Source organism: Haemaphysalis longicornis, unplaced genomic scaffold, assembly GCF_048455015.1.
Source record: "Haemaphysalis longicornis isolate Haplotype H1 unplaced genomic scaffold, Haemaphysalis longicornis Haplotype H1 scaffold_10, whole genome shotgun sequence".
Lineage (NCBI taxonomy): Eukaryota > Metazoa > Arthropoda > Arachnida > Ixodida > Ixodidae > Haemaphysalis > Haemaphysalis longicornis.
Window position 1 is genome coordinate 57,587,157 of NW_027526204.1, and position 121,625 is coordinate 57,708,781.

General features: G+C 46.9%; 1 protein-coding gene and 2 long non-coding RNA genes across 18 annotated transcripts; 2 read left to right on the forward strand and 1 right to left on the reverse strand.

Annotated features, from left to right (window-relative positions):
- The first annotated feature begins 11,410 nt into the window (after window positions 1-11,410).
- LOC144158601 (uncharacterized) lies at window positions 11,411-12,508 on the forward strand. Of its 2 annotated transcripts, XR_013320147.1 has the most exons (3): window positions 11,432-12,094; window positions 12,196-12,274; window positions 12,383-12,508. It is a non-coding gene; the product is annotated as an uncharacterized LOC144158601 (long non-coding RNA). The 2 variants fall into 2 exon arrangements; XR_013320146.1 differs by having other exon boundaries at window positions 11,411-12,094; window positions 12,196-12,508.
- Window positions 12,509-20,139: 7,631 nt separating this feature from the next.
- Window positions 20,140-28,343, reverse strand: LOC144158596 (uncharacterized). 4 transcript variants are annotated; one of them, XR_013320137.1, is made up of 4 exons: window positions 27,957-28,343; window positions 26,639-26,846; window positions 23,375-23,460; window positions 20,140-20,558 (listed from the first exon to the last, which is right to left on the reverse strand). It is a non-coding gene; the product is annotated as an uncharacterized LOC144158596 (long non-coding RNA). The 4 variants fall into 4 exon arrangements; XR_013320134.1 differs by having other exon boundaries at window positions 26,453-26,846; window positions 27,957-28,339; XR_013320136.1 differs by having other exon boundaries at window positions 26,406-26,846; window positions 27,957-28,333.
- Window positions 28,344-28,866: 523 nt separating this feature from the next.
- Window positions 28,867-103,686, forward strand: LOC144158587 (uncharacterized). Of its 12 annotated transcripts, none has more exons than XM_077689574.1 (7): window positions 28,892-29,228; window positions 31,196-31,341; window positions 37,986-38,048; window positions 87,584-87,728; window positions 88,951-89,096; window positions 94,201-94,345; window positions 102,100-103,686. In XM_077689574.1, exons 1-7 carry the CDS (start codon window positions 29,215-29,217, stop codon window positions 102,971-102,973), a joined length of 1,533 nt encoding a protein of 510 aa, XP_077545700.1. In that variant the 5' UTR covers window positions 28,892-29,214; the 3' UTR covers window positions 102,974-103,686. The 12 variants fall into 12 exon arrangements, with proteins under 12 accessions (XP_077545708.1, XP_077545709.1, XP_077545700.1 ...); XM_077689575.1 differs by having other exon boundaries at window positions 28,893-29,228; window positions 88,972-89,096; XM_077689572.1 differs by lacking the exons at window positions 87,584-87,728; window positions 88,951-89,096; window positions 94,201-94,345; window positions 102,100-103,686 and adding exons at window positions 56,445-56,589; window positions 59,568-59,713; window positions 62,396-62,540; window positions 70,122-71,726 and having other exon boundaries at window positions 28,909-29,228.
- Window positions 103,687-121,625: the final 17,939 nt, after the last annotated feature.

Sequence of the window (121,625 nt, forward strand, 5' to 3'; positions counted from 1 at the left end):
TGCGTGTACAGGTTTGTCACTACAATTTGCCCGCCATCATTCAAGACGTCTGTTGTTATCTGATCCTCACCAGGTGCTTTCCCCATTTTCTTCTGTCGTTACTGGTGGGACGTCTATCTCCTCTGAACTGCTTTCTCGTTCGGCATTGTCCTGGATGTCCCGGCAGCTATAAGGGGTATTCATTGACGCGCAGCGCGCGGTGCATTGTGGGAGAGTTCGCCATTTTGAAGTCCTCGGTCAGTCGGCGCAGCACGGGAAAAACGTTTACGAGAGCACTCTGGCGAACCCATCGTGATCGCGTATTCTACTACTACGTGCGACAATGGTTTACTGTGCGATAGTCGGTTTGCACCAGCCGTACGCAAACCAAAAAGAGGAAAATGGAAAGCAACAGCAAAGATCCAGGCTTCTTCAAAGTCCCGAAAGTGCGCAAAACGGAGTGCGAGAAAGCGAAGCTCCTGTCGGAAAAGCGTCGTCGCGAGTGGCTCGCGCGAATCAGCCGGCCGGGAACCATGGACCCCGACAGGTACCGAGTGTGTTCAAGACATTTTCTATCGGGTACGTAAGCGTCATTTCATTAATGTAACACCGTGTGCGAAAAAAAAAATGACCGAGTGGCAACACCACTGTGCTCGCGACATGGCGAAATCGCGAAGCTTTTCAAGGAGGCGCCTTTAAGCTGTATCGAGGGCGTAGCGGGGAAGAAAAATATATATCGAGGAGCTAATTTGTGGGAGCTTATGTTCGCGACAGCTAATTGGCAGTGAAATGATAAAAATCGTCAGGGTAGCCGCTTTGGAAACAGCGACGCATTAATCGTAGCATGGCATGCGAAAAAAAAAGGAGAGTGGCTCGCGGGCAAGCTGTCGTTCAGGCTGCACGTCAAAACCACGAAACTTCCGAGGACATATCGAACCCAGACTGCTAAAAGGCTGTTGGAGTTGGAGTAAGTCACACCCAAGTGAAAAACTGAGAAGAAACAGCTGTGCATGTGTATGCATTTCAACGCCCCCTTTTCTCGGACGCTGGTTCACTTGCAAAGCTCTGCGACGAGTGTAGCCATACAAGTGTGTGTATCTAAACGCCCATTTTTCTGACACGCAGGTTCACCAGCCAAGCTTTTTGATGAGTGTAGCCCTGACTGGGCTCCTTCGCTTCACCTGGGCTGCCAACGAGGGCAGGTACAATCGCCTGAAAACACGACGCACCCAGAGTCAGCAACAAGTTTCTGCAGGTGAAAATTGTCTGATGTTTTACATCCAATTGCATTTCACTGTAGAAACAAGGTACTAGGATGCCTTTCTTTCAAATGCAGTTGCAAGTGTGGACATCCCAGCTGGGACATTTGTGGAGGAGGAGCCAGCTGTAGACGAGGAGCCAGCCCTGGAACTCTGCCACAGTAAAAATTTTCTTCAGAGGCCTCTCGCAGCCCATAACCTGATTCTATCAAGTTCCATTTACGAAGTGTAGTCTGAATAACATACTGTATTATCAGCTGATGCGCTCTTTTCTGGCATGTGAAAGTAGCCGCTCATTTTAAATTCTACCTAATGAGCTTCTCAAACTGATTGTCTGTTATTCATTTCTTTTCTTGCTAGGCATCAGCTGCCAAACGGATCTGACAGGCAACGACATCCAGCAGCTTCAAGACGTGGCGGCCAACCTGCAGAACGAGCTTACAGATGTCAAGATGGAATTGTTAGCATCCAAGTTTACGGAAGACAGTCTTAAAGATGATGATCAAAAAGTGGCATTCTACACCTGTTTGCCTTCCTTTCTAATGTTGTTTTCGTTGTTCAACCTTTTGAAAGATCACGCCTCGCACTGCTCTAGGAATGCCCTCACACAGTTCGAGGAGATGATGTTATTTCTTATGAGGCTGAGGTTGGGACTTCACACCCAGGATCTTGCATATCGTTTTAATGTGTCACAGCCCACTGCATGCAGAATCCTTGAGAAGTGGCTAGATGTTAGCTATGACCGGCTTGGTCCACTTGTGTATTGGCCAGAGAAAGAAGACATTATGAAAACTATGCCAGTTGCTTTTTTTGAGAATTTTGGCTTAAAAGTACGGGTAATCTTGGATTGCTTTGAAATTTTCATTCAGAGACCAGGTTCACTAATTACAAGGGCAGAGACGTGGTCCCAATATAAGCACCACAACACCGTGAAATTTCTTATAGGCATCTGTCCACAAGGCATGATTACATTCATTTCGAAATCCTTTGGCGGACGTGCCAGTGACAAAATGATCACAGAGGATAGTGGGGTACTGCAGCTTCTGGACAGAAGCGATGTTGTCTTAGCAGATAGGGGTTTCCTGATAGCTGAGAGTGTTGGGATGTGTTGTGCTACACTGGCCATTCCCGCTTTTACGAAAGGAAAAAAGCAGTTGTCCAGCACAGAGGTCGAACGGACAAGAGAAATTGCCAATGTCCGAATTCACGTGGAGCGAGTCATTGGCATGGTACGAAATAAGTATACCTTACTGAAGCACACATTGCCTGTCGAAATTCTGAGGAATTTCGGCACGAATGAATGCCAAATCTACAGTATTGTTAAGGTATGCTGTGCCCTAACGAACTTGTGCAACTCCGTCGTGCCGTTTAATTAAACGTCTCAGTAGATGGCTGTGGTATTCAAGAGTGCAGTGATCAGGGGACCTTACTTGCAAATGCCCAACATATGCTCTGTAAAGGTCGTGTGAACATTTATGTTACGTGGAACCTTCTGTTAAGTGTACGTGTAACGATTTTGGTTTTGTAAAGTTACGTTGTGTTATCTCTTCTGTTGTGCGTGAACATTTATTTATATTTGAGTACTGCGACTAAATATGCGATTGCTTGTTTGTTAATGCTTATTTGCCTAACGTTTCACGCTTAACAGCTTTCATACAATTATGTAAAAAAGAAGTAGCTGGCACGACATATAAACAAAAACCACTTGTAAAATACGTTCACTAAGAAAAGACACCATGACACATGGCAAGACATGTAAATGTGTTTATTACGACAGCATGTTTGCTGCAAAAGTCACTTTTTCTTAGCAGCATCGCGGCATGAGCTGCAAAACCAGAGCTTGGATTTTGGTGCTCTTTTTAAACCTACACAGCTGTAGTGAAACCATTTCAGACGGCAGTTTTCGTTGTCGCAAGCAATCATTCGCCCTTCGTAGGGTCCTCCACAAACACAGAAAGTGTCAGCTTCAGTGTTGCATGCATCACTTCCTTGTGGATCCTGGTTGTCGAGCACGACAGCGTTTGATGTAAGCGGTACCAATGGTGCAGTACTCTCTCCAGGTAACCTGTCGTTGCTTGAGGCGCCATGGACCGTGTCCTGAATGTTATTGCCTTCAGAGAACCACCGCGCTACAAGCTCTGGCAACAAAACTGCTTTGAAAAATCTTCTTGCTGTTGACACAAGCGGTGAAATAAAGCTGTCATCTCTCTGTATTCTCTGCACATTAATTTCCTGTGCGTTCCACAGTACAAAATCTGCATAGTTCTTCTTGCACACGTACATCTGCGCTTGAATTTGGTGGTAGTAGCGGTGGGTTTGCTTCAACTGCAGCTCACCATCAACTTCTCTTACACAGCTGTTCGTGTCTTTAAGCAAGTCGGTGAGGAGTCCATCTCTTCCCTTCCATGGGCACTTTACTTCAACAACACCAGCCCCGCAGCAGCTGCACTCGACGAGCATGTCGGGGGTTGCGGCTAAATATAAGTGCTCCTTAGAAATAAAAAGTCCTGCTTCCTTGAATTGCACGTCAGTGTGACCAGCTGCCATCAACGTTTTGTACTGTCCAAGAGCCACTGCCTCCTTTTCTCTGCCATATTTAACTGAAGGGACTGACAGTTCTTTGGAGTTCGGGATGCAAATGCGGTTAATCAGGCTCTTGGAGGGTGCATTAAACTGCGTGTGACATACGTCGTACAGTGTCGAGGCAGTAATGCGGCCTGTTCTGTAGGCAAACCAATTTGTGCTCTTTGCTTGGTTTCGCGTGCGTTGCTCTATGTTGTTGATTGCTGCCTCATTGATTTCTAGACTACTGAAGGTCGTCTCGCACTGCTCGATAAGTTCATCGTAACTTTTCTTCGCTGCTCCTTGGTCATACAGCAGGCGTAGGTCAGCACCATTGCACGTCCTCACAGCTGGAATGTACAAACTGCTGTACTCTGGTTTGGTGCTGAGCACCGCTGGTCGAAGCCCTGAGGCAGTCACAGCACCAAAAAACTCACTCCACTCGTCCGCTGTAGGGGGTGGCGCCGATTTTCTCGCAGGGAGCTGTGGAGGAGCGTACAGATTCTCATCGAGTCGTCGCTTTTTAATTGTTGCGGAAGAAAAATCCATTTCAGCAACTGGTCGAGCTTCGATCTTGCGAACATGTGCTGGAAGCCAGGCGTTGTCGCTGTCGGTGCAAGAACGCTCCTCACGTGCCCGTGTCCCACACTCGATGTAAAAGAGTAGTGCAGCAACGTGTGAGCACGCCTCTCCGTTCCCTGCTATGCACGAACAGTGAGCAGCGAGCACCTCGCCGTCGCATCTGGCATGAATCCACACTTTCACAGGCGGGACCGAGAGGCTCTGTGAGTGATTGACCTGCATGCACAAGGAAACAAATGAGCGCTACACGCAATATCCAAAAAAAAAATGTAGGACGTCCTACCTGGGTTACGACGACGACAGTTTCCGGGCCTGTTTCCTTCGTCGATGGTTGTCGTACCCATCCGCTGGTCACATAATTATGCCCATCTAGGGCCTTGTACGATTTCAGCTGATTTCTAGAGACAAAGCTTGTCCTCAGCACGAGGAAATCGAATATGTCGCACATGGTAACACGGGGCAAAAGGGCACAGCTTTTCTCGCAGTCCCGGGCGTCAAGCTCGAAAGGGTCGAAGCCGCAGAGATCGACCTTTAGCGCATAGCGCTCTTTGTCTATGTCACACAAGCCACTCATATAGCTGGTATTAATCGCAGCCGACGTCCCTGCCATCGTGTTATCGGCGGCACAATCGCGTTCACGTCACTTGAACGGCACCATAAAAACAAATACAACTTGGGGGCAACCTGCCGCGCACGCGAATGCTTCGAAACGCTGGCTTCGGTGGCGTTGGCGATGCCGCTTTGATTTCCGTAGGACTTCAAAATGGCGGCCGCTTCACGGAGCAGGTGCTCTGACGTCATCTGAATACCCCCTATTGCATAGAGTTTCATACAAATAACTCTATGCTCTATTGCACAGATCTCTATAGAACTCCTCGGCTACTATGACTATTTTATTCCTATTAAGTGCGAATGCACTTCTTAAGCGAGCCTGAATCGTCCGCCGCCGTAGTCCGCATAGCAACAGCTGCGGGTGCGCGCGCTCCTCGTCTTCCTCCTCGTCTTCCCTAGCAACGGGGGGAGATGGGCGCGCGCTACTCTCCTCCTCCTCTCTCCGCTCAGTGACTGCGGGTGTTGGGCGCCTCCTCTCCACTTCGGGCGGGAGAGCTCTCGCTCGCGTAGCGGGCGCTCCGCATTCCGACGCGTGAGGGCGCTCGTGTAGCCCTCGCCGTAACGGTGGGCGCTACTCTCCTCCTCCTCTCTCCGCTCAGTGACTGCGGGTGTTGGGCACCTCCTTCCACTCCAAGATCACGATATCCACCGTAATCGCGCAATCAACAACCGTGCATTCGCACTTACACACTCTCCCCCTCGGGGAAGTGCGAGGGAATTTTTTTGTGGTGACATTGCCGTGCTTGTCTTTAAGTGCATACATCTTATTTTTCCCCACGTCTAGACGCCTCTTTACTGCTTTCAGGTTGCCTCCGTTCTTTATTTACAGCATATTCGATCCTAGCTCCATATTATACTTCCGTATGCATCTTACCAATATTTTTATTTGTGCAAATGGCACACTTAAAGGGGCCCTGAAAGGCGTTTTGAGCACACTAAATTGACTAGCGCAATCGTTAGATTGGGTCGTCAACATCATCTGTGCCAAGTATTACTCTTTTACGCGCAGCGGAAAGCTCACACTTTTGTTGCAAAGTTTGTCGCTTTTTTCTCACCCTTTCCTTCGTGTTTTTGGACGCCGCCATCTTCACATGTCTACATCATCGATTCCCAGATGTTCGTCATGAGCTAGACATCCTGCTATTGGGCGGCTTTTTCGCGCACTTCCGGCAAAGAGATGAGTCGTCTGCTCAGCGTCGGCTCGCCGGCTGATCTGCCAGCGGAGTGCCGGAGTGCTTGGACATTTTACGACAAACGAAACAAGTGTAAACAAACGCTTAACCGTTTGTATTGAATACAACAGGGCCATAACACGACATGAATATTCTCTTACTTGAGTACGTTCCATAAAGAAAGCGTTGAAGCCCCGTGGCACTTCTTTCTTGCAATCGCAGAGAACGCCCTGAGCCGAATGCCCGGGTTTGACGCATACATTTTATTCAACTTCCAAACAATCCAGAGATGCGTTTCGAACGAACACAACGTCACAACATGCGTTGCAATTGCAAGTCCGAACCGCGATTGACAGACGATGGGTTGCCTCCTCCTGCCCCTCGTAAATTCGGCACTCACCTCGCGCGCGGTTTGCGGGGACGAACAGCAAGTCACTTAACTCTGGCGCACAAGCCGAGATGGCTTTTAGCCACGCACACTGCACATACCCCATGCGAGGTTGAGGTCGTACGCCGCTTGAGAAAGATAATCCAGACCATGGGAAGCACTATCCACCCGCAGAAGCACAACGTCGCATTTAATCGCGAAACAAAGGCGTCCACTACACACACACCATCGCCTCCTGTAATGCCAAACGCATCTCGCACTTCCAAATAGGAGTGAGTAGTATGCCTGCAGTGCCCATATGCCGCGAGGTGGGGCCCCAAGCTGAACCGGGATCACGCAACCGTAACTGACTTCTAGAGCGGTTTGTGCCTTGTTGCCAGGGCAACCGATGTTTGATGTTGTCAAAGAAATGGTGCTCGCTCCAGCGCTAGAAAGCTCAGAGCCGCGGTGGAGCATGTTTTGCCAACGTTGCCGCTCTCCACCACGCGTCGCCCCAAGCTGTATCGGTCTGTATCGGTTTACAATGTCTTTTTCACATGCCGCCGGCAGGAATTACCACCGCCAAAAAATAAGACCTGGCACCAGCGGGGCCACATCTGATACGGCGCTTTTTGGATAAACAGTGCGCTGTGCATCCAAGGGAGCGAGCGCAGGATCCTCCCCGTGCGGCTGCGAGTTCACCGCCGATAATAAGCCGCGTGCCGCCGATAGCAAAGTTCTGCAGCAACGTACACCGCAAAACGGCAAGGCCAGGCCGCCGCACACATGGGGCCAGATTTTTCGTTCGCTTTTCCAGCCTTGAGCGGAGTGCGAGATTCATGGTGTCAACAAAGCTTGCCCGTAGCAGACGGCTGTGTGAGCAGCGCAATGGCGGAAGTACGTCACCGCCGGGGAGCGCAGCATCATGGGAGGGAAGGCTCGCTCGCCGTCAACAGCGGAGAGTAAGTTGAAAGGAGGAGGAAACGCGGCGCGACGATAATGCGCGGTTTTTGATTTCCGATTTCTCAGCTAATACTCATCGCTTCAACAAAATTCTTGCGGGAGGAGATTGCTAATACATTGCTTTATTTGGTTACATGTACATCCACGCATCGGCGGAAGGCATTTCAGGACCCCTTTAATTGGGATCGATTTTAATGATTTTTTGCCGTGTTTGTGAATTGGTCTTGCTTTTTAAGTGTGCGTTTTTGTCTTCGATCGTGAGAGGACGGTGTACAAAGTAGACAGGGCAGAGACACGCAGACTTCAAGGCTGTAGCAAAACTTAAAGATTGGAATTGTGGTTGTACTCGCGAGTGCGAAAAAAATTATAGTTCAACACGCCTGACACATGTACCGGTAAATTTAATTTCAGCCTGCCGCAGCTCAGTATAGATTGATTGATAAATAATTTATTAAGTGGTTGATCGATCGACCCATCAATCGCTTGATTGGTCGATTGTTTCGGGTCCCTCACGTGTGTCATCTCGCCATGCTTGGAATTCATTAATGTTTAATTATAGCACGTGCTAAAATTAACTTTGGTCGTTACAGGGTTTAGGTGTCCTACGCTATATTTCTATCGCGGTTAGCCTTCCACCGGCATTATTAGCTGAAAGGGAGAGAGAGAGAACAAACTTGATTTTTTTTATTGATGCTTGTGGAATTAGAAAGGATTAGGAGGGGAAGGGGCGGATGTCCATAGGGCCGCCGCGACGTACGCGTGCTAACGAATTTCTCTTTACTGAAGAAGGTATAATTGAGCGGACTTAGCGCGAAAACTGCAGCACGCACACAACGAAGAAAGCATGCTTCAAAATGCTGTAGACCTCGCGAACCTTCGCGGGAGCGAGCTGTCCGTTCACTGCGGCAGCGCCGCCGCCGCAGCGGCGTAGTTGTGTCATTGACCTTGCCCAAGTCAGTCAGGAGTCGCCTCGGTAGATGGCGAGAGCGGACGGAGTAGCGTAGACATAGCGTAGATTTCGAACTCTAGAGTCGCGCGTAGAGCCATTTCCAGTGGTCCAGACCATAGAGTTTCATACTAATATACACTAGAGGGGACACTGGCGCTAGTGTCTATGCGAGCCGTTGATCGTCTGCTTCAACCCCCATGAGGGCGGCCATGCCAGATAGACGTGTGATTTTCGAACTTGGCTTGACTATGCCGACATCTTGACTTGACTCGAAATACCTTTTTTTAAACTGAAAATCTACAACTAATGTTTATTACTGTATAAATTATTAGTCGCATAAACAACTTGTACTATACGTTAAATTTTAATTAAGGTTTAGAAGTACTCTTTTATAAGAGGGGAAGTGATTTGTGAACGGCATACGCGGCTGAGTTTGGCGGAGCCGGCGATTCGGCGGCGAAGCGTATTTTCTTTCGGGTTTTTTTTTTTTTTTTTTTTTTTTTAGCGTGCGAGGCGGCGGTGGCATGTGTCTGCTGAAGGGCCGCTGTACAGCGTTAAATTTCGTTCTGGAAGACTACGAGTAGCGGAGCGACGCGTCATATAACCCCAAGTAAGTATACACGGTTGTTGTTCATTTCCACTCATAAGCGTAACTGTTGTCGCCTTACCCGACGTGCGGTCGGCATGCTGACAAAATCGTGAAAGGACGCTGAGTAACAGCTGATCGTTTGCTTTGGTGCCTTAAACAAGCCATAATGGCCAACTCGACCACGGAACTCGACCATATCACCTCTGTTTGTCGCTAACACTTAGACGATGTTTTATTGACCGAATGGTTAATCGGGTTCTTTCTTTGTTGTACTAGTCGTATATTCTTGATGTCTTGACGCACTGTAGAGCTGTTTCTGTGAGCAAATGTTAATTTTATATGTTGAGAGCGACAAACGTAGGATACAGGGTATCTTATCAGGCCACACAGCGAAAAAATTCTCGTACTTCATTCGTGTTAACCTTCCAGAAGACGGCCTAGCGGCAGGCATGCAGGGCGTTCTGGAGCAGTGGGCTGCATTTTACGGGAGTTCCTAATTTTGTGAAAATTCCCGTGTATAATATTTCTATTAGATGACCAATAACGCGCACTGATATATCTAAGCACCGTGTGTGTAAATTACACGCCCACAAGTACCAATAATCACCTGTCTAACCGAGGTCTCACGCCCAGATATAACCAGGTACGCGTGTGAAATTGAAGGCACCCTATTTTTTCCAGTGCCTCCATACAAGCGTGCCGAAGCGCAGGAACAGTTTGAAATTACGTGCGAAGGTGTCAAACAGCGTAAATGTTGCTGATCAGACGGTGCTTGCCTAAATAGCAACTAAATAGTGCCTCAGGGGTACCATTTCCATAATACACAAGCTGCCTTCATGCATTCGTTGTTCCGTAGCTGTTCCACAATAAGTTCAAAACATTTACTCATTTTGTGTGGTTGTTCTCTTGAATAATCCAACTGCTAAAGTCATGTCTTGTTAAAGCACGACCTTTGAAAACATTGTTGGCTTCCTGTGAGTTCATTGTATGTGCCTTCTCTTTGGTTTAAGTAATGACTTCAGTGTCAACACTTCAGCGCGCAGAGTCATTGAATATGTTATGTTGCTGGAACCCTTTTTGTAAATAAGCATGCTAGTGTGCTGGATTTTAAGAGTAGATACTTGTGCTCTAAATATCTGTACAAAAGTCTTTCTTGCAAAACCTTCAATGATGCCATCCATTTCGATACAGGTCCCAGCTGTGTCAGCAGTGCAAGGAGCAGACCAGCAGGCAACACAAGAAGCTGCACCAGGCATGCAACCAGTTTCCAAGTTAGGATCATTGGATGGATCATAAGCAGCGCAAGACAAGGCAGGCATGCCGCCAAGCTGCTAAAAATATAAAAATTCTAGCAAGGGCCACCATTCAAAAAGCAAAAGGGCTTGGGGAGAGGTTGATTGCAGCCAACGATATGTAAATAGTAAAAACAATCCGGTACATTCAGCTGCACAATAAAGAGAAAAACAAGTGGTGAGGAAAGTGCCTTGTAGTGCATGGAAGATGTTCTTTGAATCTTGCTTGTTAGGCACTCAAGATTCAAACTAATTTTCTCGGGTGCAAGAAAATTAGTTGTTCGAAACCTTACATTGTATGCATAAATGTGACTTACAGCAGTGGCTTCATTTGCGATAGCCTTGGCACAGCATGAAATCAACTTCATTTAACTACTATGAGCAGCCATTTGAAAACTTGTGTACGTGCTTATTGAACTGAAAGAATGAAGTGGAAGTATTCTGCGTGGTATTTTAGCCCACTGTGTTCCAAAGTGGTATTCACTTGAGGGACCCTGCTGAGGAGGAATGTGCGTGGTGCCAATTACTGTGAGGGAGCTGGCACGTCCCCTCTGCCCATGTAAATCTCCATTGAAGCCAGGTTCTATTGTGCACCTTTCACAAACTTTTTGTGGCGCCGCCACCTCCTCCAGCAACATATTCATGAAGGTGTGACGTAGGGGATCAGCTTTCACCACGTGAATGTCAGTTAAAACTTACATTATACGTTGTGGCTGCAGTGTTTTGTTTATGCACCTGTGATGTCTGCCTAAACAATGGATTGAAAAATGTTAAGCTGCCCTTTCCCATCTTGCACTGTCAGTACGGCTCAAAAGGTTCTGATCAGTGGGGTAGAAGGCTGCCTCACCTACTTCTGGCTGTTATCCAGTTGCAGATTGTATCCACCCACTGCTGTTCACTGTGGCTGTATATTGTCATGCCGAGTGTACGCTGTTTTGTTCGTTGATCAGATATTGTTGCCCTGCTTCTACTGTGCTGGCAGATGCTGATCGAAACACTTCTGCTCTACAGCTATACCCAGCCGAAAAAAACCATTGGCCGACCAATTGGTCCAATTTGCCACTCAATGGGTCCAAATGGAATCCCAATGGGTCCAAATGGAAACCCAATGGGACCAATTGGACCTATTGGAGCGATCCGAATTGGGCCCATTGGCCCGATTAGGATGGCCAGTTGGGCCAATTGGACCCATTGGCTCCAACTATAAAGTTAATACTGACTGCTCCAACATGATGACCCAATCAGGGAGCCGTTTTGGATAGTATTTGGATAGTATTCAATTACGACAACAAATGGCTGAAATTAAATTCTCTCTCTCACCCTTAATTTGAAACCTTCAGAAATGTTCAAAACTTGCAACCTTTACAAATGTATATTTATGAGGCAATTAATTTTGATATTACAATCAGCAATTCAAGATAAATTTCTTATAAAAACATAACAAACACACTAATGAAAACTTTCCGACACGAGTAGCAAAATTGTTTGGAAATAAAACCCCGATCCAATCCAATCGAATCCAATCCATAGACGGACAGTGGATAAGTGATATTCAACGTGGTGTTGGCATTGGCGGTGTAGGTAGTGTAGGCGTGTTGATCGGTTGCACACGCAGGCTTCTCTGACTGCATTGGAAATGTAAGGTGGTCTGCAAGAGTGTGAGAAGTGGCGACGATGATATCGCACACCCATAGCAGTGTGTTTCAAGATGCATCTTTACGCTGGACGTCGCTAAGCCTCGCACCGAAGGAAGAGTGTCTCTGTTTATGTGAGTATACTGTTTATATGTAAGTTTTCCTTGCCATTTTCACCAATCATAGCGTGAGCGGTGTTATTAAGAAATAATTTGTCTGCCTAAATATATTTCAGGGCTCTTCATGTTACGATTGACGGGTTCACGACATCGCCACGCAACGCAGTTCGCCATGCATGGGACGTTGTTGAAGAGGTGAGCTCACGTCTTTCAACATTTCAGTGCCTTGTTGTTTTAATGCGCGAAACTGCGGTTTATTATAAACTTAACCCATTGTTCGCTTTTGCCACTCACTTTGTGAAGGTCCAGCCAGCCTGCGGCGAGCGGAGCACGGCATGGACAATGGCCTGTGCAAAATTGCTTAAACGACGAACTGTCTGCATGCTGTGTATACAAACAGAGCAATAAAGATATTCATTCATTCCGAGAGTTCTTGTATTTGTGATACAGGTAACCAACGCACTGCAGCGGCAGCTCAGATGGAGTGACTGCGGCAGTGGGATGAACCAACTAAAAGTGCAACAAGGTGGCGGCCAATGGGAAGACCTATTGGCGTTCCAATGGGTCGGCCAATAGGTCGCCCAATTGGACGGCCAATGGGTCGCCCAATTGGCCGGCCAATGGGTACGCCAATGGGTGCCTAAAACATTATTGGACGACCAATTGGTCGGCCAATTGGACCGCCAATAGGTCGGCCAATGGTTTTTTTCGGCTGGGTAAGCTTTTCTAGGGTTCCTTTCATGCAATCTTCTTACCGTAACCTAACGTCGCATTTGTTTGCCACTTACAGTAACCATTTTGTTGATTCCTGCATAAAGCAGCCTGCGTACATCGGTATGCTGGTTGCGAAAATGGCAATGCTGGTTGGTAGCTACAAACTAAATCCTGGTACCAATATGTTCACAGTGGCTCTTGGATGGGACAATAAATACATTGATGCGACATGCTTATGCCTTCACTCCTTTTCACTGTATAGTTTGCATGTTTGCTGTTCACCAGCCTTCAAAATTTTAAAACAACTTCCTCATGATAAGCTTGCACTCTTGCTTTTGTTGTATTAAGCAATGCTCGCTCTTGGATGGGACAATAAATACATTGATGCGACATGCTTATGCCTTCACTCCTTTTCACTGTATAGTTTGCATGTTTGCTGTTTACCAGCCTTCAAAAGTTCAAAACAACTTCCTCAAGGTAAGCTTGCACTCTTGCTTTTGATGTATTAAGCAATGCTGTGCCTTTTTTATTAGTGTTACAGAGTATGACTGTGGTGAGGGCTTTTTTATAAATGAGTGAAACTGAATTCTGCACTTGGCTGTTGGCACAATAAATTCACACAGCAATCGCCAGTCGCTAACTTTTTCTGTGTGCTCAATATGCCTGTCTCCAGGCGCTGAGCCAGGGTTCCACTAACGCAAACAGTTGCTACAGCAACACCTGCCACTGGATGGGGAACACTGTGACCAATGTAGACTCACAGCGACTTCATTGAATAGAAAGCATGCATGCCGGTGATCGCCTCATCTTACAGGCGTATGGCTTCACCAGTACATAGCTATGTAAGCCATAGTTTATGGCCCAAAAGTACTGGTAGGCCCCAGACGATCATTTGGCCACGTTCTGTTGCAATATGTAAAGCCATTCTACCGTTGCAGAGGTACATTTTCTTCCCCTGTCTGATACTGCACTGCCTATAGGGTGTATTCACGGGGCTTTGGGCCGCGCGGCGGCGCTCCTGCGCGGCAGCGACAACGCCATATTTGAGGTTGCACTCCGCCGCGCGGGCAGTGCGTTTCTCGACGCGAAACGTGGTTTGCAGAGTGCTGCTGGCAAGAACGATCGCGTAGACGGCGTTTTTTCTGCGTGATTCGTGGGTTTGCGAATGCCTCGTCGTAACAAGTAGCTGGCATTGTTCTCGCTTCGAAAATCCGGACTGCGCTGGTCTCCTACAACCGCAGACCCGCAGCAGGCCGCACGACAAAATCAAGCGCGCCATTTATTTTATTTTTACTTCGCTGTTTCGAAGCGGCGGCTAGGGCAGTGCTTGAAGGCTGTCTGTCTTCATTCGACGAATTCCCAAAGAAGTTATCGATAATATGGCTAATGAGTACCGAATCTGTTGGAGCCCGTTTCAGGTGGGCCCCGGGACGATGGGCGTTGGAGCTTTCACCTCGCACCTCGTCACATGTTTGAAACATTGGCATGCTTAAAATCTTCACAAATTAAGGTAGCCGGCGTACTTTATGGGTGAGACGAACAATACTGGGCTCCCAGCCTCAACATGGGCTACTTCGAGTGTTGAGGTGAACGCACGCATACATGCAATATCGCTTCCAACGTAATTGCGAGTACCCAAATTGATTCAATTCTTCGTCGCCTTCGACTGTTCTCTATAATGAACAAGCGTGTTACGTGATCAGACACTAAAGCTTGACGCTGGGTACACAGTTTGACTTCAAAAACAGCGCAGAGACTAAAACTTTAACGTATGCATGGGAAAAACTAGAGCAGCCCTTGTAACTTGTCTCTGCGCTGCTTTCGAAGTAGCCAAAGTGTGTTCCATAATCTTGTCCTGCTTATAATTTCCGCTTCGTCTTTACCGAAAGGAAAACATCTGAAAATCATCGGTGGGATCTTTGACGTCGCCACCATACTTAATTTTATCTCGTACTTACCTCGCGATGGTTTGCACTCAGACCCTGTGCGTAATTGTTCCGCTTCATTAGGAGCTCAAATGGATGACCTTCGTGCGTTTAACGCACAGAACCCTGTCGCCAGAGCACTTCACCGTCTCTCATACTCCTCAAGAAGCGCGCAACATGCCTAGGTGGCACGGTAAAACCAGCTCCTCATCTCACACGCCACCACCACATCAAGTATCCTCACAGCCTTGGGTGAAGAAATTTTCTCAACTCGCGCCACGGTCGCTTCAAGCAACGGAGGAAATAAGGAAATCGGCGCACCGGTATGACACCGAGATAGCGCGAAATCGCCAAAACAGACCGGGTTATGCACGCCGCTGGCCGCGCCTGTCAAACCATCGGACAGCTGCATTCGTCGCGCGAAATCATATTGTCTTCAAGCACTGCCCTGGCCTTCGCTTCGAAACAACAAAAAAAAAAAAAAAAAAAAAACGGTGCGCTTGCTTTCGTCGTTCGGTCTGCTTCGGATCTGCGGTTGTAGGAGACGTGAATAGCGCATCCGGAATTTCGCAGCGAAAACAATGCTGGCTGCTCGTCACGACCAGGGATTCTCAAACACACGAATCACGCAGAGAAAAACACCGTCCACATGAACGTTCTTTCCAGCACCACGCCGCAAACAACGTTTCGCGTCGGGAAACGCGCTGCCCGCGCGGCGGAGTGCAACCTCAAATATGGCGTCGCCGCCGCCGCGCAGGTAGCGCCGCCGTGCGGTCCAAGGCCCTGTGAATACACCCTATACAGAGTATTCATTACATTGTTTTTACCTTCAGCTTCAAACACCCCATATGCGTCCATGGTTACGGGCGGTCACAGCGATTGCGCGTGAGCCTTGGTTACGCCGGTGAATACACGCAGCTGATTAGCAACGGAAATGGACTGTGTCGGCTGTGTTGTGCTTGCGGGAACAGCCTAGCAGACAACGGTTGCACTGGCGGAATCGCCCTATGCAAGCGGCCTACCCTCACTTGTTTCCCCGCTTTCTCCCACGATAAGGTGCCGACCCACCCGCTGGTGGACGCTCCCACAACATTAAAAAAAAATCACCGGCTGTGCACACATACTTACTGCTGATAAAAGATTTTTATTTGTCTTCGGCGCTACCGTGCTCGTGTTATAATCGCAAGCGTAGTCATGAACGTGGCTAGGATGGAACGCACTACCCGGCGCGGAGTGCTTCCCGTATCCATTAATTCCAGCCGTGCAGTATTTGCGCACTGCAGCCGCTGGAATCGAACGCCAACAGCAATTCTGCCCCGGAATGACCCACCGACGCTTTCGACGCCGAAACCGAAACTGACGGAGCGGAAAAGTACGAAGCCTAGTACATATAACAAACGTCAAGCCTCAAGTTAAGCCAAGTTCGAAAATCACGAGTCTACGTCACACAATCAGCTCCATGGGGGTTGAACGATTGCAGCGCCAGTGTCCCCTCTAGTTTCATTAGTATGAAACTCTATGGTCCAGACCATGGAGGAAAAAAAAGTTAGGAGACGGCATTACGTCACGCAGCTAGCCTTCGCAAGCCCAGGTCCGTTGAAGCCGTTCCCTCCGCCGTTTCCCTTTCTCAAGCCGCCGCAGTCGGCCCTCCAAGGTCGGGTGGGCCGGCGGCGGCGGCGGTCTCCGACTCCGGGGCATCTCTCGTGTTTCGTTGGCGGTAGCTGTTCCCCGTCCTTCCTGCATTTGTCTGCTCGGCGATCTCATGCCCGTGTGCGGGCAGGAGTGCCGCGTACGTGCGGAAGACAAAAGCCGTGGGGAAAAAAAAAACAACATATAGCAGGCTTCGCGACAACGGGCCGCAGAGCAGTTTCGAGCAGACGAAATTGAAGAGCGCGGCGGCCCATACGCGTGAATGACAATCCTGGCCGCCTAGACGCACACCACGTGACCTTCTCAACGTCATGTCCGGTGTGTTTATTATACTAGTGCTTAAATAAACAACGTGTGTTTAAATCAAGCTCATATTGAAATTTATTTGGCTTAAAATTTTGTTGGAGCCTATCAAGGTCTTTGTAAAGTTGTCGCCTCCGTTGTTATGGTAGCTGTATAAGCAAATGGCGGCGCCCTGCGTCTACGCTACGAGCACGAGCCGGTCGTGGCTACGAGTGATCGTCAGGCGCGCTTGGACAGTATCAACAGATGTGTATCTGCAAACGCATGACACTATCTTAAAGCTCTGACATTAATGCTTTAATAAAATGAAGAAGGCGTATCAGACCGACGCGCGAAACAGCGCGCTTTTTGGTAACGCCCGTCGGTTCTCTTGAAACGTCGTGATCGAGCTGTTCAGACTCCTGCCGCGTCCGTCCTGTCGCTGGAACAAATAGGCGATTTTTCTTGGCTCGTCAGCCTGCAAAATGACACCGAGGAGTCCAGTTCAGGCATGCGTAATCTGCTGCGTAAGCTTGTCGGAAGCGGCTGCTACGGAGTGGTGCGTCTAGTGGTTTGGCCGACACAAACACGTCTCGGGATCGCCAGTCCGGACGAAGCGCACGAGGTACCACTTGTAACTTGTTCAAATGACTTCATTAGTAACCAGTGCCTACATTTCGGCTACACAGTTAGGAGCGCGGGTAAATAATTCGGACGTTTTGCATGTGGCGTGCTGAAAGGTCAGTACATTTGGTGGCTTTACGTCTTGCACCAATTTCCTATATGCCTTCGTCATGCTCATGATCATTTTCGCATCTTTTTCTATTATTGCAAGTAGCGTGAAGCTCAGTAAAAGCGCGAGTGAAAATCTCAATTCATGCTAAAAATCTGTTTGCACTATTCCTCTTGAATCCACTACCGCACTTCATCGATAGGCAGTGAGCCCCTAATCATGTACACCATGCGGTTGATGAACTCGTTGATCTCGAAGACTGACGAATGTTGTCTCACTTGTACACTAAATACGGCGTCCCCATTTAACTTACAGTGGTCAAAAACTTGTGCAGTATCTTGACTATCAGTATTACGCCTTTGGCATCCTTGTGCTTGGAGGACAAACCGTCGCATGGGCTGCCTATGCTGCCTTGCTGGATGGTGTCAAGGCAAGTGTCTTCAGCACTGTTTCCGGATAAGGTTGAAACCATTAGGACAGCTGACAAAACAAGTGCAAAATAAAATCACGGTGTCCAGGCAACAAGCTTGGTGAGGCGTCGACCAGGCCTTTGGAGGATCAACCAGAGTTACAATCAGGAAAGGAGCAACCAAGCGTAGCCATTCACTCAGCCTGAGCATTCACAGGAACACAGCTGGTGTCAAAACCGATCAGGGTAGAATGACTTGCTTGGTTGCAATGATGGCACTGTTGTAAATAAATGAGATGGGCGCAGGCAGAGGGCGATAGCTGGGGTAAAGAAGAAGACGAAGCTGCGCCCACTGCCTCGCTCACAGTATGTTCCATCGCCTTACGAGAACGGGTGCTGGGTCGTGCTTCTCTCTTGGATCCTCCACACGCTGGTGCCGAAACCCGGGAGAAGGGACCTCCAGAGGTGAGCTACAGCGAGCGTATTTCGCTTCTGTTCGACCGCCTTCTTACCTCTGGAGATTGGGAATGAAGCCGTACAGGAAGCCTCCAACTTGGAGAACAGCGGGGCAGCCTTAGAAGAAGAAGGTTGAACGAACCCAGCCACAAGATATCTGCCCGACACAGCACGAGATGTCCGTGAGAGCAGACAAGACCGACGAGGAAACGACGCCGACTTCTGCCTTCTGAGCCCGGTCGCCAGCTCTAACAATAGACGCGACGCTGGACCGGACCATGGAGGCCCATCTCGAAAGGCGGCGCATCGTCCGACTAGAAATCACGACAATCATCGGCCAAGTTGAAGACCTCCTCCCAGTGACAAGACCATCAATTAGTGAGTTGAGTGAGCTTGCTACTAAGTTAACAGTACATCACGATGAACTGCGCCAAATTAACCGAGAAGTAGAATATTGTGTAGACATTGATAATCTGGAGGCCGAGTATGAAGACGCATTCAACTTTGACTACCTAGTTTTTATGGCAAAATCTAAGATTGAACTTAAAATAGTTGAAACAAAGAAAGCTCGTGAAAACGTAATTGCTTTTCTCGAAGAACGAGTTCGCGCTAAACGCAGGGAACGCCGGTATAATCAGACCAGATATTTGGAAAGTAGCAAAACGTCATATGCAAATCAAACTCGTGGAGCAGAAAATGACGACGGACGACAAGAACTGAACAGGAATTTCCAATATATTACCCAATGGAAGCCAACGGTCTTGTGAATTCTCCCGAAGAAACTGGAAGCGAGGGAGAGACAACCACCGCTACGTTCATGAAGCGAAAGGCAATGATTTCTGCCAGGACCGGACTTTCGCATACTATGGAAACCACCAGCGACTTTGACATCGATTACCGGACACCGAAGATGCCCCAGGAGAAGCCTTGTGAAGGAGAAACGGTGCTCCAAGAAACCAATGATACAGAGTGCAAAAGTATGAATCCCACGATGTTTGACAGTGATTTTCCTGGCGAAAAGAAAATGATATCTTCGTTACAACCTCGTGTACTTGGCCCTCCATTGCTCAAACGTAAGGCACTGAGAAAGCAGCACGTGACAAAGAAAGGCGACACTGCTAGAATTAATTGTTCAAGGACAAAGGACCTCAACGGCGGTGCTCTCAATTTGCCACTGCTGGATAATAATCACCAGTGCCAGCTACTGTTGAGGGTACGAAGGAAGAATCTTCTCCTTCTTGCAAGACAACGCACAGTGAAACACAACTCAAAGCGCAGAACTGCAACAGCAGCTAACACTAGAAACCGAACCGTGCGCTCTGAAAAGAGCCGCAACGAGAGTACGACTCACGTGCACCCGGCTGCTACAAGGAAAAATAACTTGTGCAAACAGAAAGAAATACCTGCAATCCTGACAAGCAAAAGACTGCATCAAGGGGCTGCAGTAGCTTGGCTCACAGGTCCAAGAAAGCCACGGCATTGTTTCCATCGATGGAGGTGGAAGCCGACATGTGTCGAACTTTTTTGGCCCACTCGGACATGAACTTAGCTCTCCATGGACTGAACAATTTCTCGGACACGAACCATACTCATTGTCGCGCGGGGGAGGATGTTGTGAAATAAGTGGATATCCTTCTCTCGTGCCCCACTATCATCATCAGAAGTATGTTGGATTAAAGGCACCATCGGGAGGGGTCTGCGCGGCTCGTCCCTTTCTCCACAGGCACCATTGTGATGTGGGTAAAAGTTTCAAGATTTTAGAGGTTTAAATTTGGGTTTTACACCCCTAGGTTGCCTAGTACGGGTGTGCCGCGGTGAAGGCTCACAAATTATGTGAACGAGTTCCCCGGATGCTAAATTTGGACAGGGAGGGGAAGAAATGCGTGCACAGTTGTAGTTGAATGCATTTATTTCACATTTTTCTGCCATTAGGCTGCTATGAAGATAACAAAATCCTGGAAAAAGAAACTAGATACAAGTTCTCATATTTCATCACTGTCTTTGACCGTGACACACTCTACTTTTGGCTCTGTGTCCGTGCCGTCCGAGCATTGAATTGCTGGCAGGAGCTTGTGGACCCCCAATAAACTTGTGCAACAATTGCCAAAACCCATTGGCAACAGCTGTGGTAGCATGCAAATCTGGTGCCACCCAGTTCAGGAGGGAAGTTGCCCCCCCCCACCCCCGAGGCGAAGCCACCGCCAGAGCTCTGGAAGCTGAATGCAGCAGGTAGATCCACAGCCAGTGCTCAAGGCCGACCTGGGTGCCGCTGGGTGCCAGGGAACGGCGGCTTTCTTTGCTGCAAAAACACTGAAAACAGAAGAGGAGGGAGGTGAGTAGGGTTCAGTTTGTAGCCACCAGAATGTCACTTGCAGCCACCGGGCAAGCAGTCTTGCAGGGAAGTAGAGGAATACTATGAAAATTGGAGGCGCTGCGGAGATAGTCCTTGTCGGAAGCTACGATTACTGTAGGATCGAGCCACTGATTGCGTGCCTGTTTGAAGTTAGCAGATTGGAGAATTGCTAGGGTGGTTTTGAGTACCTGCATAGAAGTACTTTGCATGCTAGTCGATGGGCCCAATTGTTTCCTCATATGCAGAAGCACGGCCACTCTACCCCCCTCCCCCCCCCCTCCTCACCCTTTTGGAGTGACAGGTAGATTGGTCTTGCAAACAAAATAACATTGTGAAAGCAGAAGTTGACTCACTGATCTGCGAAGAAAGTGCTTTGCACATGCTTGCACCGCCGCGTGTGAAGGGGACAACCTTTCTACTCTTGACTCTTTTACCCTGCCATCGTCTGTGCAGCATGAGAGCTAATTGGGTGGCACAACTAACCAGCTCCGACCTCTCCTCCCAGCGTAGCCTGGTAGAGAGGGCCCGGGTGGCCAGTGCAGGCCAGGGTATCCCGGACTAGAGGAAACTCCCCACCAGGCGGGTGCCCAGACAGCAGCACCTAAGGCTCGCACAAATAAAGTTTATTCCTCCTCCTCCTCTCTTTTTTTTTTCGGAAATGGTGTTACGTTTACCAGTCTGTGGATGCCTAAAAATTGTTGCACGCCACTTTTCAAGTGGGATGCCTCACAAAATGCGGAACTGTGCTACCATGAACTGCTATCAAAAGAAAACTATCAATATGACCGGCTGCAAAACATTTTCTTGACAAGGAAGTGGGGTGATTGGGGACATGGAAACGTAAAAAAGACAAGAGGTTGAGATTAGGAGAAAGCATTTTAAGCCGAGTAATACTATTATTTAAAACGTTACATTTCGCACTAAAATTCACGCAGGCAGAGGCAACGAAGCACCCCAAATGGGACATTCAAATGAATTAGGGGAATTCATTTGAATGTCCCGTTTGGGGTGCTTCGTTGCTTCGCTGGCGGTTTAATTTGTTCCTAGCTCCAGGACCATTCCGCAACGTCTTTGTTTTACTTCACCGCAGACAATTACAAGGTAGAAAGCATATGCAAGTTTCTGCTTCCAGCTGCTGTGCCGACTCAGTTTCCGCCCTACCCAGCCTACACGTTGCCGCCTCGTGCCAAGGAGAGCAAAACTCTGTTTAGTGCTCTCTCACTTCATCATTTCACGTAAGCCAGAATATCAGGGGAACCAGTGTTAGTAGCATAAGAGAAAAAGAGAAATGCCTTTGTATAGAACAACGCAACACTGAACGTGCAGCCAGTGGATACCACTAAGAAAACATAGCTTCGGGCAAGCCTTCAGACTGTCAGAAACACTTGGAAAGTGGATTGAAAGCTGAACAATGCCAGACAACATTTGACCTGGTTAGATGAACTGCACAGACTAACCAAGCGCTTGGAATAACAGTTCAGCAATATGGGGACAACTGAGCTGTGCAAGCTCTAAAGACCCTTCAGAATCTGCACAAGCAGGAAATAGGAATGCGAAATTTGTCGAACAGATTATCAATATCGATAATCATTTATTGGGGTGGAAGAACTGCGTGAGTGCAGCCTGCTTCTTGGAGCGCAACGCGCTGCTGGTGACTGCTTGCTCCACGGTATCTAAACAGTCGACAAGCACAAGACTGCTGCCCTCAATGGCACTGCAGCATCGCCGTAGCAGGGCCACGGCAGCGATGGCTTCGCTCGCGCTCAGAAGCGGTACGGAGTCCTCAGTGTCTTCGACAGAGCGGAGACAAGCATGGATACAAGCAAACAATGGCGAACCCAGCGAACTGAGCAAGAAGTGCGCGCAGCGAGTTGCGCGGTCTTGAAGTTCGGTGACACCGCAGCCCGCAGCGCCCAATGTATCGCTTTCGGCTCCAACGGCATGCATGCGTGGACCTGGTCCACTCTGCCACGGCCTGGCCACGGCCGGTTTGGATGCGCCCGAGCTCGTGCGGGACTCGCAAGCGACACTTGCGCCACCGCTGCGCACCGATATATTGCGAGACAGCCTGCCACATGCCTAAGGAGAGCGAGAAATCCCACGCGGAAGAGTTCGATATATCCATTGTGAGCAAAATCGCGTATGATATAAAAAGATTTAAATGCATGTAATTTTTACCGGAATTATACAAGGGTTTGATGTAGGCAATAATTCAATATATCCATGTTCGATATAAGCTGGCTTTACTGTAATAACCATTGCTTTTTCTCTGTTCTCTCTCAGTGCTTGTTCCTTTGTACTGTGCCTGTTCCTGCTTCACGAACTTGCACTTATGTATTGGGATTTTGGTGAGCCACACCCTAAGTAATCAGGGAGTGAGAATGACAAGCTGGCTTAGTTTTCAGTTACAGATCACAGGACTGCAAATTATAGATGCAACAAGCAGTAAGCCAGCATATTATAGGGCTTTCTTGGACCGTGGTTAGGGCACAAAACCCTGCGGTATTGTTTTGCTTTCACCAATGGCGTTTCGTCGCACTGTTCCATTACCACAACTTGTATCCAAGGCATTTTGCATTATACAATTAGGTGCAATGAAACTGCAGCGAAAGAACATGCAAGAAAACACACCGGACACCTACTGTAAAAGTAAGACTGTCGAGTGAAAGTGAAAGAGGGACATCTGGAAGCTTCAACTATAGATAAACTTTCCTAACTTCTCGGGATACTTTACGTTAACATGTTTATATCTATTAAAAACACAAAAACTTACTTTTCTCAAAGCAGCGTTTGGTTTTCAACATGGGACCGTTCTCGCACCACAGCTGGAACCCTTGAGTGTTGAGGTGCTGATTCCCCCTGTAATACGCCAAGACAGATTTGAGGCACAAAAAGACTTTTGCATCAGCGTCCATGTAAAGAAGCTGTTGCACACCCAAATTTAGTGTGGTAGAATAATTTACTGCTTTTCTAAGCAAAAAGGTAATCAAATTTAAAGCTACTCAAAGGCTGTGCCAAACTCTAAAGCTCCCTTAACAAGTGATAGCCACTTCTATGCATTTCTTTAATCATGGATTTGTTTTTTTAAGGTGACAAAACATTGCCAACATTTAATAATGGCATCTGCATTGGCTGTATAGTCGATGTGCTTATTGCTTTACTATACTAGACACCACGGAGCAAGATAAACAGGAGCGCCGACTTCGCTCTCTCCTGCGGGCTCTTACTGTCCACCACTCGCGGAGCGCAATGTAGATGGCGCAGCGAATGGTCCGGCGGCTAAGCGGCGGGCGTTCCCCGTGCGCTGGCGGGCGCGTTGGCGGTACGCATTCCGTCGGCTTTTGTCGTCTGCTTCGGCGGCGGTAGTTTTGGGCACGGAGTGCTTTGGGCCTGCGTTGGCGCCGCTTCGCGTTCATTGCGCTCCTCCTTCCCACGGCTTGATTAACTTGTTCGACAGCACCTTCTGGGTAACCCGAACCCGAAGAAATTGAGTGGTCGTACAGCACGGCAAAGATGCGGTAAGGATTGGTTTGCATGGCGGGAAAACAAACACTACCTTTTGAGTCGTGCTTGCAGAAAATGTGACTCCGTTTGTAAATTTGTGAACACCGATTCGGCTGTGTTTTAACAGGTTTTACAAAAGGCGAAAGGAGCAACTGGTTCTGATCACTAGCGACTATAAAAGTTGCCTCAGCTTTCTCGCCGTTCTCCAACTTACGTCCAAAACAGAGTGTGCCTAGAACACGGACCGGCACTCACACGCTCATCAAAAAATAACAGAAACGCGATAACATCACCCGCGACTGCCCGCGACGTAGCAATCTGCTCGAGATCGAGGCCCTGACAGTGCGGTCTTTTCACAAGCCTTCATTTCGCGATATTTGAATTCGTCCGGACCCTATATCTCTGTGGTGATGACTCGCCAAAAGAAAAGGTTTGACGAGCCGGTTGTTTTGCTGGTCAGCCGCTTAAAGAAAAAAAAAAAAACGCCGGGAACTCTCGTAGGCCAAAAATTGCAGCCATACAAATCGTAGCATTTTATTTGGAGTCCACGGCGTTATCGACGACACAACACGACCGTAGAGCGACAGTGAACATCGGGCGGTAAGTTACGGTATGGGTTACAATGAAGGTTGCGTTTGATATTTTTGGGTGCCTTATCAAGATTGCAATGTTTTTCTACACTTATTACAACAGGGCAGCCGTCCAATTCAGTCATTGGCACAGAAATGTGTGTCTCATTGCCGTTTGCTGATGGAGACTCCGGGCGACCCTTGTAAGCATTGTTCGTGCGCAGAAGCGGCATAAATAATTAAGCAGGCGGCCGGAGAGCGGGCCAACAACAGAGGGTAATTTTTGCGCTGCATCGGTTTGTCGTAAGCAGAATCACGCTAGACTGCATGTTGTGGCGTTTCATATTACTCTTGCTCATTCTTCGGTGATTCTAAGTCGTCGTCATTCAGTTGCGTCTTACATCTGCTGGGTTAGTACAATATTTTTAGCGGGTCTTCATAATGTCAGAATAAACGCCCCCCGATAGGGAATAAGCGATCGCCATGTATGCGGTGGCGTGCGATTATATGCGCCGTCTATTCCGGCTGCGCACGGGTGTTTAAATTCCGCGCGTGCAGGCATTCCTCCTGCATAGTAGGACTGGCATACGACAGGCGTCGTTGCGAAAGAAACGACGCCTCTGGGGAGAGCGAAGAAGGGAAGAGCCATGTACAGAGGCACAGCGAGGAGAGGGCAAACGAAGGAGGAAGAGAGCAAAGGGAAAGCTGGGCGGCCGGCGGCGCGTGGACACTATCGGCCCGAGCAAAAGAATTTTTCTGGGCCACAGTCGGCGCTCCTCTTTATATCTTGCTCCGTGCTAGACACTATACTTTAGTCGCCACAGCTTCCCTGCACAGTTGATTTTAATTAAACAAAAATTTGTTTTTCAAGACGGGTATGTTAGCCTTGCAAAGGTTGAGTACCCCAGCTGTTTCTTTTCTGTGCACAACGTGAGAAGGCGCCATCCTAACTACTCAGGCTTCGGACTGGTATCGCTTAAAGCTCAACAACCAAATGTTTCATCAAAACTGCAGCCCACAGGCAAGGCTTCCCAAAGTAGCGACAAAATATTGCACTGGCTTTCAACTGTCACATTTCCCAACGTCAGACACACAGCTGGTAGCGATCCTGTTCACCCTGTCATCTAAGCACTGCCTCCAGGTTTTCTGCGGCTTGTATGTTCAAGAGACCAACTTAGGCCCAAGAAGAAAGAGTGTCCCCACGTAGCTGTAGAACCCTGTTGTGGTGCTATCAGAACCAACTGCGCGGTTGCACGGGTGGCTGTGGTTGGCGGGGGAGGAAAAGGAAAGGAAATGCACTGGGGACATTTTGAGCTCGGCAGGGAGCTTACCCGTAAGGGATATGCTGTGGTACATGTATAGCCATCATGGAGGTATCGGCAATACTTAGTGTTAAGCGTCTGCGTATGGGATGCACATACAATGAATTTGAAAAAAAAAAAACACTATGTGTTTAGTATATAAGTGCAATTGTAAAGAAATGCAGGTGTTAAACTCATTGTAATGCTACGGCCGAAGGGAAAGATCACAGCCGTATGCTGGACGTGCACACAAATGCATTTGAAGTGTATCTTTTTTTTTCTATGAGGTGCATTTGACAGCACAAAAAATAAAAGGACGCCGCCAATGACACGACAAAGAAAATAATGGTGAATGGGAGAACATTCGCAAAACAGGGCCCACTACTGTGGTTTATGGTGCTGGCTAGTGCTGGACACATGAACCACTCACGGTGTACCACAGCTCATGTGTGTGGTGCAATCAGTCACATCATTCACCGCAGGTGAAGGTTCCCAGGCTTGGCAGCGTCTTGCATGGCAGGATCAGCCACTAGCTGACACGAGACACTCAGGAACACCTCGAGCGCCAGAAAGGACGAGCCAGAATGTCAAGGACAAGTGTTAGCAGCGAAGCAGTTTGAGCCTGAGCAAAAACAAGCAAGGCACCACGAACTTAGGTCCCACCGCAACAGGAAGCCAGAGTGGGATGAAACAGCAGGGCCCTGAAGTCACTTGACCCATTCAGGAGGCCAGGCCTAGGCGGCCAATGGCAAGGGTCTTGGAATCCCGTGGCTCATCGATCAAACGTATGACACAGAGATCCGCCATTACAACCATGCCCTGTCCTGGTTGTGCTTGTTCTCCCCAGGCTGCAAGATCTTTTGTGTAGAACCTGCGAGACATTCAATGATGAAAGTAGCCTGAAAAATGCTGCATCACCAATATCCTGCTACACTGCGTATGTAACACTGCTAGATTTCGACAGTTGCTTATGGCAGAGAACTCAGTCTTGAAATCTGTGCGTAACTTTTTGCACACCCCCGTTAGCACTTATGAATGCTCATGTTGCGTGACTGCACTGTGCAAGTGGTGGCATACTGCATTCATGTCTGTGCCCTTTCAGTACTGTGAACGTGAACACACTGAAAACAGCTCAAGGACGGAGTGGAAGGAAAAGACAAACACGGAGCACTGCCCGTACCTCATGTGCGCTGTTTTCGGTGTGTTCAGTTCATACTAACTAGCTCAACGTAGCACTCTAGTAAGAAGAATTGAACATGTTTGAATTTTGAGGTTGAGCTTTTCTGACCATTCAGGATTGAGAAAGTATTCACATGTATTTAACGTGCAATTTTTCCAACTAGTGACATGTTCTGCAAAGTCTGCAAAGTGCACATAAAAGCTTCTTTTCCAACCACTGGCCTGGTTTATTCACAACAAACAAAATCGTTCCTTTTCCCAAACTCTATGTTTGGAGAAAAACAGGGCAAGGGTGGCACATACATTGAAAGAAAAAGTGCAAAATACTGCTTCGACAAAGAAAAACAAAAGACAGAGAAGCTTGTTGTGGTGAAAAAACCGCTGAAATAGCAGGGACGAAGAAAGCAGCAGTCAACGCTCGAGCGCTTTCCCCACCAAGATGAATTCCAACTAGCCCAACTTTCCGTGCTGCAGCAGAGAAGTTCAGGAACCACATGACACACTGCTACGTCGCATCAGCCTGGCAAGAAACTTCAAGGCGCTTTTCTGAATTCTGCCTGTGTGCACATTACTAAAGCCTCACTCACATCGTTCGGTCACATCAATGTGACTTCTGACAGTGAAAAATTTGTTCGTACGCGCGTTTGTACGTCACCTAGTCCCTCCACTGCAATTTCATCCCGCTCAATATGCCTAACGCACAGCAGCTAAGGCCAAAAAGCACCAAACGTTATCGAGAAGTATAGTTTTCTCTTTCGCTCGCCCAATATATCATATGGCATCCAAGTCGTTTGATACCAACCTGTTCGTATGTCTGGGCTTCGGCATTCGCACAGATGAACACGGTAGACTGCGTAGCGTATTGAGTGCTGTCTCGGCTGGCGTGCACGCCTTGGAGCTGCAACAAAAGCTACTTGCGTAGCGTGGGTCTTAACACCGAAAACACGGCAAGGAAGACTCCGAAGCCTTTAGAGGGGGATGGTGGACGCTTCGGTGTAGCGATTTGCGTGGGGTATTTAGCACCAAAAGCACAAAGTACCACCATAACAACACGACGAAGATGTAAGGACACTTGAGAGAGCAGTGGTGCGGCGCAAAGTGCTTCTTTTTCACGCTATATTCTTCTAAATCTAGCCGCGTAGCAACGAGCATGGAGCGCGCCGAGTTAGTGGGCGCCGCCATTTGCATTAACCAAGGCTGACTGTAGCCATGACAACAAATAAACAATCAAAAACTTCCCGGACGTGACGTTAGAGGGTCACGTGGTGTGCGTCTAGGCGGCCAGGATTGTCATTCACGCGGCCCATACAGAGGCGGTGCGGTGGGGTCACGTGGTGCAGTGACGCCTGGGCCGACTTCGATTTTACTTTTTATGTATAGGCTTCACGTTTCTCCGGCGGCGCCGTCTCCTAACTTTTTCTTCCTCCATGGTCCAGACGACGTCGACTATACGCAAAAGCAGTTCCGAACAGTTCCAGAGCAGTTACGAGCAGTTCTTTTGGAGTGCAACACTGCTCTGGAGCAGTTCTGGCCCGTTTAAACCGACAAATCGAACACACCTTCTGTTTGGATTTGATTGAGCCCAATTTGGCTTGCTAACGGCTCCAAAACCCAGCTTTGAACAAATACAGAAAGCGATGTACAAATTTCTCAGTGGAATTAACAAAGAAATTAGACAAGTATTGTTTTGACTTGAGTAAAACGTTGTTGGGGTTTACAGTTTGTATGCAGAGTTCTTCGATGTTGCGGCCGGACTGCGCGAGGCTAAATCCGCCGTCGCTTTTTGTTGCACGCTCGTTTGATTTGTAAACAACGCATTGTGTTGTGTCACATTTTCTCGCTGTAAACCTGCGCGAGCGTGTTGTTGAGTTTCTGCATTTGAAATCAGTGTTCGCAAGAGTGGCCCATGGCGATGCCTCTTCACTTTCGTGGTGAACTCGACCTGCACGAACAACTGAGCGGGCTGCACTGCCGCGTCTGAAAGGTTGTGTCTGCTTGTCGCCTGTTTGCCTGCGAGCACTGTCGGCGTCGCCCATTTGTGAGCCGCCGTGTTGACTTCCATGCGCTTCTGGCGGTGAGGTTATCACCAGTGACGAGCAGGCTTCGACTGCGAAAGTGTCTGGTGGGGTTTATTTTGCTTCAGTGACGGTTACGGCAAATCCGGGGATTGCAACCAATGTTTGAGATTTACGACGTCTACTTTGATGTGCATTTCAGAGTGAGGCGGTTTCAAGTCTCTGTGTCCTGTCAAAAGGGCGAGTTGGAAAGCAGTCCGAATTTTCGTTGCACGCACGATTGAGTCGTTCAGACTGCGCAAAAAACGCGGTGGTGAAAAGGGGCAATTCGTCCAAGCTTGTTGTGTATTCGCAGTCACGAAACTGCAAGACATGTCCCGCTACTAACCGTTGGCATTTTGGAATCAATGCAGCTTTAAGCAGCAGCTTTGGCGCACCGTTTAAAACGAACAAGTGGTGCAAGTTGAAAGAAAAAAAAATCGCACGCACCTTTTCCAGGAAAGTAGAGCTATGGCTCCTAGGTTTAACTGCTCTTATCAACCTACACCCGTGCGGAGTGTCAATTTGGAAATGATTATTTCTTGTATCGTACCCCGTTTGGTCATCACTGGACTTTGAATTTAGGCTTCCTGGTCATTTTGTCGTGTGCCAAAGTCGGCTCAAAGAACAAGAACCGATACCAAAGCGTACTTGTTATGCCACTTTAGTATATAGGCAGTCTGATTCAACATATTCCGATTTAGTCTCTGATTAGTGACATTTAAGGGCCCGCTGTAGTTGTGAAATGGAAATCTAGTTTTACTTTACACCTGTAACGTGGCAAAATCAACCTAAAGAAAAGTGTTGCAGGTGCTACAGCAGAATGTATTTCACCTCCGCATCCTCCTTGAAAGCTAAAGGGAAGCGTTTTTTTGTGTACAACTTCTTAACCATACTGCTGGTTGGCTAGGCCATTAGTGCTTCCTCAAAGCTGTGAGCGACAGCAGATGCATAGGGCAAGCAAGGCGACATCGTGTGATACATTCCGTAACCCTGTCTGGTGACTACAGGAGTCAGTTATGCTTGAGGAAAAGAGCACTAAAAAATAAAAAAAGTACACAGGAGAAACAAAGGAAGAACGACACCAAAGCACATTGCTGTCATATTCCTTCCTCTTTTTGTCCTGTTTTCGGTGCTCTTTTGGTGAAGTTGTAATGCACTAACTATCCCGACAGCACGTTCTATTGAGGGATGGGCATGCGGAATACAGATTGTGTTGCCTAATAAGTGACTCGATCTGGTGAACAAGAAGAGGTAGATATGTGTACAGATTGGGGCATGGTGCTGTGAGTGCCATGTCAGTCAACATACTCTGTGTTATTGGGACCTGACTATTTGAGCCAGTAGACGATGTGGGATTCCTGAACCACAGGGGACGAGAGGCTGTAAGACAAAGGAGAGAGCGACCGAGTGGTCGGAAGATTTAATCGTAAGTGATAAAAAGACGTAGCGCAAGTACATGCCAGCTGCAATCTGATGATGGGTGTCGACGATGGTGATGTCCTCGGTGCGGTGCTGATGATTATAGGTTCTACATAGACTACCTCCGTCAATTCACGTTTGGAGTGAGTGCTGCGTTGCCGCTGGATGCAGTGTTCATCATGTGGGTGTCATCTGTGACTGCGTCAGTGGCCGACACATGCACGGTGCATTTGGTGCATTTGTACGTGTAAAAACACTGCAGTTCTTGATGTGCCATTTTGTTCCTCAAAGAAGTGTTTCTCTATTTTCGGCTACCTACTTGTAGTGCCTCCTAATGACATAGGGGGCCGACTTTGGACTGGAAAGAGTTAATTGAGTAGCGTTTTTAAGACACTTCAAATGGGATAATATGGGTAAGAATTGTTGAATTGGTTGGCTTTGTTAACATTATTACGAGTGAGCCGCACTGTATTCAATTTTCCGGAATGAGCAGAACAAGCAAACACTTTTGTCCTGTCTTGTACATTTCTTAATTTCTCTCTGTGTTTGGGCTGCTCCCTTCCAGAAAACACTTTTCCACCGAGAGACGGGAAGCCTGCCAGATGCGGCGACGTTACGGCAACACCATGACCATGCCGCTGGAGGTGGGCCGGAGCCAAGGAGTATCCTGCTGCCAACAGACACAGGCCACACTTTGGACTGCTACCACAGGTGCGGCCGCTTTCCTTTCAGAGCTTTTTCTCTGTCCATTGCTGACACTTGCCTTGTCGAGTGAAGCTCTGTTGCTCCATAAAATGACTGGCTCTTCATAGTGAAGGTAAAGCACGTGCTTCGTGCAGTTGCACGGTGGCAGTGTCTAACCGTACATTCGTTCCAAGGGAAGGGCTGTGGAGAGGTGAATACGGAGAATGAGTAAGGGAGGTTGCAATCAAAAATTGATTGAAGCAAGGTCGGCCTACATCTTTCGGCGCCCTGTGCAAACTGCTGTTAAGGTGCCTCCCTTCCCCCCCACCTGTCAGACTCACTTTTACAGCAAAACTGTCAGTGGTAGGGGTCTAACAGATCGTCTCCGACTACAGAGCGATGTATACAAGAATTGCACATGAGTGTAGCACCACCTTACAGTACCCGCACAAGTCCCCGGGATCGGAAAACTGTGCGCCACAACTTCAGTGTATGAGAAAAAAAAATCATAAAAACTAAGAGCAGGTTCTAGGGCCTTCATGTTTTGATATACGCCAGCTTATATTCCCCCAGAAAAATGTCTTCCCAGCAGTGTATGTGTGTGTTTAGATGTGAAGCCGACTTTTAGGAGATATCAGTCTTTGTAGATGGCTTTCCCACTTGACTGTTGCACAGTGAAACATGGCCATCTACGGAGTAAGTATGATGGCAGAAAACATCTGTAACGGTCGTTTTGCCCGAACTACCCTTGTGGGCCTGCTCTCTACGGCATGCCAAGGAATGAGGCACACTGCGGTTGCGGGAAAGAACTCTTTACTTACATCTTCCAACGCGCTGTCGCCCGTCCGGGCATACACACACACACCATCACCAGAAACACTCTGTCCCTCCCGAGTCCCCGCGTGCGGTTCTTCAGCACCCCGCCCCCTCCTTCGCCTCGCTGCCCGCTGCCCGTCGTGTCCGCCAGCGCCATCTCTCGGGCCCCAACGTCCCCAGGTCCCGCGGCAGCAAAGCGTGCGCGGGGGAATCTCGGAGGCCATGCGTGGTCGGTGGGTGGCCGGCGGCGGAGAGGGCCCGAGGAGAGAGCTTGCGGCGAGGGGCGCCGAAGCGCTCCCCACATCTCTCGCCCCCTCAAGCCTCGCCCGCCGTCCCCAGAAGCAGCTGGTCGGCGGTCTCCTCCGATAGGTCCATCTCGTCGGCGTCCTCCGGCGTCAGGCTGGGCGACTCGAGCGCGTGCCCCGGGCCGGCATCAGTGGCCGCCCCCGGAGGGGCCGCAAACGGCTGCCAGGCCGCCCCGCTGTGTACCAGTAGGCTCCTGGGGGCCGGGTCCGGTGCCCCGATGGGTGGGGCGACGAGCGCGGGCCTGCCACCCGCCAGCCCCTGGTTCGCCGCACATTCCAAGGGCTCCCCGGACACCAGGCCGCGTGCGACGGCCGTGAGCAGGTCGGGGCGGGTGGCCATCAACGCCCGCACAGCCGCCTCCTCGAGCCCGGCGGTTAGCCCGTACGGCGCCGACCAACGAAGGCCGGCCGCGCCGGCAGCTCCGGCCCGCGCCGCCCTCTGGTTCCTCGCCGTCCGCTCCAGGTGCAGGGCGCCGATCCTGTGGGCGTCCCAGCTGACGACGAGGGTGCCGCAGGTGCCGCACAGCGCCCTCCGCTCCTCCTCGGAGAACGCCGGCGGCGGCTCGTCGTCCCGCTCCGCCAGCGTCAAGCCGCGGAACGGTGGCGGCACCCCCTCCGGGTCGTCCCCGCGCTCGGGCCGGGCCTGGTCCCTCCAACGCGACCGCGCGCAGTAAGACACTGCCGCGCCGTCCGCGACCACCGTCCAGGTGGCCGCGCTCTGCAGCTTCTTCGTTCCGGGGGGGTCGACGACGCTGGGCCCGCCGTTGTGGCCCGGGCACCCCTGACCACCCCCCCGGCCATTAGGTCTGACGCTGCCGGGCGGAGTCCGCGGCCGCTCCCCCCCTTGGTGGGCCTGGTTGCCGTTGCCGGCGGGGGGCCCCCGCCGACGCTTGCTGGGGTTTGAACCCGGAGGGGGGTTGGGACCCCGCCGAGTGTTATTCTTTCTGCCACCGCGGTTCCTGCAACGAACGGAGGTGTTACGCGCAGGCGCGAGCTCTTACCTTGGCCTGAAATCGTAGCGATGGATGTGAGCCCTATCGCCGATCCTTCTGACAGTCAGAGGGGGACTCCCCCTTTCATCATCGCCAGTGCGAGCATGATAGGCCTTGAGATCGCTAACGTGCACAGGACCCACCAGCTCGTCGCTTTCAAGCGACCGCATCTCATACGTGAGCAGAGTCGTCTGCGCCGTAATTCTGTATGGCCCTTGCCATTTGTGTGCGAGCGCTGCAGTGAAACCGCGTGCAGCGTTGCTGAGTGGGTGCGTTCTCCTTAGCACTAGGTCACCGATGTTGTACACAAGGTGACGACGACCTTTGTTATACTGCTCGGCTTGCTCCATGGGCGCCACGTCGAGATTCTCCCGAGCCGTGCGTTGCGCTGCCAAAAGGCGTTCCCGGAGCCTAGCTGCGTACTGCGACAGAGAAGGGGCGTTACCCGCCGCCGCCTACTGCAGTGCATTTTCCATTGGAAAAGCGATCTCTCTACCGAAGTTTAGGTAACCTGGTGTCAAACCCGTTGACCTATTTACGGTAGTCCTAGTCGCGAAAGCCAGCTCAGGCAAATGCGCGTCCCAGTCCTTATGCTCCTTGGTTGTCGCAACCAGCATGCACTTCAGGTTCCTGTTCACCCTCTCAGTGATGTTGCTCTGAGCATGATAAGGACTCGTTTTCCTGTGCCGAATGTGCAGCGCTCGACAACAGTCTGAAAAGACTTTGCTTGTGAAATACGAAGCATTGTCGGTGATCAGGTCGGAGGGGAAGCCGAAATGAGTGAATGTCTCCAACAGCTTCTCTACGATCCGCTCCGACGCTAGCTTTCTAAGGGGAAACAACTCCACCCACTTAGAAAAGTGGTCCGTTACAACCAGGATGAACTGGTTTCCTCGCGCGGATCTTGGGAGGGGTCCCATTACGTCACACGCTACAATCTGCCATGGGTAGCTGCTTTCCACCGGCTTCATGAAACCCACAGGTTTCCCAGCGCGCGGTTTCGCTACCTGGCAAAGAGGGCAAGCGCGGGAATAGCTCAGCACGTCTCTCCTCATGCCTGGCCAGGTCGCGACACGGCATAACTTGTCGTAAGTCTTACTGCCGCTGCCATGTCCTGCCAGCGCTGAGTCATGAAAGTACCGCATGAACCGTTTCCGCAACTTCCTCGGGACCACGACTCGAAAGGGGGATGAAACCGCCTCTTCGTCGTCCAGTTGGGGAATGTAGCGAAGTAATAAGCCACCGTCGCCCAGGAGATACGCGTCAAACCCCTCAGCGTTACCGGTGCAAGCTACGCCGCTCGCTAGCCTTTTCAGCACCCGCTGGCACAGACCGTCTGCTTTCTGGGCCTCAATGAGCTCTTCCTTACTCACTACCTCCCCCCAAGACAGATTCCTTTCTGCCTTTGTTCTCGGGGGGCGAGAAATCGCCGCTGCGAGATGCCGATTTTCTTTCTCTTTGCGGCCGGCCTCGACTCTTCCGTCCGGCCCTTTCCTCCCCCTCTCGGTGCGGCGCGCGCCGCCGATGAAACCGCTCAACTCGGCGCGCGCGCTTCCGCCACCTCCATCTACGGCATGCCCAGGAATGAGGCACACTGCGGTTGCGTGAAAGAACTCTTTACTTACATCTTCCAACGCGCTGTCGCCCGTCCGGGCATACACACACACACCATCACCAGAAACACTCTGTCCCTCCCGAGTCCCGAGTCCCCGCGCGCGGTTCTTCAGCACCCCGCCCCCTCCTTCGCCTCGCTGCCCGCTGCCCGTCGTGTCCGCCAGCGCCATCTCTCGTGCCCCAACGTCCCCAGGTCCCGCGGCAGCAAAGCGTGCGCAGGGGAATCTCGGAGGCCTAGCGTGGCCGGTGGGTGGCCGGCGGCGGAGAGGGCCCGAGGAGAGAGCTCGCTGCGAGGGGCGCCGAAGCGCTCCCCACACCCTGAAACCAATTATATGACAATTAGCGGCTAAGACGACTCAAACATTACACCTGGTTTCATTTACAGTTAAGAATTACATAGTTCACGCGGTGAAGTTATAAATACTGCAAATTCCAGTCTGCTGTCAATACGTGTGCTTTCAAAGGAGGCAAACAGACAACCCCATGCTGGTTTTCTAGAATAAAAGTTTAGTCTTCAAGTTTCATTGAGGTAATTAGCTAGCGGTATGCTCAACCTCAAGTTACAAACAAACGTGTTTTGTTTTGGGCACTCTTTGGACTACTCCCTGGTCAAAAAATTTTACTGATCTCATTGAGGGTCGGCACCGTAGCTTTGCTGCCCATCCTTCTTCACAAAATCGAAGGACACTGACCTTTTTCTTTATAATTACCTGTTCGCGGTTGACTCGTGATGTTTTTTCATGGGGATGTCTTAATGTAATAAAAAATTGTGTTTGTCAGTTAATTCACGCGAGTTGTGTCTTCCGGTGGCTGAAGCCTGCAACGCAGACCGTAAATCAATAATACCAGTCAAAAATAAGTGGTCACTACGAGGCCTCTTAAGGTTCCAGTAGGTCACAAACCATGTACATCACTAGCAGATAATACGGCTTAAAATGCACAAACAAAAATAGGCTTCCAGAAAAAATTAAGTTTAGTTGCATTAACCGCAATGCCAGACAACTGCAGTTATGCATCAAGGAGGTAGTGCAGACTAGAAAAGCGTCAATATTGGCTGTCTAATTTTAAACCTTCATAATCAACCGACCAGTGCTAGAGGTACAAATAAAGCTGGTATTAAAGGCCAACGGCACTGAAATTTCACTTCGGGCAAATATACCTTGAACATACAGTACATACCACCACACCAACTGACCTGACTCGTAGCTTTGTGAAATACCTCGTCAATCAATTAGGAATGTTTAAAATAGCCCCATTGCAGATGATGCTGCACCGGCTGGCGGGTGACGCGAACAGCCATTAGGTGGAAGTGACATTGTGGGTGGCCAGGGTGCCTTGCCCTCTGGCCAGCCAGAACCGGTTGAACTCCACTGGGTGTGCTTCTCCCAGTGTATTTCAGTTGCCATATTTGGAATCTTGTATTCTTTTTAGGCACAGTATGCTGAAATAAGGCTTTCAGAAGGTCAAAATTTTGAGTGCAGTTGGCCTTTAATGTGAAACAAATAGTGCTACAGCAACTCTCAAATAGCAGGAACAAGATCGCTTTGCTATGGGACTGATAGTGTTTTTTTTTTTGTGTAGAATATGCCTGCAAAATTACAGAATATTTTTTAGTACCACGTACTCACATCTCATTGGTTAAGCGTGCTGAGTAGAGTACCAGACAGACGAGGAAACATCGTCGAAATGCAGAAGTAAGGGTCTTGGCACTAGCGAGCTAAAACAGTGAGCGGGTATGCCATTTCCTGGTAGATGCCCCAAATAACATTCAGCTGTGGTCGGGGGTGAAAAAAGTTTTCCGCCCCACTTTACACATGTGGGCTAAAATTGAGGTGGGCGAAATGACTGTTGTCCGTATGAGCTTAACCTCCTCAAATAAAGTTGTAGGCCGTGCGAAGTTTGCCAGGATAGATCAGGTTAGTTTACCCTAATACAAGAAATTAGGCTTTGTCTTGTACTCTAAAGGGCATTCTCCAGCCTTTTTTGTTACTCTTTCAAAACTTTCACCACATCAGTAAAAGCTTTCGCTAGTAATGGTAGCATTTCTGTCTTTCTTTCCTCTGTCTTTCTTTCCTTTCTTTCCCTGTTTAGAAGTGTCCTAAGACAAGACAGCTGTAGTCAGGGTTGCCATAAGAAAGTTTTTCTTCAGTCTGTTTGCAACAAGGGAGGGAAAAGATTTCAATCAAAGCAAAAGAACCCTAGACTATGGACGCCTTCAACTGGGTCAGGCGCAGAACATCAGCCTCTGCTCGGTAAAGATTTATTTTCTCTCTTTCAAGATAAGACCAACTCAAGCTTTGAAATAATGCCACACCAAGGAAATTCAACCTTTGTCTAAGTAGCCTGAACAGTGCACAAAATTTTGCCATATCCATGCCTGCAGTAGCAATACTGCAATAAAGGTGTTCTTTACTCAAAAATAGGAGCAATTCAATTATGTGCCCGAGTTTTTTCTGCCTTAAGTATGGCATAGTTTTTAGGCTGATAACTTTGCGACAAGGCACCCTTTGGCATAAGTTTTACACTAAAATGTGTTAATTAAGGCACTGGAAAGTGCAGGAAAAGAAGTTGAGTTATGTGTGTGAATACGGAAGCCACATCCCGAATCCTTCTTAGGCGGTTTCTGTGAAGGTCAATTCTCTCTTCGCACCATTGTTTCAGGATGGTTTGGGCATGCGTGTTTGGGGGGAGAGGACAGGGAGGGAAGCATCCAACACAGGTCGCAGTGCCCCCTTCTCGCTGGCACTCCGTGCGACTGCCCCTGTTGCCCACCCCTAAGTCCGGCACTGGATTAAGGAAGCGCTGGCTTCATCCAAGGTCATCGTGCGTTCATGCCTACCGTACCGAGTACCATCTGTGTTTGTCTTCAATGCAGTTGTGTGCATGTCTGCTCTTCAGACTTAGTTCAACTGCGCTGAATGACAGCAAATTCTTTTTTTTTTAGGCACGCAGTGCTCTCTCAAGCTCTTCAGCAGTACAGGAGCCCAAACAGGAGAGGAATTTTCAGGTAAAGGTGGGTGATTTTTTTTTTACATACACACCTTAGCTGCTTTCATGTAGTTTATACATGCCTGGAGTTGTCCTGAAGTTTTATTGCAATCTCTTTCTTCCTAAAAAAACACCAGTGCTCGCCCTGTGTGTTCCTCTGCAGGGTGGGAAATTCTGAAACAATGATTCTGCTGCGTGTGGTATAAGTGGGGTTCACCTGTCTGTGAAGAAGAATGGGAAACTTGCATTGGGGAAGCTTTGTATGTAACAGTGCAAACACAACAAATTCAAAGGGAAGACAGCAGTACTTGACTGGTTGCTTTCTTTCCCTTTCGTGCCCTCTTTTAGAGCACTGCACAGGCCTGATTTTAAGGTCTGAGTACGGGCGAGCCCACTTTGTGAAGCCCGAGCCCCCACACTCACGCTGTAACCGACCGTGGTAATGGGTTTTAAGGTGAAGGGTAGAAACCTCAAACGGTGGCCTTTGGAGCCCAGGTCAAGCTCCGGCGGATGGGCTCCCTGTCTGTCTACCAGGCAGGGAGCTCCAGGACCTCTTTTGCTATCAGGGTAAGGCAGACAAAGAAAGTACCCCCGTCTCCCTGCTTTCCAATGTATCATATAGCATTTTCCAAACCGCCCCCCCCAAACGTGATCGGCCTCCGAAAAGGGGCCGCACCGAAGCTTCATTCCCATCACTTCCTAACTTGAGTCCTCCAAAACCGAACAACTATCCTTGCTTCATCGTGATGGAATCAGTAGACCAATCACAACCTCTTGCTTCGCAGTCGGTATTCCTTATTTCAAAGTTTCTTGAGGGTATCGTTGGAGAGTCGTATAAGGCCAAAAAACAAAGAACCGGTGAAATCCTTGTTGAGGTCAGTAGCCAGGATCAGGCTTATAAACTACCTGCACAAACCCGCATCGCCGATCTGGCAGTCCGAGTCACACCCCACCGGAGTGGAGCCTAAACCGCTCCCAGGGCGTGATTTCCGAATATGACCTAATCAATGAATCTGAAGCTGACCTGCTGGAGGACCTTCGTAGTCAGGGCGTAAAAGCGGTCAGGCGCATAACCATCCGCAGAGACGATAAACAAATACCGACAAAGCACATCCTAACCTTCGACATGTCGACCCTTCCAAAATTCATCAACGCAGGTTACATCCGTTGTTCAGTCCGGCCTTACATCCCGAACCCACGGCGCTGTTTCAAGTGCCAACGGTTCGGGCACGGCACAAACACCTGTTGCGGCCGACTTACCTGTGCAAAATGTGCCCAGCACGATCACCTGGCTGAAAACTGCAACGTGCAACAATTTCTTTGTGTAAACTGCCAGAGTCCACATGCGGCCTACTCCAGAAAATGCGAAAAGTTTCAATTAGAAAAGAAAATCATTAACATCAAGGTCACTGAAAACACTTTCCCAGAGGCGCAGAAGAGGTTCGCCTCTTTCCCTCTGGGGAGGTACGCCGACGCAGCTCGCTGGGGGGCGGAGCGGCGTCTGGTTTCGGCGGAGACCCAGTACCACGAGTTGGACTTGGTCCCGTCCCCGCCCCCCTCTGGGTTGCCTCTGGCAGCCCAACCCGCCTCCGCACCGCTCGCTGAGCCAGCAGCAATTGTGGTGGCAACCACGTCTGGTGGGAGTGATGCTGCATCCTCCACGTCCGCTCCAGCTTCCCAAACCACAGGCGAGGGCACAGAGGAGATGGAGACAAGGAACCAGCGGCAGCTCCTATCCCCACCACACCGCCTGTGCTATCCGAGGCATTCCTGAAACCCTCGGTGGTTGTGGGTCAGTCAAAGCGCGCCCAAAAGGGTGCGCGGTCCAAGGAGACTGACAATTCAGGCACTCGGAGGACATCAGAGGACGAAACGGATGCCGGACAGTTCTTGTCTGCGGTGCACCGCAAGGAACGTGTCCCAACGCCAAAGCCTCCTGACAAGTCCAAAAAGATGAGAGTCACAGCCCCGAAAGACGACATATAAACATACACACTCCAGTAGCTCTAACACATCATAATGGGAAGACAAAATATCGTTCAATGGAACTGCAGAGGTTTTCTGAATAATCTTGACGAGGTGTATGAGATTCTGCATGCCAATCAGCCAAGTGTAATGTGTGTCCAGGAAACACATCTGAATTCCAAACACGCAAATTTCTTGATTAGTTACTTAGTATACAGAAAGGACAGGGATGGTGGCTGCACACACTCTTCTGGCGGTGTGGCCATAATCGCCCGCAAATGCTTTGCATGCCACCCTGTCACCTTGAACACCATCCTTGAGGCTGCAGCCATTTGCACAATAATTTTTAATAGGTTGATAGCGGTATGCTCCATTTACATTCGTCCTGATTATGCACTTTCGAGCTCCGACTTCGAGGCACTGGTCGACCAGCTGCCCGAACCGTACATTCTAACAGGCGACCTTAATGCACACAACTCTCTTTGGGGCTCCTCCAGAACGGATGCCCGAGGTCGCCTGATAGAGAAATTCTTTACATCTTCAGGAGGATGCCTTTTCAACAATAAACAGCCTACATACCATAACATAGGTCACAACACATACATCTTGACCTGGCTATTGGTTCTGCAATTCTCTTTCCATGTCTTGAGTGGGGTGTGGGCACGGACCCATATGGTAGTGACCATTTCCCCACTTTATTAACGTATATAGGTACAGGCCCGAGCAGTCCATCTTCCCATAAAAGGTTTAATGAAGCAAGAGCTAACTGGAATACATTTACAGAGACATCCTAACTACACCACACATCCATAGGACACCTACACGTTGAAGCTACCCAACTGCTCGCAGTGCACATCCTCAAAGCCGCCGAAAAGTCCATTTCCCACGCCTCTGGTGCCCCGCGCAACCAGCGGAGGCCGTGGTGGAATGAGGACTGTAGGCGGGCGCGAGAGGCCCAGAACAAGGCGTGGGGTATCCTTTGTCGGTACCCCACGTCGGGTAACCTCATTTTGTTCAAACGGGCCAAGGCGTTAGGAAAACGTGTGCGCCGTGAGGCAAAACGAGAGTTGGCGTTCCTTCATAACATCAATAAACTCCTACACAGACACGGAAAGTATGGACAAGAATACGCAAACTCAAAGGACAACAAACACACAGCCTGCCTCTGGTCAGCACAACAGGGGACACACTCGCACAACACTTCCAACACGTGTCCAGTTAGCACACTACACAAACACTTTCATGAAACACAAAAAAACGGCCGAAAAGAAGCCTATACTAGATAACAGTAGGTCAGCATCTTCTTATAACTCTGAGTTATCACTGCATGAGCTGAGGGCTGCTTTGAGCACGTGTAAACCCTCGGCTCCAGGCCCAGACAACATCACATATACAATGATACAACACCTACACGCAGACACACTTGAAGCACTTCTAAACATATATAATAAATTGTGGCTGTAGGGGCACATCCCACACTCTTGGAGGGAGGCCGTAGTAGTGGCTTTCTTGAAGGAGGGAGAGGACCAGTCATCCCCCTCAAGCTACCGTCCTATACGCCTCGAGCGCAGCCTGTAGGGGCGCCACTGAAGTCCCCCTAGCGGCCCGTTTCGAAAGCAGGCGCGGGAGTCCCCGGCCCGCTCCCCCCTGTCGCCGTTGCTTTTGGGGCTCGTTCAAGACAGCGATTTACCATTTGTCCACGTTCGAAATACCGAATAACGTGGAGCAGGCACTCTGTTTGCAAGCCTGGTGTGTTCACGAGAGTATAAACGTTTACGATGCGATCTTAGAAAGATTTATATGAGTGCCGGGCGTGTGTCACAGGCCGGCGTCCCGAAGCCAGTTTTTGCATGCAGCTGATTGCAATTCCGCTGCCCTTAAATTTAGTGACAGTGTCTCCATAAGCAGTGTTTCCTCCGACGGTCATGTTGCGACCATAAACACTCTGATGTAAATCGACTTTGTGCACTTACAAAATCCTGCAGAGCACTCACACCTGACAGCACGCAAGTTACGCCTGCCAATATCACATATCAGATATTGATCAGTACCATGAACAAGCCAATGCGGCATAAATTTCACAAATATTGTACCAAAGAAGTACGATGGATAATGCAAAATTACACTCCGGAGTCAGCACACCACGACAAATTTAATGCTGGGTCGTCTTGTCCTGAGGTGAGCGCTCGCAAAGATTCATCTGTTACATTTATCCTCCACGAGAAGCGCGAAGATGGGCTTATAGAGTAATCTGCGTCCGTGACCAAACTCTTCGAAACATATGACACAGAAAGACTGCACAATCTAGCATAAACCGAAATCAGAGACCCTTATCAGATACGGCACTCTTCCAACGAGGCCGTGTGCACGAGATTTCGGCGCACGTTAAGGATCTCCAGGTGGTCAAAATTAATCTGGAGCCCTCCACTACGGCGTGCCTCAGCTCTCCGTTGCGTCGGCGCGTTAAACCCCGCAATCAATCAATCAACTCTTCCAACGACACCTCGTATCGCTTGTGAACTGCCTACCCTGTATTCTTCAAAAAATGCGTCCGCCAAGTGATCAGCCGTTCGTTGAAGGCGAAAAACAAACGAAAAGTGAACACGCAGCTTGTATGTGCGATTACAAAACGTTCATTCGTTGATTTCGCTCCGCATTTGTAAACGACAGTTGAGCGTCCTCCTCCCGCCCCCCCCCCCCCCCCATGTCTAGAGAAATATCAGTGCATTTCGCATCTAGTTGGTCTGGTGAATACTACCTTGCTCAAACAAACGTCTTTAGCATTTCAGAAGCTGCACTCGGTTTTTTTATTCCCGTACGACTGTACTATTTGTTCCTGACTTGCAGACCATTCATTTTCCCGTGGTTTCATTACATATACCTTGGTTCTTACTATAAGGCATGAGTGGGCACATATCTGACAATGCACAGCCTTTGAGTGTACTTAATATTTTCGCGTGGCTTATATTCCCATAAAAGGCACAAGTTTTTGTCAGCTATTGGGTTATCACATCCCCGAAACATATTTTTCTACGACGTACATATTCGAAACAAAGCCGCATTTGTTGTCTGCGCTGCAAAACGAACCAACCTCTTACAGTGCCAATATCAGGTCTAAACGAGGCGACAATAAATAGAATTCACTTGTGCTGACGTGTTCGAATGTGACAGCGGTGATATGCTGCTGCCGTCGCCGACGCCCCCAAGAGAGGCCAAGAAGCGCGCAGAACCGCCTCCCCGGGTAGCGTTTGTTGGCGTAAGAGCGCTCTACCAAGACGCAGCTGTTTTTTTTTAAAGTGCCCTAAACGTGCAGTTAGCTTACAGACGTCACCATAACAAGTTGTTTAGTGCGCGGAAAGGCAAAGAGAAGCGAAAGAGAATCAAAACACTGCATGACCACCTGTCAGCCACGCAGTGCTAATCCCGCAAACGCCGCGGAGAAGCGGCGGCAGGCGGTGCAGCGATCGCGAATCTCGAGGCGTATAGCCTTGACGAGCTGCCTGTGCAAGCTCTTCGAGAAGATGATCAATAGCAGGCTCGTGTACTTCCTTGAGTACAACGGTCTTCTTGAGAGCTGCCAGGCAGGCTTCAGGGTGGGGCGATCGACGAACGATCAACTGGTAGCACTTGACTCGTACATCAAGGATGCCTTCATGCATAAGCAGTACTGTTTAACGGTCTTTTTAACTGTTTAAAAAGTTACTGTTACTGTTTAACGGCCTATGACACTGCTTGGCGTTATGGGATCCTTAGTGACCTCAAGTCATTCGGTTTTTCGGGTAACATGTTGAACACCCTTGATAGTTACTTGTCAGAGAGAACGTTTCGAGTAAGAGTTGGCTGTGCACTCGCAAAGGTTCACGTCCAAGAAAAAGGTGTGCCGCAAGGTGGCATGTTGAGTTGCACTCTCTTCATAGTAAAGATGAACTCTCTTGGAAAAGCACTGCCACCAACAATCTCTTATTCCATATATGTAGATGACGTGCAGATATCTTTTAAATCATGTAATATGTCACTATGCGAACGTCAAGACCAGCTCGGCGTCACGAAACTTGCCGGCTGGGCAGACAAGAATGGTTTTAAATTGAATCCTGTAAAAAGCTCCTGCGTTGTGTTCTCCAGGAAGCGCGGGGTCCATATGAACCCAGACATTACTCTTAATGGCATGTCGCTTCCTGTGAACAAGGAGCACAAGTTTTTAGGTGTGGTGTTTGACCACAAACTCACATACATTCCACATATCAAGAAACTTAAGCATAAATGTTTGAAAACAGTGAATATCCTTAAGGTTCTCTCCCACCAATCCTATGGGGCTGACAAAGAACTCCTACTACGGCTCTATACTGCATTGGTTGGTTCTCGTTTAGCCATAACTTTACTTGCTACTTGATTTAACCTTGATGTTATGTACCGACTGCAGCTTTATGAATTCAAAGTGAGCAAAGCAAATTTCGGGGCCGCCTTGATACTGAGGTTACCGTCGAACATCACTTGTAGGTTAAACGGCGAGGTACTCGGGCCCCTTTGTTCGCCTCAAAAAAAAAAAAAAAAGCCGATAACGCTCTCATTGCAAAAAAAAAAAAAAAAACGAGGTTCTGAAAAAATTGGAACCATGGACTTTGAAAACAAAACGCCAGCACCCGAGCGCCCGACCGCTCGACCACACCAGAAGACGAGGCGGGCCCTAAGACTTTGGTGCCCTAACAGAGGCTGCCAATGAACGTTGTCGAGTGATTTGCTTTGGTCATGTTTGAGAAATTTGAGCCGTGGTAACGCTTGTTTTTTACGCACCCATCTTAGATCCGAGGACAGTTATGCTATTACTACAACCGATGTAACCAGAGCCCCCTTATTTGAGTCAAGAAAAGCTATTGCAAAACCTCGGTCTCCCCTACGCAAGCCACAGTAGCAACGAATGGAATGGCATGCGCCACTAGCATTCTGGCGTTGATAAGGCTTGGTCGTCACGCGCCGATCTTGCAGCCAAGCCCCATCATGCTAATACTACAAGCGACATAGCCAGAGCTCCCTTATTTAACTAAAAAAAAAAGCTATTGCAAATACCCGATCTCCCCGATGAAAGCCAAACAAGCCACAAATGAATGATCACTTTCGAACAGAAATAGCTTGGAATTTGTCTCAAGGCAGCCAATAACCGCAAGTTAAAAAGAAATTGTTTCTCTTCTGCAGAAAGGAATGACCCCAAAGCACGACAAGGATGTGAAACCCGACTGCTATGCTGCCCGCTTTCTGCTGCTTTCTTGCGCCGCGTCGACGCCGATATCTGACGAGCGTAGACGTCAGCGTTGCTTGCGCGTCAGCTCGCGTTGCCACGCGAGAAATAGTTGAGGTGCCTCAAAGGGCATAGTGCATGTGACAAGGTAACAGTAGTATGTTCTTGGGTCTCGGTGGGCTGCATCAGTGGTCAGGGTGTCTAGTGACCAGGAAAACAGGGAGAAGTCAGGGAATCTTGAGCCACTGGGAAAAGTCAGGGAATTGTCAGGGAATTTTTTGATCAAGTAGTACCAGTCAGGAAAAACCACTTCGGAGCCTGCCAACACAGTTTTAAAATAGGGGAAACCAGTGTTGAAGGCCCCCCAGAAGTTACCAAATGCAACACGTTCGCACGCAGCGAAAGTGTGAACCACATGAAACGTTTTCTGGTTTTTCTGCTAGTGAAAACGTGCCGCGCACGCCAGAGGCGCGCTAACACCACCGCGGAAACCACCCGCACAGTGCGTGCTGAGCAGCAGGCGCTGGCAACGTGGCGGTGCCACTGACTGGCCGTGGAGTAGTGTGGTAGTTCTAGCTACCGCTTCTAACTGCCCTTTAAAATGCTACTCAAGGCACAAACACACTTGTTAGTGCAGGAAAGGAGCCACCGCAGTGCTTTTTGGGAGCTAAGCTTGAAAGTACTCCTTTCCTATGACATCAGCAGCCGGAATTACGTAATCAAAAAGGAACATGGCATGGTTTAGGCGTCACCATGTCTTAGGCATGCCTTTGGATCACGTTGCATGTCGAGCCAAGACAATCGAGACAAAAAAGCAAGAAAAAAAGCAAGAGGTGCTTGCTGGAGCGCAACTTGAAGCTTGTACTTGAAAAGGTAAAAAGCGCGACTTGGACAACGACAGTAGAGAAGGACGACGGGACTGTCGTTGTCCAAGTCGCGCTTTTTACCTTTTCAAGCATAATGCACCAACTTGCCCAACAGATTTGTTTATTGAAGCTTGTATTATGCAAGATGAAATAAACTCTCTCAAGCTATAACTGAAGGCAAGCAAATCTCAAACTGAACAAACTAAAGTTAATCGAAGTGCATTTTGAGAATGAGGGCAGTTGCAACAAATGTGTTTTTTCCAACGATAGAATGTATTTTTCTCCGCTTTCTATATGCTTCACGGACCATTTCCACAAAATGGCGCCTGTTGTATAGGTCAGGGAATTTCATCTAAATTGGTCATGGAAAACATGGAAAAGTCAGGAAAATTGAATTAGGCAATTTGCTAGACACCCTGGTTGTGTGCCTTGTCTGTTTTTGCAAACACAAGTCGGCAGTTCAAGTTTTCTTTAGCACTTGAAGTGCTCAATAGCTGCAAACCAGATAATGTCTTTTCTAATGGACTGCACTGAGAACAGAGCCATACTGCTACCTGATGATGGCTTTCTTTGTGGGACTTGGACGATAAAATCTTGCTTGGGCAGTCATCATGGTACATTAAAAACCTGCAAACATATGGATTTAAATACATGAAAAATATTCCGGCTCAAATTAACAAAAATAATTAGAGTACGACTGCACTTGCATTGTGGAGAACTGACATCCGATGGGCCACAACTTCAGTGGAGTGGCTGCTGAGAGACAGATCTAGAAATAGGAGAACACCAATAACTCCATAAAGAGGTGATACGAGAGCTTGGTAGCAAAGAATGGATTTAGGCAGCACAGAATGGCAGCCGTTGGAAGTCTGATGAATGTGCTTTCATTCTGCAGTGGACAAAAACCGATGATGGATATTTGGAAGCCTGCCTAATTTTAGTTCAGTGCACATGTTTAAATATTTCTGGTGTGGCATTCTTCGCTGCTACATTTCCAAGTTCTGGGCTTTGTAACTGGTTTGCGCACTCAGCAAAGGAAATGCAAGTGTGGTTTTTTGCTGCCGCACCTGGTGCTGCGTATTTGGAGACATGAAAGCCCACCTTGCACTTTCAATATTTCACCCAGACAAATTAATCCAATGCTGGCAGTATTGCTCCTTTGGACAGTTAAATGCATGATAATAGTTCAGTGTAGAGCAAATGTGGCTAAACAGCTTATTGCACAGGAACAGATATCAAGGGGCTTTTTTAGGGGAAAGCTTTAGGTCTCTTTTTCAAGCACGTGTGTTGGGAGGCACAGAAAATCGTCAGTATGCGCAAAAAAGTTGCAGTTGGGGTCACCTTGAGGTGGAGATTGTGCGCCGATAAAGGGTGACAGCAGTGCAGGGGAGGGCCGTAGGAGGGCCCTGAAAAAGGCCGATGGAGCGTGCGCCAGGAATGGGAAACAGCAGTGGCACAGGAGGGCAAGCCGCCTGTACACACACACACCTACACACAGACGCACGCACACCCAAACACAGGAACTACCCCAGTCTAGTTCGCTACCGGGAGGGAAAGAAGAGTGCTGGGAGGAATCCCGAGGCATTCAGGTGGGAACCCAGGGCCAGTGGCTTTTTTCCTTGTGGCACGTCCGGAGATAGCGAGCCACCATGCCACAAGTTGTTGCTACCAAAACCTGCTGATAAGAAAACTTTTGCATATTGCCCGCGAATGAGGCAGCGGGCAAAAGAAACAGCAACAAAGTCCTGTGTTCTGATTTGGCTGCATCAGCGATGTTGGCTGAGCTTCTGCTGCTGGGGAATTCGTTCTGCCAAATGCTGAGAAGTGAGAAACACACTCCCTTAACGCAATACAATTAAGGTTAAAGTCACGCCCATGATTTCTTAAAATCGTGCAGCAGCAGCTCAAGTTACTGTATTTACTCGCATAATGAACCCACTTTTTTACCAGAAAATTCAGCATTAATTTGGGGGGAGGGTTCATTATGCAGGAAAAAAATTGCAACAAATTTTTAAAAGTTGAAATTTTATACAATAAAGTTGCTAAGAGAAGCGCTGTCAGTTGCTAAGAGAAGCGCTGTCACAGCCTTACCATTTTCGTAAAAATACGTAGGTAATTACGTAATGAAATTTATATTGTATTCGCAACTCGTCATTGTCCCCCTTCGCCATGGAGCTTCCCTCCTCACTGAAGGCCCTTGCGGCCGCACTTTGTTGTCGGCACCGTCTTCCGTGCTGTCAAGGCACTCCAAAATTTCTTTTCCGACACCGGCAAACTTCCCTTCTTTGGGCGGTGAACACGGCGACCCGTGTTCACCGCCCGAAAACCTCTCGTTTTCGCCCGTAGCCTACACGCACTCGGTCAACACTGAAGCGCCACACAGCTGCACTATTTCCATGTGCAATGCATGCTCTACCACCATAGTTTAAAACATCGTGCACCAGGAGCACAAAAAAAGATTGGAACACAGCTTAACAACAAAACCACGGAGCGTAATAGCGAAGACACATAACAGCAAGAGCAGAGGAGTGCGGAGTGCGTTTAGTGCTTTGTTCGCACGCCGGCGGAACCAACCCAAACAGCAAAGAGCAGGGATGGAGTACGGAGTATGTTCTGGGCTTTGTTTGCACGCCGCAGTGTTTTTATGGCGCAAGAAGGTTTGTTTTGCATTCAACAGGTGACGCACCACAAGCGCGCAATTTTTAAATTGTAAGCCATGGCATTCGCGCTCACATCTCCGGCTACGCTTGATTCCTTTTTCTTGGAATGCATTTTTAGCATTTCTGGCATTTCTGCGCGTACTGTAGCACGATATCAAGTTACTGTGATGGCCTACAGCATCAGCAGCCATGTTGAAATAAAAACATATTTCCGCTACTTTTTGTATTCAGTGACAAAAAAGTAAATTCTCAACAAGAAAAGTAGGGGGAGGGTTCATTACATGAGTAAATACAGTATATCATACATTGTGTCTTAGTTTCTTAGTTTTTTAGTAGCATTCGTTTGACTGATGCTGATTGAGGAAAGCTTGACGGGTACATGGTACATGCGTAGTTTGCACGCTTCCATTATAGTGGAGCACCTCTTGCAGTGTGGATTTTCGTTGTTCCTGCAAGCTACAATACAGTCTACACTCGTTATAGCAGATCCGGCAACAGCAGACTTCCGGTTACAACAGACCATTTCTGTTGTTTGTTTGGCCCCCATGCATTTTAACTGGAATCCACTATGCTCATAACCAACTCGGCTGCAGCAGACTAGCGGCTACAACAGACTAAATTTTGGGTGAAAATTGTTTTGACTAAATCTTATTAGCAGGCTTCTTCTGTGCCGGCACGCAGTATGCTATTTCTCTGACTATTTTCGTGAGGAAACCAGTATGTGTTGCAACATTGGCGCCGCAGAATGGGTTATTCGCGCTACCAAACCAGGTCCGGTAGCCTTTGTTCTTTTTCTTTTGTTTTGGCACTGGCTGGCAGGTAAGCTGATTTCACTGCCGGATAAACTAAGCATAATTAACGCGGTGGAACATGGCGATAAATAGGCCGCCACCGCCAGCAGTACTGGCCTGTCTAAGCAGAGGGTCCGGTCAACTGTCAAAAACATTGTCACTGCCAAAACACACAACTCTGGTTGGACTGAAGAACAGCGCTCTTGAATACCCGGAGGCATACCCGGAGGTTGAGGCTACCTTCGTCACAGTTTTCTTATGTAATGAAGAACTCATGTTCAGTGAAGTTCGGCATTTGTCATTCCCATGCATGCATTGTTCCGTTCTGTAGGTGAAAAAGGGAAGAAATACCTCGAGCAGGGCGATGGTTCCCATCCATTGTGTGCAATCTGGGGCTGGCTGTGGGCAGTCCAACTGGTTTAACGTGCAATTTCATAGCTGTCCTTTAGCAGATTATTTTGGATCAGCTGTTTTACTAAGCAGACTAAATTACTGACGACAGACTAATCTACTGAGGAGATTAAAAATGCGGAATCTGCCGTTGGGGAACGTCAGGCAGCGATCTGAATTGTTTGATGAACAGTTTCGGGTAAACCTGCCTCGTCACGAACTCTTTGAAAGGAGCCTGGCTGTCAGGAACCAGGGTACGAAGACGGGTGAGATGACGAAGAAGAAGAGACTAAGAAGCGAGAAATTTCTGGAAGCTGGTGGAGAAAAGAAGAGAAAGAAGGAGAAGGAAGATGAAGAGCAGGTGGGAGGAGAGATCGTGGTTCGAGGCAACTGAAGGAGGCGAAACCCGAGGTCTGGGAACCCGCAAGGCACCAGCAGCACCGCTCCATTGGCCTCCTCAAGCAGTCGACGCGGGTGCTCCTGGACAACAGCGGCTCAGTTCCGCTGGCCTCAGCACCTGCTTGCACGGGCACACGCACAAGCAGCTTCATACCACTGGCCCCATCACCATCTTGACGGCGGTGCGCTCCGGGAGCCACCCCAGCGACAACTGACACCCGACTGCTGCAACGATCCGGTGCAATCCAACAACAGAAAGTGCGGTATGAAAAGGGCCTATAAGAACCCATAGGGACCAATAGATATAGCAAGAGGACACTATTGTAGTTTAAGAACTGAAAGCCATTAAGGGTTTTTTCTGTATATAGTGTATTTCCAACACTTTTATTGTCTATTTTTCTTACCTTCTCAATACCTTTACCTACCTTAAAATCTCATCTTAACTTGATCCCTTTGTGCCTGGAATTCATTCTTTTACCAAGGTGATGCGTGATCAAAACATTGGCGAGCCTGCCAGTATCCCTTTTTCCATTGTCACCTATTTACCATGGTAGAAGAGATGAATCTTGAAAAGGGTATGACATTGGCGAGTAGCTTGGGGTTGACTAAGCAAGACATGTTGGACCTGTATGAGAGGGAAAATCAGAGATGTAGAGAGGAAAGAGCAGCAGTGAGAGAGGCAAATCAAGAAGAGGAAGAAAGAGCCAAGCACATGGCGGATGTAGAAAAAGAAAAGCTAGCCCAAGAGAAAGAGTTGGTTGAGTTAAAGCTATGTGTAGCAAATTCTAGTGCATCAAACCAAAGTGGTGAACAATCCCCTGTATCTCCAGTACCACAGACATGCAAGAGTCCGGAAGTTTGCCCAAGAAAGCTCTTGGCCCCTTTTGTTGACAGAAGAGATGACCTCGATGCTTATCTTAATCGCTTCGAACGAGTAGCACTAGGGCAAGTTTCGGAGAAGAGTCAGTGGGCGACAGCATTGAGTCTCAGTCTGGTCGGCGAAGCACTTACCGTATTTATTCGAATCTAGGCCAGCCCGATTCTAAGCCGACCCCCGAAAGTCTGAAGCCACAAAAAAAAAAGCTTACCGTATTTTCCGGTCTATAAGTCGCACCTTTGGATAAGTCGCACCCCCCTCAAAATTACAGTTTTTCCGAAAAAATGTATATGAGTCGCACCGGTATATAAGACTCACTTGTTCATTAGGTAAACTCATAGTGAATCAGATCATTAGAAAGTGCGGCGAAAGTACATGGTTGCGGTGGCCGCTGCCCATAGACACGGGCAATAACATCCAAAGTCTAGACAGAACTAACTTCTCAAAAATGGTTTATTGATACACATAGATGGCATATAGAGACGGCGTTTAGGCAAAACCATCGCAGTCTTTTTCCTCAGACTCGCTAACAAACAATTCAATATCTTCAGTGGGAGTTCCACCGGGGCATCACTGTCATCCTCCGACTCTCTGATGTCTTCTTCACCAACATCGTTACCACTCGTGGACCGGATTACTCCGGCCTTTATCAACCCGGCTACAACTGTTTTTGTAGAAATGGAGTCCCAAGAGTCGGAGACCCATTTGGCCACCTCTCCAAACGTCGCGCGTCTCTTGCGTGCTGTCGTAAATCAGCGCAATAAAGGCGGACGGAAGTTTTTATTTTGTTTTCGCAACCCAGTTTGATCTTACTTTAATTTATTCTGAACTGTAGTTACTGCGCATGGCCTAAAGTGGCGCGTGGTTGTCGCAGGCCATTATCATTGTTTTTGACTAGGAAAAGCTGCAAATGTTTTGGTGCAACGTCCCGAAGCGACATATGGGCTAGAAATGCCGTACCGGTGGGCTTGAGATTGATTTACACCATAGAGCTGTGTCTCAATGTGCACTGGCCACGCGCGGCCGCCGCGAACCAGATTTATTCCATACATAAGTCGCCCCGGTAGATAAGATGCACCAACGAAAATTTCAGAAAGATACCGCGACTTATACACCGGAAAATACGGTACCTGGAATATAGGCCGAACAAAAAGGCGAGGTCAGCGTTCACAAAAAGAAAACATTTATTGAACATGAAGATGCGGTGCTGGAAGTCAACCAGGTTCTCTTCAAAATCCCCGGGCAACTTCTGGGCGATTGAGGTTCGACGACGGAGGCTAAAGCCGAAGCGCTTCATAAATTTCTGTAGCCAGCCCCGACTGGCTTTGAATCGTGCCCGCGGTAAGCCTTGTTCCCTTGAAAGCTCCCTTGCTTTTGCCTGGAGCACTTCCGTCGTTACTGGAAGGGCAGCTGCTCGCTGCGTCCGAACGAAGTCAGCCAAGGCCATCTCCATTTCGTGGTGACAGCCTTCTCGTGGTCCCTTGAATGCCATCCTCGTTGCGGCATCGCAAATATCCTCTCCCGTTGCGTCCTCCAATGACGGACATTTTTTTCATCCACGCCGAAGTACCGCCCGGCTCGAAGTACCGCCCGGCTTGAACATTCGACGACAACTCCACGGCTAAAACAACTTTTTCTTTTAAGAGCGGCACTATAATGGCACCACTTGTTTGGTGCCATTGCGCTGTCAAAACCAAACGCCACACTGCACGCAGGCCACTATCCGCACAGTTCAAAATGGCAGCATTGCCCCCATCTGTGGCCCCTTAAGTGGCTACTGGCTCGTCTAGTAATGGCTACAATACTTTTCTGGGTGGCGCTAGCTGCGCGCCACTTCCGTCAATTTCACTTGGAAATTGGCGCGTTTCAAAATCCTCGAATCCAAGCCTACCCTGGAGTTTGATATATCAGTATTTCAAAAAAACTATCAGGTTAGATTCGAATAAATACGGTAGTGTCTTCAGAAGAATGCCGGCATCAGAGTCTGGACTACGACACAGTAAAGACAGAATTGCTGCAAAGATTTAGTCTTACAGCTGACGGTTTCCGCGAGAAAATTCACATCGCAAAGCCAGACGTGTGGAGACAGGAAAACTGTTTGCTTCACGTCTCATGAGTTACTTTGACCAGCGTTTGCAGATGTCAACACAGAAAAGACATATGAAAAACTTCGAGATCGAATGGGGACGGAACAATTTCTCGCGTGTTGCTATTCCAGGTTGGCCGTATTTCTGAATGAGCGCAGCCTAAAGGCCCTTGGAGAGATGACTACTGCCGCAGATCATAACTGCGAAGTTCAGTGGCTTAAAAACTTGGGAAAAGTGAAGGAAGAGGGCATGGCGATGAGCTTAGAAGCACAGAAAAATAAAACACAAAGGTTCGCTCCGAGAACTCCATCGCGCTGTTTTCTTTGCAATCGCTAGGGCATCATGCCGTTGATTGCCAAGCTGTTGCTAACTCGAAGCAAAGCACCTTCAACCTGCCAGGTGTGTAAGAGAAGGGGACATACAACAGAAGAATGCCGTTTTCAAAACCAGGAGAAGTCTGCTTGTGCGATAAATGTGAACGAGTTCGGGCCAGCCCCGAAGAAAAAGAGAACGCAGAGAAGGAGAGGATCGGGCGACACAAGAATGGCAAATGCCTGTTGTAGGTGGCGAGTTGCAGGGAGAGCGAATCTCAGTTCTCCGGGATACCAGAATGAACATGGTATTGGTGAGGAGGAGTCTGGTCAGGGAAAAGGAGTTTACTGGGTAGGAGGCACAAGTGGTTCTTGTAGATGGAACGGTAAGGTGCTGGCCGGAAGCTATCATTCAAGTTTCAACCCCTTACTACACGTGAGAGTTAATAGCCAAATGTGTGGATGAACCACCGTATGACTTGATTCTGGGTAATGTGACAGGCATTAGAGAAGTGAAGGACCAATTCTTATAGCCATGACTGATTTTTACTGCTGGTTAGTAATAATTGCTCCTAGTTAGACGGTTGCTTTATTTGCTCAGCTTAGCATTCGTCTCTATGCACTTGGCCGCATGTGCTGGGCCTTTTTTAATGCAGGTGCTAAGCTTCGAAAACAGCATTAGGTGATTTTTTTGCCCTCATGGTAACGCTGTGCAGAGATGCTGCAGGCATGTGGAAAGAACAAATTTTCATTATCACGTGTATGCAGTACTGGTAAAAGTTCCCACTTTGCGCTCTTATATTCCGGCCCCCCTCCCCACCTGTTCAGATACTGCACACTTGGGATACAGTGAACATTTTTTCCGGATTAAGAGGGTTTGTTGTAATGGGTTTAGACTTACACTCGTTACCGTGGATCCAGCAATAACGGACTTCCGGTTACAACAGACCATTTATGTTGGTTTGTTTGGTCCCCATTCATTTTAAATGGAGTCCAGTCTACGGGCTTGGCTAGAGCAGACTATCAGCTACAGCAGTCTAAATTTTAGGCGAAAATTATTTCGATTGAATGTTTACAGTGGACTTCTGTGGAGCTGGCACTCGATATGATTTATCTTTGTTTAGTTTGGCAAGAAAACTATTATGTCTGGCAACATTGTTAGCAGCCGGGTCGTTAGCACAGCCAAGTCTGTGCCAGTGGCCTTGTTTTTTTTTGTTTTGTTTTTTGTGCGACTAGCTACATGAGCGGCAGGGTAGCTGATTTCACTGTCGGATAAACTGAGCATAATTAATGCTGTGGAACGTGGCGTAAAACAGACCGACATCACCACAAGTACAGGCCTATCTAAGCAGACGATCTGCTCGGCCGTCAAGAACAAGGCCACTGCTCATAAATGTAACAACTCCGGTGAGATTAACAACAGCATAATTAAATGCGCGAAATGGTGCACCCGGAGTCAAGTCTGCCCTCGTCACAGTGTTTTTATGTAATAAGGAACTCAGGTTCAGTAAAGTTCGGTCCTTTTCTCGTTCCGTTTGGTGAAAAACGTAAGAAATGCCTCAAATAGTGGGGGTGGTTCTCATCTATTGTGTGCAATCTGCCGCTGGCCGTGCACAGTCTGGTCCAACTTTCGACATGACAGCTGTCCATCAGATGAATTCGTATCAGCTGCTCCAATCACCAGACTAAAATCATAAAAAATGTGGAAGCTGCCTTGGGGGAACTTCGGGGAGGGATCCAATTTGTTTGATGAATGCTTTCGGGTAAGCCTACCTCATCACGAAGGGATTTAAAAAAGCCTAGGTCATTCTGATAGCCACGACTGATTTTTAAAGATGGTAATAATTGCTCCTAGCTATATTCTTGTTTTATTTTCTAAGCTTACGATGCGTCTTTGCACACTTGACCGCATGCGGTAGGCCTTTTCCAGGTGCCCGTCAAACTACCCACTTTTGCGCTCATATACGCCCCACCCCCCACCCCCCTGCATACTGCATACTTCGACTACAGCGGATGATATTTTCCGGATTAAGAGGGTTTGTTGTAACGGGCATAGACTGTATAAGTGGTGTACACTGTAAGTAAAATGACAAGTTGTAATAGTGTCTCTCACGTCAACAAGTCCGCTGTACAGGTTACCATTGGAGGTGGGCCTTCAGGGAACTTGAGAAAATTGTACCCCTTCCTGCAGCTCCGTGGATATAATGTTGTGCTTCTGAGCACGAGCTTGTATTTCCAGTTTGAATTTGATTTACAAAGTATGAACATGAAACGTGAATGGGTACAGAGGCACTGGGAGGCCCCAAGGTACGAACCGCGGGTGGTACCTCCCATGATTCTTGTGTGGAGTTGCTGTTTTGTAGATGACAATCATAACCCAAATGGTTTACGTAAAGTCTTGGGTGAGTTCATGGCTTAAAGAAAAAGAAACGCACAATACCGATGATACACAAGCTGCGTTAGAACGGTGGTTTGGGCTAGTTGGTGCATACTAACTGGAATTGAAAACAGATTCCAGTTGGTACACAAGACAAAGAAAAAAGTTCAGCCACAAATGCTCAGTTGCAACTAACTGAGGGCTCGTGGTTGTCCGTTTTGCTTTCTCTTTTATCGTCCCTTTTGCACTGTATTCCTCTTTTTCAGCCAAAACGGCCTGTTTGTGCCTGGTTGAGCCATACCCTAATGGTCCTGTGCTGGTATAAATAGATTGGTAGCCGTCTTCCGCATTATGCCTGCAGTGTTAGTTAACTTCTGCATGCAGATTACAGTTAATTTCACTAACCAGGTTGTGTTAACAGTCGCGTGTTGCTGCTCCATATTTTTCTTTTTCTTTCAGTGTGTGAGGCCTCCAATTCCAAGCCCAGTGTCGCCTGTGAAACATTGCGCACTCTGCTACTTGGTGAGGACAACACAGCAGAGGCTTCAACAGAACTGCAAGAGAACAATGCTGGCTCCACCTCCTCACACTCTAGCTACACAGGGTCAGTGGCCAGTGTTGTAACTCCTCTGTTTGTCCGCGTTGCATTGCATCGAGAAAACAAAGAATAGTGGGAGCTGAAATATACATGACACTTTGGGACGTGGGAAATACTCGTGCACTTCATAGCAAACCATAGCATGAACATTGCTTCAGGTTCAATGTGGCTCTTGAGGTTCTTACTTGTGGGTTTATCAGCAAGCGCGAGGCTTGCCAGAGGGAGCCTTGTGTGGCACAGGTGTACGGAGGAGAAAGACTCAGTCAGGCTTTTTGCTGTGGCCACGTCCGCTCCGGGTGGCCTTGTAGCAGTGACGATGATTTCACTAGCTTGAAACACTGCAGACATTCGGCTAGCGAAGCACCCATCAGTGGAAGCTGAAAAAAAAGAACAATCGTTTGCACCCTTGTCCACGAAAGTAGACCTATGACTCCCAGCTTTAACTGATCTTATCAACCTACACCTGCGCGGAGTGTCAATTTCGAAATTTGTATTTCTTGTATCGTACCCCATTTGGTCATCATTGGACTTTGAATTTTGACTTCCTGGTCATTTTGTCATGTGCCAAAGTCAGCTGAAAGAACAAGAACGATACCAAAGCGTACCTGTTATACCACTTTGTATATAGGGAGTCTGATTCAAAATATTCCGATTTAGTCCCTGATTAGGGACATTTGAGGGCCTGCCGCAGTTGGGAAATGAAAAGCTAGTATCCCTTTACACCTGTGGTGTGGCAAAATACACATGAAGAAAAGTGTTGCATGTGCTGCAGCATAATCCATTTTATCTGTGCATCCTCCTTCAAAGCAAAAGGGAAGCCATTTTTGTGTACAGCTTCTTAACCATATGCCTCGTTTACTAGGCCATTTGTGTTTGCTCGAAGCTCAGAACAACAGAACTACTCCAAGGGCAACCAGGACGACATTGTGTGGTACATTCTGTAACACTGTCTGGTGACAGCAGCATTCAGTTATGCTTGAAAAAAAGAACACTAAAAAGAAAAAAACACAGGAGAAACAATGGAAGAACGACTCCAAAGCACATCGCTGCCGTAATTCTTTCTCTTTCTGTCCTGTTTTTGGCACTCTTTTGGTGAATTTGTAATTCACTATCGAGCCCAACAGCACGTTTTCTTGGGGTATGTGTATGCGTACTACAGATTGTGTTGCCTAATAAGTGACTGAATCTGTTGAACAAAAAGGTGTAGAAATGTGTGGATATTGGAGCATGGTGCTGTTAAGTGCCTTGTCAGTCAACAGACTCTGTGTGATTGGGACCTGACTATTTGAGCCAATAAACGGTGTGGGATTCTTTAACCACTGTGGGATTCTTTAACAAGAGGCCGTCAGATAAGGAAGAGATCGACTGAGCATCGGAAGGTTTAAACGAGCCATGAAGAGAAAACACAAGTTTGGTTCATTCAAAAGGTTGCCTCGTTAGAATCACACTGACACCACTTTTATTGTAAACTGCGCTCAAAAAAGCTATATAATTAGGAATAAAGCGAATGGCCATGCGGCCCACCCGCTTATTTCGCGCAACAGAACCTATGATGTCATACCACCAGCCTGCTCTGCGATTTGAGGAGGCCAGCAAAAGCAAACGCAAATTAGGCAGAGCTTATAAGCTTGCCGAATGAGCCGTTTGCGCCTAAATGTAATGCATATCCATTTTACAGCAGTAAGAATTGTGCTGGAAACAGCAAAATTTACGAAAATACACGTAAACATGTAAGTACTGATGAGCACTGCTGTTGGTACTGGGCGCACTATGCTTGTTTTAGCTGCACAGCAGTCCGGCGCTTCGGAGTTGTCTTGCACGACGCTGGCCGATTGGCGTAAGCGACGTTGCCTTACGTGACCTTGTTTGTCAAGCACACCCCAGATTTCACGAGGCAATTACTTTGTACCGTAACAAAAACAAGCCAGGTGTATGTACGGTCAACGGCGGAGGGCTGCGTATGCTAGCGCCATCTGGGAGGTTTGACGCCAGCAAGGCTGCAGAGCCGAATGGCGCAGTGGAAGTTTGTTTGTATACGTGCCGTTATGACTATATTGCAGACGTCACCAAAACACACGATTTGGCGGGAGAATCAGTATTTTAACATAAATTGATTAATTTCTCAGTGAATACGGCATTATTTGCTGCCGCGCATGCGATGGGGACGCTGTAAAACATGAAATCTTTCGAATAAAACAAACTTGTATTTTGTCTTCATGGCTTCTTCAATGGCGACTGAAAAAAAGACGTAGTGTGAGCACATGCTGACCGCAATATGATGATGGGTGCCGATGATGGTGATGTTCTCGGTGCAGGGCTGATGATGATACATTCTACAGAGAGGTTTTAGGCAGCTTAAAAGTTCCTAGAGTTTTTGGGTCACGTAGAGAGACGTAGGCTTGCAACAGCGGCTTTGTCTACCAGTGCAGGTGATCAATAGTAGCTCAAGTTTCACCTCCCCGCCCCCCCCCCCCCCCCCCAGCTTCTTTCTGGCATGTGTAACTAGGTATACCAACAATTCCGTTCTCGACAGCGAGAGCCAGCCGTAGCTCCAACTGCCTCCATCAATTCACGTTTAGAGTGTGCTGTGTTGCTGCTGGCTGAAGGACATCATGTGGGTGTCATCTGTGGTTGCGACAGTGGCCGACACATGCAGGGTGCACTTGTACGTGCAAAATACATTCCATGCTGTTTTGAAGTGCCATTTAGTTCCTCAAAGAAGTGTTTCTCCATTTACAGCTACCTACTTGCAATGCATCTTTAAGCCATAGGGGGCAAATTTGGACTGGAGACAATTTGTTTTTGGGTAGCCTTTGTAAGACACTTGAGATGTGTTAATATGGGTAAGAATGGTTGAATTTTTTGCCTTTGTGAATATTATTGTGAGTCAGCCGCACTTCCAAAATGAAGAGAACAAGCAAACAGTCATGTCCTGTCTTATAAATGTCTCAATTTCTCTCCGTGTTTGGGCTGCCATTTTCCAGAAAACACTTTCCCACCGAGAGACGAGAAGCCTGCCAGATGCAACAAAATTGGGGCCACATCATGACCATGCCGATGGAGGTGGGCCAGAGCCACGGAGTATCCTGCTGCCAACTGACTCGGGCCACAGTTTGGACTACTACCACAGGTACGGCCTTTTTCCTTTCACAGCTTGCCTCTGTGTGCTGCTGACACTTGCCTTGTAGAGCCAAGCTCTATTGCTTCAGAAAACGACTGGCTCCTCTTAGTGAAGGTCAAGCCCGTGCATCGTGCAGCTGCACGATGACAGTGTCTAACTGTACATTCATTCAAAGGGAAGGGGTGCAGAGAGGAGGATAGGGGGAAGGAGCCAGGGTGCGTGCCATGAGAAATTGATTGAAGCGGAGTCAGCATTACATCTTTCGGCGCCCTGCGTAAACTGCTGTTAAGGTGCCCCCTTCCTTGTCAGACTCACTTTTACAGCCAAGCTGTCAGTGGTTAGGGTCTGGCAGATCATCTCCGACTACGGAGCGATGTATACAAGAATTGCACGTGAGTGTAGCACCACCTTACGGTGCCCACTCAAGTCCCCGGGATCGGAAAACTGTGTGCCACAACTTCAGTGTATGAGAAAAGTAGAAACTTGATTAGAATGAGGGTTGTTTCCCTTATCTCTTTGCTTTTTGGCACTCCACCTACTGAAGGATCTAGGGCTCTCCGCAGGCAAGCTTCGCTCTTCCCACTTTGTGTAAAGTGCGATGTGTGAAGTGCATGGTGCCTGAGTTTCTTAGTGTTTAAGTTGCATTCCTTTGACTAATGCTGATTAAGGAAAGCTTGACGGGTACATGGTACATGCATGGTTTGCACGTTTCCATTATAGCGTAGCACCTCTTGTAGTGTGGATTTTCGTTGCTCCTGCAAGCTACAATACAGTCTACACTCGTTATAGCAGATCCGGCAACAGCAGACTTTCGGTTACAACAGACCATTTCTGTTGTTTGTTTGGCCCCCATGCATTTTAACTGGAATCCACTATGCTCATAACAAGCAGCAGACTAGCGGCTACAACAGGCTAAATTTTGGGTGAAAATTGCTTCGACTGAACATTATAAACAGACTTCCGCTGTGCTGGCATGCAATATGCTATTTCTTAGAATATTTTAATGAGGAAACTACTGTGTCGCAACATTGTCAGCGCAGAATGGGCTGTTTGCGCAGCCAAGCCAGGACCGGTAGCGGTTGTGCTTTTTCCTTTTTTTTTGGCACTCGCTGGCAGGGTAGTTGATTTCACTGTCGGGTAAATTATGCATAATTAATGCGGTTGAACATGGTGAAAAATAGGCCGCCATCACCAGCAGTACTGTCCTGTCAAAGCATATGGTCCGGTCAGCCGTCAAAAACAATGTCGCTGCTCAAACACGCGACTCTGGTGCCATTGAACAGCAGCGCTTTTGAATACCTGGAGGCATACCGAGAGGTTGAGGCTACCCCCGTCACGGTTTTCTTTTGTAATGAAGAACTCGGGTTCTGTGAAGTTCTGCATTTACCGTTCCCATGCATGCATCATTCCGTTCTGTAGGTGAAGGGAAGAAATGTCTCAAGCGGGGGGATGGTTCTCATCCATTGTGTGCAATCTGGTGCTGGCTGTGTGCAGTCCAACTGGTTTAACGAGCAATTTGACAGCTGCCCTTCATCAGACTATGTTGGATCAGCTGTTTTAGTGAGCAGACTAAATTGGTCACAGCAGGCTAATCTGCTGAGCTGATTAAAAATGCGGAAGCTGCCTTAGGGGAGTGTCAGCAGCGATCTGAATTGTTTGATCAATAGTTTTGGGGTAAATCTGCCCTGCCTCGTCAGGAACTGTTTGAAAAGAGCCTGGCTAATTCTTCTGGCCATGAGTGGTTTTTACAGCTGGTTAGTAATTTCGCCTAGTTCGATGGTTGCTTTATTTGCTCACCTTAGCATGTGCTAGGCCTTTTTTAAGTGCGGGTGCTAAGCTTCGAAAACATCATTAGGCGATCCTTTTCCCTTGTGTGAACGCTGTGCACAGATGCGGCAGGCATGTGGAAAGAACAAATTTTCAGTATCACGTCAATGCAGTAGTGGTCAAAGTTCCCACTTTGCGCTCTTATATTCCCCCCCCCCCCCCCCCCCCCCCGCTTCGCTCACCTGTTCAGATACTGCATTCTTGGGATACAGCGAAGTTTTTTTATGGATTAAGAGGGTTTGTTGTAAGGGGTGTAGGCTTATACAAGTGGTGTACACTGTAAGTAAAGTGACAAGTTGTACTAGTGCCTTTCACGTTACCAAGTCTGCTGTACAGGTTACCATTGGAGGTTGGCCTTGAGGGACTTCAGAAAACTGTACCCCTTCCTGTAGCTCCGTGGCTATAATATTGTGCTTCTCAGCACCAGCTTGTATTTGATTCTTGTGTGGAGTTGCTGTTTTGTAGACAACAATCATAACCCAAATGGTCAACGTTAATTCTTGGGTGAGTTCATGGCTTGAGGAAAAAGAAACGCACAATAGCGATGATACACAAGACAAAGAAAAGTTCAGCCACAAGTGCTCAGTTACAACGGAGTAAGAGATTGCTTGTGGTAGTCCTTTTTTCTTTCTCTTTTATCGTCCCTTTGGCGCTGTATCCCTCTTTTTCAGCCGAAGCGGCCTGTTTGTGCCTGGTTGAGGCATACCCTAATCGTCCTGTGCTGGTGTAAATAAATTGGTAGCCTTCTTCCGCATTATGCATCCAGTGTTAGTTAACTTCTGCATGTAAATTACAGTTAATTTCACTGAAGAGGTTGTGTTAACAGTTGCGTGTTCCTGCTCCATATTTTTCTTTTTCTTTCAGGGTGTGAGGCCTGCAATTCCCAGCCCAGTGTCGCCTGTGAAACATTGCGCACTCTGCTACTTGGTGAGGACAACACCGCAGAGGCTTCAACAGAACTGCAAGAGAACAATGCTGGCTCCACCTCCTCACACTCTAGCTACACAGGGTCAGTGGCCAGTGTTGTAACTCCTTTGTTTGTCCGCTTTGCATTGCATCTACAAAAAACAAAGTATAGTTGGAGCTCAAATGTACATACCACTTTGGGACGTGGGAAATACTCATGCGCTTCATGGCAAACCATAGCATGTACATTGCTTCAGGTTCAGTGTGGCACATGAGGTTTGTGGGTTTATCTGCAAGTGCGAGGCTTGCCAGAGGGAGCCTTGTGTGGCACAGGTGTACAGAGGAGAAAGACTCAGTTGACTCAAAGAAAGACTCAAAGACCAACTAGCAAAATCCAGAACACGATGAAGGGGGGGGGGGGGTGTAGAAACACTGACTCGGCAGAATGGGAAATAGCAACAATGATTTATAACTTCTGGAGACATTTGTTTTCAAAATGGAGGGTTGGTAACACTGTACACATTTGCGAAAGTAAATACCTCTACTCTGGCAATGCCACCAATGGTAAGGGTGGGCCCGTGGCGCCTGCTTAGTTTTCTGGATGAGGTGGCTTAAGACATCCTTTGCTGTTCCTCTCTGCAGCATGCCCCCCCCCCCCTATTTTCTTATGTAACTTGTGTCACAACGTGGGCGACAATAGTGGGGCCATTCACTCATTGAGCTTCTTGCTGAACTTGTGGGTGTCTCTGTATGACATGACTATTCAAACGCGTCGCTCCCCAGTTATGGCAACATGCACTCCCCAAGACAAAGTTTGCATCTCCCCGTTCACTTGAAAGACCCAAATTATACCTAGTGTACCTATAGGGGACTCCGGTATTACGTTGGACGTTTCTAAAGATTTGGATATCTGTTACAAGATGGGTGGTCACCCTAATTTCTCCGTCATTCATGACATTTAAGAACATGTCGCAGCGTACCCACATCGGCCAGGAATCCAGTTTTCGACTCGGCATGGACGTTGGCTTTATGGCTGTGCAAATACCAATTTTTAGTTCGAAGTAAATAACGATTTTGTTTCAGTAGTGGAGAAGCCAAGTAACTATTTTCGAATTGAAGCAAATCTTTACCATAAAGTTCTGAGCAAGCGTCTCACAGGAGTTAGCAGCAACAACTTCAAGTTGGATGCAGGGGCCGCTTGTTCAGACTTGCTTCAAAATTCAAGATTCCATACGGAAGTTTTTTTTCTAACAAAATCAATGGGGCGCATCATAGTGGCACACACAGTGATTAGAACCCTTTTTGAGGAAAAATTGAATCAATTTTGAATACATCAAAGGTCTCGGAGTCGTCAAAGAATAGGCTGCGGCATTCGGCCTGCAGCCCATTGTGATGTTCTGGAGGAACGGCACCACTTTCGGAGAGCTGGCCATGCAGATCCATCAAGAACAACAGATATCCAGCAGGCCTTGAAACTCTGGACAGCAGTTTGTTCTGGCAGTTTCCCATTCTGCGACTCCAAATATCAGGACATCTTGACGTGATAGCTTCCAGCAGATTTTTTTTTACCAATTTTTTCTGCCCTGCGCTTGAACTCCTTCCAGCTCTTGTGAAGGCTAGCTTTGAGCAGCCAATTCCAGTATATATTCAGGCTGGGTGCAGTAGGCTTGTACAACCAGCTGGCACGCATGCTATGCTCGTCTGTTGCTCGGCCAAAGCATCCTTTGCGGCCTGCATTTTGGGATAAGGCGCTTGGTCTAGCTCCAGCAACTGCTTTACGTTGTCAGTGTTAGTGTGGGCCACAATCCCTTCAGAGTTATCTTTGAAATTTGTCTCATGACCTCCGTCTGTCCTTAAGTGCAGTCACATGGACATTCGATACAAGAAACAAAAAAAGTGGCGATTAGTGCGATTTCGCTATGTTACGGGAAAGGAATAATGAAACCCATATGGTACATAGATATTCATAACGGCTTGACCATAATTTTGCATCTCGGCTCCTTCGAAATAGTGAAGGCGGGAAATAGTTACCACAAGCACGGGCGCTTAGTGCGACTATGAATTCTCTCTGGGCATGTGCAGTACTGTATTGGTAATGCATCCAGAAATTTCACTGGTTATGTTGTTCTAAAATGACAAACAGTTCATGAGGACCATTGTCTGCACCATGGTGGCCATATTAAAAGGAGTATAGCTGTTACCCAATCGCAGCACGTTCAAAGATGACCGAAAGGCGTGCACTGGCTTGCTTAGCCATCTGGCTTTTTCTGTCTTTCATTTGTTGCCTGTCACTGGAGATGCGGAAACACTGCTTTCACCTGGCGGTACAAGGGGTTGAAGCGAGAAAGTTTCCCATCTGCAGGCTCCTGGCTTATGCACGGCTTCTTCTTGTGGCAGCGTATTACTGACAGCATGTCTGGCGCTGCTGTCACGCTAAGAAAAGCTTGAACAGGACAGTGTTTACCCTTGCTGAAAACTGCACACTGCTGCTTAACTTGCGTCGCAACCTTGCCATGCCGCAGTTTTGCTGCAGCAAGGTTTCACTTTTGCGATCAAGTCGCAGATCCACTTGCAATTGATGCTAGAGTGCCGTGAAGCCTTGTGCTCATTTTGTCCAGCTTTGCAATGCCAATGCAAAACCTCAACTTTCTTAGCAACCTTGTGAGAACAAGAAAGATTTGGCGCAAGTTTGTGATAACAAAGGAGGTGCTGCAGTGTGAGTACCGTCTCGTCTAGAAAGTTTTATGTGAGGTTTTAGGAGCTTGGAGAGAGACAAGTTCGTTTTGTTAAGGCCTAAGATTTTGAAAAGTATTATGCACCCCTCCGTTTAACAATGCGAATGGGTGAACACGAAGCTTTCTCATGAAGGATTCATTGGTTGTCGTCTGAGTTTAGCCTTTGACTTCCAAATGGTTTGGACTTTGGCTCACTTAGCTCTGACTTTGACTCGCAGTGGCTTTGGTATTGACCCTCCGCCATTCGATTTCACACGAAAAAAGCTTTGCATTAAACCATTGTAGTCGTTAAAGGGGTGCATGATTTTTCTTTCTAATTTTGCACGTCCGTGCACCCCTCTCCAAATACAAATTGCTTCGTCCATGTTAGAATGGCGCAGTTGGATAGATGTCGGCTTCATAATGCAAGGGGCCTTGATTCAATTTCAACCATGGAAAGCATTTTTTTACTTCATTCATGATCACCATCCTGCAGTGCGTTTTGTGGTACGTGCGGGCACCATCAGTGAGACACAGAAAGCTTCGCTTTAAGAAAGCATAACATACTTAAAAAAGATCAACTTTGTATCATCAAAACAAGAAACAGGGTACTCAGGGACTATGTCAGTAAATACGAACAGTAAAAACGAGCTGCTTGCAGGAGAGTTTCTTCCGTTTCGACGATGCAGAGCCAAGAGCCAAACTCTGTCGTTACTGTGGGAAATACAGAGTTGTAATGGTCTAGAAAACATTTTTGTGTGCTGAACATATTGGCTGGGCTTGTAATGCAGTGACATAAAATGCGTGTGATTCAACGCCCTTTACAACAGCACCAGTTTGGATGAATTTTTAAATAATGGTTGCAAAAACAATCTTCGAATTCAAAATGTTTGTCCAGATATCGAAGAAAATGAAAAAAAAATTGTGCATAACAAGCCATATGTAGTAGAGAAAATTTAGCATACACATTTTGTAGGCAAACATTTGATAAACCTATCTGAGAGAGAGAGAAATGGGTTGTGTGGAACAATTTGTCAGACAAAAAGAAAACGTTAGCATGCAAGCTGCTCACACCTTGTGTTGAAGCCCAACCTTTATTTCAAAATTGCAGTTTTTAACGGTTCTGTGGAAGAAATCTGGTGGTTTGACTATATTTAAGGGACCAATATATCCCCCATGTGATGCAAAAACACCTGGTCAATGAATTTGGCCAGCTCAAGATTCCAGACAATCAAGTGATCCACTTGGAGTTGACAATCTACTACCCCTGTCATACGGCAGAACTAATGACATTTAGAGCAAATGTCATTCGCTCTAAATGTCATTAGTTCGGCGCTACATGATAATACCGAATGACATTTGAGGCGGATGACATTTAGCGGCTAACTGAGGTCCTGGACCTCAGTTAGTGACCAAATGAGTAGCCTCAACAGCAGTAGCGCGTCCATAGACAGGGAAATTCAGTAATAAACCAAAGAACACTGTTTATAAAAACTGTCAGTAAACATAATTTCTTCTTTGTGCTGTTGTTCAAACAAAGAAAGACAAACAAGTACTAACACGAAAGAAAATCTCGTACTCAGTGCATGCGCTACCCTAATCCAGATTTTTTGCAGACTTGTCTCAGCTTGTGATGTCTGGTGATGTTAAATCGGTGGTTTTCTTGTTTTTATTTTAAAAAATAATCCTTTGCTACGTTTCTTTAAAAAATATTAAGTGTGAAAACATTCTAGATGTGCTTGCAATGTAATTTTGCAGTTTTGCGAGCTCGCTAATCATCACCGCTATCACAATCAAATGACATTTGTTTCACCGTGTCGACCGACACGGCCGAGCCAAATGTCATAACAGCTAATGTCATTCAGTTTGAGTGACATTAGATTTGCTGTGCGACAGGGGTATACCTCAGTGGTGGATGCTTGTTAACATTCGGATCATCACGTATCTGTCAGAATTTTCACTTTCAGTTAATTGGCATCTTCTGATTTACTATGGCAGCCCTGCCTGCAAGAATAAGGTACGATGCACTAGAATTGTGCCCAGCAAGCCTTCATCAAGCTGCTGTTGTGCAACACTTCAGCACTACGAGCTTTCTACATTGCAGTGCCACGTAACATTTCCGAAAAGAAACAATATCGAACCTCTTGGAGACTGTCAGAATATATAGTTCTGCACCTTCAGAAATACCTTTGTACAGAAACGAAACTTGCTGATAAACAGCTCGCAGTGTTCAAGGCTGATTGTAAGTGCTTTCCTTGTCTGAACTAACGTCCGGCAATTTGGTGTTATTTTTCGACTTTCACCTGGAGCTGTTATCACAGAAGTAAGGTGTGGGCGCTGTAAAATCATGAACGGCGGGGTTTTTCAAGGAGCAGTAGCGGGTGACAAAGGTGCCATGGCAAATGGGTTTGAGTTTAGTGACTGCGTAGTAGCACCAAATATGAATTTAGCAATAAAAAAATAAAACCAAGATGGTGGGAAACTGGCTGAAAATGCCAGGTACACTTGTTAGACATGTGGGAGACCTACAGAAATAAGCCTTGGCAGAATAAAACTACTGTTTCCAGAAACCAAAGCTCACTAGTAAATGGCTGGTGTCATTTTCAGGTAATTATTAGCTCTAAATGCTGTCCGATTAGAAAACTGACAGCATAATTTGGTGTTTAACTGGCTTAACGCCTTTTGATCAAGAAAATTTGATGGTAATAGCACATAACCACGAGCAGCATGCTTTTCTGTGAAGCGCAGTAGCCATGCCCACTTTCGCAACAACACACGCACCTCAGCTTGCAAAAATGCTGCGAAAAATCTCAATGTGATCGGAGAAAATTTAAAATGATTCAAAAAGTTCTGTGTCTGGGCTGTATGCCACTCATGATTAGGTGCACAAGAAATGACTGCATGTCAAAATTAGCACTCTAATGCATCAACCACCAGTAACCGATTTGAATAGGCATTGTAACGGAAGAGTTAAGTGGCAAGGCCAGAAAAGAGCAGCAATGATACAGGAAGCAACGCACTGATGTGCTTAAAGCTCGAACGGATGAGCAACTTTCTCAGCGGTGGCCCACGATGCACTGACTGACTTGCGGAGAGGCTAGCTTTTATAACCAGAAATAGCAACAGTCAACACGCATCCATTGTATTGTGGATGACACCAAAAAGTACAAACACACGTACACCCTCCAAGTGTCTCATGGTGCAAGCCGGTGCATGCTGTGGTGTAAAGAGGGTGGGAAAGGAGGAGTCCAATAGGCGCTAAATGCACACAAGCAAAAGAACTTTTTCAATGCTGGAGAAACCATAAGTCAGATGCTGCTGCCGTTACTGGCCACTCCAGCAGGCTCTTGCTTGTTTGCAAGGGTTCTGGCCGCGCCGTATTTGTGAAGTCGCATGTATGAAGCAATTAGTCTTCCTCTCCCAGCATCATTGCAATGCAAAAAAGTATCAGGGTGTACCACTGCGCAGTGTGCTGTGGGAGGCCATGCACATGCAGTCGATTTGTAACAGCTTCTCTGGGGGGGCTGGAGGTCCAGATGGGTAACAGTCATCAACCATTGTCCAGAGGAATGGTTTAGATGTGTAGTCCTTTATAGGTGCTCATTCCCAGACCTTGGTTTATTGATGTTGTGCTGGTCTCCTAGGTGATTCCATTGGGTCAGGCACAGGACGAAGCATCCCACTTTGACGACTGTGGCTTAGTCAGGCAAGCAACAGAACAACTCCAAAAAACACAACCGCCTTGCTGGCAAGCACAAAGACTGATGAACACTAAATTTTTACCAGGCATCTAGTTGTGTCAAAAATATGCAAATAACTAACTACAATAGTTCACATTTTATACCAGCTGAGCTTTAGCCAGGCACACAAACTTGAAAGGCTGACATTTCACATCAATGGAAATGTCCAACACAAAAAGAAACGCAATCAAAACCTGAGTCAGGAAGAACACAGCAGTTCAGAAAGTGAGGTGTCTGGAGGTTACTACTCCTTTTGAGAGCTGCGACTGAAGCTCTTGGAACCACTGCGGGGGCGCAGTGGCTAAGGCATGGTGCTGCTGAGCCCAAGGACGTGAGTTGGATCCTGGGTGTGGTGGCCGCTTTTCTGATGGAGGCAAAAAGCGAAAACACCCAAGTGTTTGAGATTTCAGCACACATTAAAGATCCCCACAGGGTCAAAATTAATCTGGAGCCCTCCACTACGGACCGCCTCATAGTGCAGGTGTAGCCTCAGTGCATTACACAGCACAAAAAAAAGAGCTCTCAGCATTGCTCTGAGCTTTCCCCTTTTTGCCCGTTCCCTTAAGGCTTCTGCAAACACGTGAGAGGACAATGGTCAATCTTTTTGACAAATGTCAAGCACATGGAAAAAAACGGTGGAATTTTCACCCCTCGGGCTCGGCACACGCATTTGGTCTCAGTAGCAGAGTATGCGTGACGGAACGTGAGCCTGTGGCGCTCTTCCTTGGCACGTGAAACAATCGCCACAAGTTTGCCCAAAAGTTTCTTCTTTCTGACTGTCCCTCACCTCTTTAGCAGCATCATCGGTAAGCAAACACTGAAGGGTGCTAGCATTCTCCTTCTTGGCTACCACAAATGCACTAGGCCTATACTGCCCCATTTCCACTGATGGTGCAGCTGACTGACTACTAGTGATGCTTTGTGGACTTACTGTAAAATTATAAAAATAGGCAACTATTCTTTAAGCATGTCCTTTGCATACCTTCAGCAACTCTCCACCAATCCTTTTTTCAGTTTTTAGATTTAGGGCATCAACAAAAATGCTCCCTTCAAGGTGCCAGCACCATAAAGATAAACTATGTGTCAACCCAACACTGTCTTGCATACCTTGCCACTTTCTTCTATTTCTCACTTTTATTACAACTGTCAGGTTAGGTAAAAATAGCATATATCAGTTGCCAGTATGGCATTACACGTAAAAGTTTGCTCTTTTCTTTTTTGTCAACATAGGGATCCAACCAACGATCACGAGAGGATCAGTTTCGGAGGGCAGCCGTACGTGTGCGAATCCAGTCAGCGGCACAGCCTCATAAAGACCACCTTCATCATCTATGAAACTGTGGATGTCAATGAACTGCCTTACACCTGCAATGCCTGCAAGAAAGTATTTGCTCAGGAATGCGATCTTCTCGCACACAGCAGAGTGCACACTGATGAAAGACCTTACTTATGCGAGATCTGCCAGAAGAGATTCACACAGAAAGGGATACTAGTGAACCACATGAAGCTGCATAGTGGTGAAAAACCCAATGTATGTGATATTTGTCAGAAAGCGTTTATAAAGAGAGGAGATTTGAATCGGCACAGGAGGTCCCACAGTGGTGAAAAGCCATTTGTATGTGGTATTTGTAGGAAAAGGTTTACCCAGAAAGCACACCTGGTAACCCACGAAACGTCGCATGCAGAGTACAAGCCGTACTCTTGTGGCACCTGCCAGAAGAGCTTTGTAAAGAAAAACGACCTGCTTAGGCACCAAAAATTGCACACAAATCTTCACGTCTGCGGCACTTGTGGGATGAGCTTCACCAAGAAGGACAACCTGATTAGGCACGAAAAATTACATACTGGTGAAATGGTGCACATGTGTGATGTCTGTCAAACAGGTTTTGCGACGAAAGATAATCTAGTCAGACACAAAAAATTGCACAGTGGCGAACGACCATATGTTTGCAGGCTTTGCCAAAAGAGCTTTGCTCAAAAGGATACCCTGGTTGGGCATGAAAGATTGCACTCGGGCGAAAAGCCGCATGTCTGCAAGACCTGCCAAAGGGGCTTTGCTAAGAAAGGTAACCTGGTTAGCCATGAAAAGTTGCACAGAAATTAAAATCATGGTACATGCAACTTCAGAAGCAGGTGTTGCAATCACCATTATCATGTTTCTCCAGATCGTGGAGATGACACAAAAGCCAGTTGGGTTGAAAAGGCTGAGCCAACGGGTTGTATCTTGAAGTGAGCCCCGAAGCGTAATCAGTCCAGTCCAACAGTCCAGCATTGAGTTCCCGGCCGGGGGATCACACAATAAATCCTCTTCCTCATTTGGTTGGCCTATAAGCCTTATTTGTCAATGTCTGCAGCACCTTTTCTCAACAAGGGTATTCCCAGAATGTTGCCTACTTCACCTTACGGCAGTGGCAGCTGTCAAGCGACTTGTGTTGAAGGTACTTCGTTGATGCACACTTCGGTCATGTGAGACTGCACACCACCTATCAACGTCATGCACTTAACTTTATCGGAAATTTCTGGGTAAAAACTAACATTGCTATTTGGGACAAATAGTTTAATAACAGTTTGAAAAAGAATATATGGTTGAAATGTATTCGTGTGGAATTCCATGTCTTCTAAATAAGTCTGACATTGAGAAAAGTTACCATTCATTTCAGTTTTATTCATAATAACGGGGAGAAACTTCGTAGGTAGCACAGTGGTAACAAGGCCTTCCATTGATGCTGTTCATGTAAATGCTGCCCTGTGATATCTCGCATATTTTTGTACTTTAAAATAATATGTCTTGATATTAAAACTTTTTCAGTGATCTAAAACTGTTTGTCTGAATGGTGTACATAGAAGCTTTCGAGAGAGTGCACACCTCAGCGTCTCCACATTTAAAGCGTAGGAATTTGTCCCGCAGACCACGCTTATGTGCTAGGAAGGTTGTACAATTGCTAGGAGCACCAAAGCTGCTGCATATTAGGAAAGGTTTTATCATAGAAGGAATCCTTGCCAGCCCCAAAAATGTGCACACCATCCAGAAGACCCACAACCATGCGGTAAGACTTTTGTTGGCATATAAACAGATTGCTGCTCTCAACAGAAGTCGCACAGTGCGAGAGCATGAAGGCGAAACTGTGCTTCGCTTTTGGCAAATCTTGATGCAATTGAATTGAGCAAATCTTCAATAAGCAGAATGTGCACCTAACCGCAGCTGATTACGCAAAGCGCCTGTTCTTGTCCGTTGCAGAAACGATTGTTATTTGGCACATGTTATTTGGCACATTCAATGGTAACAGTTGGTTCGAACCAACCCCCCCCCCCAGATTTTTTTTCCAGGCAGTGCGTAAGCGAGATCTAGTGTTGCCTTCAGCAGAACTCCTACCTTTCTATGACCCATAACTCCCTCCAGCACGAATAAATTTTTTCTGGCTACGGCCCTGATTCTTATGCAAAAGCTGCCATTAAACTGTCCCATGTGGAAAGGGAAAAAGTGGCAATCATACCATTGTGCTCAAGCTGTCTCGTAGTTTCAAAAGATAGCTGTGCAGTCAAACATGATGGTTCTGTTTTCAGTGCGAAGCAAACCGGCCGCTGTGCTTGCTGAGGAAATCTAATCTAGCGACCAAGATTTGGAACCAACAAAAAACGAAGAAACCGCTCTGTGGGATATGCAAATTGCGTCTTCAGTCTTCATTTCCTTTACGAAAAGAGATCACAAGATGCCTTAAAGGGGCCATGAAGACATATGGCAAGTTTGCTTTATTTGAAAGATGGCCTCATTAGAATAAGTCTGACACTACTTGGAATGCAAACTTCCCTGAAATGAGCTGTATAATTAGGGAAACAAAAAATAGGCATGCGACACACCTAGCTACTTTCTGCACAGCTTATGACATGTTATGGGCAGTTCATTGTGATTGGCTGAGGCTGGCAGAATCCAACCCAAATAGAACAGTTACTGTGAGGTTGCAGGACGAGCTATTTGTGCTTAAATTTAGTGACGTGCTTTTTATAGCATTAAGAATGGTGGGATGAACAATGAAAGTTATGAACACAAACATAAAAGCACCAGTGCGTACGTCGCGCACTATGCCGGCCAAAGCTTCACAGCCGTGGGGCGCGTTGTGCTTGTCTTACACCACACTGGCCAACTCGCATAAGCGGCATCGCCCCTTATGTGACCTTGTTTGTCAAGCTTACCCAAGTTTTCCTCGGTGACTACAATCACCTGTAAAAAAAGCAAGCCAGGTATAAATCCGGTCAAAAACAGCAAGTGCAGAGACCAGTCCTCAAGCGGTATCATCGCGCCATCTATGAAGGAAGACAGCTAACAGGGCAACAAATTCGTTTTTTTTTGCCGTTCACAGCAGCCTTAGTCAACGTACTAACGTTTGTGTTGAGTACATTTCCTCAATACATTCCTACTGCCACCAAACGCAATTTAGTGGAGAATGAAAATTTTCTCATTTTCTCATAAATGTTTAGTTTCTCAGTGAAATACACCATTTCCTGCCAGACAAGCATTGTGGTACTGTAAAACACCAAATCTTTTGAAGAAAACAAACGTTTTTTTATGGCCCGTTCTTGGAAGTACTGGCTGAGGCAGCCTAACAATGGTATGAAGGAATTGAAACAATAGAGCTGGAATTGCAATGAAGGACATGTGGCTGCAGTGCTCTGGAATACACATACAAGGGTTGCTAATCCCAAAGACAAATTCATACACAAAATAACGAGTCCAAAATGACTGCAAAGGCAGCAAATAAACGTGTGGGCACTGTTTGAATGCACTGTTCAAGGAGCCATGAAGAGAAAATACAACTTGGTTTAATTTGAAAGAACTACGATTCAGTATCTCACTCAGCTCCTTTACAGCCCCAAAAGATGTTTTTTAACGAAAAAAAAGCAAGAAGTATTTGAAAACTTTCAAATTTTGCGCCACAGTGACGTGTTATGAGCAATAATGACGTCATACGGGCCAACAATAAAATATAATTTTCAGTGCCTTAACTGCACGTTAGCATTCAAGTGATGCGGTCAAATGGAACTAGAGGCCCCATTACAGACGTCCAGTCATGTGTCGTCGCGACAGGTCAGTTAGGCGGCCGCCAATCGCACAAACAAGGTTCCTTGACGTCATAAAACAGTTGCGGGAAATTGGCTAGGGGGTCGCAACTGCTTCACACGTTTTCTTTAATTTCTCCGTTATCTGTTCGAAGATTGCGATGATATTGGTATCATTGTTATCGGGACTAAGCAGTCTTTCTAATAAACCAAACCTGTATTTTGTCCTCATGGCTCCTTTAAGGCTATAATAACTTCATTTTTTTGTTCTTGAAATTACACCATTAGACCTGGCTTGCTGAGTGTAACACAGCAAGCTATGCTTATATACGTTAGCTTTTCAGAATGGGGCCATTGCAAGTTATTGCCGATTAGTGACTAACTCCCTATCTCCTCATTCCGCTTCTAGTATTCCATATGTATTTTATATGTTGAAGGTTTGGGGCACATAATGCCTCGGAAATTTGGCAAAAATAATTAAACTGGTCTGCAAGCTCGGCACCCCTTCATTGCAAGAATACTTTCTCCAGTTGGTTTTCTTGCCGTTTTTTTCTCTCAATGTATCTTGCAACACAATGTGTCAAAGATGCAGTTATGTCGTTCTTTGCCTTTCCCATTTTCTTGTTAAATTTATTTGTGAAAAACCCAAACAGCACCCATTTATTGTACCTCTAGTAACAAATTATTACAGTGCTTACCTTGTGAGTTTGCTTTTAAGGTAACGTGTAATACAGGCCTCGCATGAATTTTGGAGTTTCTAATATTTTGGATTTATAACTGAATGAGCATAATGGGGTTCTATGTCCCTCAAGTTATCATTCCATGCATTTGTGTCAGCAGGAGAAAGAGAAAGTGTGTAAAATTTTGGATTGTAAAAAGGTTATTTAATAAAATGTAATTTGTTTATTTTCATGTTTATGTCTACTCTCTACTTGTATGAAAGCCTCATATCACTAGGATTTTATCACCGTATCAAAGAGTAGCAGGAATTTTTGAATTGGAAAAGGGGGTTTGAAGGCGCCATTTTTCTGCATCATCCTCGACATCAATTTATGGATATCAGCCATGACGATAAGAGTTCAAATCTGGGGTGCAAGAATAATGGTATGCGAAGATGTTCAACCTGTCAGGCCCGCGCGTGAATGAAAAAAAGCCAATAGCTATGTTACGGCATAAAATAATTCTCAATGCAGAGATAGTAGGAAAATACCATACAATGCAGCGTTACAGTTTATTGTCAGGTCAGCCGAAACGTAAATGCACACGGACGCGCTTGGGTGCCGTCCTCGTACAAAAGAAAAGCGGTTGCGAAAAGGTAATTGTTTATGCCAGCCGTGGTCTGTCGTAGGAGGAGAAAAACTACTCGGCCTCCGAGAAAGAGTGCCTGTCTATCATATGGGCCATTTCAAAATTTCGCCCATACGTGTATGGTAGACCGTTCAAAGTTCTGACAGACCACCATGCGCTGTGTTGGCTCGCCAATTTGAAGGACCCCTCTGGCCGTACTGGCCGATGGAGCTTGCACGTACAAGAATTGAACGTTACAATCTCCTATAAATCCGACGAGAAACACTCCGACGCCGACTGTCCGTCCCGCGCCCCCGTCGACCCACCGCCTCAAGACTCAGATGCAGACAGCGCGTTCTTCGGTGTCGTGTCGGAGAGCGACCTAGCCGCCCAGCAGCGTGCCGACCCCGAGTTGCGCGTCATGATCGACTACCTCGAAGGACGCAGTGTCACCGTGCCTACGGCCTTCAAACGCAACATACCAGCATTCAACCTCATAAACCCCGTCCTTGTGAAGAAAAATTTCAACCCCGGAACAAGAACAAATTATCTTCTTGTAATCTCATGCAGACCTTAGCAACGAAATTTTGGAAGCGTGCCACGACAGCCCGTCGCCCGGACTTCTTGGAACAGCACGCACTATTGGAAAAATCAAGACGAAGTACTACTGGCCCCGCTTTACAACCGATGTGTCCCACTACGTACGGACCTGCCGTGACTGACAGCGACAAAAAACGCCACCGACGAGCCCGCCGGACTTCTGCAACCGATCGCCGTCGCATCGAGGCTCTTCCAACAGATTGGAATGGTCCTTTTGGGCCCCTATGTCACGATCACCGAACAAGTGGATTGTCGTAGCAACAGACTACATGACTCGCTACGCAGAGACCGCCGCTCTTCCGAGGGGGACTGCACAAGAAGTCGCGAAGTTCTTCATAAACCAAGTTGTGCTGCGACATGGAGCTCCTGAAGTCCTAATCACGGACCGCGGAACAGCCGTTACTGCGGATGCGGAGCTGATGCAAGGAATATTAGGCTACAAACACGGATCACCGAAGAACGACGGCGTACAACCCCCAAACGAACGGACTAACGGAACTTCTGAACAAGACGATCATGGATATGCTGTCAATGTACGTCGACGTTGAACATAAGACTTGGGATGAAGTTCTCCCGTATGTCACGTTTTCGTATACCGGCTATCCAGGAAACTACGCAGATGACGCCGTTCGAGCTTGTCAAGACGGCCGACTACGGTGCTTGACGCCATGCTTCCGCATGTAGAAGACGACGACCTCATCCCCGACGTCCAAGGATTCCTTCAGCGCGCGGAAAAGGCCCGCCAGCTCGCTCGGGTTCGTACAACCAGAGTCCTTCAATGCTTTACTGGTCACGAAACTTCGGCGCTCGCTTCATATAGGGACCGCGCGCGCCGCTACAGGCGCCACCGCCGCACGAAGGTCATCCAGCCGCCGCTCGTACGGCGTATTGGCCAGCTCTTGGCGTGCAAACGCTTGCTGCTTTTGGTGTCTGCGCGCTGATTAAGTGTGTTTTTTTCGTAGTAGTTAGCGATGAATAGTCCAGTTATTGTGTATATCACCTGCCTTCAATGGGGTTTTATTTTTCGAAGTAAATTACCGTAGACTTCGGCCGCGAAAGGCAACGGCTTCTGTGTGCTCTGGCACAAGCGCTGCGCCGTCGTGTTTACGGATTTTTAAATCTATATTGCTTCTTTTCTTGAAGCAAAGTTGTAAATACCACACATACGGTAGCTGTGTAGTCACGGACTGCTGCGGGACTATCAATAATGCAATAAAAAACTGAAAGAAACCTAGTACGCGTCGTTCAGACTACGCTTAATAAATCCGTGATTGCTCTGGAATGCACATAACGCTAAAAGAGATACCCCAATTGTATTGTCGTTTCGATGAATGGGTACATACATGAGAACATCTAAAAACCCTGCAGAAACGCGAAGGATCAAAACACGAAGAGATATATTTTACTCCATGTGTCTTTCTGCGTCCACGCTTTGCAATCCTTGCAAAAACATGACGCGAAAAAAGCACAATGAAACTGATTTTATCACACGCAACAAAAAATTTCAATGTTACGAAGGGAGACAAAAGAGCGTGGTCCAGCGTACAAAAATTTATTTTTTCGCTCTGCGATGTGCAGCACACGAAGGAAACAGAATATTACCACGTAGCCAAGAACGACGCAAAGCTTTTCTGAACGCAGTGAGCTAGCGATCTCCTGCACTACAAAAGACTAGAATGAAACACAAACGTCTAAGAAGCAGTCCGCAGTGTGACGTGAACAGATGAACGTCGATAAAGTGAGTTGCGCGGCGTTTGCTATGCATGCATTACTCTTGGAACGTTATTAATTTCAGATCCATGGAAATACGATCGAGAACATTGTCGAAGAAACAAAAAATCAAGTTAGTGGCAAGGTGGCACCCTTTCCATATCAAACAATATTGCCCGACGGGACGTACGACAAAAAGAGCAAATGGGCGCTCCGGTTGAAACGCCAGATAAGAAACCGGAATCGGCCACGCGCGGTTACAAAACAAACAAAATAAACCCTAAGGGATAATTCGCGGAAATAAGAAAAGTAAAAGCACAAGGATGTCCCAAAGCTTTTTTACACGCGAGCCTGAGCGCAAGGCAAACAGGTAATGAAGCACCGCTGCAATCTGACTGATATGACAAAAATCCGGCTTTAAGTTAGCCTTGTACAATTCTAGGCCCACGATGCTCTCAAAAGTGGGCATTGCTTTTTCCATTCTCACACACAGTGCATTTCGCACACTGTCACACACTTATAATTGAAGCTGAAATCTCCTGTTGCTCGCCTTGGAATGGCGCACCTCCATTTCTCACACAGCTGCCCGTCGCTCGGTCACAAGAGCATGAAAACATTTTCTGTGGTATCGTTGTACAAGGAACGACATCCCGGGACGCAACACATGTTCGGCATCGTCGTAGCACTACTTAAGTCGCATCACAAGAGCGCGATGTGCACGTTACATTTTTTCCCCGCACAAAACAAACACAACTCGCCGCGGCTCCGCCATTCGAGCCAGCGCAACGCCGCCCGAGGAGTGACAAAACACACAAAATGAACCCTAAGGGATGATTCGCGGAAATATGAAAAGTAAAAGCACAAGGATGTCTCAAAACTTTTTTACACGCGAGCCTGAGCGCAAGGCAAACAGGTAATGAAGCACCGCTACAACCTGACTGGTATGACAAAAATCCGGCTTTAAGTTAGCCTTGTACAATTCTAGGCCCACGATGCTCTCAAAAGGGTGCATTGCCTTTTCCATTCTCACACACAGTGCATTTCCACACACTGTCACACACTTATAATCGAAGCTGAAATCTCCCGTTGCTTGCATTGGAATGGCGCACCTCCATTTCTCACAGAGCTGCCCGTCGCACGGTCAAAAGAACAAGGAAACGTTTTCTGTGGTATCGTTGTACAAGGAACGACATCCCGGGACGCAACACATGTTCGGCATCGTCGTTGCACTACCTAAGTCGCATCACAAGAGCGTGATGTGCACGTTAAATTTTTTCCCCGCACAAAACAAACATAACTCGCCGCGGCTCCGCCGGTCGAGCCGCGAGGAGTGACCTCAGTGAGAGGGTGGCGCCACCGCGCGGCGGCCAAACGCAGCATATGAAGCTCTCCCATTGAGTTACGGAGCAGTTTCGTGACCAGTAAAGCATTGAAGGACTCTGGTACAACGGACCAGCAGCTGGTGGATGCCGGGCGCTACAACCTCCGACGCCTAGACGCCGAGTACCGCCCAGGGGATCGTGTGTGGGTTTGGACTCCCATCTGACGACGCGGACTAAGTGAGAAGCTTTTGCGACGGTATTTCGGACCCTACCAGATTCTACGATGTGTTGGCCAACTTACCTACGATGTGAACCCGATGTGAACCCGACGCAGGCAGCCCGAAGTTATCCACGTGGTTTGCCTGAAACCTTACTACACGAGATGAACTTTTTTGTGTTTGTTCGGAGAGTTTTTTTTTATTTTAGCATCGGGTTGGTGCACTCTTACAACGGGGGGGTAATTCCGGGAACCATGCATTGGTTTTATTTATGTTTTGTTTTTGCCGACCGGCGCTGCGCCGGGCTGTGTTTCAAATTCAAATTCAAATTTATTCATTGATGTAGTTATCTGTGTTATCCGTGTGCGAAGTGAAGCCCGTGTTCCAATCTTTATTTTTATGTCGCACTTGTTATCTCTTTTAATAGGGAGAGCGTTTCGAACTGTCAGCAGTCTAGAATAATCTTCTTTGATCTCTCAGTGTTCTGGATGAAATCGACGGTACGAGAAACACTCGCGCCCAACGATAAATGCCCGCAATGCGGACGCCGCGGCATTCGACTCGCCGACGCTCGCCTGCACACGTCACTTTGTTGACTGCTGCTTCGCCGCCTGCGTATTCTTTGAGTTGTTAGGGGAGCACAAGTTCGCTCCAATAAACGTGTTTTCCTTCAAGACAACTGCGTCGTCTTTGGCTTCGTGACAATATCAAATAGTCGTTGTAACTCTTTAACCAGCACTGGGAAACAGGAACTCTACCAATTGCCAGTTTCAGCGTCCCGTGGCAACAGGGGGAAAGAGAGAAGTCAAAAGAAGATATATGCCCACGCACGCGTACGGCGCACATTTGGCTATACACATTCGTTCTAAGAAATTCGGTCACGTGATTAAAAAAGAGAGGGCAGACTTGGCTTGTGGGAATGTGAGAAAAGGGCAGTCAGACAGGGAGTTTCGAGAGGAAATGAGCGTACAATCCTATGCAAAGAGCACCAAGAAAAAAAAAGTAGGTGGGGGGGGGACAGGTCATTAAAAGAAAGATAACACAGGTGCACGCACATGACGCGCCCCTGGAGGTACGCATCTGGTCGGCACATGGCGGCCTCGGGGAACCCCGAGGCGGTCAGCATGAATATTAGAAAACAGGAATACAAAAAAAGGAGGGGAGAGGAAAGCAATCATACACGCTCGCGTGCTCAAATAGATTTAAACAATTAAAGGATGGAGGACAAGGTGATGATTGAAAACACTTTGCCAATTTTTCCTTCATAAATGGCTTAAACACCGGCATTCAAAGAAAGTAAAACCAAGGGGTTTATTCATCCACTTCGTTACGTAAAGGAAAACTCTCTACGCCCCTTTGCCTCCAGTCTACGGATGCTCTCATACGTCGATCTAAATGCACAGAACACGCATTCCAGCGCTCTGGCTCACGCTTGCGTCACCCGCTGGGCAGCCACATTAGTAATCGCGGCACGCTCTTCGCGGACCCCCGCCAGATACATACAGGCATTGGGTAGTCCGGAGAAAAAAACAGTACCCAGAATTTGTTCACTACACTCAATACTTAACGAACAAAGCCGCGAGTACGGATACTTAACTCAATATTTAACGAGCGAGCCGCAATTGGAAATACAGTCTTAATAAAACTTAATAATAATTATTAATAATAAATCTCCAGTACTTAATAATCTCCAGCACCACAGACATGCAGGAGTCCGGAAGTTTGCCCAAGAAAGCTCACGGCCCCTTTTGTTGACAAAAGAGATGACCTCGATGCTTATCTCAATCGCTCGAACGAGTAGCACTAGGGCAAGTTTCGGAGTAGAGTCAGTGGGCGGCAGCATTGAGTCTCTGTCTGGTCGGCGAAGCACTTACCGTATTTATTCGAATCTAGGCCAGCCCCGATTCTAAGCCGACCCCTGAAAGTCTGAAGCCACAAAAAAAAACTTATTTCGAATGTAGGTCGAACAAAAAGGCGAGGTCAGCGTTCACAAAAAGAAAACACATTTATTGAACATGAAGATGCGGTGCTGGAACTCAATCAGTTGCTCTTCAAAATCACCGGGCAACTTCTGGGCGATTGAGGTTCGACGACGGAGGCTAAAGCCGAAGCGCTTCATAAATTTCTGTAGCCAGCCCCGACTGGCATTGAATTGTGCCTGCGATAAGCCTCGTTCCCTTGAAAGCTCCCTTGCTTTTGCCTGAAGCACTTCCGTCATTACTGGAAGGGCAGCTGCTTGCTGCGTCCGAACGAAGTCAGCCAATGGCATCTCCATTTCGTGGTGACAGCCTTCTCGTGGTCCGGTAAATGCCATCCTCGTTGCGGCATTGCAAATATCCTCTCCCGTTGCGTCCTCCAACGACGGACATTTTTTTCATCCACGCCGAAGTCCCGCCCGGCTTGAACGTTCGACGACAACTCCGCGGCTAAAACAGCTTTTTCTTTTAAAAGCGGCACTATAATGGCACCGCTTGTTTGGTGCTATTGCGCTGTCAAAACCAAACGCCACACCGCACGCAGGCCGCTGTCCGCACAGTTCAAAATGGCAGCATTGCCCCCATCTGTAGCCCCTTCAATGGCTACTGGTTCGTCTAGTAATGGCTACAATACGTTCTTTTCTGGGTGGCGCTAGCTGTGCACCAATTCCGTCAATTTCACTTGGAAATTGGCGTGTTTCATAATCCTCGAATCCAAGCCTACCCTGGAGTTTGATATATCAGTATTTCAAAAAAACTATCAGGTTATATTCGAATAAATACGGTAGTGTCTTCGGAAGAATGCCGGCATCAGAGTCTGTGAGCTACGACACAGTAAAGACAGCATTGCTGCAAAGATTTAGTCTTACAGCTGACGGTTTCCACGAGAAATTTCACATCGCAAAGCCAGACGATGCGGAGACAGGAAAACTGTTTGCTTCACGTCTCATGAGTTACTTTGACCAGTGGTTGCAGATGTCAACGCAGAAGACACATATGAAGAATTTCGAGATCGAATGGTGACGGAACAGTTTCTCGCGTGTTGCAATTCCAGGTTAACCGTATTTCTGAAGGAGCGCAGCCTAAAGACCCTTGAAGAGATGGCTACTGCCGCAGATCATAACTGCGAAGTTCAGAGGCTTAAGAACTTAGGCAAAGTGAGGGAAGAGGGCATGGCGATGAGCTTAGAAGCACAGAAAAATAAAACAAAGGTTTGCTCCGAGGGCTCCATCTCGTTTTCTTTGCAATCGCATAGGGCATCGTTCCGTTGATTGCCGAGCTGTTGCTAACTCGAGGCAAGCACCTTCGACTTGCAGGTGTGTAAGAGAAGAGAACATACAACAGAAGAATGCCATTTCCAAAACCAGGAGAAGTCAGCTTGTGCAATAAACATGAACAAGTTCAGGCCAGCCCCACCAAAGCCAATCACAAGCACCAAAGAAAAAGATACAACACAGAGAAGGATAGGATCGGGCGACACGAGATGGCAAATGCCTGTTGTAGATGTCGAGCTGTGGGGAGAGCGAATCTCAGTTCTCTGGGATACCGGAACGAACACAGTATTGGTGAGGAGGAGTCTGGTCAGGGAAAAGGAGTTTAGTGGGCAGGATGCACAAGTGGTTTTTGTAGATGGAGCGGTAAGGTGCTGCCTGGAAGCCCTTGCGACCCCTTATTTCGACCCCTTACTACACGTGAGAGTTAATAGCCAAATTTGTCGATGAACCACCATGTGACTTGATTCTGGGTAATGTGACAGGCATTATTGAAGTGAATGCCCAATGCTTCTAGCCATGACTGATTTTTACAGCTGGTTAGTAATTGCTCCTAGTTAGACGGTTGCTTCATTTGCTCAGCTTAGATTCGTCTCTATGCACTTGGCCGCATGTGCTGGGCCTTTTTTAATGCAGGTGCTAAGCTTCGAAAACAGCATTAGGTGATTTTTTTGCCCTCATGGTAACGCTGTGCAGAGATGCTGCAGGCATGTGGAAAGAACAAATTTTCAGTATCCGGGGTTCGCACAGGTCCTTGAAAACCTTGAAAACCCTTGAATTTAGAAGTGTCAATTTCAAGGCCTGGAAAGTCCTGGAATTTTTAAATGGTCCTTGAAAACCCTTGATTTTTCCTGAGAGAATCAATGGCCCTGTCTTTTCACAAGAATTTAAAGTGTTTGTCATGGATTTTAGGTGTTAATAAATGTGAAGAAACATTGTAACAATCAAGTTTCAGTGTATTGCGTGAAATTACAAGTTTGGTGGATTTTCATTATTGCAAGGGAGCAGGCACTTGTCAATCCAATCCATATCACGACACAATCCAGTGAAAGCCAGCTTCTGTTCTCTATCTTGCACCTTCCATCTAGTCTGTGGACGCTTGCTCATTGCATGTTTGCTGTGCCTCATACGCTCGAGCTACGTTTGCTTTTACGTGCAAATGGTGGACATGTACATAGTTCATCCTGCCTTGAAGCAGCACTTGCTCGATTTAATTTCAGCTGATACTCTTGCTGACAAAGCAGTAGACAGGCAACATTAACTAAGTTTGGAAATCAAACAGCCTTAGCAAAACAAAAAGAAAAAAGAAAAACCTCTAAATAGCAGCCATGAAATAAAAAAAAATAAAGCTTGGGGAGCATATACGAACCCGTTAGCACCTATCTAAATGTGCACTAATGTGCTTAGGTATTGTCAATAAAAAACTTTTGCATTGTGTTGGAAAAGTTATAACTATTCCCAGATAAAACATTAGATGGGGACCTTGAAAATGTGTTTTCTGGTCCTTGAAAGTCCTTGAAAACCCTTGAATTTTTGCTTTTGAAGCCTGTACGAACCCCGGTATCGTGTATATGTAGTACTGGGCCCGCTTGCACGAACACACGTTCTTATTGGCAGTCTTATTCACAGTCTAGTCTTATTCATGGACTTCAATAAGACCACGAATAAGATTCGGACTAGTGCGCTTGCTCGAAAGCACTCGGGTCAGTCTACAGAGCGGTCTTATTGAAGACTATAGGGACAGCGGGTACCTAGATGAGCATGATAGAGGCCCCTAGGGAAAAGCGGGGAATACGCCGCAAAACTGCTTGTTGCCGTCGCAGGCGTTGGGCAAGCATTTATTTTCAACCATGATTGGATAAATTCAAGAAATGCTGACCATCAGACGCCGTATTTGGTCCTTGTGGCACATGCGTTACAATGATCCGCCATCCTTGGTACGCCAACACACGCGGCCGGGCCTCGGTCGCCCGGCTGCGTAAAACAAAGATCGTCTGCTCGAAGCGTGGGCCCGAGAAACCCACTGGGCTGACGCAAAAAGCAGCGACGTTGTCTGACGTTGCCGCAACACGAGTCGTGCGTTTCATCTCACCGTAAATTAGAAAGTTGCGAATTGGCTTCAGGTTCATCGTCGTAGACTCGGATGCAACGAGCACTCCAGCGGCTCACGCCGCCTGGAACGGCGACACGTCACACGATCGCAACAACCCGCTGCCTAGCCGGCCGCACGTTAGCGAGGGCTGCCGATGTAAACAATCGCGCCGAATGTTGGTATTATGCATGCTGCTTTTACGTGTCGCCTCCGGATCCCATTTGCTCAAGCAGAATGCGCTTCGTAACCGCCACTGTACCGCCACTTTCGAAGAGAAGGATAGAAAGACGCGAGTTTGCGCAGCTTCTCGTTGAAAACGTGATTTTATTTGACGCTCACGGGCAGAGGTACTACAGGCTGCTAGCGTTTTGATGTGTGTAATTTTGTTGTCACATTGTAGTTCTATTGTGAACGCCTATTTGTTGTTCCTGGGTTAATGGGCATGATTTTATAAAACAATACATTTGTTCCGTCCTTTCCGTGCCACCTTTTCGTAGCTACTGTGGTGACAGCCGACATAGCAGACGATCGCACATTCACACCGCGCGCTTGGCTGCCCGATGTCTGCTCGGGACTAATATCGGGCCGCAGACTATCACTCGTGTCCATCTTTGTTTGACCTGAGGAAGAAAAAAAGCTGCGCTACCCGGGAAAAACAAGCACACGCCCATAGCGCACAGCGAAATTTGAAAACGGTGGTTGGCTGCAGCCATCGGTGCCACTTCAAAGTGGGTAGGCCTTGCGGCATCCGGCGCCTGCGTTGTCTGTCGCTTTCCACCCTCTCTCCCGACGGCGTTTCCAACGGCGTCGATCTCCCCGGAACAGGCATTTATTGGTTCCAAGCAGACGGTCGAACGGCTGCCGCTTGGTATCGTTCGTCACTTGTACGGCTACTGCACTCGTTTTTCACGGTATGAAGGTCGATCTTTTATGATGAAACGACCGACCACGTCAGCATAAGACTGTGAATAAGACTGCTCGGAGCAGGCTTATTCACAGTCTTATTGCGTTCTTATTTAGAGTCTTATTCGCTGTCTTATAAGTTTCCAGAAAGCGTCTTGTAGCCTAGGGAACATAAGACCCCGAATAAGACTGCCAATAAGATTAGACTGCGAATAAGACTGTCTTATTTGGCTTCGAGCAAGCGGGCCCTGGTAGAAGTTCCCAGTTGCGCTCTTATATTCCGGCCCCCCTCCCCACCTGTTCAGATACTGCATACTTGCGATACAGTGAACTTTTTTTCCGGATTAAGAGGGTTTGTTGTAATGGGTTGAGACTTATACAGTTTACACTCGTTACAGTGGATCCAGCAATAATGGACTTCCGGTTACAACAGACCATTCCTGTTGGTTTGTTTGGTCCCCATGCATTTTAAATGGAGTCCACTCTACGGACTTGGCTAGAGCAGACTATCAGCTACAGCAGACTAAATTTTAGGCGAAAATTATTTCGGCTGAATGTTTACAGTGGACTTCTGCGGAGCTGGCACTCGATATGCTTTATCTTTGTTAAGTTTGGCAAGAAAACTATTATGTCTGGCAACATTGTTAGCAGCCGGGTCGTTAGCACAGCCAAGTCTGTGCCAGTGGCCTTGTTCTTTTTGTTGTTTTTTGTGCGACTAGCTACATGAGCGGCAGGGTAGCAGATTTCACTGTCGGATAAACTAAGCATAATTAATGCTGTGGAACGTGACGTAAAACCAAGCGACATCGCCAGAAGTACAGGCCTATCTAAGCAGACGATCTGCTCGGCCGTCAAGAACAACGCCACTGCTGATAAATGTAACAACTCTGGTGAGATTAACAACAGCGTAATTAAATGCGCGAAATGGTGCACCCGGAATGAAGTCTGCCCTCGTCACAGTGTTTTATGCAATAAAGAACTGGGGTTTAGTAAAGTTCGGTCTTTTTCCCGTTCCGTTCGGTGAAAAAGGTAAAAAATGCCTCAAATGGTGGGGTTGGTTCCCATCTATTGTATGCAATCTGCCGGTGGCCGTGCCCAGTCTGGTCTAACTTTCAACATCACAGCTGTCGATCAGATGATTTTGTATCAGCTGTTTCAATGACCAGACTAAAATAATACAAAAATGTGGAGGCTGCCTTAGGGGAACGTCACGGAGTGATCCGATTTGTTTGACGAACGGTTTCGGGTAAACCTGCCTCATCATGAAGGGATTTAAAAAAGCCTAGGTAATTCTGATAGCCACGACTAATTTTTAGAGGTGGTTAATAATTGGTCCTAGCTATATTCTTGGTTTATTTTCTGAGCTTATCATGCGTTTTTACACACTTGGCCACATGCGGTAGGCCTTTTCCAAGTGCCGGTCAAACTACCCACCTTTGCACTCATATACGCCCCCCCCCCCTCCCATTCCCCCGGACAGATACTGCATACTTCGGCTGCAGCGGATGTTGTTTTCCGGATTAATAGGGTCCGTTGTAACGGGCATAGACTGTATAAGTGGTGTACACTCTAAGTAAAGTGACAAGCTGTAATAGTGTCTCTCACGTCACCAAGTCCGCTGTACAGGTTACCATTGGAGGTGGGCCTTCAGGGTACTTGAGAAAATTGTACCCCTTCCTGCAGCTCTGGGGATATAATGTTGTGCTTCTGAGCGTGAGCTTGTATTTCCTGTGGAATTGAATTTTATTTACAATGCGTGAATATGAAACGTGAAAGGGTACTGAGGCACTGGGAGGTCCTAAGGTAAGAACTGCAGGTGGGACCTCCCATAATTCTTGCGTGGAATTGCTGTTTTGTAGATGACAATCATAACCCAAATGGTTTACGTTAATTCTTGGGTGAGTTCATGGCTTAAAGAAAAAGAAATGCACAATACTGATGATACACAACACAAAGAAAAAAGTTCAGCCACTAGTGCTCAGTTACAACTAAGTAAGTGAGCGCTCTTGGTTGTCTGTTTTTCTTTCTCTTTTATCGTCCCTTTCGCAGTGTATCCCTCTTTATCAGCCGAAACGGCCTGTTTGTTCCTGGTTGAGGCATACCCTAATGGTCCTGTGCTGGTGTAAATAAATTGTTAGCCGTCTTCCGCATTATGCATCCCGTGTTAGTTAACTTCTGCATGTAAATTACAGTTAATTTCACTAAAGAGATTGTGTTAACAGTTGTGTTCCTGCTCCATATTTTTCTTTTTCTTTAAGGGTGTGAGGCCTCCAATTCCCAGCCCAGTGTTGCCTGTGAAGCATTGCGCACTCTGCTACTTGGTGAGAACAACACAGCAGAGGCTTCAACAGAACTGCAAGAGAACAATGCTGGCTCCGCCTCCTCACACTCTAGCTACACAGGGTCAGTGGCCTGTGTTGTAACTCCTTTGTTTGTCCACTTTGCATTGCATCCACAGAAACAAATTACAGTGGGAGCTAAATATACATGCCACTTTGGGACTTGGGAAATACTCAGGCGCTTCATAGCAAACCATAGCAAACTCCGCTTCAAAAAACGGCCTGCACCTAGACCCCCCCTGCTTTGGATCGTACGTACGGCGGCGCCACCACGGCCACTGCACGCACTATCGAAAAAACATAGTTATGATTCAAACTGACAATTTACCGTTAAACATTATTTTAAAGGTTCATAACTTTTTTGTTTTTATACTTTCCGAAGTTATTCATTATTTATTTCAGTGCGGGTTCTTGTTGCGATAGTTTTTACGTCTGCGCAACTACCTCGACGGATTGGCGTTTGTGCGGGCACTTCGACACAACTTAGGTCCGACCTGAAGTACTAAATTTGCAGTTCTCGCTCAGCCTACATCACACTTAATGCCAAACTAATCCTGTAGCTGATAAAGGGGCTCTAAATAATCCTTTAAAGCTTGCGCAAAGTCGTAGAAGGGAATTTTGAACTCTTTTTTTTGTCGCCAGAAGACCGCGGATGATGCACAGCAGACGACAATGTGCAGGCGACAACGCATCTCGCTGACCACACAGCCGCATTTTTTTACTACTCTTGGTTCAAATGCATATGAAACGCTTCCACGGTTGTACACGTTGGGCTTCTTCAACAAAAAAACTTACGTAAGCACCCAAATACCAGTTTTTGCCCAGGTCATCGAGCGGCAAACCGCGTTGTGTAGTTTATTTTGTCACCAACAGATGGCGCCACTGTAAAAAAAGATCCAAAGCAGTGGACCAATCGTAGGGCCACTTTTTGATGCATGGTGCCTATGGGGAGTTTCGCAACTCCTATATCAAGTAACTCTGGGTATACCAACAGGTCCGTTCTGAACAGCGAGAGCCAGCCGTAGCTCCAACTGCCTCCATCAATTCACGTTTGGAGTTGCTGCTGGCTGGAGGCCACATCATGTGGGTGTCGACATATGCAGGGTGCATTTGTACGTGCAAAACACATTCCATGCAGTTCTTAATATGCCATTTAGTTCCTCAAAGATGTGTTTCTCCAGTTACAGCTACCTACTGGCAATGCATCTTTATCCAACAAGCAAACAGTCATGTCCTGTCTTATAAATGTGTCAATTTCTCTCCGTGTTTGGGCTGCCAACTTCCAGAAAAAACTTTTCCATCGACAGACAGGAAGCCTGCCAGAAGCAGCGGCATTACCGCCACACCATGACCATGCCGATGGAGGTGGACCGGAACCAAGGAGTATCCTGCTGCCAACTGACACGGGCCACAGTTTTGACTGCTACCATAGGTACGGCCTTTTTCCTTTCACAGCTTTCCTCTCTGTGTTGCTGACACTTGCCTTGTAGAGCCAAGCTCTATTGCTTCAGAAAACGACTGGCTCCTCATAGTGAAAGTCAAGCCCATGCATCGTGCAGTTGCGCGGTAGCAGTGTGCAATAGTACATTCGCTCCAAGGGAAGGGGTGTGGAGAGGAGGTTAGGGGGAAGCAGTAAGGGAGCGGGGCATCAAAAATTGATTGAAGCAGGGCCAACCTTACCTCTTTTGGTGCCCTGTGCGAAGAGCTGCCAAGGTGCCCCCGCCTCCTTACCTGTCAAACTCACTTTTACAGCCAAGCTGTCAGTGGTTAAGATCTGGCAGATCGTCTCCGACTACACAGCAATGTATTCAACAATCGCACACGAGCATTAGTGCCACTTTATGGCGCCCACTCAAGTCCCTGGGATCGGAAAACTGTGTGCCACAACTTCAGTGTATGAGAAAAGTAGAAACTTAATTAAAATGAGGGTTGTTTGCCTTATCTCTGCTTTTTGGCGCTTCACCTACTGAAGGATCTAGGACTGTCCGCAGGCAAGCTTGGCACTTCCCACTTTGTGTAAAGTGCGAAGTGTGAAGTGCAGGGTGCCCGAGTTTCTTAGTTTTTAAAGGTGTTGCGCCACCAGATTTGTTGCTTGTGCATTCTTTGTTGCAAACGTTTTATATTTCTTTAGAAAGCATGATATATGCTCTCACATGCACATATCCTGAGTAAAAAATTTATTATTGCACGATTCACGTGAACAAGATCCGGTTTCGGTTTCTGGGCGCCGATTCAAGCAGTGACATCACAGTGTTGCGAGGACGCTCTGCCACGTGTGTCTACCATGTGGTGCGGTGGTATGGTGCGACTTTACTGCGGCATGTGCTCCTGCACACACGTGCTTCACCACGGAAGTAAACACGCCGACTCGTCATGTCAAGCCGCGACAGCTCCGACACAGACTCTTTGTCTGCATCCTCGGATGCAGAAAATGAAAACCATGGATATGCAAACTATTCCCCTAAAAAACCGCTCAAAAAAAAAAAGCTTTTCCCGCTACGACTTGAACCCGTAATGTTGCCCGAGCGGGTGCGACGCACGAGACCACTGCGCCACCGCACAAATGGTGTCCCGCTGCGAAATAGCCCGTGTACTAAATGGAGGCCCATCCTTCAAGTCGTACGTCGGTGTTTACTAGCTAGTTTACAGAATTCCTGGCTGGTAAACTGAAATTTCTTAAATTGCGCTTGCGCAGGAAGGTTCCGCGAAGCCCCTGCAATAGCTTATCGCCATCAACTGTGCTCCTTCGCGAAAGCGCTGGCAAAAATGTGTACCCGGCTGTGACTGCGATTTTGCACTGTAGGGATGGTGCTTGCCGTACTTTGGTGTTACGTTTTACGTTAAAAACCTTGGCCGATATTGACGTCTTATTACCCAAATTGCCCTAAATAACTCTTCTTCTGCACGAAACTAACCTTATATTTTCTACAGGCGAGCCGATCGCACACGCATATGCAGTTTGCAGCTCCGAGGTAGCCGCGTTGCCGAAGAGCACGGCCGAAGCGTCGAACGCCAAAATACGGATCGCATTAACGCTAGTGTTGAGTTGTATGGGCTTCATGGACCTTACTGAGTTTATTACACTCCGGAAAATAACTAAATAGAGCCGCATTTATTGCGGCACGAATGTTGTCGGGGCGCAGTTTTCACTTCTTGGTCGATTGCCGACGACATGTCGGTCGGGCGACCGGTTTTGTGGGCGTCTTCGGTCGGCGAGTAAGTCACACTACGGCGACTTTCCTTCGGCTGACGTGTTTGTGTCACCGTTGGCGTAGTGTGACAACGCGGTCTGGCAATGCAACAGTTGGCCAATGGTTTGGCGACTTGTCGGCATCGCCGTCTTAACGGCCTAGTGTGTCTGATACGACCAAGCCATATCAGCCATATATGACCAAGCGACCAAACAAACTGTGGTACCTGGAGTTCTCTTTGACGTCGCTCGAGGCGCTAACGTGCAATGACGTCACAAACTTTGTTATGCTGGTAATTCGCTGACGTCATGGTTAGTGGTGCTAGCGATGGGTACCTATCTCCAGGAGAGCTTTTAGGTACTTTTTAGAAGCGAAATAAAATATATGTTAAGCGCTTGCTGTACCCAGCACTTCGTGTTGAGGGTCCTTGCATACAGAGAAAGCCTACAGCAGGCTTTTTACAGACGTAAAATTTGGTGGCACGACCCCTGTAAAGGGACCCTGCAACACTCTTTGAGCAGTGCAAGTAAACCTGCACGACGTTTAGATTACACTGCCAGGAATACCTGAGCCAAATATTACACGGGCACGTGAAGCGGTGAGTGCGCAAATCGCTGTGAAAGACGCGGCAAAACTGACTGCACTTTCTTCAGTTCTCCTCATTATGCACCCCTGGCATGGCCTGTACGTCATTCGGGCCATGGCTGTCCGATCGGCTGTCAGTGGTCAACTCGCAGTTAATTTTTCCCATTTCCTGTGACGATCCGCTGCTGTCGGCGTTGTGTGCGACCCTCTTCTATGCCTGAACCTGTAGGCACAGTTTTGCCGTTTCTTTTGTGTTTTGAGTGCGCGCGGAGTTTGAGTGATGAGCTCAATACTTCCCTTTCAACCAGACGACTCGATAACAAACGTTTATTGCTTCAAAGACGCCCTACCAGCCCGAGCGCGCGCTTGTGAGCAGGCAGCTATGCCTGCTTTTTTGTGGCACCTAACCAGAAATAGACCCCTCCACGTTTCAGAGAAAAGGGGAAAACTCCCTGGCCTGTCATATATCGAAGGCCGACGGAGAAGACGCCGCGAGCTGCCCCCCTCTACGGGAAAGAGCGCACAGCTTTCGTGGCGTTGTTCGCGATCGAGTTGAGAGGGAACAATTATGCACGATTTTTTATCGCACGTAGTTTGGGTGATAGTGGTCGTATTTTCATAATTCTTGCTGGAGGAGATTGCTGGGACGATAGACTTTACCTTAAAATACATTCTGAGTAGTCGACGGTAAGTGTTGCAGGATTCCTTTAAGTAGCATTCCTTTGACTGATGCTGATTAAGGAAAGCTTGACAGGTACATGGTGCATGCATGGTTTGCACGTTACCATTATAGTGTAGCGCCTCTTATAGTGTGGATTTTAGTTGCTCCTACAACAATACCATCTATGCTCGTTACAGCAGATCCGGCAACAGCAGACTTCCGGTTACAACAGACCATTTCTGTTGGCCCCCATGCATTTTAACTGGAATCCACTACGCTCCTCACGAACTCGGCTGTAGCAGACTAGTGGTTACAACAGACTAAATTTTGGGTGAAAATTGTTTTGACTGAACGTTATTAGCAGGCTTCCGCTGTGCTGGCATGCAATATGCTATTTCTTAGATTATTTTCATGAGGAAACTACTGTGTCGCAACATTGTTGATGCAGAATGGGCTGTTTGTGCAGGCAAGCTAGGTCTGGGAGCCTTTGTGCTTTTTTGTTTTTTTTGGGGGGCACTCTCTGGGGGGGTAGCTAGTTTTACTGTTGGATAAATGAAACGTAATTAACGTGGTTGAACATGGCGACAAATAGGCCGCCATCACCAGCAGTACTGGCCTGTCTAAGCATATGGTCCGGTCGGCCGTCAAAAACAATGTCGCTAGCGAGCCCAAACACGCGACTCTGGTACGATTGAAGAACAGCGCTCTTGAATACCTGGAGGCGTACCCAGAGGCTGAGGCTACCCCCATCACAGTTTTCTTTTGTAATGAAGAACTTGGCCTCAGAGAAGTTCCGCATTTATAGTTCCCATGCATGCATCGTTCCATTCTGTAGGTGAAAAAGGGAAGAAATGTCTCAAGCAAGGGGATGGTTCTCATCCATTGTGTGCAATCTGGTGCTGGCTGTGTGCAGTCCAACTGGTTTAACGAGCAATTTGACAGCTGTCCTTCATCAGACTATGTTGGATCAGCTGTTTTAGTGAGCAGACTAAATTGGTGACAGCAGGCTAATCTGCTCAGCAGATTAAAAATGCGGAAGCTGCCTTAGGGGAATGTCCGAAGCGATCTGAATTGTTTGATCAATAGTTTAGGGTAAATCTGCCCTGCCTCGTCATGAACTGTTTGAAAAGAGCCTGGCCAATTCCTCTGGCCATGAATGGTTTTTACAGCTGGTTAGTAATTTCTCCTAGTTTCATGGTTCCTTTATTTGCTCACCTTAGCATGTGCTAGGCCTTTTTTAAGTGCGGGTGCTAAGCTTCGAAAACAGCATTAGGCGTTCCTTTGCCCTCGTGTGAACGCTGTGCACAGATGCGGCAGGCACGTGGAAAGAACAAATTTTCAGTATCACGTCAATGCAGTACTGGTCGAAGTTCCCACTTTGCGCTCTTATATTCCCCCCCCCCCCGCCCCGCTCACCTGTTCAGATACTGCATTCTTGGGATACAGCGAAGTTTTTTTATGGATTAAGAGGGTTTGTTGTAAGGGGTGTAGGCTTATACAAGTGGTGTACACTGTAAGTAAAGTGACAAGTTGTACTAGTGCCTTTCACGTCACCAAGTCGGCTGTACAGGTTACCATTGGAGGTTGGCCTTGAGAGTACTTCGAAAAACTGTACCCCCTCCTGTAGCTCCGTGGCTGTAATATTGTACTTCTCAGCACCAGCTTGTACTTGATTTTTGTGTGGAGTTGCTGTTTTGTGGACGGCAATCATAACCCAAATGGTTAACGTTAATTCTTGGGTGAGTTCATGGCTTGAGGAAAAAGAAACGCACAATAGCGATGATACACAAGACAAAGAAAAGTTCAGCCACAAGTGCTCAGTTACAACGGAGTAAGTGATTGCTTGTGGTCGTCCCTTTTTCTTTCTCTTTTATCGTCCCTTTGGCACTGTATCCCTCTTTTTCAGCCGAAGCGGCCTGTTTGTGCCTGGTTGAGGCATACTCTAATGGTCCTGTGCTAGTGTAAATAAATTGGTAGCCGTCTTCCGCATTATGCATCCAGTGTTAGTTAACTTCTGCATGCAAATTACTGTTAATTTTACTAAAGAGGTTGTGTTAACAGTTGCGTGTTCCTGCTCCATATTTTTCTTTTTCTTTCAGGGTGTGAGGCCTGCAATTCCCAGCCCAGTGTCGCCTGTGAAACATTGCGCACTCTGCTACTTGGTGAGGACAACACCGCAGAGGCTTCAACATTACTGCAAGAGAACAATGCTGGCTCCACCTCCTCACACTCTAGCTACACAGGGTCAGTGGCCAGTGTTGTAACTCCTTTGTTTGTCCGCTTTGCATTGCATCTACAAAAAACAAAGTATAGTGGGAGCTCAAATGTACATACCACTTTGGGACGTGGGAAATACTCATGCGCTTCATGGCAAACCATAGCATGTACATTGCTTCAGGTTCAGTGTGGCACATGAGGTTTGTGGGTTTATCCGCAAGTGCGAGGCTTGCCAGAGGGAGCCTTGTGTGGCACAGGTGTACAGAGGAGAAAGACTCAGTTGACTCAAAGAAAGACTCAAAGACCAACTAGCAAAATCCAGAACACGAAGGGGGGGGGGTAGAAACACTGACTCAGCAGAATGGGAAATAGCAACAATGATTTATAACTTATGGAGACGTTTGTTTTCAAAATGGAGGGTTGGTAACACTGTACACATTTGCGAAAGTAAATACCTCTGCTCTGGCAATGCCACCAATGGTAAGGGTGGGCCCATGGTGCCTGCTTAGTTTTCTGCATGAGGTGGCTTTCGGCATCCTTTGCTGTTCCTCTCTGCAGCATGCCCCCCCCCCCCCCGTTTTCTTATGTAACTTGTGTCATGACGTGGGCGACAATAGTGGGGCCATTCACTCATTGAGCTTCTTGCTGAACTTGTGGGTGTCTCTGCATGACATGACTAATCAAACGCGTCGCTCCCCAGTTATGGCAACATGCACTCCCCAAGACAAAGTTTGCATCTCCCCGTTCACTTGAAAGACCCAAATTATACCTAGTGTACCTATAGGGGACTCTGGTATTACGTTGGGCGTTTCTAAAGATTTGGATACCTGTTACAAGATGGGTGGTCGCCCTAATTTCTCCGTCATTCATGACATTTAAGAACATGTCGCAGCGCACCCACATCAGCCAGGAATCCAGTTTTCGACTCGGCATGGACGTTGGCTTTATGGGTGTGCAAATACTAATTTTACTGGCAAATACTGGCACGCATCACAGTACGTTGGACGTTTCTAAAGATTTTGATATCTGTCACAAGACGGGTGGTCGCCCTAATTTCTCCGTCATTCATGACATTTAAGAACATGTCGCAGCGCACCCACATCAGCCAGGAATCCAGTTTTCGACTCGGCATGGACTTTGGCTTTATTGCTGTGCAAATACCAATTTTTAGTTCGAAGTAAATAACGATTTTGTTTCAGTAGTGGAGAAGCCAAGAAACTATTTTCGAATTGAAGCAAATCTTTACCATAAAGTTCTGAGCAAGCGTCTCACAGGAGTTAGCAGCAACAACTTCAAGTTGGATGCAGGGGCCGCTTGTTCAGACTTGCTTGAAAATTCAAGATTCCATACGGAAGTTTTTTTTCTAACAAAATCGATGGGGCGCATCATAGTGGCACACACAGTGATTAGAACCCTTTTTGAGGAAAAATTGAATCAATTTGGAATACACCAAAGGTCTCGGAGTCGTCAAAGAATAGGCTGCGGCATTCGGCCTGCAGCCCATTGTGATGTTCTGGAGGAACGGCACCACTTTCGGAGAGCCCGCCATGCAGATCCATCAAGAACAACCGATATCCAGCAGGCCTTGAAACTCTGGACACCAGTTTGTTCTGGCAGTTTCCCATTCTGCGACTCCAAATATCGGAACATCTTGACGTGATAGCTTCCAGCAGATTTTTTTTACCAATTTTTTCTGCCCTGTGCTTGAACTCCTTCCAGCTCTTGTGAAGGCTAGCTTTGAGCAGCCAATTCCATTATATATGCAGGCTGGGTGCAGTAGGCTTGTACAACCAGCTGGCACGCATGCTATGCTCGTCTGTTGCTCGGCCAAAGCATCCTTTGCGGCCTGCATTTTGGGATAAGGCGCTTGGTCTAGCTCCAGCAACTGCTTTACGTTGTCAGTGTTAGTGTGGGCCACAATCCCTTCAGAGTTATTTTTGAAATTTGTCTCATGACCTCCGTCTGTCCTTAAGTGCAGTCACATGGACATTCGATACAAGAAACAAAAAAGTGGCGATTAGTGCGATTTCGCTAGGTTACGGGAAAGGAATATTGAAACCCATATGGTACATAGACATTCATAACGGCTTGACCATAATTTTGCATCTCGGCTCCTTCGAAATAGTGAAGGCGGGAAATAGTTACCACAAGCACGGGCGCTTAGTGCGACTATGAATTCTCTCTGGGCATGTGCAGTACTGTATTGGTAATGCATCCAGAAATTTCACTGGTTATGTTGTTCTAAAATGACAAACAGTTCATGAGGACCATTGTCTGCACCATGGTGGCCATATTAAAAGGTGTATAGCTGTTACCCAATCGCAGCACGTTCAAGGATGACCGAAAGGCATGCACTGGCTTGCTTAGCCATCTGGCTTTTTCTGTCTTATTTGTTGCCTGTCACTGGAGATGCGGAAACACTGCTTTCACGTGGCGGTACAAGGGGTTGAAGCGAGAAAGTTTCCCATCTGCAGGCTCCTGGCTTATGCACGGCTTCTTCTTGTGGCAGCGTATTACTGACAGCATGTCTGGCGCTGCTGTCACGCTAAGAACAGCTTGAACAGGATAGTGTTTACCCTTGCTGAAAACTGCAGACTGCTGCTTAACTTGCGTCGCAACCTTGCCATGCCGCAGTTTTGTTGCAGCAAGGTTTTGCGATCAAGTCGCAGATCCACTTGCAATTGATGCTGGAGTGCCGTGAGGCCTTGTGCACATTTTGTCCAGCTTTGCAATGCCAATGCAAAACCTCAACTTTCTTAGCAACCTTGTGAGAACAAGAAAGATTTGGCGCAAGTTTGTGATAACAAAGGAGGTGCTGCAGTGTGAGTACCGTCTCGTCAAGAAAGTTTTATGTGAGGTTTTAGGAGCTTGGAGAGAGACAAGTTCGTTTTGTTAAGGCCTAAGATTTTGAAAAGTATTATGCACCCCTCCGTTTAACAATGCGTATGGGTGAATACGAAGCTTTCTCATGAAGGATTCATTGGTTGTCGTCTGAGTTTGGCCTTTGACTTCCAAATGGTTTGGACTTTGGCTCACTTAGCTCTGACTTTGACTCGCAGTGGCTTTGGTATTGACCCTCCGCCATTCGATTTCACACGAAAAAAGCTTTGCATTAAACCATTGTAGTCGTTAAAGGGGTGCATGATTTTTCTTTCTAATTTTGCACGTCCGTGCACCCCTCTCCAAATACAAATTGCTTCATCCATGTTAGAATGGCGCAGTTGGATAGATGTCGGCTTCATAATGCAAGGGGCCTTGATTCAATTTCAACCATGGGAAGCATTTTTTTACTTCATTCATGATCACCATCCTGCCGTGCGTTTTGTGGTACGTGCGGGCACCATCAGGGAGACACAGAAAGCTTCGCTTTAAGAAAGCATAACATACTTAAAAAAGATCAACTTTGTATCATCAAAACAAGAAACAGGGTACTCAGGGACTATGTCAGTAAATACGAACAGTAAAAACGAGCTGCTTGCAGGAGAGTTTCCTCCGTTTCGACGATGCAGAGCCAAGAGCCAAACTCTGTCGTTACTGTGGGAAATACAGAGTTGTAATGGTCTAGAAAACATTTTTGTGTGCTGAACATATTGGCTAGGCTTGTAGTGCAGTGACATAAAATGCGTGTGATTCAACGCCCTTTACAACAGCACCAGTTTTGATGAATTTTTAAATAATGGTTGCAAAAACAATCTTCGAATTCAAAATGTTTGTCCAGATATCGAAGAAAATGAAAAAAAAAATTGTGCATAACAAGCCATATGTAGTAGAGAAAATTTAGCATACACATTTTGTAGGCAAACATTTGATAAACCTATCTGAGAGAAAGAGAAATGGGTTGTGTGGAACAATTTGTCAGACAAAAAGAAAACGTTAGCATGCAAGCTGCTCACACCTTGTGTTGAAGCCCAACCTTTATTTCAAAATTGCAGTTTTTAACGGTTCTGTGGAAGAAATCTGGTGGTTTGACTATATTTAAGGGACCAATATATCCCCCACGTGATGCAAAAACACCTGGTCAATGAATTTGGCCAGCTCAAGATTCCAGACAATCAAGTGATCCACTTGGAGTTGACAATCTACTACCCCTGTCATACGGCAGAACTAATGACATTTAGAGCAAATGTCATTCGCTCTAAATGTCATTAGTTCGGCGCTACACGAGAATACCGAATGACATTTGAGGCGGATGACATTTAGCGGCTAACTGAGGTCCTGGACCTCAGTTAGTGACCAAATGAGTAGCCTCAACAGCAGTAGCGCGTCCATAGACAGGGTAATTCAGTAATAAACCAACGAACACTGTTTATAAAAACTGTCAGTAAACATATTTTCTTCTTTGTGTTGTTGTTCAAACAAAGAAAGACAAACAAGTACTAACACGAAAGAAAATCTCGTACTCAGTGCATGCGCTACTCTAATCCAGATTTTTTGCAGACTTGTCTCAGCTTGTGATGTCTGGTGATGTTAAATCGGTGGTTTTCTTGTTTTTATTTTAAAAAATAATCCTTTGCTACGTTTCTTTAAAAAATATTAAGTGTGAAAACATTCTAGATGTGCTTGCAATGTAATTTTGCAGTTTTGCGAGCTCGCTAATCATCACCGCTATCACAATCAAATGACATTTGTTTCACCGTGTCGACCGACACGGCCGAGCCAAATGTCATAACAGCTAATGTCATTCAGTTTGAGTGACATTAGATTTGCTGTGCGACAGGGGTATACCTCAGTGGTGGATGCTTGTTAACATTCGGATCATCACATATCTGTCAGAATTTTCACTTTCAGTTAATTGGCATCTTCTGATTTACTATGGTAGCCCTGCCTGCAAGAATAAGGTACGATGCACTAGAATTGTGCCCAGCAAGCCTTCATCAAGCTGCTGTTGTGCAACACTTCAGCACTACGAGCTTTCTACATTGCAGTGCCACGTAACATTTCCGAAAAGAAACAATATCGAACCTCTTGGAGACTGTCAGAATATATAGTTTTGCACCTTCGGAAATACCTTTTTACAGAAACGAAACTTGTTGATAAACAGCTCGCAGTGTTCAAGGCTGATTGTAAGTGCTTTCCTTGTCTGAACTAACATCCGGCAATTTGGTGTTATTTTTCGACTTTCACCTGGAGCTGTTATCACAGAAGTAAGGTGTGGGGGCTGTAAAATCATGAACGGCAGGTTTTTTTCAAGGAGCAGTAGCAGGTGACAGAGGTGCAGTGGCAAATGGGTTTGAGTTTAGTGACTGTGTAGTAGCACCAAATATGAATTTTGCTATAAAAAAATGAAACCAAGACGGTGGGAAACCGGCTGAAAATGCCAGGTACACTTGTTAGACATGTAGGCATGTGGGAGACCTACAGAAATAAACCTTGGTAGAATAAAACTACTGTTTCCAGAAACCAAAGCTCACTAGTAAATGGCTGGTGTCATTTTCAGGTAATTATGAGCTTTAAATGCTGTCAGATTAGAAAACTGACAGCATAATTTGGTGTTTAACTGGCTTAACACCTTTTGATCAAGAAAATTTGATGGTAATAGCACATAGCCACGAGCAGCATGCTTTTCTGTGAAGCGCAGTAGCCATGCCCGCTTTCGCAACAACACACGCACCTCGCTTGCAAGAAATGCTGCGAAAAATCTCAATGTCATCTGAGCAAAAAATTTAAAATGATTCAAAAAGTTCAGTGTCTAGGCTGCACGCCACTCATGATTAGGTGCACAAGAAATGACTGCATGTCAAAATTAGCACTCTAATGCATCAACAACCAGTAACCGATTTGAATGGGCATTGTAACGGGAGAGTTAAGTGGCAAGGCCAGAAAAGAGCAGCAATGGTAACTGATGTGCTTAAAGCTCGAACGGATGAGCAACTTTCTCAGCGGTGGCCCACGATGCACTGACTTGCGGAGAAGCTAGCTTTTATAACCAGAAATAGCAACAGTCAACACGCATCCATTGTGTTGTGGATGACACCAAAAAGTACAAACACATGTAACACCCTCCAAGGGTCTCATGATGGAAGCCGGTGCATGCTGTGGTGGAAAGAGGGTGGGAAAGGAGGAGTCCAACAGACGCTAAACGCACACAAGCAAAAGAACTTTTTCAATGCTGGAGAAACCATAAGTCAGATGCTGCCGCCGTTACTGGCCACTCCAGCAGGTTCTTTCTTGTTGACAAGGGTTCTGGCCGCGCCGTATTTGTGAAGTCGCATGTGTGAAGCAATTAGTCTTCCTCTCCCAGCATCATTGCTTTGCAAAAAAGTATCAGGGTGCACCACTGCGCTGTGTGCTGTGGGAGGCCACGCACACGCAGTCGATTTGTAACAGCTTCTCTGCGGAGGCTGGAGGTCCTGATGGGTAAGAGTCATCAACCATTGTCCAGAGGGATGGTTTTGATGTGTAGTCCTTTATAGGTGCTCATTCCCAGACCTTGGTTTATTGATGTTGTGCTGGTCTCCTAGGTGATTCCATTGGGTCAGGCACAGGACGAAGCATCCCACTTTGACGACTGTGGCTTAGTCAGGCGAGCAACAGAGCAACTCCAAAAAACACAATTGCCTTGCTGGCAAGCACAAAGACTGATGAACACTAAATTTTTACCAGGCGTCTAGTTGTGTCAAAAATATGCAAATAACTAACTACAATAGTTCACATTTTATGCCAGCTAAGCTTTAGCCAGGCACATAAACTTGAAAGGCTGACATTTCACATCAATGGAAATGTCCAACACAAAAAGGAACGCAATCAAAACCTGAGTCAGGAAGAACAGAGCAGTTGAGAAAGTGAGGTGTCTGGAGGTTACTACTTCTTTTGAGAGCTGCGACTGAAGCTCTTGGAACCACTGCGGGGGCTCAGTGGCTAAGGCATGGTGCTGCTGAGCCCTAAGGACGCGAGTTGGATCCTGGGTGTGGTGGCCGCTTTTCTGATGGAGGCAAAAAGCAAAAACACCCAAGTGTTTGAGATTTCAGCACACGTTAAAGACCCCCCGGGGTCAAATTTAATCTGGAGCCCTCCACTACGGACTGCCTCATAGTGCAGGTGTTGCCTCAGTGCATTACACAGCACAAAAAAAGAGCTCTCAGCATTGCGCTGAGCTTTCCCCTTTTTGCCCGTTCCCTAAAGGCTTCTGCAAACACGTGAGAGGACAATGGTCAATCTTTTTGACAAATGTCAAGCACATGGAAAAAAAACGGTGAAATTTTCACCCCTCGGGCTAGGCACACGCATTTGGTCTCAGTAGCACAGTATGCGTGACGGAACGTGAGCCTGTGGCGCTCTTCCTTGGCACGTGAAACAATCGCCACAAGTTTGCCCAAAAGTTTCTTCTTTCTGACTGTCCCTCACCTCTTTAGCAGCATAATCGGTAAGCAAACACTGAAGGGTGCTAGCATTCTCCTTCTTGGCTACCACAAATGCACTAGGCCTATACTGCCCCGTTTCCACTGATGGTGCAGCTGACTGACTACTTGTGATGCTTTGTGGACTTACTCTAAAATTACAAAAATAGGCAACTATTCTTTAGGCATGTCCTTTGCATACCTTCAGCAACTCTCCACCAATCCTTTTTTCAGTTTTTAGATTTAGGGCATCAACAAAAATGCTCCCTTCAAGGTGCCAGCACCATAAAGATAAACTATGTGTCAACCCAACACTGTCTTGCATACCTTGCCACTTTCTTCTATTTCTTTTATTACAACTGTCAGGTTAGGTAAAAATAGCATATATCAGTTGCCAGTATGGCATTACATAAAAGTTTGCTCTTTTCTTTTTTGTCAACATAGGGATCCAACCAACGATCACGAGAGGATCAGTTTCGGAGGGCAGCCGTACGTGAGCGAATCCAGTCAGCGGCACAGCCTCATGAAGACCACCTTCATCATCTATGAAACCGTGGATGTCAGCGAACTGCCTTACACCTGCAATGCCTGCAAGAAAGTCTTTGCTCAGGAATGCGATCTTCTCACACACAGCAGAGTGCACACTGATGAAAGACCTTACTTATGCGAGATCTGCCAGAAGAGATTCACACAGAAAGGGATACTAGTGAACCACATGAAGCTGCATAGTGGTGAGAAACCCAATGTATGTGATATTTGTCAGAAAGCGTTTATAAAGAAAGGAGATTTGAATCGGCACAGGAGGTCCCACAGTGGTGAAAAGCCATTTGTATGTGGTATTTGTAGGAAAAGGTTTACCCAGAAAGCACACCTGGTAACCCACGAAACGTCGCATGCAGAGTACAAGCCGTACTCTTGTGGCACCTGCCAGAAGAGCTTTGTAAAGAAAAACGACCTGCTAAGGCACCAAAAATTGCACACAAATCTTCACGTCTGCGGCACTTGTGGGATGAGCTTCACCAAGAAGGACAACCTGATTAGGCACGAAAAATTACATACTGGTGAAATGGTGCACATGTGTGATGTCTGTCAAACAGGTTTTGCGACGAAAGATAATCTAGTCAGGCACAAAAAATTGCACAGTGGCGAACGACCGTATGTTTGCAGGCTTTGCCAAAAGAGCTTTGCTCAAAAGGATACCCTGGTTGGGCATGAAAGATTGCACTCGGGCGAAAAGCCGCATGTCTGCAAGACCTGCCAAAGGGGCTTTGCTAAGAAAGGTAACCTGGTCAGCCATGAAAAGTTGCACAGAAATTAAAATCATGGTACACGCAACTTCGGAAGCAGGTGTTGAAATTACCATTATCATGTTTCTCCAGATCGTGGAGATGACGCAAAAGCCAGTTGGGTTGAAAAGGCTGAGCCAACGGGTTGTATCTTGGAGTGAGCCCCGAAGCGCAATCAGTCCAGTCCAGCAGTCCAGCATTGAGTTCCCGGCCGGGGGATCACACAATAAATCCTCTTCCTCATTTGGATGGCCTATGAGCCTTATTTGTCAGTGTCTGCTGCACCTTTTCTCAACAAGGGTATTCCCAAAATGTTGCCTACTTCACCTTACGGCGGTGGCAGCTGTCAAGCGACTTGTGTTGAAGGTACTTCGTTGATGCACACTTCGTTCATGTGAGACTGCACACCACCTATCAACGTCATGCACTGAGCTTTATCGGAAATTTCTGGGTAAAAACTAACATTGCTGTTGGGACAAATAGTTTAATAACAGTTTGCATAAAATTTATGGTTGAAATGTATTCGTGTGGAATTCGATGTCTTCTAAATAAGTCTGACATTGAGAAAAGTTACCATTCATTTCAGTTTTATTCATAATAACGGGGAGAAACATTGTAGGTAGCACAGTGGTAACAAGGCCTTCCATTGATGATGTTCATGTAAATGCTGCCCTGTGATATCTTCGATATTTTTATACTTTAAAATTATATGTCTTGATATTAAAACTTTTTCAGTGATCTAAAACTGTTTGTCTGAATGGTTTACATAGAAGCTTTCGAGAGAGTGCACACCTCAGCGTCTCAAGGAATTTATCCCGCTGACCACGCTTATGTGCTAGGAAGGTTGTACAATTGCTAGGAGCACCAAAGCTGCTGCATATTAGGAAAGGTTTTATCATAGAAGGAATCCTTGCCAGCCCCAAAAATGTGCACACCATCCAGACGACCCACAACCATACGGTAAAATTTTTGTTGGCATATAAACAGATTGCTGCTCTCAACAGAAGTCACAGTGCTAGAGCATGAAGCCGAAACTGTGCTTCGCTTTTGGTAAATCTTGATGCAATTGAATTGAGCAAATCTTCAATAAGCAGAATGTCCACCTAACCGCAGCTGATTACGCAAAGCGCCTGTTCTTGTCTGTTGCAGAAACGATTGTTATTTAGCACATTCAATGGTCACAGTTGGTTCGAAGCAACCCCCCCCCAGATTTTTTTTCCAGGCAGTGCGTAAGCGAGATCTAGGGTTGCCTTCAGCAGAACTCCTACCTTTCTATGACCCATAACTCCCTCCCCCACGAATAAAATTTTTCTGGCTACGGCCCTGATTCTTATGCAAAAGCTGCCATTAAACTGTCCCGTGTGGAAAGGGAAAAAGTGCCAATCATACCATTGTGCTCAAGCTGTCCCGTAGTTTCAAAAGATAGCTGTGCAGTCAAACATGATGGTTCTGTTTTCAGTGCGAAGCAAACCGGCCGCTGTGCTTGCTGAGGAAATCTAATCTAGTGACCAAGCTTTGGAACCAACAAAAAACGAAGAAACCACTGTGTGGGATATGCAAAATGCGTCTTCAGTCTTCATTACCTTTACGAAAAGGCACTTAAAGGAGCCATGATGAGAAAATACAAGTTGGGTTTATTAGAAAGACTGCTTAGTCCCGATAACGACGATGCTAATATCATCGCAATCTTCAAACAAATAACGGAGATGTTAAAGAAAACGTGTGAAGCAGTCGCGACCCCCTAGCCAATTTCCCGCAACTTTTCTATGACGTCACGCAACCTTGTTTGTGCGATTGGCGGCCGCCTAACTGAGCTGTCGCGACGACACATGACTGGACGTCTGTAATGGGACCTCCAGTTCCATTTGACCGCATCACTTGAATGCTACCGTGCAGTTAACGCACTGAAAATTGTGTTTTATTGTTGGCCCGTACGACGCCATTGTTGCTCATAACACGTCACTCTGGCGCAAAATTTGAAAGTTTTTAAATACTTCTTGCTTTTTTTTCGTTAAAAAACATCTTTTGGGGCGGTAATGGAGCTGAGTGAGATACTGAATCTTAGTTCTTTCAAATTAAACCAAGTTGTATTTTCTCTTCATGGCTCCTTTAAGAGATCACAAGATGCCTTAAAGGGGCCATGAAGACATATGGCAAGTTTGCTTTATTTGAAAGATGGCCTCATTAGAATAACTCTGACACTACTTGGAATGCAAACTTCCCTGAAATGAGCTGTATAATTAGGGAAACAAAAAATAGGCATGCGACACACCTAGCTACTTTTCTGCACAGCTTATGACATGTTATGGGCAGTTCATTGTGATTGGCTGAAGCTGGCAGAATCCAACCCAAATAGAACAGTTACTGTGAGGTTGCAGGACGAGCTATTTGTGCTTAAAGTTAGTGACATGCTTTTTATAGCATTAAGAATGGTGGGATGAACAATGAAAGTTATGAACACATAAACATAAAAGCACCAGTGCGTACGTCGCGCACTATGCCGGCCAAAGCTTCACAGCCGTGGGGCGCGTTGTGCTTGTCTTACACCACACTGGCCAACTCGCATAAGCGGCATCGCCCCTTATGTGACCTTGTTTGTCAAGCTTACCCAAGTTTTCCTCGGTGACTACAATCACCTGTATAAAAAAGCAAGCCAGGTATAAATCCGGTCAAAAACAGCAAGTGGAGAGACCAGTCCTCAAGCGGTATCATCGCGCCATCTATGAAGGAAGACAGTTAACAGGGCAGCAAATTCATTTTTTTTGCCGTTCACAGCAGCCTTGTGAACGTACTAACGTTTGTGTTGAGTACATTTCCTCAATACATCCCTAATGCCACCAAACACAATTTAGTGGGAGAATGAAAATTTTCTCAAATTTTCTCATAAATGTTTAGTTTCTCAGTGAAAAATGCACCATTTCCTGCCAGACAAGCATTGTGGTACTGTAAAACACCAAATCTTTTGAAGAAAACAAACTTTTTTTATGGGCCGTTCTTGGAAGTACTGGCTCAGGCAGCCTAACAATGGTATGAAGGAATTGAAAGGGTAGAGCTGGAAGTGCAATGAAGGACATGTGGCTGCAGTGCTCTGGAATAAACATACAAGGGTTGCTAATCTCAAAGACAAATTCATACACAAAATAACGAGTCCAAAATGACTGCAAAGGCAGCAAATAAACGTGTGGGCACTGTTTGAATGCACTGTTCAAGGAGCCATGAAGAGAAAATACAACTTGGTTTAATTTGAAAGAACTACGATTCAGTATCTCACTCAGCTCCTTTACAGCCCCAAAAGATGTTTTTTAACGAAAAAAAAGCAAGAAGTATTTGAAAACTTTCAAATTTTGCGCCACAGTGACGTGTTATGAGCAATAATGACGTCATACGGGCCAACAATAAAATATAATTTTCAGTGCCTTAACTGCACGTTAGCATTCAAGTGATGCGGTCAAATGGAACTAGAGGCCCCATTACAGACGTCCAGTCATGTGTCGTCGCGACAGGTCAGTTAGGCGGCCGCCAATCGCACAAACAAGGTTCCTTGACGTCATAAAACAGTTGCGGGAAATTGGCTAGGGGGTCGCAACTGCTTCACACGTTTTCTTTAATTTCTCCGTTATCTGTTCGAAGATTGCGATGATATTGGTATCATTGTTATCGGGACTAAGCAGTCTTTCTAATAAACCAAACCTGTATTTTGTCCTCATGGCTCCTTTAAGGCTATAATAACTTCATTTTTTTGTTCTTGAAATTACACCATTAGACCTGGCTTGCTGAGTGTAACACAGCAAGCTATGCTTATATACGTTAGCTTTTCAGAATGGGGCCATTGCAAGTTATTGCCGATTAGTGACTAACTCCCTATCTCCTCATTCCGCTTCTAGTATTCCATATGTATTTTATATGTTGAAGGTTTGGGGCACATAATGCCTCGGAAATTTGGCAAAAATAATTAAACTGGTCTGCAAGCTCGGCACCCCTTCATTGCAAGAATACTTTCTCCAGTTGGTTTTCTTGCCGTTTTTTTCTCTCAATGTATCTTGCAACACAATGTGTCAAAGATGCAGTTATGTCGTTCTTTGCCTTTCCCATTTTCTTGTTAAATTTATTTGTGAAAAACCCAAACAGCACCCATTTATTGTACCTCTAGTAACAAATTATTACAGTGCTTACCTTGTGAGTTTGCTTTTAAGGTAACGTGTAATACAGGCCTCGCATGAATTTTGGAGTTTCTAATATTTTGGATTTATAACTGAATGAGCATAATGGGGTTCTATGTCCCTCAAGTTATCATTCCATGCATTTGTGTCAGCAGGAGAAAGAGAAAGTGTGTAAAATTTTGGATTGTAAAAAGGTTATTTAATAAAATGTAATTTGTTTATTTTCATGTTTATGTCTACTCTCTACTTGCATGAAAGCCTCATATAACTAGGATTTTATCACCGTATCAAAGAGTAGCAGAAATTTTTGAATTGGAAAAGGGGGTTTGAAGGCGCCATTTTTCTGCATCATCCTCGACATCAATTTATGGATATCAGCCATGACGATAAGAGTTCAAATCTGGGTGCAAGAATAATGGTATGCGAAGATGTTCAACCTGTCAGGCCCGCGCGTGAATGAAAAAAAGCCAATAGCTATGTTACGGCATAAAATAATTCTCAATGCAGAGATAGTAGGAAAATACCATACAATGCAGCGTTACAGTTTATTGTCAGGTCAGCCGAAACGTAAATGCACACGGACGCGCTTGGGTGCCGTCCTCGTACAAAAGAAAAGCGGTTGCGAAAAGGTAATTGTTTATGCCAGCCGTGGTCTGTCGAAGGAGGAGAAAAACTACTCGGCCTCCGAGAAAGAGTGCCTGTCTATCATATGGGCCATTTCAAAATTTCGCCCATACGTGTATGGTAGACCGTTCAAAGTTCTGACAGACCACCATGCGCTGTGTTGGCTCGCCAATTTGAAGGACCCCTCTGGCCGTACTGGCCGATGGAGCTTGCACGTACAAGAATTGAACGTTACAATCTCCTATAAATCCGACGAGAAACACTCCGACGCCGACTGTCCGTCCCGCGCCCCCGTCGACCCACCGCCTCAAGACTCAGATGCAGACAGCGCGTTCTTCGGTGTCGTGTCGGAGAGCGACCTAGCCGCCCAGCAGCGTGCCGACCCCGAGTTGCGCGTCATGATCGACTACCTCGAAGGACGCAGTGTCACCGTGCCTACGGCCTTCAAACGCAACATACCAGCATTCAACCTCATAAACCCCGTCCTTGTGAAGAAAAATTTCAACCCCGGAACAAGAACAAATTATCTTCTTGTAATCTCTGCAGACCTTAGCAACGAAATTTTGGAAGCGTGCCACGACAGCCCGTCGCCCGGACTTCTTGGAACAGCACGCACTATTGGAAAAATCAAGACGAAGTACTACTGGCCCCACTTTACAACCGATGTGTCCCACTACGTACGGACCTGCCGTGACTGACAGCGACAAAAAACGCCACCGACGAGACCGCCGGACTTCTGCAACCGATCGCCGTCGCATCGAGGCTCTTCCAACAGATTGGAATGGTCCTTTTGGGCCCCTATGTCACGATCACCGAACAAGTGGATTGTCGTAGCAACAGACTACATGACTCGCTACGCAGAGACCGCCGCTCTTCCGAGGGGGACTGCACAAGAAGTCGCGAAGTTCTTCATAAACCAAGTTGTGCTGCGACATGGAGCTCCTGAAGTCCTAATCACGGACCGCGGAACAGCCGTTACTGCGGATGCGGAGCTGATGCAAGGAATATTAGGCTACAAACACGGATCACCGAAGAACGACGGCGTACAACCCCCAAACGAACGGACTAACGGAACTTCTGAACAAGACGATCATGGATATGCTGTCAATGTACGTCGACGTTGAACATAAGACTTGGGATGAAGTTCTCCCGTATGTCACGTTTTCGTATACCGGCTATCCAGGAAACTACGCAGATGACGCCGTTCGAGCTTGTCAAGACGGCCGACTACGGTGCTTGACGCCATGCTTCCGCATGTAGAAGACGACGACCTCATCCCCGACGTCCAAGGATTCCTTCAGCGCGCGGAAAAGGCCCGCCAGCTCGCTCGGGTTCGTACAACGGACCAGCAGCTGGTGGATGCCGGGCGCTACAACCTCCGACGCCTAGACGCCGAGTACCGCCCAGGGGATCGTGTGTGGGTTTGGACTCCCATCTGACGACGCGGACTAAGTGAGAAGCTTTTGCGACGGTATTTCGGACCCTACCAGATTCTACGATGTGTTGGCCAACTTACCTACGATGTGAACCCGATGTGAACCCGACGCAGGCAGCCCGAAGTTATCCACGTGGTTTGCCTGAAACCTTACTACACGAGATGAACTTTTTTGTGTTTGTTCGGAGAGTTTTTTTTTATTTTAGCATCGGGTTGGTGCACTCTTACAAAGGGGGGGTAATTCCGGGAACCATGCATTGGTTTTATTTATGTTTTGTTTTTGCCGACCGGCGCTGCGCCGGGCTGTGTTTCAAATTCAAATTCAAATTTATTCATTGATGTAGTTATCTGTGTTATCCGTGTGCGAAGTGAAGCCCGTGTTCCAATCTTTATTTTTATGTCGCACTTGTTATCTCTTTTAATAGGGAGAACGTTTCGAACTGTCAGCAGTCTAGAATAATCTTCTTTGATCTCTCAGTGTTCTGGATGAAATCGACGGTACGAGAAACACTCGCGCCCAACGATAAATGCCCGCAATGCGGACGCCGCGGCATTCGACTCGCCGACGCTCGCCTGCACACGTCACTTTGTTGACTGCTGCTTCGCCGCCTGCGTATTCTTTGAGTTGTTAGGAGAGCACAAGTTCGCTCCAATAAACGTGTTTTCCTTCAAGACAACTGCGTCGTCTTTGGCTTCGTGACAATATCAAATAGTCGTTGTAACTCTTTAACCAGCACTGGGAAACAGGAACTCTACCAATTGCCAGTTTCAGCGTCCCGTGGCAACAGGGGGAAAGAGAGAAGTCAAAAGAAGATATATGCCCACGCACGCGTACGGCGCACATTTGGCTATACACATTCGTTCTAAGAAATTCGGTCACGTGATTAAAAAAGAGAGGGCAGACTTGGCTTGTGGGAATGTGAGAAAAGGGCAGTCAGACAGGGAGTTTCGAGAGGAAATGAGCGTACAATCCTATGCAAAGAGCACCAAGAAAAAAAAAGTAGGTGGGGGGGGGGACAGGTCATTAAAAGAAAGATAACACAGGTGCACGCACATGACGCGCCCCTGGAGGTACGCATCTGGTCGGCACATGGCGGCCTCGGGGAACCCCGAGGCGGTCAGCATGAATATTAGAAAACAGGAATACAAAAAAAGGAGGGGAGAGGAAAGCAATCATACACGCTCGCGTGCTCAAATAGATTTAAACAATTAAAGGATGGAGGACAAGGTGATGATTGAAAACACTTTGCCAATTTTTCCTTCATAAATGGCTTAAACACCGGCATTCAAAGAAAGTAAAACCAAGGGGTTTATTCATCCACTTCGTTACGTAAAGGAAAACTCTCTACGCCCCTTTGCCTCCAGTCTACGGATGCTCTCATACGTCGATCTAAATGCACAGAACACGCATTCCAGCGCTCTGGCTCACGCTTGCGTCACCCGCTGGGCAGCCACATTAGTAATCGCGGCACGCTCTTCGCGGACCCCCGCCAGATACATACAGGCATTGGGTAGTCCGGAGAAAAAAACAGTACCCAGAATTTTTTCACTACACTCAATACTTAACGAACAAAGCCGCGAGTACGGATACTTAACTCAATATTTAACGAGCGAGCCGCAATTGGAAATACAGTCTTAATAAAACAATGAAGACGGTCCGCTCAGTTATAAATGGTTTCTTGATTTCTTGATAGTTCTCTCGAGTTCGCGAAAAAATAATTATCTTTGTCACATCACTGCGGCCAAAACATCAGGTCTGAGCACGTCGATGCTTATTTGGGATCGGTAGGTTTGTAAACGAATTCTTGAATACCGAAAAGTGCAGTATTCCTCGCACTGTACAGGCTCTTCAGTTCGTAGAACCACTCATCCTGAAGTTTTGCATAAGATGAAGTTCTCGCCGTATCGCAGCTATCTATATTCGCAGAACTTCATGTTGAATTATTTGTAGCCCAGCCGCCGTAAACACCGGAACGTTGCGACACGGAGAAGCGGCTCATGTTGCTTGGCGTCTAGCGTCTACACCAACTCACTGCGGGGAAATTTGAAATACCCTGCACACGGCAACAACACGCGCAATGTACGCGCACACGAGCTCGGAGACGATCAAATTTGGTTTACTTAACGCATACTGGTGTAAACAGGTCCACCGCGTTAGCAAATAGTGCGCATCTACATGCATGCATATGTCTTTCCGCCTTCTTCTAACTTGTTCGCTAGTAATTATATATATATTTTGATACATACAACGTCCATAACATTTTGTCTTCATTCCAGAAACTATATCTGTTCTCAATACTCCGGTGAAAATTGCAACTACGGTCGTTGCGCACAGGAATACCAACGCAGCGCGCGGAATCTGCCTCCTTGTGCCTTCAACAAAAACTTTCTTTGCCACACATCGCCAAAACAGTTCTGTCATGCAAAAGCAACAAAAAACAAGTCACGAAGCAGGACTTTCCCCTCTGCCTTTTTATCACCTGGCCGAGTGTCCTTTCTGAACCTCCTTTGGTCCGACGAGGGTCGCTTTTGTCCTGTTGCTTCCCTATACTGCTTGACTAATATCTAATTGGGCTGCGCGGTAGAAGCAATGTTGATGGTTGCAGCGTCCACTACGCGGACGCCTCGCTCAGATAACACGATGACCGAGCAACCGCGGTAGCCACGTCCATCGACAAGCTGATCGTCAGCGCGTCACTGAGGACGACAGACCCAGCCGTTGCGGAAGAAGCAGCCGTGGCACTCGCACTCGTGCAACCGAGCGTGGACACCGTGGTCACAGATTCGAAGTCAGCCTACGGAAGCTTCCGAAGGGGAGTGATCTCTACCGCGGCGCGAGCCATTCTCTCCAAGCACAAGCCTCCGGGACGAGCCATCGAGCTTGTGTGGGTACCGGCTCACTCGAAGGTGGAAAGCAACGCCCTCGCCGACCACCACGCCCGAGAACTGTCCATCCGGGCCGAGGACGAGCCGGCTGAGCTACCGTATCCCGTGACGAGCTTTAAAGACATTACTCAGATGTACAGAAACGCGAGGTGCAAACTTCCCGAACCGCACCCATAAGTTAACCAGGCAACAGCAAACGATCCTGCGGCGCACGCAGGCGGGATGGCTAGCGCATCCCGTTCTGTACACCGAATGTACCCGGCGCTGCACGACACACTCTGCCCTTTCTGCAAAACGGAAAGAGGCACTCTGGCACACATCATAGCCGAGTGCAAAGACCTCAAGAACCCCCCACCTCCCTTTCCCCCCAACACCCCCAATCCCCAACCCCCCGAGCGATGGGAGACCTTGTTGTCCAGCCCCGCCCTGCCAACTCAGCTAGCACTGACGCACAGGGGCCAGGAGTTGCTGGAGGCATATGGGTCCCGTGAATAGGGAACCACCCCGTCTGGTGCCTGCGGGCACCATCGAATTTTCGAGCTCAGTAAAGTTGATTCTCTCTCTCTCTCTCCACCATATCCGTGGCCACGCTCACAGGTAGCCCGCACCGTCAAAGTTACTTCTGATCTGCCTAGGCACTAGAGAGCAGTTTTCAGGGAAGCTCGCTTTTGTAGCGTAAGCTACACAGGACGAGGTTGCGCAGTTTCGCACGGGCCGTGAAGGGCCGTACTGCGCAAGCGCGAAGAGCACGAGATAGGATTGAATTGGATTTGCTTGGATTGGATTAGATTGGATTAAATTGTATTGTATTGTAAATCCCATCCAATTGTAGTACCGGTGTTTAGGGAATTGGGTCTCCGCATTCGCCAGTCTGTGCATTCCAGACGAGTGACGTCATAGCCGCGGCAGACACTGGCGCCGGCGCGTGCACAGCTGTCGGCTACGTAGCGGAATAGCCAAGTCTGTCACTGCGCCGGAGCCGCTTGATAGCCGGTTCGCGTGGCTCCTGGAGAGCCTTGCTGCTCATGCGGGAGGAGCAGTGACTGGACGGGACTGGACTGGATTGAAAATCGTTTTAGCAGCAGTAAGCATAATAATCAGCTAATCCTAGACAACCAGGAAACCTAAGTACAACAGCTGAACCTTAGCTCACGCTACGTATATCCTGGCATAGCCGAGCTAAGCCACTAAAGTTGGAGTTGAAGTTCTTTATTCCAGTCAAGTACAATGGCTGCGGAGGCGGGAAAAAAAGCCGCTCTACTCGCGGCTTGACGGAGCTCCCACCCCCCACGACACAATCAGCAGGGACGAGGCAGCGGGGAAAAAATACAAAATTTAAAATGCAAGCAAACAAGAAGCAAGCAAACAACAACAAAAAAGAAAGGAAAATGCAAACGGAATAAAATATTTGTTGTAAACCAATTACGTCAAATGGGGGTATTCATGCTGTATTGTAAAAACATAAAAACATTTTCCGGAGGGTAGTGTAAGACGTAGAGCGAATGGATAAATCGTCGAAATCATTTGTTTAGTGCTAAAGGCAAAGTGTACGATAGAGTCTGGAGACCGAAATTTGTGCGAGCAGGTTTAATGTGCCAGTGTTCATGGTGTCGTGTGTAATGGGAAATTAAGTTCTCGTGTAAGCTAGCGCTGTCAGACAGAAAAGTAACATTGTTTTGCATCTGAGTTTTGAATAGTTGGAGAAGACGGAAGTCGTAAAGGTCATTGACGCAATAATGCTGTATTTAGAAAACAAGGGACTGGAAGATGATAAAGGTTGAACACGAGCAATTGCTCGTAACGCCTGCTTCTGTGATACTAAAGTTTTTACATATTTTTGGCAGTTGTGGTCCCCCAAACTAAATGACAGTAGTTGAGATGTGACTGAAATAGTGCATGGTAAATCAAAAGTTTAGTTTTCGTTGGCAGCATCCATTGCACCTTACGAAGAATACGTACTACACGCGCAAGGCTTGTCTGGATTTGCGCAAAATGGCTGTCTCAGAGCATAAATTTGTTGAACCGTACTCCTAAGCTTTTAACAACATTAGCTGTTTCAATTACATCATTCCCAAGCCTGAGGTGATCAGCGAAGTTGTACTTTACGTTTTTAGCTCTAAAAAATATTGCTTTAGTTTTCAGTGAGTTAATATTCAGTGCATTTTTCACGGACCATTCGTGTAATTTATACAACAGACGATTAGCCTTAAATACTAAAATGTTAGCATCAGTACCCGCACGAAATAAGCTTGTGTCACCAGCATACATGACATACTGAACTTCGTTATCTATTTGAACTAAATCATTTATATATATATTAAAAAGCAACGGTCCAAGGATACTTCCCTGAGGAACGTCGTGTTTTAAAGTAGAATAACCTGATCGATGATTGTCAATAGACACATACTGGAGGCGATTATTTAAATAGCTGCTAATTAGTTCAAGGGCTTTGTTTCTAATACCATTTACACACAGTTTCTGAAGGAGAGTGGAATGATTAATCCTGTAAAAAGCTTTGGAGAAGTCAGCAAATATACCAAGCGTAATATTTTTACGTTCTATATTACTGATAATTATTACCTTTTGACGAAGTAATGCCAACTCTGTGGAGGCTCTAGGCCAAAAACCGAATTGCTTAGACGTTATTACATTGTATTTTTCGAAGAAATTGGAAAGGCGCCGGAATAATATTTTTCGATACCTTTCGAAAGCACCGGAAGAATAGACAGGGGCCTATAATTACTTAAAACATCATTAGGACCGCCTTTGTGAAGAACAATGACTTTCGCCTTTTTATTTCACTCGGAAAGACACCAGAAGCCAACGATAAATTATAAATATAAGTTAAGATGGGACATATTATATCTAGTACATACTGAATGGGGTTGAGCTTAAGGTTGAAAGCGTCATCACTGTTGCTATTTTTTATCTCTATATACTGACAGTACTTCGGCCTCATCACAGGGTGATAAAAATATACTGTTACTTAAATGTTCATTCAAATATTGCAACGCACTAGAATCATGGGTACTATGAATTAGCGTTGAAAAATAATTATTAAATTTATCTGCAAGTTCATTTCCGGAATATGTTTTTCCGTCAATTACTAGGGTGTCCAGACTATTGGATTTTTTACCGTGTAAGAGTTCATTTAGTTGACGCCAGACTTTGCTTTAGTCAGTTGTACCTTCAAATAAATTAAAATAGTAGTTCTTTTTCGCCTTCCTTAAACAAGAGTTCAACTTATTTCGGTAAGATTTGAAAACAGGAAAGGTTGCAGGGTCCCGAACCCGTAAGAATTTTTGATAAAGCCTGTTTTTTATTGAGATCATTTTAAGTGAATAAATTGACTTCCAGTTGAAGTTGAGAACCTTGGTACGAAATTGATCTAAAGTCTGTGAAGTGATACATCGACTCTTATACGTCTTCTCTCTGTTGACATGTTTATATTCATGATTATGGGTGCACGCTAAAAACACGGGTAGGTGGTCACTGAGCACACTGCTTATAACGCCACCAGATAGGGAATGAGCTGAGTTATTGGTTATCAGTAAATCCAGAATCGTTGCGCTAGTAGGGGTTATGCGGGTAGGTATCTGTACAACATTAGCAAGAGAATAACACAGAAGAAGAATTGACAACCGAGAACTTCGCGGCGACTTCTCGTTCATGTCAATATTGAAATCACCGCCAATACATAACGAGTAATCACAATCAATTGAACGCTGAAAAAGTCTTTTCATAAAGTAAAAAAAAATATCAACATTACCATCAGGAAGGCGGTATACAACGGTTAACATAAGCTTTCCACTACACACAGATAATACCTCATAGTCAAGTGCGAGTACCGTTAATTCGTCAATGGTTTGACGTTGCATTTTCTCAGTGATAAATAAACACACACTAACACCTCGTCTATCGTTCCGACTGAGATAGAAAGAAACGTAACCTTCCATAGAAAAAAAGTCACTAACGTCCGAAATCCATGTTTCCGTGAGCAACACCACCGAAAATTGAAATCTAAATTCCTTCAAAAACACTTGCAAAACATCTTCCTTTCCACGAACAGATTGTATATTCAACTGTAGGACAGAAAATTGAGGGCAAGGGCCCGATATAAGATTAGAAACATCACTTGGTGAGCTATACAGTGGACAATCGTCGAACAGGTCCTCAGAGCATCAAGTTATTAGGTAGGCAACCTGTTTAAATCTGCCTCACAATTGATTTAAGCATTCTCGCCAGTCGCTCTCCTCGCAAGTATTTTTCCGTTGCTGTGCCATGCAAACCTGTAGCCATTGTTGTGGGTCCAATCTTTTGCTACAGCGAGTAGGATCCTGTTCAGATGAGTTATATTTTCAACAATGTACACACTAGAGTCCGAGTTTTTTAGGTCCTTATTCTTCTGGAGCCACTGATCTCTAACCGACTGTTGCAGGAAGCGAACAATAATGGCAGGTATCGTACCAGGCTTCGCAGGAAGCCTGTGCACTACACCCACATCTGTTGGACCCAGTTCCGGCAAATTCACTAATTTGGCAACCTCGTTCACTTTCGCACGCAAGTTCTCCTTTTGCGTAGCACAAATTCCATGAATTACAAGATTCTGGCGCCTCCTCCTCCATTCTAAGTCGCTAACAGCTAGTTTGAGTTGCTCATTTTCCTTTTTTTTGATTATCAGCCTCAAGAACGTTCACGCGCTTGCGCAGTTCCTTTAACTCTGCATCCTGTCTTGCCATGGTCATCAACACATCGTCATATTTGGCAGGCATCATTGAGATCGATTCCTCGATCTTGTCGACTTTTTGCGGCAGGTCTTCCAGCTTATTCAACTGCTGTTGAATAGCTGTTGAATTATTTTTCCAGCCCCAGCAGCGCAGTCCCGCCCAACTTATATATATATATATATATATATATATATATATATATATATAGGAAGTAGTAGAACTTTGAAGACGGTAGAGAACACAAGAGAAGAAAAACTTCGAACAAGGTAAAAGCACGATTGTGGCCTACGTTTCAGCAAAGAGAACTTGCTTTCCTCAGGGCGAGCGCCCTGAGGAAAGCAAGTTCTCTTTGCTGAAACGTAGGCCACAATCGTGCTTTCACCTTGTTCAAAGTTTTACTTCTCTTGTATATATATATATAAGGGGTACAGCCCTAAAAAATTCTACCATCTTCCCGTAGGGGAACCCTGAGTAGTATGCAAAGCAGCCATGGGGTCAATTCAAGTGCCCATTAGTTTTCAGTTCGTCGTTGAGCCCATAGCTGTTTCACATACTACTCAGGGCCAGGGGTGGTGTAATTTTATTAGAGCGACGGGGCTACGTCCCTCCCTTGTCGTTGTTGCGCCGTCCACACCCCTACACTGCGCATGCTCGGCTTGCTGAACGCCCGGTGGTGCCTTACCCTTTAGGGGCTCCTGGAGCCCTTACCGTGTTACCTGGACAGTGTTACCGGTGTCTTCCTGGGCCAGCCCGAGATGAGCCGAGCATGCGCAGTGGGGGTGTGGACAGCGCCACAGCAAGGGAGGGACATAGCCCCGACCATGATTTGCTGGAGCGACAGTGTTGCCGGTGTCTTCCTGGGCCGGCGGATGGATGGACGACAGATGACGGAGCCGAGAGCAAGAGAGGCTTTACATTTAAAATTCTACCATGCGGAACATCACTTTATATTGGCAATGTATCAGGAAGGCAAAAATATATGTTGACTATTTGTGTATGGTGTGGCTGTCATGAAGCGATTAACACTATGCGGTGTTTTTCGATTAATCGAAACACGTTACGTACAGTGCCCGAAATATTTCACTTATTTATTTAAATGTACCTTACAAGGTCAATTAACGTGCATTGAGTTAGGATGATACAAAGACAATAGACAATCCCATGAGTGAAACCATTGCCACATGACAGCACAATACAGTGCGACTGTTAGCCAAGGCTGCATAAATGAAAAGGGGGCATAAACAACAAAAAGAATTTAACAGCAGCAAAGAGAAACCAGCAAGAACATAAAAAAATTAGGTGGTGTTACAATGCTAGCTTGACAAAGGTTTTAATAGTTGTTCGCGAAAAGTTTCATGGTCGTGCAGTTATATTGTTTAAGCGTATTTTTATCTCTTCGCAGAACCAAGGCGACGCTGAGGCTAAAGGCAGATGTGGCCTGACAGAGGCCTCAGCCACTCGATTCGCAGTGTGCGTAACAGAAGTGCTGTTCAAAAATTTAAAAATATTAGCATAATCGTAGTAGAAAATACCAAAAGTTCACAGTCATTAAAACATTTCCAATGTATTTTGTAAGCGTAGGTCTTAAATGAACAAGAAGGATCAAAGTGTACACACAAACGCAGTAATTCGTACTCATTAACTTTCAACAATTACACAATTACGTCACAATTACGTAATAATGCATTTTATTCGTAAATGTTCTTAACTTCTTCATTTAGAGGAACATAACGTTGTATACTTCAAGCAATTATATGTCAGTATTGAAAGCGTTTTCCTCAAGTAACTTTTCTTTAACCTGTTTTTTAAACGTGGGTTCAGTGGCGTTGAAATTAAATTTTTTTTCAAAATTTATTTATTATTTCAGTTGAATGGTAGAGAAGGGATTGCTCACCGTAGTTTGTTCTTACTTTTGGGAGGTGCCGTAATGTATGCCTGGGATTGTAGCCGGAAGATGTAATGTTAACTTGATTGTGTGTATTTTGTTTATAAATGGTTAGCTGGAAGCATTGAATATACAATAAAAAAAGGACTTGTCCTCAAATTCGCCTCAGTGCCATGATAATCTAAATATGCGCGAAATCCTTTTCTCTATACTATGAGCCTGTTATAATTTGTTTTAGTCGTGGTCCCCCACACCAAAATCCCGTAGCATAGTTTCGAATAAGTGAGGGCATTGTAAAAATTTTGTTTCAACCATACTGTTATCAAATGGCTGATTCTACATATGAAACCCAAACTTTTAGAGGGTTCGGTGGTCAGGTGAGCGATATGCGTATTCCACGAAAGTTGTTCTTGAAACCAAGCACCTAACAAGTTCTGTTCTGTCACTAGGTTTAACTTGGTTCCGTTGAATAGACGATGATGTCGGGAAGGTGGTGGTGGGACGCAATTTATTGACCTTTACAAGGGGGGGGGGGGTAGGCTGCTATTCTGAGAATGTCTGCCATTCATTATATGGCAGACATTCTCAGATAATGAATAGCAGCCTACCATTGTCGCTGAAGAAGAAAGTGTATGACAGCTGCATCCTACCGGTACTCACCTACGGGGCAGAAATTTGGGGGCTCACTAAGAGGCTTCAACTTAAACTGAGAACGACTCAACGTGCAATGGAGCGGAAAATGATAGGTGTAACATTAAGGGACAGGAAGAGAGCGGAGTGGGTCAGGGAGCAAACTGGTGTTGAAGACATATTGGTAGAAATTAAGAAGAAGAAATGGGGCAGGGCATGTAATGCGAAGGCAAGATAACCGCTGGTCATTAAGGGTAACAGAGTGGATCCCTAGAGAAGGCAAGCGTTGCAGGGGGCGGCAGAAAGTTAGATGGGCAGATGAGATCAAGAAGTTTGCGGGGATAAATTGGTCACAGTTGGCACAGGACCGAGGTAATTGGAGAATAATGGGAGAGGCCTTTGCCCTGCAGTGGGCGTAGATAGGCTGGTGGTGATGATGATGATGATGACAAGGGGAAGGGGTTGGGGAGAGAAGGCCCGTACTCCGGCTCAGGGGAATTCTAGTGCCACGGACGCGGCCTCTGCTCAGCCGACCAGTAGGAGCTGGTCCTCGAAGGAGTGGTTGTCCAGGATAAGCCTCCAAGGCGTAGGAGCATGACGGGATGGGAAGGGGATGCTGCAGTTAGTGGTGGCTTGTTGGGGTGCCTGTTCTGAAAGCAAGGGAGGATGAGTGCCGATCCGAAGAACTGGAAGAGGAACGGGCGATGTCGGGAAGATCATTCCAGAGTGTAATGGAGCGAGGCAAGGCCGATTAATTCAATGACTTTGCCTGTCCAGAGGTGCGTGCTATGTTTGGTTCATTTTGCAGTCGTTTAGACATTTTCAGTGATGCTGCAAGAGGGATGCGTTGTGGCCTGGATGTGTGAATGTATTTATCAAGCGAGGGTAGGAGGTGTTGCGCCAAAACGCCCAGCCCAAATTCGCTGCTCCGGGCGACGCGCCGACAGCGGGGCTGATTCACGCCGCGGCCAAACCGCCGCTGCAGACGTGCCCAAACTTGTAGGCGCCGCAGAGTCACCTCCCCTTTTTCCGTCGTGGCGGCTCGGCCGAATCATGCATTGGGCGAACGACCCGTGGCAGACACGCATCTACATGCCTGGAGGCGGCGGCTTTGCCTGACGCAATCGCTTCGCCTGCGTTCGTCGGATTCAAACTTCGGCCAGTGAGAGTCCTGATTAGAGCGATTCAAACTGTTCGCGGAGTCAACGGATTCCGGGGGGTATAAAACACGCCCGGAAGCACAGTAAGCGCGGCGCTTTTCGGAAGCACGAAGTTGAGACGTGCTGTCGCCTTTGTGCGAGCCATGTACGTAATGCTGTTGTTACCCTTGTACATACTGTAAATAAATGTTGCTTCCACTTTTCCTCGGCTCTAGAACTTCATCGCTCTGCTGTGCGCCGCGTCGATAGCGCACGGAACAAGGCAACGTCGCTACACCGGTAACTGCGCTCGGATGGCCAGTCGCAACAGTGGTGGCTGCGGTGAGAGGGCCCAGTCCCAGCAGAGGGCGCCCTGTTTCTAGATGCTGTAGTGCAAAGTCATGTTTAATTTGCGTGATAGTCGATAAGTGATTCTAAATGTGTGAAATGAACCATTATGCTCGGTTTGGCGCAGCTTCGAGCAGGTGACCGAAGTTGTCATGGGAAGGGGACCATATTGGTGATGCGGATTCCGACGGGGGGCGAAAATGCAAAGTAACCTTATTTTAGGACGTTATTTGGCACGTTTCGTAGGGTTCGGCTAAATATCGTTGAATGTTTTGCAATCCTGTGAAATTCGTTGAGATTGAGACCTAAACCGTGACATCCTCGTCCTCGCTAAGTCACCGATTTTTAAGGGGATATCCGTAGGTGTATATGAAACGCGAAAAGTGAGGGTAGTTGTCCGTGTCAACCCGAATGATACCAAAATGGCCGCCGCTGTAAAGAGAAGATAATTAAACAGAAGCACATTTGCGTTAGTGCGGGATGTTAACAAGGCTTCCCAAACGAGCAGGCTGGAGGGCCAATGCGCAAAGAATACACTTATTAACTGCATGACTCGCCCCTCCCCAGGTTTTGCGTTAGTGGAGATGGCCCGGGTTTTTTTTTGAACTGCTTAAGAGCTGGGATTTTTTCGCCGCTCCGGCAGGAGCACAGCTGTTACTCCGGTACCAACTGCATTGAAAACCGGGTTAGTGTACGATCTAACATGGTTCTCTGCCTTCAGTCGGCTTTTGCTGTGCCATAATTTTACATTCACTTGCGCAGTGGCAGCAGCGTTATTCGCCCGCCGTATTGTTGTTTGTGAAGCTGGCTGCCGCCTGTTAAAAGTGCCGTTGCGCTGGTATGAAGTCCA

Bases quoted from the DNA above. Each gene is read 5' to 3' on its own strand.
- LOC144158587 (XM_077689571.1), top strand. The intron at 56,590-59,567 runs GTCAGTGGCCAG...GCCATTTTCCAG, and splicing joins TCACACTCTAGCTACACAGG to AAAACACTTTCCCACCGAGA. The intron at 59,714-62,395 runs GTACGGCCTTTT...TTTTTCTTTCAG, and splicing joins AGTTTGGACTACTACCACAG to GGTGTGAGGCCTGCAATTCC.